The 138474-nt window shown below is 47.7% G+C and overlaps 30 protein-coding genes across 30 annotated transcripts in view; 19 read left to right on the top strand and 11 right to left on the bottom strand.

The window, feature by feature from the left end:
• PtA15_3A279 (uncharacterized protein) overlaps positions 1 to 1770 on the bottom strand; it is a gene marked incomplete at both ends in the record, with an annotated part of 4010 nt that extends 2240 nt beyond the window's left edge. Inside the window, 9 exons of the mRNA XM_053167231.1 lie at positions 1 to 88; positions 190 to 225; positions 300 to 338; positions 421 to 696; positions 767 to 865; positions 931 to 1059; positions 1181 to 1327; positions 1409 to 1456; positions 1509 to 1770. The exon at positions 1 to 88 is cut by the window's left edge and continues 5 nt beyond it. Of these exons, the coding sequence (XP_053018469.1) occupies positions 1 to 88; positions 190 to 225; positions 300 to 338; positions 421 to 696; positions 767 to 865; positions 931 to 1059; positions 1181 to 1327; positions 1409 to 1456; positions 1509 to 1770 (1124 nt within the window). The remainder of the gene's footprint in view (positions 89 to 189; positions 226 to 299; positions 339 to 420; positions 697 to 766; positions 866 to 930; positions 1060 to 1180; positions 1328 to 1408; positions 1457 to 1508) is intronic.
• Positions 1771 to 1903: 133 nt separating this feature from the next.
• PtA15_3A278 (uncharacterized protein) lies at positions 1904 to 2428 on the top strand (the record flags this gene model as incomplete). The annotated part of the gene is made up of 3 exons (XM_053167230.1): positions 1904 to 1930; positions 1998 to 2070; positions 2142 to 2428. 3 exons carry the CDS (start codon positions 1904 to 1906, stop codon positions 2426 to 2428), a joined length of 387 nt encoding a protein of 128 aa, XP_053018468.1.
• Positions 2429 to 5582: 3154 nt separating this feature from the next.
• On the top strand, positions 5583 to 5927 carry PtA15_3A277 (uncharacterized protein; the record flags this gene model as incomplete). Its single annotated transcript, XM_053167229.1, has 1 exon — positions 5583 to 5927. One exon carries the CDS (start codon positions 5583 to 5585, stop codon positions 5925 to 5927), a length of 345 nt encoding a protein of 114 aa, XP_053018467.1.
• Positions 5928 to 9463: 3536 nt separating this feature from the next.
• Positions 9464 to 9808, top strand: PtA15_3A276 (uncharacterized protein; the record flags this gene model as incomplete). Its single annotated transcript, XM_053167228.1, has 1 exon — positions 9464 to 9808. The coding sequence occupies one exon, from the start codon at positions 9464 to 9466 to the stop codon at positions 9806 to 9808; it is 345 nt and encodes a 114-aa protein (XP_053018466.1).
• A 3367-nt stretch (positions 9809 to 13175) lies between these two features.
• PtA15_3A275 (uncharacterized protein) lies at positions 13176 to 13517 on the top strand (the record flags this gene model as incomplete). The annotated part of the gene is made up of 1 exon (XM_053167227.1): positions 13176 to 13517. The coding sequence occupies one exon, from the start codon at positions 13176 to 13178 to the stop codon at positions 13515 to 13517; it is 342 nt and encodes a 113-aa protein (XP_053018465.1).
• Positions 13518 to 15269: 1752 nt separating this feature from the next.
• PtA15_3A274 (uncharacterized protein) lies at positions 15270 to 17591 on the bottom strand (the record flags this gene model as incomplete). Its single annotated transcript, XM_053167226.1, has 3 exons — positions 15270 to 16707; positions 16785 to 17359; positions 17568 to 17591. 3 exons carry the CDS (start codon positions 17589 to 17591, stop codon positions 15270 to 15272), a joined length of 2037 nt encoding a protein of 678 aa, XP_053018464.1.
• A 196-nt stretch (positions 17592 to 17787) lies between these two features.
• On the top strand, positions 17788 to 19065 carry PtA15_3A273 (uncharacterized protein; the record flags this gene model as incomplete). The annotated part of the gene is made up of 3 exons (XM_053167225.1): positions 17788 to 18456; positions 18528 to 18662; positions 18748 to 19065. 3 exons carry the CDS (start codon positions 17788 to 17790, stop codon positions 19063 to 19065), a joined length of 1122 nt encoding a protein of 373 aa, XP_053018463.1.
• Positions 19066 to 20906: 1841 nt separating this feature from the next.
• PtA15_3A272 (uncharacterized protein) lies at positions 20907 to 21504 on the top strand (the record flags this gene model as incomplete). The annotated part of the gene is made up of 3 exons (XM_053167224.1): positions 20907 to 21108; positions 21225 to 21325; positions 21427 to 21504. The coding sequence occupies 3 exons, from the start codon at positions 20907 to 20909 to the stop codon at positions 21502 to 21504; spliced, it is 381 nt and encodes a 126-aa protein (XP_053018462.1).
• A 5437-nt stretch (positions 21505 to 26941) lies between these two features.
• PtA15_3A271 (uncharacterized protein) lies at positions 26942 to 27197 on the top strand (the record flags this gene model as incomplete). The annotated part of the gene is made up of 2 exons (XM_053167223.1): positions 26942 to 27064; positions 27168 to 27197. 2 exons carry the CDS (start codon positions 26942 to 26944, stop codon positions 27195 to 27197), a joined length of 153 nt encoding a protein of 50 aa, XP_053018461.1.
• A 6514-nt stretch (positions 27198 to 33711) lies between these two features.
• Positions 33712 to 35347, bottom strand: PtA15_3A270 (uncharacterized protein; the record flags this gene model as incomplete). The annotated part of the gene is made up of 4 exons (XM_053167222.1): positions 33712 to 34113; positions 34245 to 34598; positions 34658 to 34758; positions 34849 to 35347. 4 exons carry the CDS (start codon positions 35345 to 35347, stop codon positions 33712 to 33714), a joined length of 1356 nt encoding a protein of 451 aa, XP_053018460.1.
• A 7699-nt stretch (positions 35348 to 43046) lies between these two features.
• PtA15_3A269 (uncharacterized protein) lies at positions 43047 to 43301 on the bottom strand (the record flags this gene model as incomplete). Its single annotated transcript, XM_053167220.1, has 1 exon — positions 43047 to 43301. One exon carries the CDS (start codon positions 43299 to 43301, stop codon positions 43047 to 43049), a length of 255 nt encoding a protein of 84 aa, XP_053018459.1.
• Positions 43302 to 43352: 51 nt separating this feature from the next.
• PtA15_3A268 (uncharacterized protein) lies at positions 43353 to 43793 on the bottom strand (the record flags this gene model as incomplete). The annotated part of the gene is made up of 1 exon (XM_053167219.1): positions 43353 to 43793. The coding sequence occupies one exon, from the start codon at positions 43791 to 43793 to the stop codon at positions 43353 to 43355; it is 441 nt and encodes a 146-aa protein (XP_053018458.1).
• Positions 43794 to 48531: 4738 nt separating this feature from the next.
• On the top strand, positions 48532 to 50529 carry PtA15_3A267 (uncharacterized protein; the record flags this gene model as incomplete). The annotated part of the gene is made up of 2 exons (XM_053167218.1): positions 48532 to 50442; positions 50521 to 50529. The coding sequence occupies 2 exons, from the start codon at positions 48532 to 48534 to the stop codon at positions 50527 to 50529; spliced, it is 1920 nt and encodes a 639-aa protein (XP_053018457.1).
• Positions 50530 to 56802: 6273 nt separating this feature from the next.
• On the bottom strand, positions 56803 to 58107 carry PtA15_3A266 (uncharacterized protein; the record flags this gene model as incomplete). Its single annotated transcript, XM_053167217.1, has 3 exons — positions 56803 to 56981; positions 57383 to 57716; positions 57769 to 58107. 3 exons carry the CDS (start codon positions 58105 to 58107, stop codon positions 56803 to 56805), a joined length of 852 nt encoding a protein of 283 aa, XP_053018456.1.
• Positions 58108 to 58362: 255 nt separating this feature from the next.
• Positions 58363 to 60342, top strand: PtA15_3A265 (uncharacterized protein; the record flags this gene model as incomplete). Its single annotated transcript, XM_053167216.1, has 4 exons — positions 58363 to 58638; positions 58725 to 58937; positions 58995 to 60073; positions 60132 to 60342. 4 exons carry the CDS (start codon positions 58363 to 58365, stop codon positions 60340 to 60342), a joined length of 1779 nt encoding a protein of 592 aa, XP_053018455.1.
• Positions 60343 to 60605: 263 nt separating this feature from the next.
• PtA15_3A264 (uncharacterized protein) lies at positions 60606 to 64620 on the bottom strand (the record flags this gene model as incomplete). The annotated part of the gene is made up of 6 exons (XM_053167215.1): positions 60606 to 60770; positions 62304 to 62547; positions 62640 to 62911; positions 63017 to 63223; positions 63926 to 64026; positions 64173 to 64620. The coding sequence occupies 6 exons, from the start codon at positions 64618 to 64620 to the stop codon at positions 60606 to 60608; spliced, it is 1437 nt and encodes a 478-aa protein (XP_053018454.1).
• Positions 64621 to 74527: 9907 nt separating this feature from the next.
• On the bottom strand, positions 74528 to 75112 carry PtA15_3A263 (uncharacterized protein; the record flags this gene model as incomplete). Its single annotated transcript, XM_053167214.1, has 3 exons — positions 74528 to 74605; positions 74703 to 74803; positions 74914 to 75112. The coding sequence occupies 3 exons, from the start codon at positions 75110 to 75112 to the stop codon at positions 74528 to 74530; spliced, it is 378 nt and encodes a 125-aa protein (XP_053018453.1).
• A 1636-nt stretch (positions 75113 to 76748) lies between these two features.
• PtA15_3A262 (uncharacterized protein) lies at positions 76749 to 77193 on the top strand (the record flags this gene model as incomplete). The annotated part of the gene is made up of 3 exons (XM_053167213.1): positions 76749 to 76886; positions 76978 to 77100; positions 77164 to 77193. The coding sequence occupies 3 exons, from the start codon at positions 76749 to 76751 to the stop codon at positions 77191 to 77193; spliced, it is 291 nt and encodes a 96-aa protein (XP_053018452.1).
• Positions 77194 to 77387: 194 nt separating this feature from the next.
• Positions 77388 to 79949, top strand: PtA15_3A261 (uncharacterized protein; the record flags this gene model as incomplete). Its single annotated transcript, XM_053167212.1, has 1 exon — positions 77388 to 79949. The coding sequence occupies one exon, from the start codon at positions 77388 to 77390 to the stop codon at positions 79947 to 79949; it is 2562 nt and encodes an 853-aa protein (XP_053018451.1).
• Positions 79950 to 81557: 1608 nt separating this feature from the next.
• Positions 81558 to 83974, top strand: PtA15_3A260 (uncharacterized protein; the record flags this gene model as incomplete). The annotated part of the gene is made up of 2 exons (XM_053167211.1): positions 81558 to 83058; positions 83157 to 83974. The coding sequence occupies 2 exons, from the start codon at positions 81558 to 81560 to the stop codon at positions 83972 to 83974; spliced, it is 2319 nt and encodes a 772-aa protein (XP_053018450.1).
• A 3445-nt stretch (positions 83975 to 87419) lies between these two features.
• Positions 87420 to 88789, bottom strand: PtA15_3A259 (uncharacterized protein; the record flags this gene model as incomplete). The annotated part of the gene is made up of 3 exons (XM_053167209.1): positions 87420 to 87435; positions 87537 to 88615; positions 88691 to 88789. The coding sequence occupies 3 exons, from the start codon at positions 88787 to 88789 to the stop codon at positions 87420 to 87422; spliced, it is 1194 nt and encodes a 397-aa protein (XP_053018449.1).
• A 2378-nt stretch (positions 88790 to 91167) lies between these two features.
• PtA15_3A258 (uncharacterized protein) lies at positions 91168 to 93364 on the top strand (the record flags this gene model as incomplete). The annotated part of the gene is made up of 2 exons (XM_053167208.1): positions 91168 to 91516; positions 93330 to 93364. 2 exons carry the CDS (start codon positions 91168 to 91170, stop codon positions 93362 to 93364), a joined length of 384 nt encoding a protein of 127 aa, XP_053018448.1.
• Positions 93365 to 93772: 408 nt separating this feature from the next.
• PtA15_3A257 (uncharacterized protein) lies at positions 93773 to 94301 on the bottom strand (the record flags this gene model as incomplete). Its single annotated transcript, XM_053167207.1, has 2 exons — positions 93773 to 93894; positions 94124 to 94301. The coding sequence occupies 2 exons, from the start codon at positions 94299 to 94301 to the stop codon at positions 93773 to 93775; spliced, it is 300 nt and encodes a 99-aa protein (XP_053018447.1).
• Positions 94302 to 102614: 8313 nt separating this feature from the next.
• PtA15_3A256 (uncharacterized protein) lies at positions 102615 to 103171 on the bottom strand (the record flags this gene model as incomplete). The annotated part of the gene is made up of 2 exons (XM_053167206.1): positions 102615 to 102756; positions 102873 to 103171. 2 exons carry the CDS (start codon positions 103169 to 103171, stop codon positions 102615 to 102617), a joined length of 441 nt encoding a protein of 146 aa, XP_053018446.1.
• Positions 103172 to 104906: 1735 nt separating this feature from the next.
• Positions 104907 to 105889, top strand: PtA15_3A255 (uncharacterized protein; the record flags this gene model as incomplete). The annotated part of the gene is made up of 4 exons (XM_053167205.1): positions 104907 to 105277; positions 105367 to 105464; positions 105560 to 105801; positions 105872 to 105889. 4 exons carry the CDS (start codon positions 104907 to 104909, stop codon positions 105887 to 105889), a joined length of 729 nt encoding a protein of 242 aa, XP_053018445.1.
• A 927-nt stretch (positions 105890 to 106816) lies between these two features.
• On the top strand, positions 106817 to 108891 carry PtA15_3A254 (uncharacterized protein; the record flags this gene model as incomplete). The annotated part of the gene is made up of 3 exons (XM_053167204.1): positions 106817 to 108010; positions 108132 to 108593; positions 108700 to 108891. The coding sequence occupies 3 exons, from the start codon at positions 106817 to 106819 to the stop codon at positions 108889 to 108891; spliced, it is 1848 nt and encodes a 615-aa protein (XP_053018444.1).
• Positions 108892 to 110524: 1633 nt separating this feature from the next.
• Positions 110525 to 110878, top strand: PtA15_3A253 (uncharacterized protein; the record flags this gene model as incomplete). Its single annotated transcript, XM_053167203.1, has 3 exons — positions 110525 to 110646; positions 110732 to 110786; positions 110867 to 110878. The coding sequence occupies 3 exons, from the start codon at positions 110525 to 110527 to the stop codon at positions 110876 to 110878; spliced, it is 189 nt and encodes a 62-aa protein (XP_053018443.1).
• A 7573-nt stretch (positions 110879 to 118451) lies between these two features.
• On the top strand, positions 118452 to 120627 carry PtA15_3A252 (uncharacterized protein; the record flags this gene model as incomplete). The annotated part of the gene is made up of 8 exons (XM_053167202.1): positions 118452 to 118671; positions 118748 to 118887; positions 118973 to 119099; positions 119167 to 119266; positions 119361 to 119524; positions 119601 to 119926; positions 120000 to 120291; positions 120383 to 120627. The coding sequence occupies 8 exons, from the start codon at positions 118452 to 118454 to the stop codon at positions 120625 to 120627; spliced, it is 1614 nt and encodes a 537-aa protein (XP_053018442.1).
• A 4820-nt stretch (positions 120628 to 125447) lies between these two features.
• Positions 125448 to 126757, top strand: PtA15_3A251 (uncharacterized protein; the record flags this gene model as incomplete). Its single annotated transcript, XM_053167201.1, has 4 exons — positions 125448 to 125532; positions 125916 to 126038; positions 126132 to 126463; positions 126593 to 126757. The coding sequence occupies 4 exons, from the start codon at positions 125448 to 125450 to the stop codon at positions 126755 to 126757; spliced, it is 705 nt and encodes a 234-aa protein (XP_053018441.1).
• A 1467-nt stretch (positions 126758 to 128224) lies between these two features.
• PtA15_3A250 (uncharacterized protein) lies at positions 128225 to 128553 on the top strand (the record flags this gene model as incomplete). The annotated part of the gene is made up of 2 exons (XM_053167200.1): positions 128225 to 128296; positions 128323 to 128553. The coding sequence occupies 2 exons, from the start codon at positions 128225 to 128227 to the stop codon at positions 128551 to 128553; spliced, it is 303 nt and encodes a 100-aa protein (XP_053018440.1).
• Between the last annotated feature and the right edge of the window lie 9921 nt (positions 128554 to 138474).

The raw sequence follows: 138474 nt of genomic DNA, 5'->3' as shown, positions 1-138474 counted from the left end.
TTGACTTGGGAGGCTTCCGTGGCCACATTAGTGCCCACTGTTTTGGGCTTGTCGAGTGTCTCGCCGAGTGTGGGCGGTGCTTTGATCGCTGAGTTCCGATTTCACAAACAAAGGATCAGGGGTGAGTTTGACTCAGAAGGAGAGACAATTCTCAAATTTCAAGAAAAAGAAAAATGATTAGTAGCTCACGTTTGGATAGGATACCCCTGAAGATCCTCTGGATAGCTGATGAAATAAATCAAGGTAAGATCAGCTGGTTGGGTTCAGCTGCAACATTTGAGTGGACTGTTTCGCTTTACCGTCTGGAGCTCCAGTGATAGCATTTTTCAGTCTTGTTACTGTAAGAGTTGGGACATATTTCGGTTAGCTCGAAGAATAGCGGTCAAGAAGAGGAGAGGGATGATATCAGGTTTCACTGACGGTAGGTGGGTTCGGTAACAAGTGGCTGTTGATCGGCGTTCGCTGTTTTTTGGGTGAATTCACCCACCGTTGGGGCGAATTGGCCTTCCGCGACGGAACCATCGGCGGAAGCGGAGTTCTTTGGTTGACTAGCGAGGGCTGATTTTCCGGCCGAATCGGCGGTTACAACCTTCTCATCGCTCTTTACCAAACCGGCTTGGGAGCCGATCTTCTCTGATGTGGTCCCGGTTGGAACTTCACCATCCAAGTGTGTTGCGTCGTGGAAGACATCCTCATCTGATTTACATTTGTCCAAGTCAGATAATTGGATCAGACTCGAGCGCACTGAGCGGAGGGTATCTCTTACCAATGTCATCCTTCAAGTTCGTTTGATCTGGGGTCTTCTCCACGGTGGCGGGGGTGGAAGCTCCCTTGCCGTCTGTAGATGCAACTGTCTTGCCTGTGTCTGTGTCCGGAAGTGTGAAGGGTTGGTCAGGTCATGAACGATGGGAGCTCATCAACTGGACGTACCTTCTTGAACGAGATTCTTGTTGGTCTTCGGCTTGATAGCTTTTTGTGACTTGTCCAGACTGTTGCCTGATGAAGCCACATCTGAGCCTAGATCCACCACATCTTTGGAGTCGGATGCGAGTGCCTCTTCTGGTTTACAAATAGAATTATTCAGCAAGATGCTGCTTACACGCGGTCACAGCGGTGGCAGAAAACACTCTAGAATGATCATATAACCGAAGTAGTTTCATCATCAGACAGGGATACATACCTCGATCGGGCTCGATAAAAAAGATCAGGGAAAATTTCTTACTACTTGATAGGGTCTGCGCGTTTCCTAGTTTGGATAAATCGGCCACGTCCGGGATTACTGAGGCAGCCTTGGCTGTTTCAACGCCGCTAACGGTCGATTGGAGACCTGCAGATGTGGGGAATCAGTGTGGCTTCCAGGAATTTTTCCGTGTCTATGTTTGAGATCACGCTGCGAAGAAGTACTTACCTGTCAAGGTAGAGCAGTGTTGGAGTGATTGCAAGAGGAAGGCACAGTCTAGAGGTTAGGGGAATGCAAAGTGAAAATCAGATAAATGGTGCCCACTGACCCTTTGCTGTTTCAGCGCCGACGACCACATCATGGACTGTGGTGCCAGCTTTGGCCCCCGTTGCAACAGCCAACATGCTGTACATCCTTTTGGACAAGCGGGAGACGGGCTGAGGATGAGAGCTTTGGATTAGTGCTAATGGCGCTGTCCCCACTGGTAGTGGGCTAGCGTTGATGAACGAGGTGCAAAGACATGCTACGATGATGAGCTGGGCGAAATGAGAAAGACTCCTGTGCCCAGTGGCAGTGGCTGGGAGACACATCTGGGTTGCGAGTTGTGCAGTAAGGAATGTATAAAGTGTTGGTAATGTGATAGAAATGGCCTGGGTGGCCGTACGACTGAGGGTAGGTAAACTGGACTGTGGATGGAGAGGGGGAAAGTTGGGGCTGCGACCGATGCTATATACTTACAAGAAGGAGGTGGTGAGCTGAGCTGGCCCTTGCTCGTTGATGGGCAAATGTTCCAAGCTGAATACACATCTTGAGACAGCCTCATGCCCCAGCAGTTACCAACACGTCCGTCCCGCCCGTTTCTTCCGCACCCATCCATGATCCAGCCAACCGTCAGCTTTCGGAGGAACTGATGGGGGAGAAGGCCGCGCGGAGTGGAGACAAAGGATCTGTTTCATGCCAGCTGATACACAACTCGAACGAGCTGGAGGGCGTGTCAGGGTGCTAGTTGTCGCGGGGCCAGCCAAGGGTTCAGAAGATGCCCAGCCCACCAACACCTGGTCTCCTGGAAATGCCAAGCGACTCTGGCAACAAGCGCCCACAGTTCAGAGCCACCGGCACTGCTTACAATCGACAGACAAGATCATCATCATCATCGCATTGCCTCGTCTTCTTACTAACTCGTCGCGGGGGAGGAAACCAGCTGGTGTTTCCGGCGACGGCTACGCTCACCTGAATCCCGGAAGCTGAGTCATCAATCCTGGGTGACAACCCGGCGGACTCTGGGACGGAGAGTCTACTGGGGGGTGTATCAATTTGCCTGAGACCTTCACTTGGATGTATGCGCGTGCGGAGTCTCAACCTTATTTGGGTTGCATGCTTTTGAGAAGGAAATACAAGCTTTGGATGCAGATGGTGAGGAGAACTGTGTCAATAAACTCTCAGTTCCTGCTGCATCTCATTGCGCCGTCTCCTCCGGTGTCCTTAGGCGACAGGATTGGAGGACTCGGAGCCGTTTTTTATAGGCCGCAAGCTTGAAGCCCCGGCCCTCGAGGGGCCCGCATGGGTCCCGTCTGCCCCCGTGAGGAATTCTCTTTCGACGGCAGGACTCGATCATCGCCAATTGCCATCTGCACCGAAACGACCCGATTCTTGGGTCACTCTGCCAGTCATATCTGGCCTTCGCATAGCTCTCAAGATTGCCTTCGGTCACCGCTGCTATCCTGTCCTGCTGTCGTCTTGTTACGTGGATGGCAGATGAAGCCCGCCGATGTTCTTAGATGGGTCCGCCGTAGTTGAGTAACCATGGTGGGTATTCCACCCAACGCTGTATTGTATCGGCAAGTTTCAGCGCAAAACCGTTGACTAATTTTTTGTCTCCATTCCATGCAGTGAATGGGGTGTATCTCTGATTGGACTTCCGATCGATCAACTCGTCCTATCCACTGTCACCGACCAATTGCCTTGCGCTGTTGGATCTTTAGAGGCTCTGAGCTTCACAACGAGCGTTAAGGTTCATAACAGAGTACTGGTAGAAAGGCAGGACATGTATAATGCAATGTGATTATTACTCTCGCTGTCTACACGTCAGGTTCTCTCAGATGCTATATTGAGACCGCCACTTGATTGCGAGAAGAAATTGATCGGATTGTCCCACTTGAGACGCGACGCACTCGACATAAATGCACAACCTTTCGTTCATGGTACAATCAATCATCAAAATAAGACCAGTTGTATCAGTCGATCGGGTGTGTTGTAAAATGTTTCTTTCGGAGATTTGGTTAAAGGAGATTGCGGCAGCATATCGCTTTTTTGATTTGGCACGATCACCCACCACTGCTTCCCGAACTGCGTAACATGGGGCAGGATCAGACTGCGATAAGGGAGCGCTGAGTCCATGTTGTGCATTTAGAAAGGTTGATACATCAACTACCACCGCGGGACTGATGCTTTTCAGGTTCGCCTTGATAAAACCAATCCCAGCGGCCTTTGAAGTGACTTATTTGCTGCCAACGAGGTTTAATGGCGCTTCACTTTTCGTTGGTTATATATTTCCGGAGCGCAGCAGGAGGCTGTCGGGAGGTGAAACCACGCCAGGGTCGGCAGACTTTTCGCCTCCAATCGCAGTCATTTAGACTGCCACATGAGCAATACGTATGAAGCTGGAAGCCAAGACTCAGGCATCGTCCCCTTATCTTGCTCCTCTACTCCCCAAAGTTCGCCGCTCTCTGCAGACTGCACCTAGCGGAAACCAGTTTTCTCCTATCGCCCGCCATCTGACGTTTTTCTTGCTGCGACCCACTCACCCAGCCGCATTTTTGGCCAGTTTTTTGTTTTTGCATTTGTTTTATTTCCTTCTTGTCGGATTAGATGGTGCAGGCGGCAGCCCGGGCCCCCTCGCGGCGTCGCGCTGAAACCTTGATCTTATTGATCCATGGTTACTTGGTACGCGTGGGACGAAAGACCAACTTCTTGACTGGCCTCCATAGGTCAAAGGCTGAAATAGTAAAAATGGATGATATGATCGGAGATTTTAAACCCCGGTATAAAGAGAGAGTCGTTTTCAAAGCTGAGCAGAAGAAATATACAATGCACAGACCAATACACTTTCCACAGCCCGCTGCAAGATTGCGATTGCCTCTCATAGTCACGAAACGTGTCGAGAAAAAATATCAAGACGTTCGTTGGCATAAATGGGAATATGAAGAGTAGATGAGATCACACATGGGTGTAGGCAGTTTTCTTCATTGCTGTTGAAGGGAATTTATCTGATACTACATAGCTCAGGATGCGGATATTGCCCAAATCAATTCAACTGAAGCGTCTGTGACCTCTATGAGATTTATCACATTGAAGTACTCCAAGTAGTCACCTGTCTTTGACATCCGGTGGAGGTTATCTCTAAAAGACTATAAAAGTGATGCTTGAAACATTAGCCCTGAGAGACACCAGCAAGTCGTACGACAAGCTGACCGCGCCAGCGTCTCTGATTCCTCGGAGCCTACGAAAAATCTGCTTCATAGATATGTGCGATGAAGAAATTGTGGAGGATGTAGCAGAAAGATGTTGGGGTTTAAGTTTTTGGCTTTCAATAAAAACTCGCCGCGGCGATCACTATGGAATACCGATCAACATGTCCACTCTGTAATTCCATACCTCTTGTGATCCTTTGTGTTCACATAGAATGCTCAGCAAACAACAGATAATAAAGTTTCACTGTGTCTGGCCAATCACAATCCAAGTTGCGCGTAACCCGGATTTATTGACCACGCTGCAGCTTAAAGGCAGCTCAGCAAAGAATCAAAGGGAGCGCGTACCAGTGAAGGCGCGTGAAGGAACAAAGGGTAGCAAGAAGATTTCCGAGAAGCAGCAGCTGGTGGTGCTGAGCCGCATAGCTTAAATAGACTCGCTGCTTGACCGTCAGTTCCCTCCCCCCATCGCCCATCCTCATCCTCTTCTTCTCAATTACTGCCCCCCTCCTCCCCTCCCCCTCCTCTAACTGACGCTGGTAAGTACACTACCTCATACCTTCTCACCACCACTGCCCTTTGCTTCCCTTGCTGGTTCGACATAGTAACACATATCTTTACCCTTGAAATTTGTCCCTCTCCCTCTCAATCCAACTCTTAGCAAGCGGGTCTTCAGCGCTTCTAGGACTCTTGGAGTTACTTTTGGAGAGCCCCCTCCCTCCTCGAAGTAAATTGTGAGTATTCATATCCCCCGGCGCACTTTCTGTCCACTTTCACTCGGGACCAATTGCTTATCTGCCTTTTTTTCTTACCAGTCCCTCAAAGGTCAAGCGCCCGCTCGGAGTGTTAGTTCTCTTCCTTCTTCTTACTCCGCATAAATTCACTGGCCAACTTCTAACGTCCTTTCCTCTCTATACAGAGGAAGGCCAGGCAAGATGCGCACCGTCTACGATACGGATGTGCGAGTTTGTCCGGTCGGGGCTCCATCCCGTGACTTCAGCCGCCACCGCAAGCCACCACAGAAGGCACTCCCCCAGCGCCGTCCTGCCCCATCCTCATCACGAGCCAATCGCCCCCAGGGCATGGTCTTCTCCGTCGGCGACCTCCCTCAAGAGCTCCAGAAGATCGGTGGATCTGAGCTACCCCCAGCTCCTGACTCCCTTCCTCCCCCAGTCCCAGCTCGAACTGCCCGCGGCATGGGTGTTGTCTTCAACGTCAACGAGCTCCCACAAGAGCTCAAGGAGCTACAAGCTCAAGGCTCAAAGGCTAAGCCCGCTTGAATCATGTCAGCACTTCATTCCTTCTCTTTCATTCAAACATTAACACATTCGACTAACACACATGCAATTCTATTCCAACAGCTCTCACTTTCTCTTCTATGTATCCTTGCAGTTCCCTTGCACTTTTCTTTCGTCTTTCTTGTTTACCATTGCTATCATGTAAAGTACTATTAACATGGCTTTTCTACCTCATCAACCTCTACTTCGCTCTTCTTCAAACTGTATTACATAAAATTTATTATTTGTACGCAAACTATTACCCACACCGTGTGCCTAGTTTCAAAGGCAGTCATTTCTCCGATCAATCATCATTGTTACCAACCCTTACCAACCTCACACCCTTGTTGAGCCCGCCCCTCCAATAAACACAAGCAAATTGTTTATTCCATGCGAATATATGATTTTATTTTTTGCATAGACCATAGTTGGGAAATCCCATTTACGTTTGACTTCAGCTCCTGAAGAATATGTGGGAGGTGGGCCAATCACTGGCATCTTACTTTTTTGCCTGTATAGAGCTATGCTCTCACATTTAGCACTCTATAATCATGAAAATATGTTGGTTTCGGGCGTCGTCGTCCTATTGGTGGTAAAAATAACCTCATTGAAAGCAATCTGAATCACTGGCATGTTCTAAGGTGGGGAATCTGCAAAGGCTCTACGCGAGCAAGCGCTACGAAGCCCTTCCAAGTTCCAGGCCTCTACACTGTCCACCACATCACTCAGATTGAAGGTATTGAATTAAAAAATTACAATCATTCTTCAAACCACACTAATAAGCTAAGCATAAGTTGAAGCATATTCGAGAGAGCCTTGCCTAAAGTTGTACAAGCTGCGGTGTGAAGAATATGGCCCGGCCACCTTACAAATCCCCGCGGGTGCCCCGCGTTGTTCCATGTTGAACTCACTGTTCTCACTCGAAGGCTTGAGCAAGATCATCGACAATTTGAAACACGTACCTGGAGCGGAACGACCAGGGTTTTTCTTAGTTCTACCAGTCATATCTGATCTGCGTTTATCTCAGGATTCCCTTCATCGGCCACTGCTTTATGGCCTTGAAGTCCGCTGGTCAGATATATCATATACCAGATGAAGCCCGCCGACGTTTGAGAAGAGTGGTTGAGCAACCAGCGAGGGTCATCTATGATCCTTGTCCAATGTCTGCTGCTGAACATTAGCCTATCGTGTAACGATTTGTTTCAGTGTAGAACTCGTTGTAGAGCTGTTGTCTGATGTTTTACCTCAACTCCATTCATGACATGAGTGGACTCCCGGCCGATTCACTTTTGCTTCGCATGCCAGCGGCAGAGCTTGAGAGGGCATGTTATGCCAATCAATGCATCTATCATCCCCTTGCAAACGTACATCTCGGGTTCTTTCAGACGTTTCTTGACTACGACCACGTAATTTTTGAAAAAGTTGAGTCGCACCAGCGACTCACTAGTCTGGTGGAGGACTAAACAGCTTTATCACGACCATCCTTTGCTAGAAGGCAAGCCGGCGAATAATCGACACTGGGATGAGCTCGACATTGCGCGTCCACAGTTAATTCATATTGACACCCCCTATTTCATGGCAGACTGGAGGACACCACCAAAAATTGACCAGGTGATTCAACCCAGGTCTACCAAGAAATTTACTTTTCAGTCTGAAAGGATTGATTCGTTGAGTTGCAAACATGCTGTCGATTTTCCTATTGCCGTATCGATTGACTAATACTGTCTTGATTTGGGTCGCATTTTGATCAAACAGAGAACCGTTGAGTGATGTTTAAGTCCCTCTGATTCAAATTCAATTTACTTGGGACATTGATTTATCAGCTCCCAACAAGGCACCAGCGCTTGTGAATTTTGCGTTGGGACAAGCTGTACTAACAGTAACTGTAACTCTTCTGAAAAAATCCGGGGCATGAAGTGTAATCGAATGGGATCAGCTTGGTTGGAGCAGCTCCCTTCATCGCCGGTAAAGAAAGCTATACCCGTTGTGCAATCAACTCAAGAAATGATAATATTTGGCCATCTGGTCAAGTCATCCTTAGTTTCCTAGATTTTTTGTCTAACACTAACTCAAATCACGAATTGGTTTATACTAACAAAGCATTACGGAAGTAGACATGTTTGTAAGTTCCAAGGGTGAAAGCGCTGCGCTTCAAAAAGCGCAGCGCAGCGTGAAGCGCAGCGGTTTTGGTGGCCGCTGCGCTGCGCTGAAAGTAGCGGCCCCGCCCGCTGCGCTACCGCTTTTTGGGTCGGGCAAGAAGCAGGGACCCGCTACTTTCAGCGGTAGCGCAGCGGAACCATCGCTGCGCTACCGCTTTTTGAGCTGGTCGCGTAGCGCTCCCCCGCTGCACGCCAAAAAAGCGCAGCTGTTTTGGTGGCCGCTGCGCGGCGCTGAAAGGAATGGCCCCGCCCGCTGCGCTACCGCTTTTTGGGTCGGGAAAAAAGCGGGACCCCGCTATTTTCAGCGGTAGCGCAGCGATACTGGCGCTGCGCTACCGCTTTTTGGGCTGACCGCGTAGCGGTTCCCCGCTGCGCTGCGCTAAAAGACCGCTTTTTTGTAGCGCAGCGCAGCGTTTCAGCCTTGTTGTAACAAGGATCTGGAAGGCATGCAACCAGCAAAGGGATGCCCAGACCCTCTTATTCCTTGGCTCCCGGCGCAAAAAAAGACATAACTTACATGGTGGAGACCTGAGTGAGGATATAGCGGAAAGCTGTTGGAGTTTAAGTTTTTGCCGTTCAATCAATACTCGCCGTGGCGATCACGGTAGAATACCGACCAACATGTCTACTCCGTAACACCATACTTCTGTTATCCTTTGTGATCACATAGAATGCTCAGCAATCGACAGTGAATAGAGTTTCACTGTGTCTGGCCAATCACAATTCACCTTGCGCGCACCCCGATATATTGACCACGCTCCAGTTGAAAGGCAGCTGAGCAAAGAGCCAGGAGGAGCGCATATCAGGGAAGGCGCGTGAAGGAACAAAGGGCACCAGGGGCATACCGGAGAAGAAGCTGCTGGTGGTGCTGAGCCATCTATTTTAAATAGGCTCACTGCTTGACGGGGCAACTCGCTCCCCATCTCCCTCCATCCTCAACCTCTTCCTCTTAATTACTCTCCCTCCTCCTCCAAGTGACGCTAGTAAGTAGAAGCCCTCATACCTTCTTACTAATACGAACACTCCCCTCCCTTTCCTTTTCTGACTTAATATATTAACACCCATCCTTTCCCTTGAATCTTTCCCCTCCCCCTCCCTTAATCCAACCCTTAGCAAGCCGGTCTTTAGCACTTCAAGGACCCTGGTAGTTACTCTTGTAGGACCCTCCTCGGAGGAGGTGTGAGCATTCATCCTAATTCTTGCACTCTCGTTCAATTGCTTATCTGCCTTCTTATCTTCCTTGTTTTGTCACCAGTCCCTAACAGGTCAAGCGCGCGGTCGTAGGGTTATTTCTCTTCCTTCTTCCTACTCCGCATAAATCCACTGGCCAATTTCTAACGTCCCTTCCTCTTTATGCAGAAGAAGCCCAGGCCAGGCAAGATGCGCACCGTCTACGACACGGATGCGCGAGTTTGTCCGGTCGGGGCTCCATCCCGTGACTTCAGCCGCCACCGCAAGCCACCACCGAAGGTAGCCTCCCAGCGCCGCCCTGCCCCATCCTCATCACGAGCCAATCGCCCCCAGGGCATGGTCATCTCCGTCGGCGATCTCCCCCAAGAGCTCCAGAAGATCGGTGGATCTGAGCTACCCCCAGCTCCTGACTCCCTTCCTGCCCCCATCCCAGCTCGAACTGCACGCGGCATGGGTGTTGTCTTCAACGTCAACGAGCTTCCCCAAGAGCTCAAGGAACTTCGAGCTCAAGGCTCAAAGGCTAACCCCGCTTGAATCATGAAACCTAGTCAGTTCTTCATAAATTCACTTTCATTCAAGCTCAAAACATTCGACTAACATACATGCTGTGTTTATTTCAACAGTTCTTAATGTTTCTTCTTTCTTTGCAGTTCCTTTGCCCTTTCTCTCGTCTTTCTTGTGGACGGTTGCTCTCATGTAGAATACCCTTAACATGACTTTCCTAACTTATCCGCCCTCATTTAGCTCTTCTCCAAACTGTATTACATGAAAGTTATTATTTGTACACGAACTATTACCCACACCTTGTGCCTAGTTTCAAAGGCAGTCATTTCTCTGATCAATCATGATTTTTAACAACCCCCAATGTCTGATTGAGTCCGCACCTCCAATAAATACAACAAAAATTTAGATTCCATACCAAGATATACATAGCGTTGTTTCGTGCATAGACGGTACCGCAGTTGGAACATCATACTTCCGTTTGACTCCAGCTCTTGAAGACTGTATGGGAGGTGGAGGAATCCCTGGCATCTTCTTAATTGTTCTTATAGCGTTATCAAAATCACATATCACACTTTATATCCATGCATCTTGGCGTGGGGCGTCGTGCCTGCGGTAAACAAATTCTTATTAAAAGCTCTGAATCTCTGCTCGAGCAAGCGCTACCAATCCCTTCCAGGCTTCCATACTCTTGACTAAACCTCTCAAATTGAATTAAAAAATCCAGTCATCCTTCAAACCACACTAATAAGCTAAGCGTAAGTCTAAGCGCATTTCAAAGAGCCTTCCCTACTGTTTTAGAAGAACTGATTAGCCCGCATAATATTTTAGTCTCATACAGCCGACCTCATTCGACTCAATTTTTGAAACAAAGCCGGCACTTTAGCGCGGGGCATAACCACACGAAAATAGTGAGGGTATCATTCAAAATTTGCCTCAAAATTTTGCTGAATCTTCAAAAACCAAATCCTGAATGAAAGGTGTTGCCGGTCGTATAAAATAAACGAGAATGATTGTACGACCTGCAGTCAGATTTTAATTTTGTTCGAGCAGGAGGCACTCTCAAGGTGTCATCAAGGATTCTAGCAATCCACCATTTAATATGTACGCCAGCGTCTTTTCAGCCTCTCAATGCATGTTGCCCTGCTCCGCGGCGCGCCGGCCGCTCGGAAGCGTTCAAGCGATGACCCGGGCCCCGGTCGCCCTCAAAAGCCCCGCGGGTGCCCACTGTTCCAGAAGGCTTGATCCCTCTTGATCATCATAACCTGGAGCGAAACGACCTAGATTTTTAGCTCTGCCAGCCATATCTGGCCTCCGTATACGTAGCTCAGGATTCCCTTCATCGGCCACTGCTATATAGTTTTGTAGTCGGTTGGTCAGATATACCAGATAGCCGCCCGACGTTTCAGAAGAGTAGTTGAGCAACCAGCGAGTCGTTTATGATCCTTGAACCGGGTCTGCTGCTGACCACTCAGCCTATCTTGTATCGATTTGCATGAGCGTCGAACTCCCTCTATGTAGAAACTTTGTCTTATGTCGTGTCACCATTCCACTCATGGTTGAGCTTCTGGCCGATCCACTTTTGCTACGGATACCAGTGTCCTTCAGAGTATGCAGGCACGAAGGCATTTATCACCCCCCATGTAACCATACTCGTCGCGTTGTGTCAGAAGTCATTTGACATAGACCACTTGATTTCGAGAAGGGCTAGATCGATTCGCATTAGCGACCCACTCACAATGCGGAGGGCAAAGCAGCTCTACATATTTAACGTGATGTTTGGCCAAGAGATATGCCAGCTCAGAATCAACTGAGGGATGAGTTCCAGATCACGCGTCAAGGTGTTCGACCACAGTCAACCCAAAATGACAACGCCTCTGTATCATGGTTGACTGGAGGACAGGAGCGAAGCACCAGCAGGTAAATGATTCAAACCAGGTCTACCAAATGATCTATCCCTCTGAGGTATAATTTGTTCAGTTGCAAACAGCCTGTTGCATTTTTTATTGCCATATTGATTTGCTTTGTCGAACTGGATGATCATGAAGCAATAAGCAGGCTTGTGATCTTTCAGCCCCTCTAATGCAACATACACTTGCAGCGTTGAGTCACCAGTTGCCAACAAGGCAGTAACACTTATGAATTTTTTTCCTTAGGGTTAATTGTACCAGCGGCAACGTTATTGGAAAGATTCAGGCTTTGCAACGTGATCCAAGGTAACTTGGTTGAGGCAGCTCTCTACGTCGCCGAAAAAAGACATGTAATTTTTTTTTTCCCAGTCAAGATGTAGGATATTTATCTATCTTATAAGTCGCCATTGGTTTGTCTGATTCTTTCTTTGACACTAGGTCATTTCCCGAAGTATGTACTCCCAAAAAGCGCCTGCCTATAAATACCTGTTACTTGCTTATACCATTACAGCTTTACGGAAATGGACGTACTTGTAAAGAGGGAAGGCTCACAACAAACAAGCGGCTTCCCAGAATCTCTTCCTTAGATCCCTACGCAAAAAATCCATAGCTTGTACGATGAAGACATATGAGGATATAGTAGAAAGCTGTTGGGGTTTAAGTTTTTGCCGTTCAATCAATACTCGCCGTGGCGATCACGGTTGAATACCGACCAACATGTTTACTCCGTAACACCATACTTCTGTTAATCCTTTGTGATCACATAGAATGCTCAGCAATCGACAGTGAATAGAGTTTCACTGTGTCTGGCCAATCACAATTCGCCTTGCGCGCACCCCGATTTAGTGACCACGCTCCAGTTGAAAGGCAGCTGAGCAAAGAGTCAGGAGCAGCGCGAATCAGGGAAGGCGCGTGAAGGAACAAAGGGCACCAGGGGGATACCGGAGAAGAAGCTGCTGGTGGTGCTGAGCCACCTAATTTAAATAGACTCGCTGCTTGACGGGGCAACTCCCTCCCCATCTCCCTCCATCCTCAACCTCTTCCTCTTAATTACTCCCCATCCTCCTACAAGTGACGCTTGTGAGTAGAAGCCCTCATACCCTCTTACTAATACGAACACTCCTCTCCCTTTCCTTTTCTGACTTGATATATTAACACCCATCCTTTCCCTCGAATTTTTCCCCTCCCCCTCCCTTAAATTAACCCTTAGAAAGCCGGTCTTTAGCACTTCAAGGACTCTGAGAGTTACTCTTGTAGGATCTTTTCCCTCCTCGGAGGAGGTGTGAGCACTCATCCTACTTCTTGCACTCTCAGTTGGCTTGCACTCTCGTTCAATTGCTTATCTGCCTCCTTATCTTCCTTTTTGTGTCACCAGTCCCTCACAGGTCAAGCGCGCGGTCGTAGGGTTAGTTATCCCCCTTCTCCTTACTCCGCATAAATTCACTGCCTAACGTCCCTCCTCTTTATAGAAGAAGCCCAGGCCAGGCAAGATGCGCACCGTTTACGACACGGATGCGCGAGTTTGTCCGATCGGGGCTCCATCCCGTGACTTCAGCCGCCACCGCAAGCCACCACAGAAGGCCGCCCCCCAACGCCGTGCTACCCCATCCTCATCACGGGCCAATCGCCCTCAGGGCATGGTCTTCTCCGCCGGCGAACTTCCTCAAGAGCTCCAGAAGATTGGTGGATCTGAGCTACCCCCAGCTCCTGACTCCCTTCCTCCCCCCATCCGAGCTCGAATTGCACGCGGCATGGGTGTTATCTTCAACGTCAACGAGCTTCCACAAGAGCTCAAGGACCTTGCTCAAGGCTCAAACACTAAGCCTGCTTGAATCATGAAGCCCAGTCAGTACTTCATAGCTTTTCTCCCATCGCATTCTAAACATAGTCGACTAATATATATATATTAAATTTTGCTTCGACAGTTTTCTATTATGCTCTCGTTGTTTCTCTATTCTTGCAGTTTTCTTGCACTTTTTCTTCGTCCTTCTCGTGTACCATTGTTCCCATCAAAAATACCCACAAAATGGCTTCTTCAACTCATCCACATCTATTTCGATCTTCCTCATACTGTATTAGATAAATATTAAACTTTGTACGCTTTTATTAGTACCAACACCTCGTGCCTAGTTTCAAAGGCATTCATTTCTCCGATCAGTCATGATGTACGCTTTTTATTAGTACCAACACCTTGTGCCTAGTTTCAAAGGCATTCATTTCTCCGATCAATCATTATTGTTACCAACCGCATATCTTTTTAATGAAAGCAAGGAACAGAATTCAAAAGGCTTGATTTTTCTCAACTTCATATGGAAGAGAGGATCTGGATTACGCTCTAATCCACTTGCACCCTCTAATATTCTCCCATCTTTATCACACTTGAGATACAAGTCACGAAAAATCAAACAATATCATCACCCTGCACAACAAAGCAATCCGAGTTCAAAATATCGCACCTTTCACAAGACCTTGCCTCAAACACACTAATCTTGCACAAGTGATAACAATCAGAAAGTCTGAATAAAGACTGTCGTCAAAGCACCTGTTTGTCCACCTCCATGCTGAACTGGATGGGTTACTGAACAGAGGGCCCAAACTAATGAGGCACATAATGATCCAAGCCAGTTGTAGACGCGCGCAGTTTTCGCAGAAGATGACATGATTGTCAAAAAGAGGAGTTATGGTTTGAGTGATCAGTGGAATTCATTTGTGGCATATCCCAAGTTCAATAAAATTCTGATGACCACGTACGCCGTCGCTCCATTGAAGTGTTCGTCTGATGCCCATGTGAGCTTAGCTCTCTTGAACACATTCAAGTTATATGCACCCCCTCTCGTGAGTCGTAGTCCCGTTTTATTCAAAGTTAAATCTGTAGTTACTCTAATGGTTCCCTCATTTTTCTTTGTTGAGCTGGACTAATGTAAAGCATACCAAGTCTACTTAGACCAAACGGGATGTGATATTTTTGCACGTATGGAGCTTTGATTCTACTGCTCCTCTTGCGTTTTCGTGGGGAGATTTGATTGAAATGAATGACTCTTGAGCCATGTCCAAAAAGTAAACATGTTCGAAAATCTGTCTTCTTCAGACATGTGAGCGAGAGGCTCTTGCAGACACAAGCACTCAACATTTCTAAAGGATTTGTGCAGCCCTTGCAATTGGATTCGAAGGTGAGCGAAGGCCGCAGTTAATAACTCAATATCACCTCGATCTCTGGGACCGGGGAGGCACAAGCGTCTCCCCGGAGGAAGGGACTTGTGCTAAATCCAACTCACGAAGCGCAATGTCTGACATTGACATTGTATAGCTGCTTTGGGACTGAATTCTAGACCAATATATATATTTATGTGGTAGCTGAAGTATGCATTAACTATAGCTATAAGTGAATAAAGGGTGAGGATTAATTGATTTACACCATTACGACAACGTGCGGTACCTATCCACCAATACAACAATCGCACATGTTACGCATATGTAAAACACGGCGAAGAAAGACGATCTGAAGAAGCAAGACGAAGGAAGAGTCCAAGAACCCAAAAAAATATTACATAGTCTATATACAATATGAGAGGGGAGGAAAGAGGTTAGAGGTCTTCAGGGGCATCGTCGAATTGTCCGGAGAGACAAGACTGTGTTGTTTTTTTCGAGAGCGCGGAGGAGATGGAAGGGTGAGAGGACGAGGGCCTTTCGTCGGTAACAGGCTCGGTGGGACTAGACGAGAGGATGGTCAGAGCGATGGGCCGGGTTTGGGGGAGCACGAACTGGAAAGGAGGCTGTGCCGAGGGGATTGATTTTTGGGGGAGCTGGGAGGCCTGGCAGCGGGGCGATGCGAAGGGCGACTGCTCGGGGCTGTTCCAGAAGAAAGGAGAGACTGATCCCAGATGCTCGCATCGTTGAAGGCTACCCGATGAGCCTGATCGGGATGGGCGGGCAGAGCGTGGCAGCAGCGGGTTGACCCAGGGATGCATGTAAATCTTGTCCGCCGAGGCGGGCATGCCGGCGGGTGCAGATGCGTTGCTGGTGAATGAGACGACCGAGCTGGGCATGGACGACGACGAGGACGGGCGACTCGAGGAGTCGGAGCAGGGGGCCGGCCGACTGCTGTTCCAGGGGATGGGGCAGGCCGAAGGTGCAGGCGGGAGGGCGGAGGGTAACAGGGCAGGTTCGAGCGATGCGCTTGGCTGTGCTGGGAGACTGGAGGAAGAGGCCAGGGAGGCGGCTGAGAACAGGTCGCAAGCGGGGTTGGAGGGGGGTAGCGGTTCGGGTGAGATCTGTGAAAGTGAGATGGCAGGGCTGTGCGAAGATGTCGATGCTTTTGGCAGGTTGGAGAGGAATTTGAGCAGGTCGGCCGGCAGCTCAGTGCAAGGAGGGTTGGGGATGGATGAGGGTGCGGGGAGGAGGTTGGGAGAAGAGATGACGGGGCTGGAAGAAGAGGTTGATAATGATGCAGGGCGAGGGGAAAGTTCCGGCGAGTCCGATCGGTCACTGGAAGAGCTGGCGACCGACGTGGGAGCAGTAGACGCGGTGTGCGGCGAGGAAGCGGTGGGCGAAGAGGTCGTGGTGGAGCTCGGAGTGGTACCTCTTGAGGAGAAGGATGGTAGGAGTTGCTTGGACGAGTCCAAGACACCAGTTGCGCCTTGCTTCAAGGAGCTGAGGGTGCTGCTGAGAACGTCCTTGATCCATGGCTTGACGGCTTTGGGTGTCGATAAGGCGGCTTTGGTTTCCTTGGTGGTGGCGAACCATTTGAAGATCTTCTCCAGAAGCTGGTAGGTCTCGTGCGCTGCTACGATCTTCTTGAACTCTTCGGGGGTGTTCAGACGTTTGAGGGACTGGTATTCATCGATAAGCGACTGAAGCTTCTCCTGGTTTTTATTGACATCGGGCTTGAGCGCGTATAGCTTCGCCCAGCCCGATCGGCTGCGAGCATTGCGAAACCAAGAGTTCAACTTCGTTTCGCTCATGGAGGTGTGGGATACCAGCTCTTTGAGCTCGAGCGGAGATGGGAAGAGGTACGACAAGCGGCTATCAGGTAGGTAAGACAGTAAAGATGTGAGCTTCCTGTTTGGATAGACTCAAGGCCCGAGGTGCTATGTACTTACGTTTGACTCCAGTTCTTGAGGATTGTGTGAGAGGTCGATGGACTGCCGTTATCTTCGACGACGGGTTCTTTGGATGGCGGCGACGAGGCGGCCGGCGATACATCGGCCAGTGGAGCCAGGAAGCTCAACTGCTGAGAGAAGTCGTCACATATCTCATCCATGGCCAGCTGAACCTGTTGAGCCAGCGTTGATGCGATACAAACATTGTGGCTGAAGCAGTAATGAGCTTTGAGTTCGTCCGCAGAGAGTGAGTTTATTGGGATATCTCTTTCGAAGTCAAGCACAAATTTGGAGAATTGACGCTCGAAGTTCGTCAAACCATGAGGGTCTTGGGTTTTCAAAGCCGTTAGTAGATCACGCTGGAGATTTGGAAGATCTTGACGACCAAGATGAGGATTTGGCATGATGGGCACGATGTTGTTTGAGTTTGGAACGATGGAGAGTGATGAAGGAGGAGTTGTCCTGGAGGTGGTCTGGGGCTTGGTTTGAGGCTGGAAGGTAACCGGATGTTGTGACGGGGTAGTCGTCCATTGGTTGGTGAGGGCGACATTTTTGGGTTTTATATCGTACGGTGTCTGTAAAGGGTGAGTGTGGCAAATGAAAAGAAGGGTTGTTGTTTTGTAAAGGGCTGATTGGTATGCATGGTGCGAGCTGTAGTGATTGCTTTGTTATGCAATATCGAACCCCCGCTTACATACAATCCATCCAGCCGAGCCCCGCGCAGATGAATACGAACGAACGGCCTTCCTTTTAAACCTTAAAACAAAAGGAATACACACCAACCAAAGGAACACTCAATTCGATCATACACGAGAGTACACGAGTGACCACTTCATAAAAATATGGCTTCTTCCTGGCAACACTCGGAAGTACTCCTCCCCATAGTGCTTCACTATCTGCAAAATCACACCAACTACTCAGCAAGCAACCTAGCATTAGCCCCTACCTTCCAAGTCGGCCCCACTGAACACATTTTTCATTCATCGTGCTGCTCGAGGACAAGATGGTTGTTCCATGGTGGAATGCGACGTGTGCCACGGCCCTCAAAATTCGAAACCTGTCATCCAAAATCCTGCCTGCCTCATTGCTCGACTCCTTCATGAACCAGAAGCACTTTGATGTCCCCCCACTCCAATTCCCCGAGGTCGGAAGCCTGGTTCCTCAACTACTACATGTAGGCATCACCCCGGATAACGCTAACTTCCTGAACCACGAGTTCTCCTGCACTCTCCAAAGGCTGGATGAATCACTATCCAAGTCCTACCAAGCCGACGCCCTGAAGTTTAGAGAAAATGCTGCGTTTCCCAATTCGCGATCGTCCTTCGTCCAAGCCTTACATGATCATCATCACAGGCTGCGAGCTCAGTTCGTGCAAAAACTCCTGACCACCTTACAATCTCGAGTCGACATTCTCCTCCAACAATCCAGATCGGCCCAATCAGCTCCCCAGTCTAGTCCTCCATCGTCATCCGCATCTACCTCAAGTGGTACACCATCATCATCCGGCCCTGTCAAGTCCGCCGGCAAACCCAGAGGCCGAGCGCCGAAATTCACCAAGGAGCAAACCGCCGCGCTCAATGCTCTACTAGCCCGCGACAACCAATTCTCCTCGGAAGAAAAAGATCTCATCGCCTACGAGCTGAAGATGACCCGCGAGCAAGTAAACCGATGGGTAAGCTTTCTCATCCAGAATCACCAAGCCTACCACTTGCATTCATCTGACGTCTTTCACTGTTTCTTCAGTTCTGCAATGCGCGTGCACGCAAGAAACCATACTCGTGCCCCTCCCGTCAGTCCGCCGCACCCGCCATGAAGAGCTTGGCGAGCAACACCAGCTCGCCCGCTCCGATCGTCTCGACCTCACCACCAGCCGAACAAGTAAGTTACAAAACACCGCCAAGTTGGATAAGCCTTTATTTTTTTCGGAGTGGGATACTAATTAAGCCGTCTGTTTCTCTCACAGATCCAGTCCCCAGAGCGGCCGAGCACCGGCTCATCGGAAGACACGGACATGATCTTCTTGACGTCGGCCTCATCCTCATCGGCGTCGTCGTCAGAAGGAGAAGACGAGGACGAGCCGATGAACGCTTACCTCGATTTCTCGGCCTGCCCCGAGTCGTGGCCGCAACAGCACCTCGCACCCCTCCCGCCCGTGTCTTTCGACTTCGGCGCCCTCCAATCCTCTTGCGCTTTCCTCGCTCCTACTCCCGCATCGGCTGACGACCTGCAGCGCTGGAATCCTCAGGCACAGACTCCCAACTTCCAGTCCTTCGCTTGTTGATCTTCCTCCTCTGTCCGTTCTTGGGTCTCTGTTGATGTAGCTTCGGGAAACCAATTGTATCATCGCCTATTTCCTCCCCTTCCCTCCACTGTCCGCTCTTCTTCGATTTCTTGAGCCGTCTAGTTGTATCCATCCTCCTTTCGATCTGCTCATGAGTCTTCGTTCCTCATGCGTTGTGTATATGTAGTACATATAAGATATATCTATTTTGCTCTCATAGCCACCTCAATTAACTTATCATCCTCCAGTAGTTCCTCATCCCATGTTGTTTTATCTCCACTTACTTTGGCTAGACCAATGAATAATATATGGGTCTTTCCTTGATATATATGTCGCACCACTCGTAGTGAGCATCTCCAAATAGTCCGAGGTGCGTTTTCAGATTCTATGCGGCAGTGGGTGACTTACCAGGTTGAGCGGGTGAGGATGTCGCTCATCATGAAGTCATCTTTATTATCAGCACTAGGATGCATCAGACATGTCCTTTTTAATGGGACTGGATATGGCCAGTCACAGTATGATGTCACTGTGCTCATGAAAACCGAGTCAATAGACTCTTGAAGTGGTGTGGCGTTCTGCAGTCAGTTAAAGGATTGTCAAATGATGAAAAGACTGGTGTCCTGATGATGCTCAGCTTGTTGTAAGTCGGAGGCACCGACACAGCGCATCGCGAGTGCGAGCGAGCGCAATGAGCGGTGTGCGTGCGGTCCAGCGCAGACTTTCCTTTCGGTATGCAATATCCACCCTGTGTTCCTTTGCTATTCAAATTGCGATTCTTGCCGAGCGAGCGAGCGAGGCAAGCACCCGCGGCGCTCCTTGACCAGCGCGGGGGCCGGCCGAGTCTGAGCGGGTTTCTCTGGGCGCCCAATGCCGCCCTTCCGCGGGCCGCTGCGACTCGAGCAGAGGCGCGGCTCGGCTTGCGCTGGACCAACACGAAGCCTTCCTGGAGATACGCACAAATTACGCAAGGGAAAGAAAAAATGGTCTAGAAATTTGTGCAGTTGGGCTGGACCCTTGCATTGACAAGATAATTGACAAGATAAGAACTTCTCATAAGCTTCTAAGGAATCCTGAAAAGCCAGTTCTGCTCAGTTTTTGGCGGGTCGGCTCGGAGGTGGGGGAATCATTCCCCAACCTATCCACCTGCCGACCGGGGCTCTACCACCGCCAAATTACGTGGAACAAGCATCAAACATCTGGGGAACCGGTGCCGGTCGATGGCTTTTGGCCTAACTTACCTAATCCCCCCTCCAATCGAGGAGCTTCGGTAGGTTGGGGTTTTGGCGAGGTGCCGAGAGACCACTATATTACAGAGGGAAGGCAAGCATCCCTTATTCAATCGATCGACTCCGGAAGTCGAAAAAATATAAAGGAAGAGGAATCTTGTTTCGCCCTGATTTCCAAGTTTTTGTGTGGGGTCGGGCAACTCAAGATGGATGACATGACGAACACCGCGCGACGCACTTCGCCAAGATCGATACCGGCCTCGACTTCAATATAACGGGCACCGGTTTCTCCGTTTTTTGACGCTTGTTTTATTGCGGCTAGTGACGGAAAGTTGCAATGCAACTGACGCCATGTTGATTGCGAGGGGGTATGACTTCTTCACCCTCGAGCTGAAACGACAACAACCGTTCTCATAAGAAGCCCTGATCGTGTCGATGAAAATGTCTTGCTGCCACACAACTAAACCAGATTTTCGTGCTTGCCCCTACATATAGGTATTCTCCAGGAAAAATTTTCAGCCTTTTTCGTAACCTCCCTGCCATATTCAGACTATCCCAACTCCAACTTTGGAGGGCACGCGTATCAACCAATCATTAGCTCAGTAACACTCAACAATGCAGCTCCCCAAATCCATTTTCTTACTATCTTGCGCAACCCCGCTCGGGGTGTTGGCTGGCCCAAAACCAGTCATAGATAAAGGAACTACCTTCACATGCTTTGATGCTAAAAATCCTGGATTCAAGATGGGGTGGTGCGCCAACAAAGTTATCACTCTCAGTGAGATACCCGGCATGAAACAAAAGTATTTCAAACCAGGTAAGCTTTTATATTGAGTGGAAACCAAATCAGGATCATTTAATTCTTGGCATAATCCAGTTCAACTAATAGAGGTGTTATTTTTGGAATTCAACATTAATTGCAAAAATTACCAGTAATTCAGGCAAACAAAGTGGGAGCTGCAGAACACTTCAATTATAATTGTGAGGGGAAGGATACAAATATTAATTTTTGTTGTAAAAACAATTGGAAACCAGTGAGTGACTGCAGTTTTCTCTCCAAAATTGACAGCAAGCTAGTGCATTTGGGCTTATGTGTTGAATTGTGATCATCTCCTTCTGAAATTCACCCAAAAAGAACCCATCTGGCTCTGGTGTGGTTAGTATCTCTGAATCTAATTGTGAGACAAAAGAGAGAATTCCAAATAATCCATGAGCATCTGTCCTATTTGGTTCTCTTCATGCTTCAATTCACTCAGAATTGAAAATAGCTATTCCCCAATGAATACAAATTTCTATACTGTACATATGCTCAATGATTTTCCTATTCCTTGAATATCTGCTTAATTTTGAACTCTCCAGTTTGGCTTGATCAATTGTGATGTATAAAAGAATGATTGGTTTGTTGAAATTTTACTACTATCTTACAATCTGTTTTAACTACTTCCATCTGCATATGAATGTAATTTTATCCTTCTGTCTTGCAGCTCAGCCCCCATGTGGAATAGCTATTTCATGTGTAGCCCATTATAACTCAAAAAACCCACAACCTTCTCTACCACAAGTTCACTGGCGCAGTTGAACAACTGGATCTGTCTCTTTAAGTCTTACCAAGCAGACACCCCAAAATTTTCTGAGGATCCATCTGTCAGTGTTACAATCAGCCATCTGGGCTTGGATGTGGCCACTCACCTTGGCCTGCTGTTTGGACCGGGTTGGTTTGCTCAATCTTTTTCTTGTGACATTGTCTACGGAGAAGGGATGCATCTCATTAGCCTTTTCACATCTAATCAACTATATCCATTTTTCAAGCTATTAAACTTTGGTGTTGGCAGTGATTTGGTGGGCTAGTGATCTTGGATTGAGATTTTCCTTGGATCTGGTCTTTCTACCTGCGGTTGGGTATTTTTCTGCTAATAACCCTCCCACGCCCTGCCTGACCGGCCTTGGGTTGGGGCCCAGCCCTAATCATGCAATAAACAGGGCAAAAATAATAAAGTTCCCAATTTGCAATCATCATCATACAGGCGTCACAATATCAACTTCCCAGCCTTTCAGGGCAATTTTTGCAATGACTGTTTGCCACCATGCAATTGTGGTGTTCCAAATTGATTTTTGAGCCACTTTCTACATGCAATCATAACTAGATCTACATGTCCAAAATTCTCATATAGTGAAAGTTGAGAGTTCTCTTCATTTCAAACACCTCTAAAAACTTTGATAGATCTGATGATTTGAGTAAATTGATATTCAAAAATCAACTAGAGTACAAGGTGGCTATGTTGCTGCACTTCCAGTTTCTTCATGGCCAATATCCAACCCGTGTTCCTTTGCTATTCAAAATGTTATTCTTTTGAAACAAGGGAGCAAAGTGAGCACCCGCGGCGCTCCTTAAGCAGTACCAGGCAAGTCTGAGCGGGCTTCTCTGCGGGGGTATTGAATTTTACAAGGTACAAGGCCTTGTAAAATTACACATTGGGGGGGGGGGGGGGGTTGATGTGTAATTTTCCAAGGAGTTGTTCAAATATTGACCTTGTAATGGAAGTCCTTGCAAAAAAGACCTTGTAAGTTTCCACCTCAGATTTTCCATGCGTAATTTCACAAGGTATGTTTTTGCAAGGGGTGACCTTGTAAGAAAATTACCTTTCAAAATTGCACATTTTTAGCAAAATCTTGAATTTTACAAGGGAAATCTTGAAATAGTAAAACACCTTGCAAAAGCACCTTGTAAAAATTTTTGTAGTGTGGAGTGGGCAAACTCCACATTTGGAGTATCCAGGGTTCAAGAGGTGGGTGGGGAGGAGCAATGCAAACCAAGCAACTAGAAAACAACAGATTAAGAGTCTATAGTCTAGCAAAGCGCTAGCCATCATCACTCAAGTCCCGCCGGCATCCGACTAAGTTTATGGTAAAAACCTGCCGGGATCAGCCTGATTTAGCGGGACCATTACCTCCACCAACACGGGCAAAACGTCAGAAGCAGACCAAAGCATACAAGGACCTTCTGAAGCTACCACTGTTGCCTCCTTCTCCTGTCAACAAGCATCAAGATCTGTTAGGACACAATCACCCTTCTTCACCTTTTATTTCGGCGATTTCATACGTTTTTTCCAAGTTTGTAACCCAACACATCGACAAAGGCACACCAACATCGACTTCATCCTCACTCAAACATTGAATTGTCAGAAACCCATTTGGCTTACCTATCACAACATTCATTCCAACACCTGTCTACCAAACAAAAATCAACATACCGCGGGGAAAATCTCTGTAAACCCCCCTCCTCCCTTGGGGTTCACAAGGTGTCACTAGGACACTATACATGTCACATATAGATACTTAGTCCGCTCCCTCTCCTTATCCGGTTCAGCAGAGAATTGACTAGCAGTCTCTCTGAACCAGGTATAAGCCACCTTGCTGTTTTCTTTCTCCCTTCTCTCTCTCTCATGTCTAAGAGAGAGAACTGACTAGCAGTCTCTCCGAACCAGCAATCAAGCAAGTTTGGACCTAGAAGCTTGCCTCTGTGTCCGTTGCCCGTTCTTTTCCTCTCCGGCTCAGTGAAGGGTCTCCCAACCCTTACACTTTTTTTTACTACTCCCGAACTCCCCCAAATTCAAAGCTCCGTTCATCCAACTCCGACCCTCTTCTGTCCGTCTGTTCTGTCCAATTCCGTCTGCCCGTCTATCCATTCCGTCCGAACCTATCTATAAGAGTCCACTTGGGACTCTCCACTGAGACCTTATTCTGGGCTGGCACACCGGCGCTGGGCCTTGGGAAGGCTTTCTAGGAACCACTTATGTATTGCAGAAGGCTAGCCCAGGAGAGAAGTTAGCTTCTCTCTGCTAGATACAATTGATGATAAGATGATTAAGGAGATGAAAGTGCTCACCTAGCCCAGGAGAGAAGTTATCTTCTCTCTGCTGAGCTAGGAGAGCGCGGGGATTCCGAGTCTAAGAGTCCGTTGAGTGGATTATGTAATCCCTGCTTGTGAGTCCTCAAGGGGGGTCTCACACTATCCAACAGCCCTGTTCCTTCTTTTGTTGGACCAGAAAAAAAATAATCTTTTTTTCCCATTTTTCTCATCTACCGCCACCGTCCTGTGAATGACCACCAGAAGACATTCGACTTCAGAAAGCCTCCTCCCCTTGTCAGACCCTGAAGCTATCATCCGTGCCGCCCACGCCAAACGCCAAAGACTAGCGCAAATAGCTTCAGCACAGACAACTGCCACAAGCACACATCCACGGCCCATCACACCCCTCCCTTTGTTCTCTACCAATCTTCCCAACATGCCAGAAGCGCCGTTCTCCTCATCAATCGACACCTCTGCAGATCAGACCGCAAAAATCCCGTCTGCCAGCATCTCCACGTTGTCCAAGCCTGTTGGTGACACGGCGAAAGACTGGTTCAAGGCAGTTGCCAAGGCCCAACATGCCGCCCTTGTAAAGGATCAGGAAGATCGTCGAGCGGACTGTAAAGCCAACAAAGCAATTGGATCTCTACTTGGACAGCTTGAGGAGATGATGTTGATGTGGGGAGCAATGAAGAAAGAGAACCCCACTCGGAGTGGACAAGCTGACACGGAGAAAATCAACATGCAGAAGTTCTGCACATCTGACAGACCAGTCTTCTGCGGACCGTTTCAGGAGGTCTAGCCGTTTGTGAAATGGGTACACACCCTACAGATCTTCTTCACAACCAAAGACGTCGCCCACTCTGTCAACAAGATAAAGATTGCAGGCACTCTCATTGCCGAGACAAACCTCATGGCCTTCTTTGCTAACCAATCCAAGGAGTTGCTCGCCGGCACCTGGACTTGTTTCAAGACCAGGATCTTTGAGGTGGCTCTACCAGTCAATTGGCGCATGGAGCTCAAGAAACAAGTGAAGCAGCTCAAGATGCTGTTGACGGAGTCCTTTCAAGGTTTCAGCACAAGAGCCAGGACACTTCAAAGCCTGATTAACTTTGATGTCGCGGAGGTCTCTCAATTAGGTGATTTTGACCTCGCTCAGTATGTGGTCTTTGGGTTGCCAGAGGATCTACAAGATCGCCTAGCTGAGATAGGCTACATGGAAGCAAGCCCCTTCACATACGGCTATTGAGTCACACCGGTGAGAGTATTGATAGATTCCATAGAGAAACACCAACGGCCCAGGATTGTCCCGGGACGTGGAGTGTGGAACGTGCTGCGGCGAGTCTGTGAGATGTCTGTGACATGTATATCAAAACACCCCCCCTCTTGCCGCAGAGGCCACGCTACGTAAAAGACTTTAAAACAGAGAAAAGAAAAAGAGGGAAAAAAGTAGAGAGAAAACAATATGGAAAGAGAAAAAAATTGTCACAAACAGTCATTACACAACACATGTTGGGATCAGAAAAAAAAGTTTAAGAGATGCAAGCTCTTCACTGGGCTAGGCACTAGCACTCAGGAGAGACGACGGTCTTGAGGGATTCTGATGCCAATGTTGGGGATCTTTATTTCATCTAGCTCAGGGAGAAATATCAGTAAGGAGTTGGTCTCTGCTAAATACAATAGAAGGAGAGAGAGAAAGGGAAAAGGTGTGATGGCTTACCTAGCTCAGGGAGACATATCAGTAAGGAGTTGGTCTCTGCTGAGCTAGGAATGGAAGGAACAGTGGCTATATGGGTCTGAGTTGGGCTTGTGAAAGGTTTGTGAAGTGCGTGGTGCAGGCGGGCTTTACACCAGCCCTGGGCTAGTCGCAGTCACAGTAATAATTTTGTTTTCCACCATGTTGACAACGTACCGCCCCCCCCCTTCTCCATTGTTACCACTGGCTCCCCCAAGACGGTGTGAGTACAATCCTTCATTAAAATGATTGGCATTCCCAACTTCAATTCAATCCTAACGTTCGGCCAAATCAACTCATGAAGCAGATCCTTCCAAACCGTAGTAGTGACTTCAACCCCCGGGATCTTCCTCAAAAGATGAGCCTCATAGACAATTGGCCTTCCCCCGTGAATCATAGACAATATCGTGTTCAGCTCCCGCTTCTTGTTTGCATTTCAAACAATGATTACCCAATTGCTGAAATACTCCGCTGGCTCTTTGAATTTTTGTTCCATGACCTCCGCAAGATCACTATAAACCTGATTGAACCCCTCTGAGCGACTGATCCCAAAATTCCAATTATCCCAAACGTTGTCCGGACGCTCATTTCCGCCGAGCATTGATTTTTCTTTAACACATTGCTTTCAAAGTCCAAAGTTCCTGGTAGGCAGTCAACACCCTCAAGAAATTCAATTGAAGAAGGAACACTTACTCAATTGGCCAAAAAATATTATCAGGTGAGCTTCAAGCAATATAAACCTTGCAAAATTTGTCATAAGATCAAATCAAAACCAGACGCAAGGGAAGCAGGTCACCCAACTCCTTTTTAAGAGAGTAGAAATAATTACTGAATCCTGCGCTGACCAGACCACTAAACAAATGCCCAATTAAAACCCAACTGCACGGGCCCTTGTTGAACCCAATATTGAATCAATTAACCAATGTACTAAGCAAATCAACCCCATCCTTGATGATACAAAACTTATTGGTCTTAGCTTTTGATGTTAAGTTCAAGTATTGAAAGAGATGTTTAACAACCGTCTTGGACAACAATACCTTGGGTTAAGTAGCCTGAGTGACTCAAATGCTGGCTCTCCAGGCCTTGACCCGGGACATCAAGAAACTTTGGAGTGTACCCTGGATTACTGTCCAGCGTCATACAGGGGACCCTAACAACTTCCTACCTACCCGCTTGTTGTCAGGCCTTGTAGCCTCACAGAAGCATCCTCCTCAACAGAAATCCAAGATGTCCCAAAGTTGAGACCAGGCTGATATTTATTCCATCAACCCTTTAACCTTCCACTCCACAGGAGGGTCTGGAAAACCCAGAATTAAACTGATCTGTTGCTCCTGCAAGGGCAACCACCACTCAGAAGATGATGTTCCTCTTGTTATTCTTGTTGTCCTTATCTCTTCCCAACAGGATCAGTTGTAAATTACCACTGCAACCTGCCACTTTGGGGAACCAGGAGTTCAAATGAATTACAGTTATGCTTAGCAGTGGCTCAATCAGGAAGCTTCACAATAATGTAACTTCATGTTAACACATACCCTTCAGCAATAAGCTTTATTTGAGTAGTTGCTTCAAGGAATCAAGTTGTCTAAATTAGTAAATACTGCAATGAATTATGGGCCACATGGGTTGAATAGTAAGCTGAAGCATTGGTTGGGCCCCTCACCCAAAGATTTCATCCAATGACAAGCAATGATTTCAATGAATGTAAAAGAGTAGCAAAAACCTCTCATATCAAGGTGATTGTAAACGGCTAAGCTCCGCTCAAGGGAAGCTCAAATATGACTCCTCCCCCACCAACAACAGGTTGGGTTAAATCTTGCTTTCTAATTTTACCCAAACTAAATTTCAATGTCATTTGTGCCTTGAATTGAATTCTAACACTAAGCTGCCCAGCCAATCAAGTTTGGCTTCTCTGTTTATCGTCATTAGCATTCACTCAAGTCTTGGTTGTCAACAGCAGCATACTTTTGCGGCTTCGCCGCTTGCAAGCATGATTCCAAGGGGGACTGCGCTGGAAGCTTCAAGGCTCCTATGTATATTGTCAGCCTACGTGATGCCAAGGATAGTAACCTTCTAGCTACACGTCGTGCAAAGCAAAATATTAGAGTTGTAAACCTATAAAACAAAGCTATAAGGGGTTTAGGATAGTTGGTTTCATCACAGATGGAACAGCAGACCAGGATTACATATGATGGATGGTGTTACCAGGGATTGGACAGAGGACCATGACCAGGTAAGATGGTAGGGAGGTGGATTGATTTTATTGAAAGATTTATAAAGAAATGATACATATAAGGAACTTGTCTCAACAGGTGAACGGAAGGAAGGAAGGAACAGGAGGAAGGGGATGAGAGCCCCAGATCCCCATAATTCTGGATGTTTTTGGATTCTATCAGGAGGCTGTGTTTTTTGGAGGAGGAGTTAGAAGGTAGCTAACACAGCCTGCACAGTGTGTTTGGCTGGAGGCTGTGTATTTGTTTGTTTAAGGAGGAGCCTATCAGGAAGCTGTGCTGTTTGGAGGTGGAGACAGGGTGTATCTGTTCCAGCCTTCACAGAATCTTCTGCTGAATGTTGTGTATTTGTTTGTCAGTTTGTATATCATAAATGTTTGGATGTGGAGTTTAAGTGTATCTAGCACAGCAAAGCTGTGTTGTTTGTATTTGTGGCTGTGTAGGTGAGAACCCCTGCAGCAGAAATCCCTCACAAGGCGCTTCCTGAAGCATAAATCCCTCATCCTCCAACATAAAAGGAGGGCCTCTCCCCACTATAATTTTTCTTTTTTCCCCCTCAGCCTACAGAGGTTTGGTCACAAGTGGTTAGCTAGTTTGGTTAGGATCAGCCTATAGAGGTTTGGTCACTGTGGTTAGTTTTAGCTTTTAGCAGCCTAGGAAGGTCTGTTTTTATAGTGGTTATTAGTAGTGAAGTAGTGTAGAGAACTGTAGTGTGTGTTAAGAACAGTAGTAGAACCAACAACCAACCAACCAAAATCTATATATATATATATATATATATATACTTTGTAACAGATTATTATAACAACATAGTGTCAGCAATTCAACATCACAAATTTTACAACATATATCAAACTTTATTGCACCCACTACGTTTAAACCAAGTTACAAAAGATTTGCTACAATATTGATGCAAGGTGATCCAGGTCAGATAGAGATTACTATACAAGAGTAAGAGCTATCTTTGAAATCAGCCACATCATTTAAATATTGATTACAAGACTCTTGGTTATTTGCATAGTACCATTGGAGGGGCAGGTCTTTCAAACCACCGGTAAATTGTAATAGGCTTTCAACTTATTCACAACTTATCTCCCCCTCAAAGGAACTTCAATTACCACACATCCTTCCCTTAGGAGTCCTACACTGTAAGAGAGTAGTAAGGAAGTGAACTACTACTCCTCCCCCTCCAAAGATGAACTATTGAGAGAAGCAATTTCAAACAAAATCTCTCCCTCGGACCAAGGAAGAGTGCACGCCGTCACCAAGGACAGCTGACAGGAGTGACATGAGTATTAGAACTCACAAGACACTCCTTTCCACACAAGCAGACCCTTTGGCTGAGAAGCCAAAGGAAAGACACTATGTGCTACAACCCTACTGGTTGTAGCTCAAATATATAAATGGGGGCCTTTGAGCAAGTAAAGGCCCCCCAGAATCATCACAACCCTTATCGTCACCTTACCAGTCCCACCCTTGTCCCATCAACGTGTTTGCCAGCCTGTCCTTGCCTCAATCTTGGTATTCTTGAATCAGTTGCCTTTTTTAACGCAGACCCTCTCTTTGAGTAAGTCTGTGTTTTTTTTTCCCTTTTCTATTGGGATTTTTATCCCAAAAAATCAATCCTGGGTTTGTTTTGGCGTCCAAAAACCCCCTTCACTAGGGTTCAGATCCGAGCCTGGTCATTTTGGATTGACCCAACGGATCTGAGGATCGGATTGGGCTTGGGACAGCCTAACTCCAATCCAAGATCCGATTGTATTCCAGGACACGTGGTATGGAGGATAAGGGGCATAGTTGTGGACTTATTACTGAACAAAATGTGAAATAGAAAAGAAGAAAACATGTACACAATTTATTTAAGCTGTATGATTGTGTTATCAGTCCAGCTCTTGAAACATAAGATTGACTCAAGGGCTCTTGGGGACATGCGGTTTCTGGAGAACGTTTGAATGTGTCGCCCAACCAAGAAAGAGCGCTCACAAGGAGCACTTGTTGCCGGAATGGCTAAGAGTGTCCTAGACATATTTGCAAGAGTTGGCATTTTGACTTGATGTGATTTCCAGAAGGCCAATGGGTTGCAGCCTTCATCCTCACACTTGGCTTCTAAGTAGCTGGTTATCTCTTTGTCAAGCAAGGTCAGCTTGCGCTTCTTTTTTTTAAACAGGCATGATCAAAGTTTGTCTGGGCCAGCTTGTGATTGGCTCTCCTCTTTGCAAGTCAATCTCCTATTGGAATCAACAAAGGTGAACTTCTCTGCTTCCTCTCTGAATGTCTGGAGTATTTCGCCTTTTGTCTTCCTAACACGACCAAGGAAGGATGCGGTGAGATGAGTTGCTTTGATTTGGGGGTCTAGTAACATTGCGCAAATGTAAATTGGCTTGTTCATAGCAATATCGAGGTACTCCTTGAGTTTTTCTGTCATCGCCCAAGCTGCTGGAATCAATTCAGTGGCACGACAGTCATCATTAACCTGAGAAAGTAAAAAGGAATCAGAATCTGGTTATGTACATGAACCAAGATATTTTCAGATTACGAACAGAACATACCGCGTGAATTCTCTCAATAAGCCAAATGTAAGTGGGAGCTGCAAGCATAAGGGTAGCTTGCTGTTCGCCTGTTACAGCATTGGTAGCTGTATCGAGTGATTTCAAAAACTGACAGAGCTGTTTCACTTTGAACCATTCGTATTTGGATAGGTTGTATTGCTTGGTGAGGCCATTTTTCTCACAGAAATATTTGATTGGATCTCGAAGTTCTATTGCTTGTTCTAGCATGGCATAGGTAGAATTCCAACGTGTGCTGACATTGGCAATGAGTTTGAGCTCTTTGACGCACATTCCTTTGACTGTTGAGAGGAAAGAGGCCATCTTTTGAGGTGATCGCTTGAGGTAAGTTGTAAGGCCACTGATGCGACTAATCAGACAGGAGACTTTGGTCTGAGGTAGCTCAGAATCAGTTGGATTCTTGTGATTGGAAGCAAAAACTTTAATTGCAGATTGTGCTGCAAGATTGATTGTATGCGCCATGCAACCAAGCATTTGTCTTTCTGGATCAAACAAAGACATGCTACTGAGGTTTCTTGCCATGGTTCAATTGTTGGACGCATTATCAGCGGTAATTGCAAAGACATTGTCTTTGATTCCAAAATTCTCTAATTCATCAATCATGTGTTCAGCAATCACTTGAACTGAGTGAGAGCCCTCAAGGACTTTAGTGGCTAGAATTGTACTCTTGAGATCAAAGCTCTCCTCAATCCAGTGTGCTGTTATTCCCAGTACCGAGACATTCCCAGGCGAATTCCAGATGTCACAAGTGAGACTGATTTTTGACTTGAGCTGCTTGAGATGTTTTTCAAGAACCATACAACTGTCTTCAAACACGTCTGGGATATACAAGGCAAGATTATCTGCTCCAGTCAAAATATTGCTAGTTGCTGGATTGCATAGGCGTAGAAGGGCAACAAAGTCTTCATTTTCAACCGTGGTATATGGGATATGGCAGCGGACAACCAAACAAGCAACAGCTGCCTTTAAACTATCACGGTCAAGCTTGACTAAGGTATCTACAAAAATGGGATGAATTAATTAATTGAGCATTTATTTTGAACTATCCAGAAATAAATACCTGGGGACTTGTTAAATATGATGTAATTATCCATTGCACCCTTTGCATTTGTAGAATTCTTTTGTATCCCATGTGCTCGCAGAAGGTGATTTATCATACTCTTTGTCGAACCGGTGCTGCAAGGTTTGAGCTTTGCAAGGCAGATTGCTGTTCCTCCTTGGGTTTTCTTGGCCTGGCAAATGTTGTACATCACATTTTGGTGGGTTTCTGACTTGAAGTATTGCCAAACCCAAGATTTTTTGGTCAAACCCTTTGCGGCAGTTGTGCTTGAGCCTTCTTCCTGAACCTCTATGGAGCTATCAGAATCAGAATCAGGAATTTGAGTGATAGCTGGAGTCATAATTGATGATGAAACAAGGGAAAAGAAGTCAGAGAATATGAGTATGCCCTCAGTGGCATACTCATCAGTTGATTTGGCTGGCCGAAACAGTCACAATTTGAAATATCATGTTATTGCATTATTTCAAATTTTCTCAACCCAATTACCCGCTGTGACCCAATCCGATCCAAGGATACCTCTGGTTCAGGCTCGGGACACCTCAGATCCAATCCGGAGGACACGGATCGGAACCCTACCCTTCACTGGGCCCCAGAAGTCACAGGCTTTAAAAGAACTGCGGAGGGAGCTTAAACACCCCAGGCGCTCCTGGCCTTTCTTTGTTTTATCAGCTTCCTTACAACCAGTCACTTACTGTTGCTGGGGTGGATGGCCCAACAGAGGCAATCACATGTCATGAGTATCAAATACATCAATGTAGGCAGGAAGTCATTTTTGGGTAAAACTAGGTATTCAGATGGCTAATCCTGCATTCTAGAACCATCAAGTTGGCCTTCATTTTCAGGAATTGGCCAACCCATTGAAAGATTCACTCATTCAACAGAACATTGCCTACTTGTCCTCCTGTTATCTCATCCTTGAGATCAAGATCACAGACCAAATCGACAATCAATTTGGCACAGCCAAGACTTCCAACCAAGTTGAATTATTCTTCAAGGCCATCCTGGAGGTCCTGAAAAATAAAACTCCATTTGTCTTTAATGCAACCCGGCAAAATGTTTGGATTAATGTAATCAGGTGCTTGCTTCACCCACCACATATGCTGATTCTCTTTCATTCTGGTTTGAACCCCTACAATATCCACAAAAAAGCAACTAAATGGTTGCATACCTATATTATTGAAACAAGCAGAATCAACTGTTGAATTTTCAAGAATAAGCGAGGTGGAACCTGTAGAGAATCAATTGATAAGTTGCCAGAAGTATGTGATCATGCCTGCTTCTCTACACACACTATTCACAACATTGATCAACTTGAGGAAAACCTTATTGCAACACTGTATATTGTTGCAGGAAGCAATCCTGGAGAAGTTGATTTAGATAAAAAGTTCATGATAGAAAAGTTGCAATCATGTTTAATCAAAATTGAGTTGAGCCATGTCTAAATTCCAGCATAATAATTAGGAATCTAATACATGTTATTCAAACAACTATATTACACATCCCAAAACTTTCCTTTTTTGATTTTGCCATCAACTGGTCAAAATGAGGGTCTTGCACTATGTTTTCTAGTGCCTCATTTGAGAGATGCTTGAGCTTGCCCATGTGTTTGTGCAGTTGACCATAAGGGAAACCTACTTCTGGCAGTGAGCCAGATGTCACTGGTGGCTTGAGGTGCTTGTTGGTTGTAGGTTGGCCTCAGGTTGGGAATTTTTTGGATCTGATCAATTAGCAGGTTGATTAATTGTTTGAGGTTGGCAAGGGTTGAACAACTTTCAAGCTGGAAACAGAACACCTCCCAGTGATATAGGTTGGCCTCAGGTTGGGAATTTTTTTGGATCTGATCAATTAGCGCACCAGGTGTTCTGCTTCCAGCTTGAAAGTTGTTCAACCCTTGCCAACCTCAAACAACTAATCAACCCCCTAATTGATCAGATCCAAAACAATTCCCAACCTGAGGCCAACCTACAACCAACAAGCACCTCAAGCCACCACATCTGGCTCACTGCCAGAAGTAGGTTGAGGCATCGCCGCTTGCGTCCGGACCGACCGGCGCAAGCCCGGGCCGCGTCTGTGCTCGGCGCGTTGCCCCCGACCTGCTCCTCGACTGAATTCAGGAGCCCACTGGGCGTGCAGTGGGGCCCAGCTACCATAAGCCCCGGTCAAACATAGCACGAACGTTTGGAGCGCAAAGGAGGCGCTTACAGGAGCAGGACCCGTGGCCGAGCTCGGGTTCCAGCCCGTCGGGGATGAACGTCCGCTGCCAGACACTGTCGCAGGAGGACGCCACTGCGGCCGGTGGTGTTCACCAGAGTCTCGCCAGGCGGTGCGCGACTCGCGTCGGATCGGTCGAGGGCGCAGCCCGGGACGAGGTCGACAGACGGGCTGTGTAGAGGGCAGCGTCCGCCGCCAAGCCTCTCGTGGTGGTGCCACTCGGAGGTTGCGCGGAGGGGGGGGGGGGGGGGGGGGTGACCGCTGGAGTGTGGGCCCGTCGGGAGGGGCGAATGGGGCGTGACAGGTGGGAGTCCAGGGCAGGTGTGCGGGCGCAGACTGAGGCTGGACATGGTTGAATGGACGTGATGGTGGGTGGGACGCCTGGAGATGCTGGCGGCGGTGCTGTATCCGGGGACCTGAAGGTCCGGGGGTCGGGAGCAGATGGCCGAGCTGCGGAAGGAGAGCGAGGGCTTCGAGCGGGAGGCCGGCGAGGGTACTCGGTCGGGCTGGCCATGCGTGTGGTCGATGAGAGATTGTTGGGGCTGGGTAGGGGCCCGCTGCCGGCGCTGGATGCGCGTGTCTGACCGGGGCTCGGTGGACGAGCGGGCGGAGGCGGGCGGTGGGGACCCAATGGCGGGGGCTTTGATGGACACAACCTGCAGCACACAACAAGTAAGGTGAACGTGTTAGTCAATAGTTGCGAAACAGAGCCAACGGAGCTCGGAGACGTATTTTGGATACCGCCGTTGATTCTTGACTCGGTGCTGACATGCGAATCGAGACCGGGACACTCACCTCCCGCTACAGGATGAGCAGCTGAGAGAAAGCATCCAGGCGATGAAGCGACATGTTCTGTGCGCCAGTCGAATCTTGCACTTCCCCAGGCGCGGTATCTGGGCCGCTAACACAGGGGTGTGTTCTGGGTTGAGGGGGAGGACTTTGCACGTTCGGTCGAGGCCTTGGCGGGGTAGCGGAGGCTGAGGCACAGTGCAGGACCGGCGAGGTGGGACTGGAGGCGGTGGTTGAGTTGGTACATGTTGAGGTCCGGATGATCGAAGGGTGGGTGAGGGTTCTCTTCAAGAAATGCTTGCAGACGCTCACGAAGATCGGAAGAGCTATTTTCGACAGTTGATCTCCTGGCTGCGGCGCCAGTGCGCGCCCACGCGGGCCCCGATCCAAAATGGTCCAGATTTTGGGCGCACTGGCGCCGACGACCGAATTTCCCTGCCGGAAGTTGACACTGCACACCTTGAACAGAGGAATCGGAGGGGGCCAGCACCTCCACTACGCAACCAGCCCAGCTGGCCCTGAAGCAAGGCCCAGGACACTCCTGATACAGTCCCAAACTCTGCGGTGACATCAAGTTCTGCCAACAGATCTCTCCAGTTGTACCCACTTTGGCCATGTGAGCTTGCAAAGAAGCCTTGGCAGCCAAAAATAACCAGAAGGCTTTTTGCTGGCTAATTTCTTTAGCCACTGCTTGAGTGATTTTGGGTAATGGGTATTGAAACCAATGTTCTGTAGCCTGGATTGTTAACTGGGAAGTGTGTCGGTTCAAACTTCAATAATTGCATAAATTAAGATGTGCTACATCAATCATGGAGCTGGTTGATTTGAACCCGGGTACCTGCAGCGTATTCTTTGTTGTGACATGGTCACAGTATTACTCGGCTGCAGCTCTCTGCTGAGGAGAAGACTACAGTCTTCTCCGCCAGAGAGCCGGGTCAAGCATTATTATTGTCATTACTGATGTCATCATCACCAAGTTTCCCAAGACACAGTCTCTACAGGTTATGAGCCCTTAAGGTGTCTTGCTCCTGATATTCCAGTTTTTATTTGCTGAAGAAAATCCATACCAACCAATGATACTGGCTTCTCTCTCTCCTGTTTCAATCCCAAAGAAAATACTGGACCATTATTTTTTTTTATACCTTTACTTTTATTTTTTTTACTTACTCTCTGCAAACTGATGAGATTTAGACTGGGCACACAAAAAGCTGAGATGAGCTTGATGGAACAAGCTTGAGAGAAGGGGGCAGTGAGGATGATGTGCTCACCGGTGTGGTAGACAGAAAAGTGAAAAATCAAAAGTTTTTTCTCATACATATATTTACTCACCCTAGGCCTCAAGATACCACCAAATAGACCTCATAGATGGATTCTACGGCCAATTTTACCCCTAGTCACCACTGGAAGCGTCACTGGAACCCCGCAGGATTGGAAGTTACACCCTCTTGGAACCTCATGGACACGGCCAGCCCCAGTCATCAACCTGTCACAACCCTCAAGTCACCTTTCCCAGGTATACACATACTCAGACCCAGCCAAACACATGCTCTTTTCTATCCCTCTTATTTCCACTGCTTATGCAGGGGACCAACCCCATTTCTTCTGTATTTGACACGTCCCTGCTTCATTTATGCACCCCTTGCAGCTGTATGCAGTCTTCTGACCCCATTTCTGCACTCCTTGGATTAGTCTGACACCACTCATGCACCCCTTGCATGAGGTACCCCTGTATTTGACATTTCCCCGCTTTGTTTATGCGGTCCTTGCATCAGTATGACATCATCTTTCATTTCTCACCCCACTTTTTGCCTGTACTTAGTATCTTCTGACACCACTTGTACACAGCCCACCAGCTAAAATCCCTCATCCAGGGTCCCCCTTGTAGCTAAAATCCCTCACATTTGTCTATATAGGGAGCTCTTCCCCCCCCAGTTGTTTTTCCTCAGTTCAGTACCCACCAGTTATACAGATATCACCCATTAGCCATTATCATCACCCTTACACTTTTATAACATACCCTATCATCCCTCTTATCTGCAATAACCACTGAGCTCACTCTCATATTCTCATACTCTCATATCACTGGTTGCATATCACGCACCTGTCACGAGTTACCCGGTTCTGGGTTCAACTCCCGACTGAGACATATACCCTTCTCAGCCCAGACACTCCTCTCAACTTCTTATATCACCCTCTCGAGGACCTGTGTTCAACCCCCACCGGAAACATCAAGTCAACTTTCACCCTTTTTGTCATCATAAACCCTCTCAACTCTCACATACCTGTCATCAAACAACTTCATCTGGAACTAGACCAGACCTATCACTTAATTAAAACTTGCCAAGCTTAGCTTGGTGGGTCTTGTTATCTGATAGTATAGAAGGGCAGAGTTTGCACCTCCATTGTCCCCTTCCCCATTCAGCAAAAGGGTTTCACAACCACTTTTGAGTCTTACAGCGGGGTAGGGCAATGGGCTGTAGGCTGTGTTTCAAGAGCATGCAGTGGGCTTTTAGTCAAGTCAACAAATAATAATCAAAAAACTTCTGTGGAATAACTAGGGGGGTCTTAAAATAAGAATTATTACTTCCCACGGCACATGGGAGAGGCTGAGGGGGCCTTGCAAAGCAAGCCTCTGAAAGAGGGGCTTGCAGTTGAAGTAGGGAATGCCTTTGGGTACCCTATCACACCCGCTGCGCACCCGCCAGGTTGTGCCGGATGCAGTGTTGGGTGTCAGCTTCTGGTGAAAAAACAACCTGGTACCCAGGTACCTGCTGGCCACACCAGTGGAACCCGCCAAAGGTCCCTGAGCTTGCTCAGGGATTGGGGCTTCAGGCGGCCAGTATGGGCAATTGAGAGAGAGTATCCACTCTCCTATTGAGATATCTCAGTAAACGCATACTCATCAACCGGTTGTGTAGTGATACTCAAAGTTGTAACCTAGTTTTGAAACCTAAATGATCATGTTAAATAGTCTCTGTTGTACTGGATCCTATTTTCTTTTCTTCATTCAAGTTTCTCATCTCTTGTCTCAACTTCAACTCAGCACAACCAGGTGTGCTCATTGGTGGTCTCGTCAAGTTTGCTCGTGTGCTGTACTCACACATTGCTGGTCTTTCCAAGGCTCTTTCTCAAACTTTCTTTGTTTTTCTTTCACATTTCTCTCATTGTGAAATCCATTCAAGTTTCTCATTTCTTGTCTCAACTTCAACTCCGCACAACCAGGTGTGCTTGTCGGTGGTCTCGTCAAGTTTGCTTGTGTGCTGTACTCACACATTGCTGGTCTTTCCAAGGTGTACTTGTGGGTGGTCTCGTCAAGTTTGCTTGTGTGCTGTACTCACACATTGCTGGTCTTTCAAAGACCCTCTGTGCCTTTTTGTTCTTTATCTCCCAATGGCCAATACCAGCAATCTCATTGGGGGAGAATAACAGGCCCAACCAAAAGCAACCAGAAGGAGGGTTTCCTCCCTCCTTCTAATCACTTTGTTGGTCAGGGTTGCTGAACCTCAGTGTCTCATTGGCTGAGAGGCACAGGCCCAACTCAAAGCAACCGGAAGGAGGGGTTCCTCCCTCCTCCCAATCAATCCTCAGAAACTCATCAGCTGAGAGGCACAGGCCAAACCCAATGCAACTGGAAGGAGGGGTTCCTCCTTCCTTCCAATCACTTTGTTTTAGGGGGGGGGGGGGTACCCACGTGTACCCACCAAAAGTACCCGCGGTGCAGGATGCGGTGCCAGGTGTTGGGTTTTGGTGAAAAAACGGGTGCAGTACCCGGGTGACAATGGGTACCTGTGTTCACTGGGGCATTCCTTAAGTTGAAGTGGCAGTCCTGGGGTGAGAGATTTTGGATTCTCACTGTAGTCTGAATGTTTGCTAATTTTCACTTTGACCATGGATAGCATCTTTGTCTGAGCAGCTCCTTGGCTCAGTTGAAAATTTCACAGCAGAAAGAAATCTTGACTTCCTCATGCTGGTATTATTTTGAACGGACTTACTTTGTGCACTGCAGAAAACTCTTTGCGCACTGTGGGGGTCGTTGTCTTGACGTCCAGTCCCCAGTGCGCGTTCCCGCCACTGTGAATTCTCCCCCAAAATACAGATGGCTTTTCTTGGAATATTTTTTGAGGGATCAATAGATAGACCCTTTATAACCCCCCCCCCCCAAAAAAAAAAAAAAAAAATAACTGAGTCATTTGGGGCTCTCCTTGAACCTAGAGAAAGTTGAGGAGAAAACATCAAATTTTAATGCGGGAGGCACCTGTAAAGCAGCTTCCTGTGACCCAGTAGCCACAAAAATTTAACAGTATGACTGCACATATGTAAATTCATTGTTTGAAAATTTTCAAAATTTTCCTGAGCCTTAATGTATGTCAAATAGGTATTGTGTTAAATTAAGCATCTTGTTGCAGTGATGAACTCCCTCTGGGGCACTATTCATAGTGTCAGAGGCACTATTCAACAGTGCCGGGGCTATTATTAGCTTGATTAAAGCTGTGGAAGCTCTTCCTAGCTTTGAGTATCCAATCTGGGCCTGCTTAAAGAGGTATACCCTTGAAAATTCAAGTTTTATTTGGGTGGTTTTATCCCAAAGAGTGTGTATTCACAGGAGTGTATCTCACAGGGTTTCTAAATCAACACATAAATAACTTGGAACATAATTTCTGCAGTGATGAAGCATAGACACCTTTGGTGATCTTGGCACCATAGAACCGCACCCGGTCCCGGCCCAGTCGGCCCCAGCGGGCAAATTGTGTGGCTAGTGTCAGCTAACTGCTAACCCATCAGGCGCAGCAACTGACAAACCCGCGCTTGAGCGCGGGCCAGGAGGACTCTAGCTGCGCAGCAACAGATGAGTGATTGTGTTCAAGTAAGCATGTTACGGATTGACAAATCCGTATTACTATATGTAGAGAAACCCTCCGTATCAGAGGATTCCTCAGTTCAGATTTTACCAAGCCCGTCTACCTTGTAGCCTTTGATACCTTTGAATACTACGACCGGGGCTTTTTCTGGATTCTTTTCTCTAACTAACTTTCTTTTTCCTTTACAGCTCGACCTTGCCTATACTCGGTAAGTTCAAGCTTCCTCTTTTTATCTCATCCGCTCGACCATTCGCGTAGGAGTCATTAGACTTCGGTTGCTGTGTTCAACCTGCCCCTCTAGATAAGAGGCGTGATATTTATCCTCCAGCTCATTCAGCGGAGTAGATCCAGAGCTCAGCTCCGACTGTACCGTTGTGTCTACCGGCCTTAGCCGTGATTCTCATTCAGAGCGCTGTCACTGAAGAGACGCGCCCTGACAAGGTTGCTTCCCGGATGGAAGTCCATCACTAGGAACAAATGGCCCTTGTCCTGTTGTTGTACAACCAAAAAATTTAGTCTCCGGGACACATTCACACACTTTAGTCTTGTTATGTGTGAATTTCTATTGCATGGAAGCTCCACCAAAGCGAGGCAATGAACAGGTTAGTCTGGGGCTCATCAGCCACCCGTCTGAGCACACTCTGTTTGCTAAGCATGTACTGGGGCTCTCTATGGGAAAGGACGTGGTTTTTCTTGATGGATTTCATTGCATAGACCTAGTTAGGATGGCTGTTGCCGGCGAGTCTGCGGTAGTGGACCATGAGCACCTTACCTGCACATCCCTTCCCAAGAAAGTGCATGATCTCAAAGTCCTCGGCTGGCTCGTCAAGAAAGGGGGAGGCGCATGGTCGTGGTCTTCGTCGTCGTCGAAGGTGCCGGTGAGTCAGTTGCTGGCCGCGGCGTCCGCGGCGTCCGCGGCGCTCAGTCCCAGCTCCTCCTCCAACAACTTGGGTCGTCTATGGGTCAACGGCGGGGACGACGGAGTAGACAATCTGGTCGGACCGTCGCATCTTTTTACATGGTCACTTGTATGAACGCCGACGCTCTCAAGCCAGATCTTCTTCTTTTGCAAATGCATTGGCTCGCCGCCATCGTAGAAGGCCAGGATGTGAAAGTTCTTTGGTGGATGATGTGGGCTGTAGGATGTTCGGAACCAGTTTTGTCAGCCATTGTTGTGATTTTGACTTCCAGACGAGAGGACTCAGGAGGTGCCAGAATTGTATGATTGAGTTCTGAATCACCGGTTTTGTCAGCTATCGTTGCAGTATCGAATTCCAGACAAGGATCTCGGCAATTTTCTAAATTTTTGACGCCATTTTTTGTGTCCGGTAAGGCAGCAGTGCCAGTAGGCGTGAGAGGATCCATTATCTTCTGTTGGCAGAGTGAAAAGTGTTATGATGTATTGTGTTTTGAATAATTCTTGGACATTTGGGTAATGGAAGACTTCCCTTCGCTTCTGTAGCCCCCTACAGAGTCAGATTTGAAATAATTGAATCAAAAATACAGCCCCCCTGTAAACTTGCATTCCCATCGCTTGTGACAACCAGATTTGGTCAGCCTCACCAAATAGCTATACTACCAAAACCCGAGCAGATTGCACAGCCACAACCATCAACCATAGCAAGATCACCACAACCATCAACCATAGCAAGATCACATAACAACCAACTAGTTAAGTTCCTTCTTCCCATTAGCTTGTTGGTTGGACAATCATAATGCTGACACTTCTATTTTAAATACAAAAGTATGGATATCTTGGAAAGCCGCGGCCAGGACGAAGACGACGAAGCTGTAATGGTAATTGTGGCCTTGGCTTTATTAGGCAAACGAGTGCCAATCCGAACTGTTTGAACATACCTTACAAGGCCCAACCTCACTGGGAATCCTCGATATAGCAGTGCTTGGACTCATTTACAAGATGCTGGGAATGATTGGGCGTTTATAACTGTCATGGGTGTGGATGTTTGAACGTTTGAAGCCTTACTGGTCCACTTCAGCATTGCGTGGGATTTGTCAACAATACCCCGACTGGATGTCAATGCAAACGGCAACCCCCAACCTGCTCATCAATCTCTGGATGCTGCGGGTGGCCTTGCACTAGTGTTGCATTGGCTCAGTTCAAGTATGGCTCAATACACTCTCCAACAGCTATTTGCAATCACTGCTGCCGTTTGCACTCGCAATCTTCAACATGCCCAATTTTGTCTGCTTTCCGTACTGAAGGATCTCAATATTGGAAGGATATCTTGGCCCTCACGTGAAGCAACCTGCGAACACTATAGTAGCTTGATTAAACGAAAGTACCCGCTTTTGGAGAAATGTATTGGATTTCTCGATGGACTCAATATACCAGTGAATGTTGCAGACAACAAAGAGTAAGTAGTTTGTTTCATTTTGCTCATCCCGTTTTAAAGATTTTCATGGCTTCATCAGCTCACCATCTTGATTGGTAGGCTACAGAATGCCTATTATAATGGATGGACTTGCTCACATTACTGCAGCAACATCTTGACCTTTGCCCCCGATGGAACAGTCATCCACGCGATCCTCAATGCGCCAGGATCATGGCACGACTCCACCATTGCCGAGAGGCTTTATGGCAAGCTTATGAACAAGACACCACCGGGCTATCAAGTGATTAGCAACACGGCCTTCCCACGTTGCACCGATTGACTTGATTATCGTATCTTGGCTCCAATGAAGAGAGGCGATCGGCTTCCTGAAGATCCAGTTGAGTTTGCTTGGCTCAAAGTCTTGAACAAACAGCTTGTATCTGCTCGACAGGCAGCCGAGTGGGGTATGCGCGTGATTCAAGGCTTGTTCAGCAGGTTGAAACTTCCCTTGCCTGCAACGGATCATGAGTTCCAAGCAGAAGTCCTAGAATTATGTGTGCGATTAAATCAAGTCCGATGTTGGTTGGTACACATTAATCAGACCCAAATTGTGTATCAAGCAGTTGAAGATGAGCATGTCATCCTGGGCCAATTGTTTCATCAAATGCTCTTTCCTGATATTCAGAGGAGGTGTCGGATCAGCAGATATTATCATGGGTGGTTGTAATTTGCTCTCAATGTTTTTTTGCTCTCAAATGTTTTTGCTCTCTCAATCACAAGCACGAGCTTTTTCTCAGGATTTAGGATTGAATATGACTATCTACTTATCTCAGCTTTAAAAGCTCTTGAATGATGACATTGGAGATGTTTCAGTAAACAGCATAACAGCTAAATTGAAATCGGAGAGATAGTTGTGATATCGGAGAGATAGTTGGATCAGTGATAGTAGATTGAGCATTTCAGTAAAAAGCATAAAAAATAAAAAGATTGATATCAAAGATGATTCTGTAAAGATTTGACAGTAAACATCTTAACCAAGAAAAACTTCAGATAGTTGGATCGGTGATAGTAGATTGATAGTAGTGGATTGATTGGTGATGGCAGCTGGGAATAGTATATAATCTCATTCTGTTTGCATTTGGAGAGTTGGGTCAAGTTCACTCATTGGGTAACTAGTGGAGGAGTTTGCAGTGGGTAAACCATTATGGGCATTGCTTCCTTGATAGTTCATGCGGCCGAAAGGAACTGGCTGGGAGCTGAAAAGATGATTAGAGGACATCATCTGCATGAGCTCAATCTTGGACTTGAGTGATTGATTTTCAATTTGGAGCTCGGTCATCTTCTCTTTGAGTTCGTTAGATTTGGCCTGATCACCCATACGCAAGCGGTTGTTTTCGTTGCGAAGGGATTCAATTGTCTTGTTGGCGTCTCACAGCTGCATAGCATAGAAGGCGGTCATGCTGTTATCCCTGTCACGCTTCTCCCGAGCTGCTGGATCAAAGAAAGCAGTAAGCTGCTGCTCTAAGCCAGCCGCCGGTTGGGTGTTAGGGGAACGACTGGCGGCTCCCGATCGAACAGTGGGCTTGAGAGGGCTGCTTTGTCTTGCAGGTCGTGTGATACCAACTCGGTGTGGTCCAGTTTGAGGCGCAGTCGAAGCCAAGAACTCATTGGCGACCAAGGACGGAGAGTCCTTTGGAGCATTAACCCAGGATGAAAATGTTGCGTTCGGTGAAAGATTTTCAGTGGTGTTGGCTGGAGACAAAGGTTGAGGCAGAGGTGGGAGCTCGAGCTCTTCAGACGGCTCGTTGTGGTCAATACCGTGGGAATCGTTTGGAGCCATCACAGTCTGTTGAGTGGAATTGATATCCATCGACGAGGGGATAGGGGCTCCTACACCGTTCCTATCCATACGCTCAAATCAGCCAACTTGGTCAATGTAGAGGAAAAGGAAATGAAGTACTTACTCTTGATTGTCACTTTCATAACCGTCATCATTGCAAGCAACAAGATGGGCTCGATTGTCCATTTCTTTCTGGGTCAGTTTAGCCTCTCGGACATGCGAAGGACAATCAGGATTGCCAGTGGGCTTCGGGTGCTTCACTAATGCTTGAAACTTGAGTTTTATCGACTCTTGTTCTCGAATTGCATGTTCGTTATCTTTTGCATAAGTGTTGTATTTTTCGAGAACATACCCCCACTCCTGAGATCCAAGGGGGAGGAACGCTTTGACCGCCTTGACTAGCGCTGCACAGTCATCAGCATTATATCCCTGCGAGCCTTTAGCACGACCAGGGCGCCGTTGCGAGCTTTCATTGGGAGCGGACAACTGAGTTGGGAGCGGACGACTGAGTTTGTTGAGCCAAGGCAGTTGTGGATTGCTTTGGAGGCATTTTCTTGATGTTTGTATTTATTGAGAAAATTCCGCTGAGATCGGCCGGTTTCGATGAGAGAGCAGCTTGTGGTTGATGTGAAAAAATCTGTAGGTCCACGTAGTGCAATTAAAAGCTCCTGTAAATTTATTCTGGCTTTTACAGCATCTGATCTGACTCTGTAGGGGGCTACAGAAGCAAAGGGAAGTCTTCCAATCCCCCCCTCCATCACAAAAACACCAACTTCACTTGATGTATGCCAAAAATGGGGTTCACTCACAGATTCTATTGGTATCCAGCTACCAGTGCCTCCCAGACCCCAAAAGTGTAGCTTTTAAACTTTCCGGTGCAGAACTAATTTTGGAAAAGTGTCCAAGCTTTTTTCAAAACACAATATTTCCAATTTGAGTGTGAGACCCCTGGGGTTAAGGCTGTGACCCGTGGTTCGGGACGGGGTCTGAGGGTCATCCCAAGCCCAAAACCCCGGAAAAGCCCCGGGGAACCCCAAAGCCCCGGGGCATACCAATTTTGTTTTTGATATGCTTATCACCATGGACCGCCCATGGCTCAGGAGCCAAGTTTTGCCCTAGTTAGGGCTATTGCATCTATCCATCTGGCTTCAGCGGGGTGTAACGGTGGATTATTGAAGGATTTGTTGTAGCATAGAGTAACCCAGACTACAGGATTACTCCATACTACCATGTAATACTATTCACATACTATTACATACAAACTTGACTATGCTTTGACACTTGTATTTACCTATAAATACCTTGTCTTTCCTCTTCTAACATTCTCTATTGATAATATTAGAAATATTCATTCTTCTGCTCTATTAGGATTCTCCACATTAACCTTGGTTTTCAATCAGTAGCCTCAATTTTCAACAAGATGAAAAGAAAAACCTCCGATTTACTCTCATCTCAGCCAGAATCCTCTGCCTTGTCAGCAACAAACTATATTGAACTAGATGGCAGCAAAGAAGAAACTACTCCAACCCAACCTAGCAAGTGGAGTTGGGTTTGGAATTACTTCAAGCTAACGGCGGACGAAACCAAGGCTATCTGTCAAGTTGTCCAAAAGACCGGGAAGTGTTGTGGGACGAGGATCAAGAAGGATAAAAGTGGAAGTACGGAAAGCTTCCATGGACACCTTATGCACATCCACCACCTTGCAGATCCAAACTGCTGAAGAAAACAAAGAAGTCTTCACATATGGATCTTGAGAGCTGGTCAAAGTCAGGTGCTTTGAAACCAAAAGTGAGTCAAATGTATCAGGGTTTTTAATGGATTCCGATATTTTGGGTATCAGAGCCATGAGTATTCTGAGCTGCTGACGGGCTTTGAGCTTTCATTGCAGGTAGAGCTCAACAATGAATCCGTCAAGAATGCCTTGGTATACTTCTTAGCCAAAAGTGATCTTCCGTTTGCCATGGTCAAACAAAAGTCGTTCCGTGAACTCGTAGCCCTACTCAACCAGGGTGCCACCCCTCTAATGAATGATGTCAGCCGAACTGGCATTTCCAACCATGACATGAGAGTGTATCTTCAATCACAAGAGACCATTAAGCTAAAATTCCTTGCAAAGCAAGATTTGATATCCTTTACGACCGACGCTTGGACTGCTCCCAATGTCACCGCTTTCATGGCGGTAAAAGCTCATTACATCAATGAGAAGTTTGAGATGAGAGACTTGACACTTGCAGTGCCCCATATCGAGGGTATGTCTTCAGTTGTTGACTCGCTAAATCTCCAAGAAGAAAACTGACCAAGAACTTCCGCCAGGCCAACATACAGGCAAACAATTTGCTGAATTATTCTATGATACGCTTGAAAGCTATAACTGCATTGAAAAAATCCACACAATTACCGCAGATAACGCTGCAACAAACAATCGTATGGCACAAGAGCTATCCCTTCAGATCCCTAGCTTCAACACTTTGATGGAACTACTCGGGTGTGTTGCTCATGTGATCAACCTTACTGCCAAAGCAGGAATATCCGCTCTTGGAACTTTAGATGAAGATAATGATGGTAAAGCGCTGCCAACCAATCAAATGGGCTCTTCAGAAAATGCGCAAAGTCAAGCCCAGCCCAATCGGATGGGTATTGGATACATGACAAGCGAACCAGACGGCGCTGATATCAATGCGCACAGCTCTGTTTTTACAAACAACCAAGGCTGATTAGCATCCCAGTGAGCTTGGGAACAAGCAAGGCTTTGAGTTTGAAGGCAGAGTTTGATTTGTCAAGGATGAAGATGTAGCCCTCACCTGTGGATTTGAGATAGTTCCCATACACTAGTCTTTTGAGTGATTTTCTCTTGCCAAAGTCATGAAAATACAATCAATTTTTAAACATATTAGGATGGTTCACGTAGGGATTTTTAACCCTGCTGATGTTATAAATCAGCCAGCCTTCCCAGCCAAATTGGCTGGGACCGTGGGATAAACTTTATTTTGGTCTTGCTGATTTCGGCCCTACGTGAAGCGTCCTATTATGACTTGCCCTTGAGGTGAGGAAGCAGGTTTCACCATCTCCTGAAAATTTGGCGGCTAGAGCTCTGCAAATTGCTAGTAGGCCGCTTGCTGTTCAGATGGACTTGTTGCTGGAGCCACAGTGGGTATCCTTAGGGATGGCAATTGGGCAGGCCGGCCAAAAGGCCGCCCGACCCAAGTTGGGTTTGGGCTGGGTTTGGGTCAGTGTTTCAGCAAATATTTAGGAAAGCAGCTGAGATATTTTCAGTCAGAGAAAGGGGTTCAATGAGGTGAAAGTTTCAATCTTGAGGGGTCTTGAGATTGGACCAAGGAACAAAGGTAGGTCTGGGTAGTTTGGGCTCTGACTCAATGATTTGATTTCAAATACAAGCAGAGGAAATATGTAGTCACAACTAGAGAGCCCCCTTGCAAGATCCAAAGGGGGCCTAAGTGACAAAACAAACAAAACAGACATCTCACATGAGATGGAAGGAGAGATAGACACATGTTAAAGAAACATTAACATGTGGAAGGCATTGTAACTTAACAATGGAAAGAGAAAATACACATCACAATCTTGTGATGGAAAGCATCAATAAATAATTGATGGAAATAAAGAACACATCACAAATTGTGATGGAAGATGATAGATTGAAAAAGGGGGGGGGTTTATGGCATCACTAATCAGTGATGGAAAAAGGAAGACTGTGAGTGAAGAAGATGAGCCAGAATTCTGACAGCAGCCCAACCCAACAGACCCAAGACAGTAATTGGGCGGGTGTGGGCCACCCCTTGGGCGCCTGTCAGACACCCAACAGGCTGCCCCCGGGCGGCCACGGTGGAGTGACAGTGTGACTGCACTAGGTGCGTTTGTGCCCAGTTGGCCGGTACAGTCACCAACGCACCACTGCCAGCTCAACCCTTGTCTCAAGTCTTGACTCTCAAATCCACCCCCAACTCAGCATGGTGAATTCTTGCGCAAACAAAAACAGCATTGAGGTTCCTGGGGCCGGTTCTCAATCATCCAAAAATGCCAGCCAAGATAAGCAAACCGCCGATCAGCAGATTCCAGCACCCAGAAACAGCGTCAGTACTAGTGAAAACCAAGAAGAGAGTCACTCCAGGAGGCAAAGACTCACTAGCAATGTTTGGGACCACTTCACCAAGCTAATAGGTGAATGTGTCTTTCTTTCTAATCTGAAAAACTGAGGGTTTTAAGCACGTCAACTAATTATCATTGTTCCATTTGTACCTTTTGGTTTGCAGATTCCAATGGCAAAGAAAAGGCCGAGTGCCATTACTGCCATGCTGTCTTAACTGGAGGCTCGACTTCTGGTGCAAAATACTTTTTTTATCTACTTGCTCATTTTGGCTGGGGCCCGCCGGCGGCCCACAGGTCGCCCATGGGCGGCCCGAGAGCCAAATGGGCTGAGCCGGGTGGGCATTTAATTGGGTCAGGCTGTGCCTGACCTGTCCAATTACAAACCGGCCCAAGACGGGCCGGCCCATGGGCGGCCCAAACCCGCCCGATTGCCATCCCTACCCCCTACTGCTATACACCCTTCCGCAAAAGTGTATGTGCACATGGGGAAGTGCATCATGTTTTGTTCTGGGATTTAGGCGAAGAAGCCCTGAAACACAATTGCGTACTTTCAAAGATTTTTATGAATCTGCTCCAGAGAAACTTGGGCTGACGGGCCCATGCCATCGTTAATCCCCGAGGACCACGACAAAGTTGAGGAGGGTAGTAAACCGCATCGACAATGACTCAGAACAACAAATTTCGCAGCGGCATTCGGTTGGTCCGTCTTGTCGCAGTAATATTCCTCGTCAACGGGTGCAAGCCGATGGATCTTCCAAACTCGCAATTGAGCGCGGAGTGGTTTGCTTGGGACGAAGACTTGGTCGACCTCGACCATATCTTCCCTTCCGGTGGTTCATCGGGGGACGAGGCGGCTGGACAAGCTGATACTCACCACGAACCATTCGCGGGCGGTCATTTACATCCTATCGGCCTTCCTGCCGGGCCATCAGCTAGCCACGTCTGCCCCCCACAAGACTATCACCATATTCAAACTGCTGCTGAACAACGTCCTTCTGGCACTCTGGCTCATGGGAAGCGCATGTCGTTGGACTTGCACAACTTATTTGGATCAGGGTTCGAGCCCGCACAAAACTTCGAACTTCTGGATCAGCTCCTCGCAGACGGAACACCAGCCTCGAATGGCTTCGCGGCAGCAGGCGCTTCACGGGCCCTCGACCATATCTTCCCTTCGGCGCTTTCATTGCAGGCTAGGGCGGCTGGACAAGCTAATCACCCTCAACCATCCTCGGCCTTAGCTAGCGACCAGTCCCTTCTCCCAGACTATTATTATCCTGCCCAAACGAACGCAAAAGAACGCACTGTTAACTCCCAGCCCTATCATGCTCTGGACATATCGTTTGACTCCGGCGAACTATTTGAACCCGGGCTCTTACCCCACGACTTCGACATCCTCACAGAGTTCCTCGGACACGGGACACCAGACCCGGATGGCCTCACGGGGGTAAGGGCTGCGCAGTCACATCATGGTGTAGCGCATGTATCGGATAGTCATAGTCATACATTCACAGGTCCTGGTCCGTCGAATCTGCTCGCCTTCTCGGATTATCCCTTCATGCGCTCCTCCGGCACAACCTCCGGACTCCACGAAAGTCCTTCTCGTAAGCGGAAGCAAACTGTCGGGCTTCAGGCCAAAAGCATCAAACCTCAGGATCTGCTTTTCACCCAGAGCAAGCCACGGAGCGGCATACCCAAATTGTACATCCCATTTCCTGAAAGCCAACGGCCTGCGCTCTCTAAAAAGCTACCTCCACAGGGGCCACTGGGGTTTTACATGAATGACTTGGCACTCAATAATCCATCGGATCGCGCAGAACAGATGGAAATGGGTCGGATCCTGACAGGGCTCAGAGCCTTAGGAATCCCGAACCCCCGACTTGCCTTCTCCGAGTTGAAATTCTACAGCACCCATCGCGATTATCTTGGGTTTGGCATGGAACGCAATGATAGCGGACGGACTATTAAGCTGTCACGCGGGTTTGCCAAATCAAAAATCTTCGATGAAGGTCCATACGGTCAATATAAAAGAAGGTGTAGATTAGCGAAGGGACTAGTCAGCTTTGTGTCACATTATAAGGATTGGTATCAGCATTGGTTCGATGAAACTGGGATAGACTTCGAAAAGAATCTGCTCCAACCTCACTTTATCGGTTTCGAGGAGGCTGCGGTGCTCTTCCCCCTATATCTATTTTATGTTGAGATGATATGCTCGATCGTCCCGAGAGAGGGAACCACCCTGAAAATTGAACTGCTCCGCGCCCAAAAGTTATTCAACTCCTGGACTAAGAACTACAATGATCCGATATCTCAGAGTGATCAAAATCTAGAATCGATTGTCGAAACGCTCAGAAAACAGAGAGATCGTCGAGGAGCTTTGAACTTGCATCCACACCTCTGGAGTTACTTAGAGATTTGGATGATCACTTCATGGAGGGATGGAGTTTTCCGATATATGAATGGTTCTATGCCCAAGACAGTCAAAGAATTCTTCAATAATGTCTTCAATTATTCCTATTCAGCTCATCATCAACGATACATCTCTAGGATAACAGCTCACAACCTGGAAAAATATGTATGTTGTATTGACTTGTGGTGCAGTGATGATGGTATCAGCATACTTATTCTTTTTCTTTACTCATGTGATCAACAGAGTAAATAGACAGCTTGGCAAAATAATCAGCATTTTCTCATCTAATTTAATCAAATTTACTGAATAATTCATTGGGTACTGATTTTCACTCCTAGTCTAGGGTAGTTGTAACTTTTTCTCCATTTTGATCTGCCATAAAATATTGGGTAATGGTAGATTTAATCTTGACATGTTTAGGAGTTTGTAACTCCCATTGCAAGAGACTCACAGTTGAATTGCAGTTTTTTTTATCTCTTGTTCAATCAGTTTCCACATCTAGAACATATTTTTCAGCCTGCAATGCAAGTAAACTCAACCTATCCATTGCATGCTAGTTTTTTTTTCTACTTGACAAGCTGCACTACTCCCCTTTTTAATAATTTAGGGTCTTGGAAAAACGACTCCCAACTTTTGGGAAAACAACTCCCATACGTCCGCGCAACCATTTTTCAACCAGCGCTCAACGTTGACCTAGACCCTTTTTTTGGGTACGGCTTTTTTGGGAGTCGTCAACCCAAAATAATTTTATTTTGGGAGTCGTCCCCACTAATTTTTATGAATATTTTAAATATTTTTTTTCTTGGGGGGGGGTTTGGGAGTTGCTTACCCAAAACAAGTGCCCCCTGCGTTAATTTGGGATAAAGATGGCACTTGGCACCCGCCACACTCCAGCACATAATTCTATGTGCTTGCAGGTACCCATTGTGTGACAACTCCCCTTGACGGCTCCCCTTCAAGCCCCCCACTCATCGCACACATCACACACCACAACCGCCCGATCACCGCCCACCTGTCCACCCCAACCACCCAATTGATCAAACGCAATGATTAACCCAGCCAATAACCAAATCTCTTAGCTTCTATATCCAACAAAAAAGAGAGAGTTTCTGGAGTACTGCTTTTGTGTTTCATAGCAATGGCAGCGCAAAAGCGTGTGCAACTGTCCACCAGAGTAAGGATGTATTTATGTCCTTCATGCGACAGAGGCTATATTGTTCCAATAAGGTTGAGATGAATTTCTTCAAACGGCACCAATGCAGGTTTGTGGACTGACTTAAAGGAAGCTTTGGTGATTTTTGGGACTGCACACAATTTGCAGATTTTGTTGATCCTCATTGGAATACCAAGTTTCTTCCTTAGACAATGATAACTCACATGTCCAAATGATTTGTGAAGAAAATCAGCTGAGGATAGATGACACAAGTGTTTGATGTTGTCAAAAAGAAACCTGGGAAGATTTCCGACGTAATTGCTAGACATTTTAATTTCATTGTTTTTGATAATTTGAAATAAGTTTTTATTGAGATGAACAGTGTAATCTTCAAGAATAAAACAGCGAGCTGACAATAGATTTACTACAATATCGGGGATGTAGAGAACTTGTTTGAGAAAGATTTCGCCGTACTTGTTTTTTAGACAAATCAAACCAATTCCTTTGATCTTGAGTTGATCTTGAGAAGAAGTTGTTTGAACACAGCCTAAATCTTTGAGTTCTAGAGTGTGAAACAGATGATAATTCAAAGTCATATGAGCAGATGATCCTGAGTCCAAGATAAACAAGTGTGGCAAGTTCAACAGAGATGAGTGAAAGCTACTGACCAAGGATTCAGACTTTTGAGCTGCCTTCTCTTTCTCCTTTTTCAGTAAGTATTTGGTTCTCTTGTTTGGATAAACCATCCAACAATTTTCTTTCGCGTGATCAGAGGCCATGTTGTGGGTATTCTTTCAACATCTCTTTGAATCGTCAGTGAAGAGAGTGATAGGATTGGATTTGGAGCCGGTCCCGGATGACCCATTGCGAATTTCAACGTTTTTTCCATGAACTCAAAGATGGTTGATCATGACATTGAGAGTTGGTTCCTTATCAGAGTGAGTAATATGATTGACAATATTGGACATGTCAAAAGGAAACTTATGAATGACCATGTGGCCAATTGCATCGTCAGAAACGTTCCAGCCGAGTTCAATGAGTTGGGACTGAAAAGTTCTCATCGTAGTGATGAATCCAGGAATGTTGTCCGGAGTGTAGGGCGCGCGAAGAAAAGCCTGAAAGACTCAAGCTTTGTTCGAGGTTTGAGTTGATGCAAAGAACTGGACAATTGAAGACCAGGTCTTCTTAGCGTCGGATTTGTTAATGGAGTCAACAATGTTAGCTTGAACGTTGGATTTGAGCTTGGCGACTATAATGGCTTTGAGGAAATCATTTTCATCTTGAGTGAGTTTGTCTTCTTTGGTTGTAAGCACCTTCTTCATTTTGACAATGTTGAGAAAGTTGATAACTCTGATTCTCCAGTGAGTGTAGTTGTCCATCAAGAGGAGCGGCATTCCTTCAATCACGGTTTTGAGTACGGATGAAGGGACCTTGTCCATACAATTAATGATAGTGTAAGGGTCCGGTGGACCCTCACTGAAGACGACGGGGAAAAGGGACAAGGCTGGAGGCTTGGGGAACTTTCTAGTTCCAAACAGAGGGGGACTCGATTGCAATGGGCTAGCCGGGAGAGATGTAGGGGGCAAGATCTCTTGTAAGTACAACTAGAAACAGAAGGAGAAGGAGGAAAAAGGGGGAAGGCTTACCTAGCCGGGAGAGATGTAGGGGGCAAGATCTCTACCAGCTAGGATGTGGAAGGAGGCGTGGCTAAATACTAGAGTCTGTGATATTCTTTGTGAAAGCTTTGTGAGACCCCAAAGGAGGGGGCTTACAGATAGTGGCCATTGCAGGTGTCTGGTTTATTGGTTTGGTGAAGGTCAGTTGAGGTGGAGAGTCCTTGGTTTCTTTGGTGGACATAAACGACTCCTCTTTGGGTCTTTGACTGCTAATTTTAAAGGACACTTTATTTCTAGAAACCAAAACCAGAACTGGAAGAAAAAAGATGAGAACAAGAAAAAACAGTAGAAGAGATAGAAATAAGACCAACCCTGATGGAACAAGCAATGTAAGATGATACAACAGGAGATAGAGAGCAATAAGATTGTTGAGAGTTATCTGTGATGGTGAATGTGAGTTAGTCAATGGAAAGAATGTAGGAGAAAAAACGGGAAATGAAAAAACTTAAAAAGGATAGGAAACAGTTTTCAACAAGAGGAAGAAAAGGAGTAGACACAGCGGTGGGTAGTTACAATACGCTAACATAACCGCCGTTATCCGCATAGCGTAACGCTTGCCGTTACTGCGCTCAGGCGTTAGCGCTAATAGTAACAACCAGTTGTAACCCCGGGCCTGTATCGTAACGGGCCTGATTTTTTTGGTGCGTTACTTGCGTTACTAGTAGTGTAACACATTAACCATCGGTTAACGAGATAAAGAGGGGCAAATGGCCCCCTCTGGATCATCTTCAGTCCAATATCTGCTTCTCTGTGCGGGCAGATATTGTAACAGATGTCAAATTTCAAACATCCTGGGTGTGTGATATCGTAACACCCTTTTGTTACGGTTAACGGTAATGGTAACGAGAGAAAAACCGTTACGATATTGGTACGTTACCAATAACCGTACCGTAACTACCCACCGTTGGCAGACATGATCTTAAGAAAAAAGGAACTAGAAAAGAAAATAAGATTTGTTAGCGTTTCTGAGAGGGTGAAGGCCAATTGAGATTGAGATCCAGAGATGCGGAGAGGCATTTCTCACCAAGTTGGAAGCCAGAAAGGCTTTCCAAAGTTGAGGCTTCCTGGACTCCTTTGGAGAGAGGGAATAAAGATGATCAACAGATTGAGTGTCAATCAAAAATTGTCTTGCAGTCAAGTTGGATTGAAGATGTTGATTGGGAGCTGAAGGAAAGGGTTTAAGATAAGGTTTTAGAGTAAGAGATTGATGATGGAGAATGGATGTGAGAGCGGTTGAAACAGTAGTCAATCGGCGGATATAGGTTAAGAATGATGATACTGTTCAGCCGGTTGACTGCTGCGTCTGCATGTTCTAGGACAGCTGCGAGTGTGCAGAGAGCGCAAGGAGTGCAAGTTTCAACAGGCGCTACAGCTAACGGCACTGTGTCAAGAACTACGCAACGCTAAACTAGCGGATAGCGCACGCGACGGATAGTTTAGTGTAGCAGCCTACCATTGACATGACCTTATTGTAATCAACTGGCTCAGAGACAGGAAAAACTGCATAGTGTGTTTTGGAGACAGCAAGGCCCCTAAAGCTGGACAACCAGTTGAAGGGAAGATCAATTTTTCAAGTCAAAGGATATCAACCTTTGCAATCTCTAAGATTGATCTCCCACCTCAACAAATGAAAGATTGATTCATGCCTTACTGGACAAAATACAAGAAGGTTCATACACAATCACTTTCTACTGAATTTGGTCTAACTCCCTGGAATCAGTATGATTGCTGAGAAGCTTGACAGCATGTGTTCCCTTTATGTTGAAATGGACAACTTATTTGGTGATCAGCCCAATTTGAATACATGGTCTTGGAAAGATGCAGAGGATTCAAGTCAGTCTTCTGACAATTATTCAGATGATGAAAATCAAGACCGCTCTTTCTCCTGTCCAGCTTGCCAACAACTTGTTTGTTTGACAATGCAATGGCCTCCCATCAGGCAACAATGTTATCATCACCGGAAAAAAGTCTAAAACCAACAATATGCTTGATCAACAACACTTCACAAGATATTGGCCTGCAAGATGATAAAAAATCAAACTACTCTGCACCAAAGGAAACAGGATCCAAGAGGAAGCGCAAGCAACCCCCAAAACATCAGAAAAAGAGGATTCCCATCAAAGTGAAGCACCAAGCCTGAGGAAGAAAACCGCAGAAAAGAAGAAGATGTCCAAATGATTATCAGCTGCAGAGGTTGCATTATCCAATACGTCCGACAAAGACTCCCGTTGTGGAACTCCAACCAGTGCTGGGCCGTCGGCAGACACTGGAAGGGAAAGTGCGCTGTGCGCTGCATTCGCGGTGGTCCGGAAAATGTGAGTGATCAGGGATTCAATTGATAGCTTAAGAGGGGGGGATTTTGAGTTGAGACGACGGGGTTTAGATTCCCGTTGGCGGTATTTTGTTGTTTGAGGATCTGGGGGAAAAGCGACCGGGGAAGGTGATCTTAAAGAAAGGAGACTCTGGAATAAAAGATTCAGCGCGGGATGGGAGCGGAAGAACTCTGAAAACTCGCGGGGATGATAGGATTAATAAACTTAAGATTCTGAGTCGGATAACTGTGATATTGTGATGAGTGATCTGAGATAAAATTTTTGGTTCAGACAAAGTCCCATGCCGCCCAATCATCTGAGTTCAAGCTGAACACAGACTCTGGGGACTGTGAAATGTTGTGGACAGGTCATCATACACCTGCGCGCGCGCGCAACAACAACAGAAAAGAAACAGGACAAAACAATACCACCAGACAAAACCAGACACAACAAAGATAAAACATATGTGAAAAAACCAACTCTGCTCATGCAAAGCCTCTCCCACGCGCGCATAAAAGCAATCCAAAACAAAGTAGATCAACAGAAACACAACATAACCACAGCACCATCTTGACGAGACATCCCGGCGCGCCGTCGCGGCGAAAGAAAAACCTCAACCATCTTGAGGATCCCGTTGCGTGCGCTCACTGCTTGGTCCTGACGCACCGTGAGTGATGTCTTGATGGCTGGAGCTTTGGAAAACTCCCTGCGCCACGAAAATGATGACCACACCGTCAAACTAACAAACCAGCTTCTACACAGAAGAAGCGCAGCTCCTTGTCCACCGGTTCCACAGCTGCCGAGTGTGCGTTCGATGATGTGGCCAATGAAGGCCCGTCTGCAACCGAAGGGACCCACCGCACGCTCCGCAACCCAGAAACATCACCCCTAAAAGCCAGCCTTTCCAAAAAAAACCAGTCCTTTTTGGCCGATGAAGATGCACAGTGAAGAGGGATGCTGGTCCCCAGGCTTCCTGCCTTTTTGGACTGCAAGTGGTGCCGTTTGTGGATGTGTTTGGCGGGGAATCCTCGCCAGGACTCCCTCTTGTCCCGCATTTATCCTCCACCCAGGGTCTGTTTCTCCCCTCATTCAAGAGAAAGCGTATCGGAAGCATGGGCATTGCCCTTGACGTGTGAGCCCCCCTGCTAGACACCCATGGCCAAGCGACTGGATGGGCCCATATAGTCCGGGCTCCTGCCCCACCTACCTCGCGTCTCCACGCTAGGACGTCTCTCTTGCTCTCTTCTCTCTTTCCTTTCTCACTCTTGATGTAGATACTGAGAGAGATGTTATTCTCTGCATGCGGATCTCCCCCAGCACCCAAAGACCGCGCTCCCAGCGCGCCACCAGTGGCCTGATTTATTGAAGAGTCCCAATTGGACACTCACGCACCGGCAAGCATGTGCAGCCAGTGCCGAGAGCGTCCTCGGAATGGGGGGACTCCTGTCTCCCTCAGAGGGCGCCCTGTCCAGCTGGATATCACCTTCAAGCGGGCAGAGGCGTCCTCCCGTCCCGCGCCAAGGGCGAGGCGGGAAGAGGCGGCGGACGGCCCCGTGAGCGGCGCTGTGCGGCGCGCGGCCTGCATGTGTCAGAATTTGAGCTTGTCAGTCCGCTCACTTTCTTTATCTTATGGTCCTGTCCCCAGTCCATGTTCCAGTCCCAGTTCCAGTCCCCAGTTCCTGTCCCCAGTTCCAGTCCCTAGTTCCTGTCCATGTCACAGTTCCAGTTCCAGTACATGTTGTGTTCCTGTTGTCTTGTGTTACATGCTCTTAGGCCCCCTCTGAATCTTGTGCAGGGGGCTCTCTAGTTGTGTATACGTGTCCGCTCCTCGGATAAGAAATTAATCATCGAGTTTGAGCCTTAACCAACCTGACCCACCTGTGTCCCCCATCACACGCTCCTCTTTCACCACCCCTCGTCTCCATCGCCTCATCACCTTGAGTTGAAATCTTGACAGCATGCACGACCCAGATGCACCGCAGCCGCGGCGGAGAGGACGGCGACTGCAGACGAGGACTCTCCCGCCGCTCGCGCGCGGCCGGGGATGCCTCGTGCGGGACCCTCCCGGCGTGCCCAGCGAGCGCCGGCCTCGTTGGACGGAGCAGCAACCGCACGCGCGGCCCGCAGAGCCCTGGCGGCGGCCGCACGGGCGCCTTGGTCCTGCTCCCTGCCCTCGGATTTGCATGCGTCTTTGGGCCCTGCCCGTGGGTGGGATGCCCGAGCTGAGGGTCCGGGCGATGTCCAGCCGGAGTGTCTGCCGGCCATGGTCTTGTGATGTCGCGGCTCGTCCACGGAGATCTTTGGGTGGGAGACGGCCGCGGCCCGCCGGCGTAGCTCCCGCTACACGTACGTGGGTGAGGACACCAGCCTTGGGCATGTCCCGCATGCCGCGGGAGGATGCCCGGGCTCCAGACCCCTTATGCCACCCGGGAGGTCCCACCAGGGGCCGCGGTTCTCCCAGCACCCGCCCAGGACAGTGGCCGGAAGCGGCCGCTTCGACTGCCGGCTTGATGGTCCCGGAGTGCCCTCTTCTCCCCATCTCCACCCCTCCCGCGATCAGCAGGGAGGGGTGGAGATGGGGAGAAGAAGCCCGGCGCAGAATAGCTGCTGCGCTGTGTCCGTGGCGTGTGGAGGGCGGGGCTGGCGGAGGCCTTGTGCGCACGGCTGGGAGGCGGCTGTTCCGGTGCATGGCCGCGGTCGGCCAGCAGACTCCCCCTCTCTCCCCTCTTCTTCTTCCTATCTGCTCGTATTTCTTCGCCCCGAGAACCCGGCAGAGTCCTCCGATTTTCCGGGTGTCCTGCTGCCACTGGAGAGCCCCACTCGCTCACTCACAGAGCCCGAGACGGTCGGCGAAGGCAGGATGCGGAGTGGCTGCGGGGATGGAAAGTGGATGGAGTCCTTCAGGCATGGGTGAGGAGAGGTGAGTGTGGGGTGGGTGCAGTGGATGCAGCGACGGGAGTGGTGTGTGCATCTAGGCTTAGGCTTTCGGGTGACTGGGTTATGCTTGTCCGGCGGCTATGAGGATAGTCCAATAGCTGGGGCCCCGAGCGGCGCGAGGGTGTGGGCGGGGAAGGGGCTGCAAGCGATATGCCCAGCGAGCACGCGGTTCGAGGAGGGGCGGCGGCCAGCCGGGCTGCTTGGGGAAGCCTGCTTTCTGGGTGCAGTGCTCGTCGCGGACGACGGCGATGTCCTTGGAGGTGAAGGTCTTCGGGCGGCGGGGGTCAGCAGGGGTACCCTCTCGGAGGGGCAGAGAGGGAGAGAGAGGAGCCAGTGCAGCGTGCAGCACTTGTTGGCGTCCTTGCCGAGCGCCTTGCAGTCGTACTCGCGGTGGGCCCGGCCTGGTTGGCAGCGACGACTGTGGGCGGAGAGGTCAGCTGGGCAGTGTGGGCGGGGGCAGACTGGACTGTGGAAGGAGTGCGTGCTCTTGGCGTGGCCGCCGTCGGTGTCCTGCACCAGCCACTCGGGCAGTCGGGCAGGTCGGCGCAGACGAAGTCGGCTGGCCCGTCGCTGGGCGTGGGTGTCGGTGGGAGGGGGAGGGAGGAGGATGTGTTTGCTGTGGAGTGCAGTGGCTGACAGCACCGCCAGCGAGGAAACCTTACCGGTGCTGCCCCTTCCAGCCCCACGCCCTTCCCCCCACACATCCACTCCCACCTGGAGCACACTCCCTGGCCGACACCCGACAGAAACCCCTGTCCTGCGCCCGACCGCCCACGACACCCACCCACACACACCCACCCGCACTCCTCCCAGCACCCCTGCCCACCGCCCTCCCTCTCTCCACACACACACGAACACGCCCCGCCGACCGGCACCCGTCCCCCCCGAGCCCCAGGGAGTGCAAAGCAGGCGAACGACACGGCAGACGCGCTGCTGACCCTCTCCCTCCCTCCATCCCCCAGACGAACACCAGGGGCGGCCGAGAAGACACACGCTCCAGACGAGGCCGCCGACTCGCGCAGCCGAGCGGCGGCCCCGGCCCGCGACTCCCGGCTCCCCGTGGGAGACCCTCCCGACGTACCAACTGCACACAACCGGCCCCGCTCTTTCTGCCGCCGGATGGAGAGAGAGTCGGCGGAGGGGGCTCGATGGGCGAGTGTGGAGGAGCACAGGGCTCCCGCGCCGCCCGTGGCGAACACTCCAGACGGCCGGGCCCACCAGACACACCTCTCTGCGCGCCCGACCCGCCGCGCATCCGCCGCCTCGCTCCCCCCCCCCTCGCGCCTCTCCTCGCCCTGGCCCACGCTCCCAGCTGGCGCTCCGGATGCGGGCAAGAGGCGCGGCCTGGTCTCCGAGGAGGCCGGCTGCACAGGGTGTGTCCAGCCTTGGCCCGGCGGGGCGTCCAGGGCGCCACATCCACGAAGCTCGCTCCCGAGGACGCAGCCACGGCTCGCGGCCTCCCTGAGCGCCACCGCTCGCCGCACCCCCTCCAGCCGGCCCCGCGCGGCCCCCTGTGCACACACGCCCGCAAGCCTCGCCCGGACTCCTTCCCGGCTCCCCTCACACACACGGCGATGCGCCTGGTCGATGGGGCGTTGGCTGCCGCCGCACGGTCTGCGGAGAATATCGAGAGCAACTCCGGCCGCGTGCATATCGGATGCGGAGTGTCGTGGTGCGCGGGGAAGAGCCCTCGAGATCCACGCGATCGAAGCGTCCTCGCACGTCGGGTCCGGCCGCGAGCCGGGCGGGGCGCGGCGGGTCGCTCACGCCGCCAAGCCAAGCCCCAGCTCGTGCGACGATGCGTAAGAAGAACGCGGACGAGGCAGAGAGCAACGACCATCGGCTGCTCGCGTCACGCACACCTCGCACCGATAATCAAGGGTCTGGACTAGTCGCCAACGGTCGCCTCGGTTCAGGAGGAGCCCAGTCAGCAACACACTCAACGGCTGCATCGTGTGGCCGCATGGCTGGTGAGATGCGCGCCTAAAACTGGCGCCTCTTCAGGGTTTTGTCGTCTAGTCTTGGGTTTATCTCGTCTGCCGTCGCCGTGGTGCCGTTCCCCGGACCGAGAGAGCACGGCTGCTCTGGTGTGTTTTTCTCTGATGTGCGTCGCATCAAGGGTGTTCCTGGCCCATTCAAGCCTGTTTTTACTTCGTTCTAGTAGTCTGGTTTCTTCCACTGCAGGCTGTGAAGTAAGCGAAGATTCCAAAGGAAGAGTGGGTCGCACATCAACACACAGTGGAGCTGGGACTAACGACGCGCGGCGGGGGAGCGCGCCCGGCACACGCCCACGACGTCGGGCCCGGATACGCACACTCCGTGGCGCCCCCGTCGGCCCGCCGGGGTCGCGGCCATGTCTCTTTCTGTGCGGCCGTGGCATGCTGTCTCGGCCGCGGGAGGGAGCGGCTGGGGTTTCTGGAGGAGCAGAATGACGAGGGCGTGAGATGTACACCAACATGCTTATGGAAACACCGAGGGGCATGAGGCGAGGAGGCTGTGAGGGGAGTGCCCCGGTGGGCCGCCAAACTAAACTGCACCAACCTACACAAATCTACGCAAGTAAAAACTGCGAAAAATAGAGATGGGTGTTAGTTTAGCCCCACAAACTTCCCTCTGGAGTAGCGCTTTGGCTGTAGTGGAGAACGGTGAGGAACGCTGCGCTGGTGGATTTGTGTCGATTTATTTAGTTTAGTTTAGCCGCCCACCGTCCGGCCCGAGTGGGCATGGCAGATCACAGGCTTCTCCGCGCGGTGCGCTCAGGACGCAACAGCCAGACCTGCGAGGGTGTGCGGGATGAGAAGGTGAGACCCACGGGGGTGAGCAGATGAGAGGCGGACCTGTGGCAAATAGCCGGCGCGAGCATTTTGAGAACAAGCTGACGAGTTACAGAGACCAAGTTTGGGATTTCACTTGAAAACGAGGCTGAGTGCTCTACAGGTGCTGCAAAACGGGATCGGAAACACTGCATGCCCAACACGGGCATCATGGGCGCCTAGGGCTCCCCGTTCCGGACTGGCAATCCTTGTCGCTGACTGTGGCGCCGGGCTTCGGCACGCTGTGTTTCTGTGCAGGAGGGGGGCGGCGCGCCGGGAAGAGTGGAGATCAAGCACGAGAGACGGCACGCACGCGTGCCGCACGTGCCATCCCCTTTCTGTCGCAGCTGTAGTTGAGGTGCACCGGCGCGCGCCGACCGGGTTCGCGGGCGGCCCTGGGACGTCCCAGCGCCCGATCGAGGAGATGCGCTCAGCGGGGCCGGCGCGACACGATCCGCTGGAGGAGACACATCCCAAGGATGGGTGGACGTGAGAGGGGCTGGGAACGGCCGAGCTTGCCGAAGCCTCTCCGGGGAGGCGCGAAGCGTCCCCTTCGGAGAGGCTTCGGCCTAAAGCCGGATTCTTGGCCTGGGGCTGACAAGGCTTTTTGGAGAAAACGCGCAGCTTCGTGCTCGCATTTACGTGATGATGCGCGCTAGAGAGTGGCTCCACATCCCAGCTGGCCATGCGGCAGCCCTTGATCTCAGCCATCTTGGACATGTCTTTTCAAGTATTCTCAGCAAAAAGCGGCTGCTCAGCAGCCTTTCCTGCCTGGGCTGTTTCCAAGCATTGTGGTGGACCCATGGGGCCGCTTGCTGGTCAAGATTGGCCAGGTTCTCGCCATTTTGGCTCACCAGACCTCCCAAGACAGGGTTTTTCCATCACGATTACTGCCAAGGGATGAGGATACAACTTCGATGGGATACGCGGTAACATGTACAACAAGGAGCTGATTCTAATGGTACTGATGGCTGTGAGGAAATCTGAGGGGTATGCGGTGATATGTGGATTAGAAGGATTTTTTGGCCATTCAGCTGGGCAGCCTCGGGCCAAATGTTGGACATTAGGCACAAGTCCCTCCCGCAAGCGGGAGGGTGCTCGCGACAGGGAGGGACTTGTGTTAAGTTTGGAGAACGGCGGCGTAACTCATGTGGGCTCGGTCGGGCCCGGCGCGGGGCTCTGCAGCAGCCGTGCGCCCCGAATCCTCGAGCTCGAAGCACGCGAACGGCGTCCCTTTGTCGATCCCCGGCTGCAGCTGCGGGCCCGCTACCAACGGCGGGCCGCGCAGCCGAGGCGGCGCCGGGGAGACGCATCGGACGGTGCTGCGCTGGCCGGGCGCTCCGAGCTGATCGCGACCTTGGAGAAAAACGGCAAGGACGCTAGTGCACACAGGGCCAAGACGGTGCTACGGGCGGCCGAGATGTGGGGCAGAAAGACAGACAGGACCCATCGGCACGCCGAGGGCGCCTACACATCAGCGGGGAACGCACGCGGAGAACAGTCCGTTGTGTGCTCCTTCTCGAGGGCGAGGCGGGGCCCTCGCCCCTCGGCGACCGTCGCGTTGCCGCCGCCAGCGTCGTGCGTCGGACAGCTGGGCGGCCGGGCCCGGTCGCCGTCCTCGTCCAGACACGCGTTGCTGCTCTTGGGATGACCACTCTCGAGCCGCATCCCGTCGGGCAGCCTCCGCTCAACAGATTGGAAGACAGATAAATCGCCCGCGGGCTCGCGCGAAGCGTCGCGCTTCTGCGTGCTGTATCACGCGCTGGTTCTCTGGGCATAGACTCTCTCGGTACCCAGCCAGAAGCCGTTATATGGACTCCGACGACCAGGACGAAAATGGCGGTTCACGCAGCCGGTAAACCTTTGCCAGAACCAGAATATCCACGGCTCCTGAGGAGCTGGAAAGGGGGTATGGCGGATGCAGGACTGGGTTGTGAGAGGACTAGGCTTTGTCAGCTGCTGGTGTCCGCTGCTCTGCTTGTCATCAGGGACGGCCTTGGGGAGCCACGTCTTTCCGGAGGTGTGGGTGTAGTACTCCATGCGGTCTGAGACTCTCTGAGTGGGGAAATGTGTGATTGTGAGACAAGAATCCTTGGTCTAGAGTTGAACTGAACAGTAATTGGGGAGGGGGATTAGCTAAATATGTATGTGAAAGCGCGCGGAGATGGCTGGCTACTCTCTCTCTCTCTGAGCAAGGTGGGCCCGTTTATCAGTTATTTTTACAAAGCCACTCAAACGACGGGTCTGGGGGACCCCACGCCGAGTGCCCTCCGTAGGAACGGCTTGCCAGTTATCTCCCAACTCAAGCAGGAGAAGGCATTATCTCTAACCCTAACGTACGGCACATTAGAGGTGTGTGTGATATGGTACATATACATCAAGTGAACAAGCACACCATTGGGCCCAATTTGGTTCAAAAACATGAATGTCATTGGTAAATCCGTTTCTTTATTCATCCAAATCAATCAAATGCCAAAGACTGGATAAACAGTGGGAACAGATATTCAAGGAGGAGAAGAATGGCCATGGAGTGATATATGTATGTACAGTTCCATTGATTTGAACATGAATTCAGTCCCAAGAGCATACAGATGACAATCATGGGTTTTTTGGAATTCCAGCCTTTTGCTGGCAATCCTTATCATCGACTTGAGCACCAGATGAGGTGTATACCTTTTTGGGAGAAGTTTTGAAGAAGCATAATGAATGATCTCAACTCGGTCAGGTTTGGAGAAGAGATTTGAGTGCTGCACTCACGGGTACCCAATCCTTCTTGCAGCACTTGTTACCCTCCATTTTCAAGTTGTCACAGTTGTAGTTGAAGTGCTCTGCAGCCCCAACCTTGTTTGCGGCCCGAACTGCAAATCACAGCGTTTTCAAGACCAATGTTGAGTGCCAAGAACAGTAGCCCAATCAATCAGTTTATGATGAAATGAAGTACACCCCAAGAATTCTTGAACTGTCATGTTTTGGTGTATAAGATTCGTTGAAAACAACCACTTACTGAAGTAGTAATTTTTTAGACCTGGGTTTTGAAGTAGAGTGGCACACCACCCGTTTGTGAAACCGGAATCCTTGAGGTCGAAACATGTGAACGTCGTTCCTTTGTCTATGATGGGTTGAGGCTTGGGCGCAGCAGCCAGCAGCCCGGGGGGGGGGCGCGCAGGATAGCAAAAAGGCGGCGCGGGGGAGGTGCATCGGCGGGTGCTGAGCTGGCAATCGGGTCTCGAAATATGCCCTCCAACGTTGCTATCGGAAGAGTCTAAATGGGGCGAACTAATCGCGAACTTTGGAAAGAAAAAGCCCGGCAAGTAAGGACACTGGTGCCCAGGAACACGAACGAAGATATTTGTACGAGCGGTCGAGCTGTGTTGCAGCAACACAGTTGGGATGTATCGGCCCGCCGAGGGCTTCTTATAAGTGTGGAGAGTACCCGGAGAACATCCAATCATGTGGGCCTGTTGTTGCACCAGCTCAAGGGTGATGACCCTGGCGACCGTCGTGTCGCCGCCGTCAGCTTCGATAAAATAGGCGTCGAACAGCCGGGGAGCCGGGGCCGGTAACCTGCCCACGCCGAGGCCGGTCGCGCTCTAGGCGTGTTGCTGGCAGCTGCTCTTGCGATGTGAGGTGGCCGGCAGAGCGCAGCTCAGAGGCCGGCCCCGGTGTCCACGGGAGCCGGAGGTCGAGCTGGTTGTCAACAACAGGCAAACACAAACAACAACTTAAAAACCTTTTAATTTCTATATCTAGAAGTTAAAATTGTTGAGATGGTGAAGCCCGTATGTGGTCTTTGTATGCTTGTACATAGATATGCTTCTACCAAGCAGCCCATTCAGGGTCCAGATGGCCTAGCATAAAATCAAATTCCAGCATTCATATCACAGCCAGCTCATTATTTGATCCAAATTTTGTGGACATACATATGTATGCCTGCCAGCAACGATGCATCTATTACTTTATATGTAATTAGTGCCGCTAAAAAAGTAGCGTAGCACTTGCCACTAATAATCTGGGCAGTTAGCAATAGCAGTAACAGTCCAGCGCTAGGTATAGCGCGTAGTGTAGCGACACCCTTGCTTCACTATTTCCCTGTGCCATGTATAAGTTTAGCTTTTTGAAGGTGCTAACACTAAAAATAGCTGTATTTTAGCGCCAAAGCCGCTGCACCCGCTAAAACATTGCTACATGCCAGTTTAGCAGGATAAACACTAAATATTCAAATTAGCGCAGTAATTAGCACATCAATAGTGGGGCTAATGCACATCCTGCTAAATCTTCAACTTATCCCAAACATTAGGGCATCAATAGCTTATAGATTCTGGAGCTAGAGGTCTAGTTTTTTCCCAGATTAGATAAATACCACTAATTATTCAGGCCCCATTTGGCTGCTGCGTTATACGTCATAAATTTTCAAATTTATGATGCACAACCCCCGGGGGTTTCAAAGTTTTGGTGGCAACGGGGGGCAAACTTTGGGTCGCGGCGTCATAAATTCAACCATTTATGATGTATAACACGGCAGCCAAACGGGGCCTCAATAATTACTGCTAATTATTTGTTTAATTAGCGTAGCAATAAGGAACACTAATATATTGCTATATGAGCGCAGAGTTGCTAAATATAGCTGAAGCGTAGCAATCAGACGCAAGCTGGTGATCACAGCACTCTTGAAAACAGGGCATCAGGATTTTGAGCAATCAGAGCCTCAGTCAGCTTGTGTGGTTGGGGACCTCAAAAAAAAGAACAGCAAACCAGGGACAATCATCCTTCATCCAAAGTTTCAGATTCCTTTCCTTTGCATCCTTAAGCTCACATCCCTCAATCTCTCAAAACAAAACAACCGCTGCCAAGGATCCAAACCCCCAGTGAACATCTCAAAACCACCCCCCCCCAACCACGCAGCTATCTCTGATCCCATTTTCTGCGCTCATCTTCACGGACCACCAACCTCGAGGGAAGCCTAAACAGCAACCATCCCCTCACACGACTGCCACCGCTTAGCACGGACAGGAGTCCCTTTTAGGCACTCCAAAAAAATGCTGGATGCACGCCAAAAAAGGTGTGAACTCCGGAGTCCGGACCACTCCAAGATTTTTGGAGTGGAGGATTGTTCACTCCAAAACCAGCCCCCATTTGGAGTGCCCAACCCGGAACTCCAGGCTGGTATGGAGGGAACACTCTGCCACACCAAAACCAGCCCCCCCTTGATGGCGGGTCTGCGCCGGCCATCAAGGGAAGTATGTACACTTGATGACCGGCACAGGCTGGCCATCAAGGGCAGTATGTACACTGGATGACCGGCACAGGCCGGCCATCAAGGGCAGTATGTAAACTGGATGACCGGCACAGGCCGGCCATCAAGGGCACTATGTACACTTGATGACCGGCACAGGCCGGCCATCAAGGGCAGTACACTCAATGACTGGCACAGGCCGACCATCAAGGGCAGTACACTCAATGACCGGCCTGTGCCAGTCATTGAGCGGACACACCCCTCTCAATTACTGGCATAGACCGGTCATCAAGAGATACACTCCTCTTGATGACCAGCATAGACCAGTCATTGAGAGACACACTCCTATTGATGACCGGCATAGACCGGTCATTGAGAGGATCCATTCCTCTTGATGACTGGTCTATCCCAATCATTGAGAGGATCCCGGTCATTGAGAGGACATATCCCTCTTGATGACACGATAGGCCGGTCATCAAGAGGAAACGCCCCTCTCAATGACCAGGACTGACCGGTCATCAAGGTCATTGAGAGGACAGATCCCTCTTGATTACCGGGATAGGCCGGTCATTAAGAGGACACACCCCTCTCGATGACCGGGACTGACCGGTCATTGATAGGGATGTATCCTCTTGATGAACGGTCTATCCTGCTCATCAAAAGGATTGATCCCTCTCAATGACCGGTACAGGCCAGTTATTGAGCGGACATACCCCTCTTGATGACCGGTATAGACCGGTCATCAAGAGGGATGGATCCTCTCAATGACCGGTCTAGTATGCCGGTCATCAAGAGGGGTGTGTCTGCTTGATGACTGGCCTGTGCCAGTCATCAAGTGTACTGCCCTGGATGGCCGGCCTGTGCTGTTCATCAAGTGTACTGCCCTCGATGGCCGGCCTGTGCCGGTCATTAAGTGTACTGCCCTCAATGGCCGGCCTGTGGCAATCATTGAGTGTACTACCCTCAATGGCCGGCCTATGCTGGTCATTGAGTGTACATACTGCCCTCAATGGCCGGCACAGACTGGCCATTGAGGGGGGGGGGCTGTTTTTGGTGTGGCAGGGTGTTCACTCCATACCAGCCTGGAGTGCCGGGTTGGGCACTCCAAATGGGGGCTGGTTTTGGAGTGAACAATCCTCCACTCCAAAAATCTTGGAGTGGTCCGGAGTTCACACCTTTTTTGGCGTGCATCCGGCATTTTTTTGGCGTGCCTAAAGCCCAACCTTAAAAGTAAGTCCTCCATTGTGTGCATCTCTGAGTTGGTTGTCTACAAAACCCTACCCTTGTTCCACAGTTGTGAGCAAAAGAAAGTGTGTTTGTCCAGGTTTGCTCCTGGCTTGGGAAACAAAGGAGAACGGCGAAGTCCAAGTGACTTGGGTGAATGGCGGACGTTACAAACCGGTGGCAAAAAAGGTTAGGCCGCGGAATGTGGCAATGCCGCAGGAGCTGAATCTGCCGCTGCAACAAATTGAGTGGAGTCAGAACCCTTAAAAAACTCCGCTACACAAATTGCCTTCAAGGTTTGTGCCAACGGAACGGATCACGGCGGAGAGAATGGAGAGTCTCAACTTTGGTCCTCCCGGCTACCTGAGCAAGGATGATTTTCACTTGTTAGCGGAGGTCATTGTACTTCGGGAGAAGGTGTTATCGTTTGGACCGGAGGAGTGGGGCTTGCTGAAATGCACTATTGGTCAACTGTACCAAATACCCACGGTTCAGCACAAGCCTTGGCAAATTAGGCCTTGTTGGATTTCTATCTCACTTCCTTCTACCTCATGATCCTCAAACCAGCTGTCACTCCTATCCACACTTTAAGTCAACCACATGCTCTCCTTTTAGCTCAAGTCATGCCATCCTCCTACCTCAGCTTGTGACCTCGATCCCTGTTTTGATGTGTTGTATTACTGTGCCTGTTATGTGCGTGCGCGCTCTGTCTGTGATAGTGAGAATGTCACCTGTTTCCTTTACCCGAGTTCCATCACTTTCCATCACCTTCCATTGTTTTCCTTGCATATTCATTGTGTTCCGAACCACAAGTATGCCCTGTGTATTTAGCCTATATCTGCCATAGTCTAGTTCAGCGCAATCAACCTCATCGTTTCTTCTTCTTTTCTATCCGCGCCTCCAATCCGAGCCGATCCGGTGAGCTCTTATCCTCTCATTATCCCTTCTCAAGCCTAAAGGCTCATCTCAGTGCTTTATTCGTGCAACGGTCTTCACTTGAAATCCCTTCAGGCCTATTCCAATCCCGGCGGCGATTTGCAAAGAATTTACAGAGTTAGTACGTGAACGGTTAACTAAGGGGTTGTCAGCCTTAGAGTCAACTCAGCTGACCTAAAGTCTGCCTTTTTCTACTTTCTACATATGAATTACTTTATAGACTTCATATTCTATTTCCTCGCGCAATTTTAACCCTAGTTACAACTTACCAATTCTTTGTAACTCTACTCCTTCCCTGAGTTATTGAGTTGTAGCGCGCATGCGCAGTTGTGACGTGTCAGCGCTACCAGGCGCGCCAAACCACATGTACATATGTAAATTACATGAGCAAACTGTGAAAATTTTTGTAGTCAGGATCCCCCTTGCCTGAGGCGGATCTACAGACTTCAGCACACCAGAACCACACCCCAGATAACCCCAGGATCACCACCAAAGAGTTTACAACACTCCCAGTATACCTACCGTCACAGGCGCCTAGGATATTGACAGTAAGTAACCTCTTTCACTGAACCTTGTTTATCTCAGAGGTAAAACTCTGTGTCTTGCTTGATCTGCTCTTCTTTGCTGGCCTTTGCCTCATTCTTGATTGCAGGGCTGTCCCTGCTTGTCAGCCAGGCTACTATAATAAGTTAGAGCCCGGCTAACTAATCTAGCTGTGCCATTAAATTTACATACTAAACTGCGGCGCAGAGCACCAAGCAGTTGCTAAAACTGCCCGGCCTTAGCGACTACGACCTAAGGAGCGAGTGACAGAACTCCTGCCGAAGGAATCGGCCGGAGGACAAAAGCATTGAACAGGTTAAAAAACCCGTTCTCAGGCCAAGAGAACGGGTTGCAAGACATTCTCCAGTTTGATTGAACTAGGAGAAACATCAACCAAAGAATTGATGTGAAAACGGCCGGAGGAGTGTAGTAATAAAGTGAACTACTGTACATCTCCGGCCGCAGATGAACAGGAAAACATCCCTTGGTTCGAGGAGAGAATCCGTCATCTCCAATAGATGACTGACAGGAGCGACTTGGATCATAGAATCCTCGGAAGCTCCTGTCAACGCGCTATTCCTCCGGCCAAAGATCCAAAGGAAGCGTAACCACATAGAGCTACAACCCTACCGGTTGTAGCTCGTCTATATAAATGGGGGCCTTTGGGTGATTAAAGGTCCCCCAGATACATTTATAACCACTTCGAAGCTTTGCCCGTCTTGCCCTCGTCTAATTGACCTGTGCGCCAGCCGGACCTTGCCTCGACCTTGGTTTACTTGAATCGGTAGTCTTTTTTACCGCAGACCCTCGCTGAGAGTAAGTCTGCGTTTTTTCCCTTTTCTATCGAGATTTTATCCCAAACTATCTCCTGGGTGCGAGTAATCGCGCAACTACCCCCTTTCCAAGGGCCCCAGAAGTCACAGGACACAAAAACCCCTGCTCATTTCGTGCGCAGGCCCTGTAAGAACCGCGGAGGGCACTAAACCACCCCAGGCGCCCCTGGCCCCTCCGTTAACCTCTTTTTTTTCATTAGAAGTAGCTTTTCCTAAGCTACTTCGCACTTCTACCGCGCATTTGCTGCGCGCTACATTGCACCGTGCTCTGTCGCCGGCGTAGCTAGAGGAGTATTCATACTCTTGGCATCACCAAGCCTGACACTGCTTAACATCATTCTTTTTCTGTGGTTTTTGCAAGAAACAAACCACATAGGTTTCCCTTTAAAGAACCTTGACTATCCAGAAGGAAGATAAAAAATTGTGCCTGGATTAAACTTGTCTAATCCAGGATCCCTCCACGTTTCTTTGGTGAGAGGAGGCTGTAGCACTTTCTAGCACAGCTTGGCAGCACTCTTCTGAAGAGGTAGCATTGCCAGTGGACGTGCATTCCCACCAGAATAACCTTGAATATCTTCTTATCTTGATCCTTCTCAGTTTCTCTCTCTATTTCTCTCTCTCTCTTATATTTGTATTTTCTTTATCCAAATATTCCCCCCTTTTTTCTTGTGTCCTGCTGTCACTATAGAGACTCAGGCTCACAATTGGGGGCCTCATTGGGAAAATTACTCACCTTTTCATAATTCTAGACTGCTCAAAATCCAAAGGACTGATCATCCTGACTAAATCAAACAAAAACCTTAAAAAAAATTCAAAAAAATCACTTAAATTTTTTTTCTACATATCCTACTACCGCTAAAATTCTTCAAAAGTTATTCCAAATTGCTCTTACATTGATAAATTCCCTAACTGAACCCTTGAAAAAAAAAATATGTCTTGTGTACTCGTGAAAGTGCAGACTTGCGAGTCTTCCGCACCTCTATTGATCCCTTCGTCGGACTTATCCTCCCCAGAACCCTCTATATCTTCGGATCAGGAAGAGATAGAAAAAAACGGTGTCTGCTCAAAAGATTCTCCTTCTTCTTATCTACAATTACCGCAGCTGACTGTAAAAAAAATCTTGACGGCGCAGACTAGCGCAGACAAAGAAAACTACAACGACAAAGTAGTATCAGATCCGTGTAACGGCAATTTGATCAGTAGCACCGCGTGGACTCCTATAGCTACCGCAAAAGCGCCGAAAAATCGTTGAAAAAGGACCATAGCTCCTGTCAACATAGCCAAGTGGACCTCTAATTCCTCAGCAAAGTCAAGCGCAAAGGAAAACAAGAAAAAATTGTCTTCTACTACAAGGAAAAGCAAGAGAATTTCTGCTAAAGCTAAATCCTCAGGCATTTGACCTTGAACAATCCTTAATCCTCTTTTTCCCAGTAAATTATCATCTTTCTTACACGTAATCATCATGCCTCCCCACCTTAGAAATGGCAGAGACCTCTCAGCAGAACTGCGCCACCGCTACCGCCTCAGCCCCGCCGCAGAAGAACGGCTTTGAAGAGCTAGAGTCAGCATTTCCGCTTCTGCAGGAGGATTTACTCAAGCTCCCGGAGGAGGAGCCGCTCCCCCCAGATACAGGGATCCCTCTGGCGCTATACCATCCGAGGGAGACATCTATAGCCCTAGCGTCGAGCAGATCCACGCCAGTTCCACGGCCTATTGACAGGGAACAGATAGATTTAACGGTGAACCTTCCTCTGACGAGTCAACCGCCCTCCCAGCCTACCAACCCAAAGGGTATGAGACCCACGGCGGCGCCCAATCTAGCCCTCCTTCCGTACATTCAGAGCCCTCGACGAGAAGCGTCCTCCGGCCCAATGGACCTCATCCCAGAGGAGGAGGAATTAACCAGCCTCATCAACATGTTCAACAAACAATTCAACCTGTTTCTCCGCGCCCAGGAAGCGCAGAACACGAGATCCATGAGGCCCTACCTCTCTCTAGCGTCAATAACTCATGTGTCAGCCACAGAGTACATGTCACAGTACCTTACATGTACCAATTACCTGCAATTGTTCACATTAATTATAGTACATTCCTTTCACACCTTTATTACATATGTATATCATTAGATACAAGCTTAAGAATTTACTCTTGTTATACATCACATTACAGATAACCATAGTTAAATACAGGTACCATAATGTACTGTTGTTATAAGAGTTAAGTTATGTGCAAACAGTAAGATTACAATACATTGTAATATTACTGTACACGTGAAATACCCCAAGACAGGTATTACTCATTTACCCCCTGTTACGCCTCAGTCCCTATTTACATAACATATTGGTTATGATATAAATACATAAACAATACATGATTTAATCCAATTCAAAGAGCACTGAATGGACATTGGAATCAATGATTGGTTATGATCAGCTAGTGTGCACTGCTACTGATCTAAGATCAGTACTGATCATTACACTGCCTTGATCATTTCCAATTTTGATCCTCATGAGGATCTGCTTCCCTTGAGCGCTTCCAGTTCCCACCTGGTCCTGAAGCGCCTCCAAGCGCCTCATGTTCCCTCCTGCTCTTTCCCCTCTATATAAACACGCCCCCTTGGTCAAAAGCAATATAATGGTATTATGGTGCTGAAGATGGCTCAATCAGTTGCATGCGAGTTATCAGTTGGAGAGACCAGCACTGTGGGTTGCCTACAAAAAAAAAATTGGAGGCTTTATGTTGAATTTTGTATTTTTTATTGAATTAATCAGTGATTATATCACCTATATTTATATTGGTGCCAAACGGGGCCTTAATGTCAAGTGGAAGCAGTTTCTTGATTTTTATTTTCACAGGGGGAGGTCTTGGGAAACCTCAAGCCATGACTTGCAGATCTGCACTTCCTTGTTGTCAGTGTAGCTTTTTGCATGATGTTTTTTTGGTTCAGTTTCACCAGTGGCTGCCTTCTTTGATTTGTTTTCTTCAACAAGACCAGCGCAGTTTTTTTGGAAATTGCCATATTGGTTTTGGTTGGTTCATTTGCTTCTGAATTACTATCATCTGATAACATACTCTCCGCCGGAGTGTTTTCCAGGGTGGGTGGGTTTTTTACAGTTGGTACATCCCTCCGGGCTGCCAATGTCTTCTTCCTAGCGGGTACAGGTGCTTTCCTTGCTTGCCACCTGTTTTTCTATTTTGGATGCTTCCCCGCATCAGAATCAACTTCGATGGGATGGCTTGCTTTTGTAGTTGAAGTGTTGCTCGCTAATATGCTGGTAGCTAGAAAATGAAGCACATGCAGAAAGATGAGCTCAGCCAAAAGAAACCCAAGGAGAAGAATAAATATTGTTCATGGAGGCAAGACTTGGATCAATAGTTGGATTGATGTAGATGTCTTCAAAGCTGTTGGAAATGTTTGATTGGATTTTTTGGTAGGAATTCAAAGTCCTGGGTTGAAATTTTGCAATTAATGTTGAGCTTTTTCAGGATATACAGTGGAGGAATTGGGGGTAGGATTGGTGATCGGAAATTAATGGCAAGTGTAATGCACAACCAGAGGTGTCCTCAGATAGCTGCCTTTCTTGAGTGCTATTGAGTTGCTAGTGGGTTGCAACTTGCCAGATGTAGCAACCCAATGTCAATTTTTACCTCCCAATCCAAAATAGAAACTTATTTGGCACCCCGGGTGAGTGGTGTTTGTTGGGTTTGGGTTGGTAAATGTGGGATAGCAACCCGGTTTACCTCCCCCAGTGCTGATGCTCTGACCTGTCTACACAAGTTTGCCGGAGGCTTTGCTGGCTAGGAACGCGAAATTACCTGACATACCGGACCTTCTATATTTTCCTGCGGGAGACTCAACCCAGTCCTTACCTGCAAGTGGCTTAACAGATACCCCACCTGAAAGGAGCTTTGTGCAGGTAGAAACATTATCCATTATCTGTATTACTTAATTTGGCTTGATGAATTGCTTTTTAAAATTGAGAAATACATATCTTCTGTCTTTATTTTTGAGTCAAAGTGAGGACTAGAACATCAGAAGGTGCATTTTGATTTCACTCATTTATATTAGGGGGTATCAAATATGACAAAATCCACCATTTGGTAATTGACGGGTTTGAAAAAACCTGCCATTTTTAAAACATGCTGGTCCTTCTTCTACCCCATTTTGGGATCCACTGGTGACAAATTTCACTTTTGGCCAATTGACTGGTTTCTACTTGTGGATTTCTCATATTTGATACCCCCTATTATGATGTTTCTTGAATTTTTTTTTCCTTTCTTTGTTTTTCAGTTTTCTAATGGTAAAATACAAAACAGAAGTAAATATGTAGATTTCACTGCAGAGAAAAAGAAATATTTGCAAGAATTCACTAGACTTCACAAATCTAGAATAATCAGTGACTATGTACATGAAAATGGTCAATCATTTACCATCAATTCAAAAACTGGGGAAAAAATTGGAAAAGATAATAAAGGAATAGGAGAATAATAGATTCATATCTTCATATGTACTGAGAAACTTCTGATAAACCAGGAGAGAATTTCAATTCCAGCAAACTCAATTTCTAAAACCACAAACTTTCAAATTTTTCATGGTGTCTTTGGCACTCCTGCTTTTGTCTGGCAATCATCATCGCTGACTGCAGCGTACCCATTGTTTTCAAATTTCTTTGGGGGTAATTCCAAAAAGGAGAAGATTAGCATTCAACATATCACCTCAAATTTCAATGAATTTCTGTCTAATCTTATAGTCACAGCAACTCACTGGTATGAAACCTGATTTGCAGCACTTGTTACCATCCTGATTCAGGCCCTCACAATTGTAGTTCAAGTGATTTTTAGCCCCCACTTGGTTTGCCCCAACAACTGCAAATCAGATTATTTTCAACATTAATTTTCAATTCCATAAGACAAACAGAAAAATCAGTCAAATTACTGGGTCAATTCTGCTCTGGATGTGATAAATGAAAGCTCACTTGTATAAAAGTTTACTTTTTTATTAAATCCATTTGGGGTGCCTATTTTAGAGGCACACCACCCCGCTGGAAATCCAGGAAGGTCAAAACAAGTGAAGGCAGTTCCTTTGTCTATCACTGGTTGAGGCTTTGGTGCAGCAGCCAACACCCCAAAGGAAGTCACGGAAGATAGCATAAAAAGGGATTTGAAGAGTTGCATCGAGTGTTACTGAGCTGAATACGGGTATTCCCACCAATGTTGCAGTTGTGATAGTCTGAAGGTGGTGAAGTTATGAAACTGTTAGAGTTTATATGTTTATATGTACCTCTAGGCGGGGGAAAGAGAAAAAGTGTTTTGGGGAGTGTTTGGCAGCAAGACACTAGCTGACACTAGTGCATCGAAATGAGAAGGTCTTATAGTAGTCGATAAAGAACAAAAAGGCGCAGAGGGTCTTTTAAAAGACCAGCGAGTGAGTGAAGCACACGAGCAACCTGACGAGACACCAACGAGCAAACCTTTTAAAAGACCAGCGAGTGAGTGAAGCACACGAGCAACCTGACGAGACACCAACGAGCAAACCTGATTGTGCGGAGAGGAGTTGAGACAGAGTGAGAAACTGAATGGATTTCAAAAAGAAAGAAATGAAATACAAAGAAGTTTTGAGATGAACCTTTTAAAAGACCAGCGAGTGAGTGAAGCACACGAGCAACCTGACGAGACACCAACGAGCAAACCTTTTAAAAGACCAGCGAGTGAGTGAAGCACATGAGCAACCTGACGAGACACCAACGAGCAAACCTGATTGTGCGGAGAGGAGTTGAGACAGAGTGAGAAACTGAATGGATTTCAAAAAGAAAGAAATGCAATACAAAGAAGTTTTGAGATGAACCTTTTAAAAGACCAGCGAGTGAGTGAAGCACACGAGCAACCTGACGAGACACCAACGAGCAAACCTGATTGTGCGGAGAGGAGTTGAGACAGAGTGAGAAACTGAATGAAGAAAAAGAAAATAGGATCCGATACAAGGTGACTATTTAACTACTTCATTTAGGTTTCATAACTAGGTTTCAACTCTATTTATCACTACACAACCGGTTGAAGAGTATGCTACTAATGAGGTATTTCAATAGTCGAAGGTACCCTGAACGGCCAATCAATCGTGTGGGCTTGATAGCTCCAGAGTGATCACGTCGTGCCCCTAGCAATCAACTTGGCGACTGTTGTGTTGCCGCCGCCAGATTTGACAAAACAAGCCTCAGTACACGACGTGGGGACCGGTGCCGGTGAAGACGTTTACCAAGTCGAGACCCGGCCTCGATCTTGTCGAGGTGCGTTGCTAGTCTTGCATCCCGCATCACCTTGGGCATGCTTTGCTCAACGACCAGCAAGGGTTACCACTCGAGGTGACTGAGACAAGCAATATTAATCAGTTGTCTTTTTCTCCTTCGAATGTGTTGTCCTTGCACCAAACATTAAGCGTCGGTGAATGGGGAACACTTGATGTATGCGCACATGGGTCGTCCGTTGCCAGAACAGCCATGCTCAGGGAAGCCAGAGGGAGCAAGTGGGATCAAATTGATGGGACATCGAAGCTGTGAAGTGATCACTTGCTGAACACAGGAGATCTTGTTGGAGACTCGCGAGGGAAGGTCGCGAAGTGTTGCGGAGGATTGGCTTACAAAGTGCATCTCCTGGTTTGCTGTTCCTTTCTCGAGGTAGCTGAGTACTGAGGCGCTGATAGGCTCTAGTGGTTGCTCGACCAACCTAGTCATGCCCTGTTTTCAAGAGTGCCGTGATCACCAGCCCACAGTTTTTCTTCATTTCATACAACCAGCTGAGAAAAGATACATCCCAGATGGCTCTTCCGTGGGAGGGTCAACACGAGCTTGGCTCTTTGATTGGCCTCTGTGAGGTCTTCGGCACCACTCCGCGACAGGCTGCACACCGCGCCAAAGATTCCGACGTGGGCGAAGTTGGAGGTCAACAATCGACCGTGATCGATGACAAAGCCTTGGACCGTCCCAGCTATGCATGATGGACTCTATGATCTTTCTAGGACGGCTGGTCCTCCCTTTACTTCTAAGCCCTCCGCGGCCGGCCCGCCGCCCGAGACGTGTGCTCAGTTCGCCGCCGCGGCGTCACCAGACAGTTTTCCACCCATCGAAAGCTCAAACCTGCTCAATCCATTCGGGCCGAACATACGCTGGGTACGGATCAGTTATGCCTTTCTTGCACGAAGCATGTGTAACAGGAACTGCCACTCTCTGTAGTCCCCTCGGCCTGAAACACGCACCCACTAGGAGCTCTTGCAAGGGTATTCTCCATGTTCCAGCCGAAGTACGATATTTTCTTATGTATGTAGCTGAGAACCTGGCAATGGTTGTGTCCATGTCATTTCTTTGTTTGCAGGGCGTCCGATGTGTCTCGTCATCAAGCCTCAAGGATAACTACCCAGAAGCAGATGAAAACCCAGCTCGTGACCTAAAATCCCATCATGAGAATCGCTCCCCGCGTGTGGGTCATCATGACAACCTTAGTGACCGGCTCCAAATCACTTTTCACACCTGACTCCCCGATTGATTTATCCGGCGCACTTTTCGATGGCTGGGACCCGAAGTACTTCGCGGACGTGCTCGCTGATGATAGTGATCGACCAATGCATGCGATGTCTCCCTCCCCTCCGCCGTCCACCAGCGATCTTCCTCCCTACCACTACCAGCACTCAGAGCCAGCGGGATATTCTGCGAGCTATGGGACCGCAAATTACATGGGGGGACATGCAAACGATCATCTTTTACACAGCCGCGAAAGCCAAGGACTTCTGATTCCTTTTTCTTCTCATTTCAACAACGAGGGAGCTACTGCTGTCCCCTGGAGCCCCCACATCGAGCTACCCGGCGCAATGGCTGAAGAACTACTGCAGCCCTTGCGTGCGGACCACCACGATGTACCCGCATCAAGTCGAGCAGAGAGGGCAAGGAGCTGTACACTATCCACTATAGCTACAAAATTCAAATGCCTCAACCCAAATGATCTGGCATACATTCATTCCCTGCTGCGAGAGTCACCAGACAGCCGAGGAGGTCTGACTCCGGATTCTCTCCATTCCAACACCAATACAGCCACTGGTGCCCTCTCAAGCTTACACAATGGGCCTCCTTTCACACCTGATCCCTCGATTGATATCTCCGTTGGAAGTTTAGATGGTTTAGATGGCTGGGACCTGGAAGACTTCAGAGACGTGCTCGCTGATAATGGTAGTCCACCAATGCGTGCCGTGTCTCCCTCCCCTCCGCCGCCCATGCATGCAATTTCTGCCTCCTCTACGCCGCCCATCAGTGCCTCTCACCATCTTTCCGACCAAGACCAGCACTCACTAGGGCAAGATGAGCACTCTCAAAGTATTGCCGCCCCTCGTTACTTCGCGGAACATGCAGTCGATCATCTTTCAAACAGCCTAGAAAGCCCAGGATATTGGATTCCTTTTTCTTCTCGTTTCAAAAAAAAGGCAGTCACTGGTGCCCTCTCGAGTTCTCACATTGAGCAACCCGGCGCAACGGCTGGAAATCCACTGGACCTCTCCGGTGCGGACAACCTCAATTCAGACGTATTATCAGTCCTATCAACTGGAGGAAAGAGGAAGAGGAGAAACTATGGATTATCACGGGAAGCTAAAAAATCGAAAGGACTTCGACCAAATCAAGCTCTGAAAGACTTGCATTCCTTCCGGGCTACAATTCTAGAGTCATCGGCGACCAATAGTTACATCCTTGACGACGGGCAGGAGACGCCGAGAGTCTCGAGGGATGCGTATTCGGATCTAAATCCACATCTGCAAAGGTTTGATATTGAAACTCCTCCCAGCGACGCCTACGACCACTTCAGTCAACCCATCGAAGGCCCGACAAAGGAGCAAAATGAGTATGCAAATAATCTTCAATCGACCAACTCCGAGTCTCCAGCGCAACAATATTCAAGAACCGGCAGTGCATCTCCTCGCAACTCAATCGCATTAATCGCAAAACAAACAGGGCCTCCGACCAACACTGATGCACCTATCTACCCAACACCGCCGGCCGCTTTACGCGCTGGACCTACGAAAATATATGACATAACAGAGCTCCTACGACCCTCAACACATTCCCTACCCGCGAATGGCTTAACGCAGGCCCCACACGGCAGAGAGTCCTTTGAGTCGGAAAAACCCCGCCACGGACTTCGCCATGATGAAGTGACTAGAGAATCGAGAATCCATTCCAATTTGTTAACCCAAGTCGTACGCGACGCCCACCGTCCACGCCACTCAATCTCGTCGCTCGGCCTCCATACTGAAGCTCAACCCTACCCATTAGTGTTTCGTTGGAGAAGCTTCGGGCCCGTGCAGGAAGGAGACTCCAATTTTGCGATCTTCCAACATCTACTAACAAAATTACTCGGTTTTGGAAAAGTGGATCCACATGTGATACTATATCTACCTCAGGAGAATACTAGTGAGGTTTTTGAACAATTTGAATATGGATTAGCTCTGTTTGAAAAAACGATAACTTGGACGTCGCACGTGAAACTGCAAGATACATTTTATGAGAATCTCGACCTTTGGAAGTCGTTTTACAATAAAAAATTAGGCGATGATTACAAACTTGAAACAAGAATTAAAAATAACTTGAACAAACCCACACTATCCACTGAAGAGCGCGACTTGGAAGAAAAAATCGAGAAATTAAAATACATTTTCTTATTTTTCGTCGACATGATTACAACTATCGCACCCCAAAAGTCTCAAAAGGGCCGCTCATTATCTAACCGAGAATTTTTAGTCCAGGCTGCTGATCAGTTCGAACATCTTGCCGATACCCGTGTGTTCCCGAAATCAGGTGCATCTGTCAAACCCAACTTGAAAATCATTTGGGAATTGGTTTCGGACTGGATGAAACTCAATCAAGATTATAAATCTTCCAAATTACTTGAGAATCAGAAGCTCAGCAAGGGGGCCAAACTGTTCTTTAATTGTTGTTTTTGCTATTCCATTCAAACCTTAACCAATAAAATGCGATGATCACAGGGTGGAGTTCTATCAGGTTTCTCAGCAAAGCTCCATTTGGAGGCTGGGAGTCAGAGCTTTCCAAATCAACTTAATCAAAAGCCCACATGTGCAGTGGCAGCGCAGGGGGGGGAGTGAGTCTGGGTCACGAACATACGGGGTGTTGGGGCTACTTGCCACGCTGTAATCGCTGCGCTACGCTGCAAAAAGCGGCGCAGCGCGGCGGTTACACCGCTACCTCCACGCTCCAGTCATAGCGCTAGCTGCCACACAGCCCGCTGCATTAGCTACCGCTAAATTTAGCTGAGATGTTTCCTCCGCACAGTTTATATCCGCGCAGAGCCGCTGAAAGGCGCTAAAAGCGCCAGAAATCGCAAGAGGCGCACATCGCGCTGTGCCGCTACACGGCCGCTGATTTCAGCGCGCTGGAATACCACTTTGCTCGCAGATTTCAATTGGCGTATACTGATTACTGACTGCTACTCTGCAGCGCCGCGCAGCGGTTCAAAAAAAAGCAGCGCTAGCCACTACTAAAGCCAGTTTCCATGGCGGAAACCGTTGAGAATGAGGTAATGTTCATGTTTTGCTGGTTGATAATAGTGAAATTGGATTTTCGTCTTTCCCAACATGAGGTGAATTAGCGAAACCTATATTCTTCGTAGTATCATCCGTTTCTAACGCCCGATCAGCTAACATCATGTTCTTAGCGAGCTCGTACTCGATAATGTGCTTCCAGATTTCTGATGGCCTGAGTGTTGCGCGATAACGGGGTGGATACACCATGCACCTAACAACCGGTGCAGGATTTGTCAAACTTTTCCCGATAATATAACAGCTTTACTGCCCAAAGGATGTTCATTGCCTGTGACTTTGAGGCTCCGCAAGATTCCACTGACAGAAGCAATTTTGTTTTGTGGATAGTAACAATTTCATCCCAAACAATAAGCCAAACGGGGTGGAGTCTATCCTGATTGAGTGTTGTGGAATTTTGTGCGGAGTGAGCAGTTTGGCCACCCTTCAACAGCAGTATGTAAGCGGAAGAGCCGAGGACAACCGAAGCCCGTATTTATTCCATTTGATTGGAAGTCATCTGGCATGGCAAGCTTCTGGATAGGATGACTCCTGGTCTGCCTTTGCGACCCCACTTATAAGCGCTCCCTCGGAACGTCGCCCATGGCGTGTGCTGGGTTCTTGTCCCAGGTTTTGGCATGGCATCTGTTTTACGCGGCGTTACCAGGCAGTTTTCCACGTATCGAAAGCTCAAACCTGCTCAACCCATTGGCATTAGGGGCTATGTACTGGGCCCGGCCATCCGCTGCGTACAGATCAGTTATGCCTTTCTTGCACACGGAGCTGACCAGGAGCTACCACCATCTGTAGTCACCTGTGGTCACCTCGGCCTGAAACACGCACCCCACCCGCTAGGAGCTCTTGCAAGGGTATTCTCGACGTTCCAGCCGAAGTACGATATTTAAGTGGGTTGAAGACCTGGCAACTCTTGTGTCCATATCGTTCCTTTGTTCGTAAAGCGTCCAATGAGCCTCACAATATCATCAAGACTCAAGGATAACAACAAGTTCGAAACCAGAAGCTGCTGAAAGCCGAGCTGTATTATACCCCATCATGCGATTTGGTTCCCGCTTGTGGGTCATTGCAGCGAACTGGGCAGCCAGCTACAAATCATGCATCTCAACTGACCCCTTGGATGTCTCCGTTGGACTTTTCGATGAGCGGAACCCGACTTCTTTCCGCGATCTGCTTGCTGGTGGGGGCAGTCGCGCGATTTCTCCCTCCCCTCCGCCGTCCTCCAGTGCCTCTCACCACCCTCCCTCCTGCCAAAACCAGCACTCACCAGAGCCAGAAGAAAATTTTGAAAGCTCTGCGGCATCGAATCACCCGGGGGGACATCAAAACAATCATCTGAATGATCATTTACACAGCCAAGAAAGCCAAGGACTTCTGATCCCTTTCCATTTGGACAACGATGCACCCGCTGCTGCCAGCTCGAACTTTCACCTACCCGGCGCAACGGCCGAAGGTCGACCGGAACTCTGTGTTTCAGACAACCACGAATCAAACGATTTCTCAGGCCTGTCAGTTGAAGGGAAGAGGAAGAGAAAGAGCGATCAATTATCCGCTGTTGTAGCTGAAGAATTCAAAGACTTCGACGTAAATGATCTGTCATTCTTACTTTCCCTGTTCCAAGACAGCCAAGAAAGCCAAAAACGTCGGAATCCTTTTTCTCTCGATGCCAACGTCGACGATGCAGCCGCCGGTGCTCTCTCGAGTTCTCACATTGAGCAACCCGGCGCAACAGCTGAAAATCCACTGGACCTCTCCGGTGCGGACAACCTCGATTCACGCGTATTATCAGTCCTATCAACTCGGGGAAAGAGGAAGAGAAAAATAAATAGATCATCACGGGAAGCTGAAAAATCCAAAGAACTTCGACCAAATCAAGCTCTGAAAGACTTACATTCCTTCGGGGGTACAATTCTAGAGCCATCGGCGACCAATAGTTACATCCATGACGACGTGCAGGAGACGCCGAGAGTCTCGAGGGATGCGCATTCGGATCTAGATCCACATCTGCAAAGGTTGGATAATGAAACTCCTCCCAGCGACGCCTACGACCACTCAAGTCAACCAATCGAGGGCCCGACAAAGGAGCAAAATGAGCATGCCGATGAATCCCAAATGCATCCAGAAGATCATAATTCCTTCGACTCCGAGATTCGAGTGCACAAGTCTTTGAGAACCGACAGAGAATCTCCCGGCAAGCCGATTACATTGATCCGAGCAAGACCAGCTCCTCCGACCGAACCTGATCTACCCCTCTATCCAACTTCGCAAATGGATCTACTGAGCAGAACTGCAGAGACAAGAAGGTTCTACTATGCGAGTGGCTCAGCAGCGGTCCGACCCGACTTGCAGTCTGCAAAGTCAGAAAGATTACGCCAGCATCCGTCATTCGGACTTTGTCATGATGAATTAATTAAACAATCGTACAAGCATTTTGATTTGTTAACCCAAGTCGTGACCTACACAAATAATCCCAACGTTCCACGTCACCCAATCTCGTTGCCAGCCCGACGTGGTAGAGGTCCCAACATACCAAAACCACGTAAGCATCCTGTCTCTTGAAAACCTCTCCAAAATTTGATAAAGAGTCTCCTATTCCTAAAAATTACAATGTATTAACACAAGTCGTATCTTTCCCAGGAAAAGCAGCGTTCAAACTTTCAATCAAACCTTTGCGCTCTCAGGTTTATAAACCCAAGGGATTGGTTTTTCAGTTTAGCACCTTCACAAGCAGGCAACAAACAGCCGGCCAACTTGAACGATTCCAAGATACGTTGCGAGACGTATTTGGTCTTGGGAATGATCATCCAAACAAGGTACTCTATCTACCTCAGGAACAAACTAGTGTGATCCTTGAAAAATTTGCATCTCAAATGATGAGGTTTGAAGGGAAAGCTGATCGGAGGGCGGAGGATCAAGCAAGAAGAACGTTTCATGTGAATTTCGACGTTTGGAAGTCGGTATACGATCAAAAATTAGGTCATGGTTACGATTTTGACACAAAAATCGAGGATATCTTCTTGAAAAACAGTCCCATACCATCTACCACGGGGCACAAAAAAGGAGAAGGAAGCAAGGACCTAGAATTCATAAAAGAAGAAATCAAGGAACTAGGATATGTTTACTTATTATTTGTCGACATGATTACAACTATTGCCCCCCCACTTTCTCACGAGCTCCCCACATTATCCAAACAAGAATTTTTGACCAAAGCTGCTACTCAATTTGAAATTCGTACTGATTCCTGTCTGAGGGACAAGCCAAGTGAACCCCCCTTGGTCACCATGCGGACCATTTGGCAATTTATTTCGTCCTGGATGGCACTCGATGATCATTATGCATCTTCTCCATTGCTTCGAGATGGCCGTATCACTAGGGATGCTAAACTCTTCTTTAACTTTTGTTTTGGCTATTCCATTCAGACATTAACCAGTAGAATACAATGGTCATTTTTATGATTTTCTTTCATACATAAATGGTGCAACCAATATAATGCAATGCAATAAAACGCAATGCAATTATGGTTGTTGACGCCAAGGGTAGGTGCATGCCAAAGTGCATCGGGCGCGCACCCTTGCACCGGGCGCGCTTTTTTTCCCCAAAAGGGGCGCGCACCTTGCAGTTCCAAATTTTGCACAGAGACCCGGTGCAGAGCTTAGAGACTTGAACTTGAGAATTTATGTTCAGATGCCCCTGGGATGGATGATATTCATTCAACCAAGTACTACTGACGGGGGGGGGGAATGCAAGAATCAATGAGATTATCAAAAAATTCTTGTGCAGTTTGCTGTTCACATCAAGACTCAGCCTACTCACAGCCGTTCCACTGTGATTGGAGTCAAGAGATCTTGAGCACCTGATCTGGATTCCAGTTCTCCTTCCCTCAATTTTGTTCTTCTTAGCTATCATTATGCCACCAACTAGCACCTAGAGTCAAGCAACTGTTTTTGATTATGACGGCAATGAAAAACACAACACACAATATAATTTTGCCAAAAACTTTGAATATGATGGCTCAAATAAAATTACATGTATGAAACACCAGTGACAGCTGTGAGCAGAGCAAGGAGAGAGAAGACTCTGGGGGAAGCAAGCAAGGGCAAAGAAAAGACTAATACCTAAACAAGGTATTAGGGTGACACAATGAGATGAACATGTGGAGAAGAAAGGAGAGAAGAGCAAGAGCGGAGTTACAAGGTTGAGTACTGATACATGATAAGGGCAAAACCTAATGCATGATAAAAGAATATAGAAAGTCGCCTCCAATAACCTCTGAAACCTAATCAGTCACATACATCATCATGTGACATTCTGTCTTTATTGTCACAACATGTTCTTCAAAGTGACCCCTTATTAGCCGCTAAAAGAAAGAAAAGCACACCTGCCTCAAGAGTCAAATTCAACCAAAACTAGCTTAGAATATGAAAACATGAAGGCTTATGACTTGTTTTTAAAGCCAGCCGAACTTGAACTCTGCAATGAAGGAAGATTTACAGAAAGCCAGAACCCAATACTTACTTCAAGATAAGATGCCTCCATTGACACAATCTTTGACTTCAATTTGATGGAAACTCCCCCTGAGCAGCCCAGCAACATGATTGACATTGATTCAATTGAAGAAAATAAAGCTGATGAATCTAACTGGGATCCAAAAGATCTCTGGGTCTCTTAATCTCATTCACTATTATTTTTTCTCCCTTTTGTTGCATGGACCTACTTATAATAGTGTTATGAAAACAAAAATATCATATCTTCTCTCTGAAAAAACACACCGGAACTGGCGCCCTGGCGCGCCCGGGGCGCCCCCCGCCAAAGGCGGCATGTTTTGGAGCCAAAAAAGTTGCGTGCCCATGCAAATTTGGCGTGGACAACCATAAATGCAATGCAATACTGGCTTATGTATCTGTATTGTATTATTCACCCAATACATACATTGGTCATGTACTGGTTTGGAAATACAATACATGTGTATTGTTAAACCAATGAATGACAAATGCAAAACTATTTAATGTACATTGTATGACTTAAAAAATACAATACCACTTGCAGAAAACAGATAAAAAATCAAAAGAAAATAATTATGCCATGTGTGTGTATTTTTTGGCACATATTTTTGTGAGCATAGAAGAAAATGGATAAATGAAAATAAAAATAAAAATTGTAGAAAATCTAGGCCCTGTTTGGATGCCGTGTTATACGTGATAAATTTGAATATTTATTGTGCGCAACCCCTGGGGGTTCCAAAATTTTGGTGGAGACAGGGGAAAAATTTGGGTTGCGCATGATAAATTTGACCCTTTATCACACATCACAGGTGCATTTAAACAGGGCCCTGGGGATTTGCTTTGTGCATGGAGGAAAACTGTTGCAAATGGGAATTTCTGTGGAATTGACATCTCTGGATGTCAAGCCCCTCTTTGTGCATGCCACCAGCTGCCCCATAGCAATATTCACTTGGAATGAGGCCAGTGACCGGTAGATGGGCCATTGAGGGGACAAAACCCTCTTGATAAAAAATCTGTATGGGTCATCAACAGTTTTCGGTCCTCTCAAAAACCTGTATAGTCATTGGGAAGGGTCTATTCCAGTCATTGGGGGGATTCAACCCTCCCAATGACTGGCACAGACCAGTTGTTTGTTGGGAGGGTTGATTCCTCTTGATTACTGGTACAGATGGACCAGCCATCAAGGGGACACAGCTTTCTTCATGAAAAGTGTGGTAACCCTGTTCCTGTTCACATCACCACTTTCATATCACATAAAACCTTCCAAAATCCCCCATTATTATCTCATATTCAGATTCTACACCCCATTTTACCAAGGGTGAAAGTGCTTTGCTTCAAAAAGCGCAGCACAGCGGAAATGGGGTTGCTGCGCTGTGCTTTTTCACAGCTCCTATGCGCTGCGGCTTTTGCTTTTTGGCAAGTAAGATTTTCTTTCTGTTTTGCAGCGCACTTTTACAGCGCAGCTACAGAGAAAGCGCGCTGTAATTCTGTTTAAAACAGCGCGCTTCTGCATTTACAGCGCCATCAAAGTGCTTGTTTCTTAGATGAGGGGCATAATTTTTTTCACTGGGCAGTTGGGTATGTCTACTGGCTGTGGTAACTCTTAATAGTTGTAGACAAGATTAATATGAAATAAATTTTATGAGACTAAACAAGAGTACCTAATGGCTGGTCAACTGTTCACTTATAACCTTATTCCAGGGGAACACATCTGCAAATTATTGTTGGGGGGAAGCTGGTGGAGCGCAAAGAGGGGGGCTTGAAGTCAAGAGACATTGAGTCCATGGAAATTCCTGTGTGCAACAAGTTTTCCTCTGTGCATACACAAATTAAAGCCAAAAAACTACAAGTTTCTGGTAAAACCTGCTGACATCATTTATCACCACAGTTTGGAGCAGATTTGCAGTTGAACCTAGGCCAAATCTGGATGTGCCTTCATTGAGCAAGCCTCTCAGTTACAGTTATACTGATTGAGTGAAAACTTTTACATCTCTTATTGCATCAAACTTGGACTATCCTTGGCATCTTACACCATCATCTTGCTATTAAAAACTTCTCAGACATGGTTAGTTACCTACAGGCTGACATAATTGGTCTGTGAGTAGGAAAAAATACAAAAAGACTAGACCAAGAAAAAATGAGTGAGTCTTAAATGCAGGGGAATTCCCTTTCTGCATTTGATGAAAGAAACAATTGAAGTGCTTAAACTAGAGCTCAAATCTTTTTCTTTTTCCAAAATCTAAAAATGATATTTGTCCATTTTTGTTTTTTTGGGCCAGTTATGTGGGTAAGGTCTTCATGCTTGAATTTTGGAATCTGAATTAAATGTGGGGATTTTTTGGGCGGGGTTTCCTTCAAATATGTTATAGTTGTAATCCTCTCTGTGTTAAAAGGTTCCTTAATATTCTTTGATACTGTAGGGTTCTCCAATTTTGTACGGAATTCATTATATTTGGGGTTGGTGGCTTGAAGTTCGGAAGTCTTTAACAGTTGATCATGCTCAAGACTTTCTGACCAAGGTATCCCATACTTGTTTTTGGAAAGAAAAGTTTCCTTGGCAGATTCATAGTCTTTGGGACTTTTGAATTCTATTTCTAACTTTGGACCATGTAGTTGGCTAATCCTTGGGTTGTAGTTAACAATCTTCAGCATTCTCTTTACATCAAGTCCTTGAGCCCTCCATGCAGAAATGGTTTCCGAAGGGATTGTGGTAGGTTCCTTCATCCATGAAAGAGTTTTCAGTAACTCGAGCCGTGCATTATACTCCTCAGTTCCCAAAAATGTTTCCCAGGCCTTTGCTAGTTGAGGCTTTTCTCTCTTCAAGGCTTTGAATTCTTCCAAGGTCTTCTTGAAATTGTGCCCGGAAAATGAAGTGAAAAAATCTTTTCCTCCAATGGTATTTCCAAATTGGTGAACTTCTTCAATTGAGTGTCCTAAAGCCTTGCTGATAGATTGTGCTTGTTTTTCCCACTCCGCAACAATTCGAACCTGATTCATTTGTGATTCAAGAACACTCTGTCTTCTTAAGAACTCTTTTTCGGACAATATTCCTCTGAAAAAATTATGGACTGTGGATTGAGTGCTAGACGGGGCACCTTTCTCGAACTTTTCGCCCCACTTTGAAAGGAAGCTGTACGCCTCAGGGTTTAATTGAACCAATGCGGTAGATTTCCTATTTGATGCTGAGAAGGCTCGGTAATATTCATTCAAAGCCATGGTATCTTTGTTATTTAGATTGTATGGATTTTTGTTAATCCTCCGGAGAAACGTCTGGAGTACTGCTTCATCAGCTGGATCAATATGTAATGCGGCTTTGGGTTTTATCCATCGATTCAAATTGTCCCGGATCCGGCCCTTACTGTAGGCCTCAGCCTGCACCTGTGATTTCCCAATATTGTCCAAAATTTGACGGTATGCGCTTTGTGAAGTTACCTCTGGAGAAGTTTGGCCCATTTTTTCGCCTAAAGCAGCTCTGGATGCCTGATCAGCTGAGGATACCGAGACTGTTTCTGGACTTCTTATGATTGTTCCCTCAGTCTTTGGGCTCGGAGAGAGTATTTTTTCTTGACTTGACGCTGGAAATATTGGTGATCTCTGGAGCATCGTTTTCAGTAGTTAATCAGTTTCTTTTCCCGGTTGCTTTTTGCCAAAATCGCCAGGCTGACTTACCATTCCGGTAGGCCTAATGTCTGAAGCTCCCTCGATAATCCCACCTAAGCCTTCGGTGAGTTTCGCAGATTGCAGATTTTTTGGCGTGGTCAGCAGCATTGGGAGAGAGTTATAAAGAGGGAAATAAGGCAACAATGTTACCAGGATGACAGGTCGCATGATGTGCTCGAGAAGGTTCGAGTTGATAATTCACAGGTAGAATAAACGAAGGTCAAATCAGAAGCGGAATGAATACACTCTATGGTGTTGAAACATAAAGCAAAATGAGTGATTTTAATATGAGATAAAGGTCTACTTGAAAAAACTGCGTGTGCTGCGCCAGTTGTTCTTTAAAGGAAAGGTATGCGTCAGATTTCTCTGCGAAGGAATGAAGTTATGGATGATGAGGCCAAAATGAATAAATGTGACATGCAGGAAATGGGCTGGGCGCTCGTCGATTAGACTTGGAGCTTATATTTCCTTTGCCTGATGGTGACGGCCGGACCATGCAAACCTGACTATCTGCAGTCCTTTTCGATTTGACACAGCATTCCTGCTCAGTGACCGAAAACATCGGGATCTCGGTCACCATGGCGGCGCGACGAATGTCATAGACTCCACGGCGGGGTGGATCAAACTTGGCTTCTCCAGGTGAAAGCGAGTCCCGGAATATACAGACGGGGCACTGCCTGGCGCTGCACACAAAATTATCCGCTCGGACAGCTTTGTTCGACTGGTTAATGCCGGGCAGCATTTGTGCCGCGACGAGCTCGGCAGCCCGGCGGCGGGCCGAGGAAATTGCAGAACTCGCCGGACAGAGTCTGTCCGGCAGCTGCTCGGACAACCACCATGTACGGGCAGTTAATTTCTGAGGTGGGGGTGTTCTAATTGTAAGCTTCCAAAAATTGGAAGCTGTGTGCTGTGCTTTTACGCCGTACAACCACGATTGAAAAATGTGAGATCACATAATCTGACCCGGTTCTGCAGGTTCTTCTCACTTGTGGCCCTGCATGTTCAGATTTTTGCCTTATGTAGGCTAAGAGTGTCCTGAGCCAGCCATCTGACCTTAATCTAGACTAAGGGTCAAGTTGCAGAAGTGTAACATCATCCACTCAACTTCAACTCAGGGCACCAGCTTCATCCAGCAGAATATGCAGGTTTCCTTGCAAAACACAAGAAATTCCTTCTTGTTGATCCAACAGAAGCCAGTGCGACCGGCCGGTTTGAAATGATACCAGACTCTTAAAGTTATATGGATTGACTAGAGTCGGTGACTTTTGCAGTTTGTATCCTGGTGTTGGCTTGCGAGTTGAAGTGAGACATCCTGAATTTGAACTGCTGAAGAGCGACCAGTTTCCACAAGTCTGGGATTAGCAAGCAGCATCCATTTCAATCTCTGAGCATCCCTTCCCACTGGCAGCCATCTCGAAGGCTTCCCGAAACTACACTTCTGCTCCCCAGCATGAAGGTATCATCCCAGACGTTGGGAACGAATTCGTCATGTGGCCACCAATTCGCAGACGAATCTATACATAGCAACATCAAAAGAAGGATCAGCTACTGTTTCTCTCCATCACGCGGATATGTTATCCGACCCGGCCGGATATGACCGCTCAATCACGGCAAGCCAAGTAAACCTACTGTTACCTTGTTGAGGTTTTTGGCCGACACTCCCTAGTAATCCGCGGTTCAAGCTGCCTTTGCCAACCTCGAACTCGGCGGGCTCGTCAGCCCAGCCAGGATTGCTCTGGACGACAATCACTGCTGCTGGACGTATCGCCAAGCACAATACCCACCGTCGGCCTCGCCAAACGGCTTCAGCGAATCCAAAGCCTGCGACCCGAAGAGTCGTCGACTCGACAATCGACTACACCACGGCTGCAAGAAAAGTTTCTTGAATCCAAGGTGTAACGTTTCTGGGTTAGAGCATGGTTTTTGAAACGTTTGGAGGTTAAAGTCTGGTTTAAGAAACGTTACCTGTGCAGATCAGCCACCCGGGAACGTTTCACGGTTACAATGCGGTTTTGCAGAGGTTTTGAGGTTAACAAGCGGTTACGGAAACGATTCACAGTTATTATGGGGTTCTGGAAACGTTTCACCCGCCTTCAACCATTCTGAGACGTTTCCCACAAACGTTTTCACTTCCCCAAATGTTCATGGCGCCAGAACGCCGTAAGGTTTATTGGAAACGTTCCTCAAGCCGTAACCAAACGTTTGACATGTTCAAGCGTTTCCTTGACCACTCTGAAACGACCCGGAAACCCTCCAGTGTGGGTGAACGCTTCTATGAGGTTTCCAAATTGTTCCGCCGACCCAAAAGGGTTATCGTAACGTTTGCGCATACTGAAACGTTTTTGATAAACGTTTCTGCTCCGCCGCAGCCCCGATCGGCAATCACTGAACCGTCTGTGTCGTCATCGCCCGCGACCCTCCACCCACCACCATCACAGCCACCTGCCACATCCGACTTCAACCACCTCCGCTGCCCATTTCCCAAAATGCCCAATACAAATCCGGACATCGAAGAGTTAGACATGGAATTGTCGGATGTCAAAGGGGTAACCAGCCCTCCTGCTGGCCACCTGCTCCCGGCCAATTGGTCCTTGCGCGCGATATACGTCCGGCACAAACTCTACGCAAGAGTCCAGTACGCTGCCGACAGCCACAGACCCGCCGAAGAAGCCCCCACCTACAGGATGGTCGACACGGACTCATATCTGGCCCCATTCCAGCTCGGTGTTTCCCAATTGACGCAATTCGACTTCGCTTCATTCAAACGTTGGGTCATGCGTCAGTCCATGCAACAGGCTGGGGCAAGCATGCCTCAGCGGCCAAATCCAATACTGCGTCAGGTCTCAAGGGGTTTGTGCGCTCAAACCTCCGTCTTCTCTTAGTCGAAGGGAAGCTCGATGTGTATGGACAGCTCACCAGTCGCAAGGCCACTGCAGCGGTCACACCATTTTCGGCTATAAAAGTAGGTCATGTTTTGTTGTCTATCAGGTCACGCAAGGAAGACTAACGGGTCTATGGAGCAGGCCACCATTAGGCAGCATGAACAGAAGCACCCCGACCAATTCAACCTCCCACCCAACTATGCAGACGACGCCAAATGGAACTCGGAGCTTGACTCAATGATCACGCTTGCGCTCAAGGCTGACAAGCACAAGATTGTCAGCATGCTCCAAGATCACCTCCCCACAACTGGCAAACCGCCCGCTCCAGTCCCGCAGTTGTCCAACCTTGTCACCAGCGTATTCTCGGCAATGTTACCCCGCTACAAGGACTCCGATCCCGCTACCATACTCCGAGAGGTGAAGGCCCCTGCCAAAGCACGACTCGCTCACATGCGCCTAATCTTCAACCTCAATTGAATCGCCCGAAACGATCAAGGTGAGAAGCACAAGTTTTGGAGTCAGCTCGACGCAGACCTCGCCCTCCAGATTGGCAAATCGCCAATGTACAGGTTTGGCTTTGCCCGGCTCATCCTTCGCAAGGATGCAGCCCTCTGGGATGGCAAAAAGACCGTTGACTGTGTCACCGCAGCTGACTGTGCTATGCCGACAGCCGCGGAGGTAGAAGAAGAAATTGCTTCCTACCATCGGCAAGGAGGTGAAGACTTAGCAAACCCGGCGCTAGCCAATGCGGACAACTTTAGTGAAGCCTAGTTTTGGGTCCTATCTCATCCCTCCTTCCACCTTTTGACTAAGTAGCCCCGCAGACCCTCCCTCCCATTTATCTCACTTGTATGCCCCTCCCTGTCATGATTGTTACCCTCACCCTTCCCTGTTATGATTGTTCCCCTCAACCCCTGCAATTGAACCCAACTCGAGACCCTTAGTGTGTAAAGTAAAGCGACAGTCCAAATGTCTGCGCCCGGCAAATAATTCCGACCGCCCAGCAGGATAGCTGGGCGTAATTGCAAACGTTTTGACCAACGATCGCGGGCGGGCGCTGAGTTTGATCAAACGTTTGATCAACTTTGGAAGTTCTGGAGAACGTTTTTCACCAGATAGGACGTTTGGCCCAAGTTATCCAACTTTTCCAATTGAGTCCGAAAGGTCATGGAAACGTTGGTTTTTGGGTCCTGAAAGGTTTTGCTAACCTGCAACCAAATTCAATTGATTTGGGAACGTTTCAGGCAAACCAGGGAACATTTTTCGCCGGGCAAACCGTTTTAACAACTGCCTGCCAACGTTGCCGGTTTCGAAAGCCAAATATTAACTGCATGGAAACTATTTCATGGAACTCTCGCAAAACTTCTCAAAGTGGTTTCCGCGGGGGCCGGGACCCGACGTCCAATCTGGATTCAATTGAAAACTTTCTTGAGTGGTTTCAAATACCACTCAAAATAGTTTGGTTGCAGCCGTGGTGTATAGCCATCTCGACCTCCCTCCCCATCGACTACCACATCATCAAGGTCCTGCTTTTCCTCTCAAGAACTACCCAATCCTCCCCGACAGACCTCATCACGGCCAGCAGCTTTGACTCGATCCCACTCCTCTGCCCTCCATTCATTTGCAATAGACAACCGATGGGCTCTTCAAATATCAGTCTGAGTTCCTGTTAGTTCTTGCCCGACCCCGGGGGCTACGGCTTCCCACCCACACCTCATTTTAACCAGGAAAGCTTCTTGGCAGTGCCCGGTCATCTCGACGTACAGCGAGGGTCTCGAGTCTGTCGGCCTGGAACTATTAACCACGATAGTCGAGTGATATGACAAACACTTCGCAGCTTTCAAAGTTCTGGACACGGACGTCAAGATCTAGGCCCCATCGGATCAGGCGCGCCGACTGGGCATAATCGGAGCTCATGAAACGTTCCAGTTCTCCTTGACCACCCAGCTGAACTCTTGCCTCGCCTCAGAAGCAGTTCGAGGTGTCAGAAGCGGTGAAAGCAGGCGATTTATCACCATAGGCCTATTGATACGATGTACCGTGCTTTGCCTTGATAATGCTACCGCCAATGGACATTAGAGAAGACAGTAGAAACTATTGATGATTTTTACAGACAGAACACAAGCGCAGGAAGTGGTTTTGACAATGGTATACAAAATCGAATAGAATGTGTGAGATTCTCGCCCTTCTCGTCGAATGTACAGACGCCTTACTCTCCGAAATTGGCTCCCCGTGGATCCAAACAGTTATTCTTGAGATCTTGAAAAGTGGCCATCTCGTTTTTATCCTTTGGATCTTGAGGAGAACTGTTATCAGTGCCGAGAAACAACCCTAAAATGATGTGAAAAGGAAAGCTCACTGGTTTGAATTTTGGGGTACAGCAGGCTCCATTGTATCCAGGGTCTACACATATAAAATTACCTTGGCTTGATGGTTTGGCTGCCACCACTGCTCATTTCATACACAAGCACCACATGTATCAACAAATCAATTTCGAGCGACAGTGAGAGCAATTCATCCAACCCTTTCGAATTCGAAGCTGCGCAGAGTGAAAACTTACCTCTATGATTTTTTTCGTCTTTACGATACACATCCATCTGGCACCAAGGAGAATTCTTCTGTGCATCCTTGCAGGGGAATGGTTTGGGCGCCTCAGGTTTTGGAGCCGGGGCTTGATCGGCGCCTAACGCTACCCATGATGCAGTGGAAACTACTGCAATCAATCGAGGGAAATTCATTTTTTGGTGTTGAAGATTTGGACTCTTCCACGAACACTTTTTCGATAAAATTGAAGTAATATATGAGCTGGTGATTCAAGGAAGGCGTAATCTGGGCAAACTGTGAATCTCTCACAGGATTGTGAACAAGAGAGAAGAGGGGGGTTGCCACTCATAAGGTAGCCAATTTTCCTCGGTCGCCTCCCAACTGATGCTGCGCTTGGCGCTTTGAGATTTCTGCAAGCTGTTTACTCGAAAAGCAACGAGCTGCGTCAGACTCCCCGCAAGGAGATTTTTTTCCTTGCTCTCGACGAAGCACCCAATAGACAAGGTTGATGAAGAGCTGTAACAGGAGGCCGGATCTGTTGAAAAGCCAATAGATCAATTGGCTCCGGTATCGAACGAGCTAGTTGCGATGTCTTCTTTTGCCATCAACAGGAGAGAGTTTGCTCGAGGACTTGCCAACCACTGAATGAGTGAACAAGGATGCGCTCTTGCCATCCGAAGTCGCTGAAAAGCGATGATTTATCTTTTCTTCTAACGGTGCTACTATTAGCAACAAGCTCACGAGAGTTTATAGAACTGTTAACACGTGAAGTGTCAAAAACAGACGACCCAAGACCACGGAAAACAAAATAAACTTTTATTTTCTATGGTTTAACTTTTTATTTTCTATGTTTTAGTCTTCCACAAGAGGCCAAGGGGCATTAGGCCATTGCCAGCGCCCCCTCTCTCAGTTCAAATTCAATCCAGATACACTGGCCATCTCCTGCTCCCACCCCCGCCCAATAACAGAAAACTGTGTGCCTTGGTGGAAAGATGGTGACAAGAAAATTTAAGAGTCATAAATAGTTTGAAGATAAGATGGGACCAGTTGGGCTCAAGGAAAGAATTGGGGAATAATTGTCCGGTTTTAAACTCGTACATTGATGGTTTAGGTTATGCATGTGGTGATGCATAAATCCGGGGTGCATGCAATGCTCAGGCTTTGTCGATTGACTCGGACTTCGGACTTGGTTTCTTCCGACCGACAACCATCACTAACTTAACTAAGTCCCTCCCGAGGGAGGCCGAGGGCCTCCCTCTGGGAGGGACTTATGCCTTACAGGTGATTTTGGCCTGAGAGTTATGCCCCAAATCCTTGCCTTTTTGTGCTAAGGTCCCTGTACGGTGGTGTGTTTTTGTGATCACCCCGTACATTTTCACTAAGACTCATCAGAAGCATGGCTATCTCCAGCCACCTTCTGGTGTATTTTTCTCCTTGCCAAACTTGAGATATAGGGGATGTAAACACAAGAAAACTTGTCCTGGCTAGAACAGATGATTGATCACTGTTTTTCGAACTGGCTCCCTCGGGATTTGGAGTGAATGGCTGAAAATTCATGTTCCCACACGCATCCTGCAGCTTTGTGACTGTCTCAGATCTGTCAGAGCAGTGAGTCCCAGATACCTGTCATTTTTTTTCCTTGAGGCAAGTGGATGGATTTGCACTAAAAATGCTGTTTTAACAGTCTCTGGGTTGGCTTTTGCCATCCACCACCTTTGATGGATCATTGTGAGTGAGGCAGGAGGACTCATGATGATATTGATGCATCAAAAATTAGACAAGATGTTGATATTTCATCTGATCCAAAAAAATTGTTGGGATCCTCGGAGGTGAAGGAGCTATGGGAACATTTGTCAAAATCAGTGTTTTTGGCCTTTGCTCTCAGTCCTAAATCACTGATACCGCATAATTCCCTCCGGTGGAGGCGCTTCGCGCCCCCACCTTCGGACTTAGTTAAGTTTGCAACCATCACTTGTCGCCGATAAACTTCTCTCCCCTTTTCTTTCTTTCTTCTCAAATCAAATCTCTACAATCATCAATTGATAATCAATCAACAAAATCAAAGGTTATTCTTCTTTGTAACCAAATCAATCAAATCAAACGCATATCTTTGAGGTATTTTTTCATTATTGTTATCTATCCTTCTAAGTTCTACAAAACTAGTTGTGACAATTGTTTTTCTTTATTCAAAAAGTGTATTACTTTTGTTAGGGGGGTTCACAATTGGATTTCACCAGGACTTTTTAACCGTCCCACCAGAAATTTTTAACACGCTGCACAAATTAAAATTAGGGTCAGCCTAAATGCACTCCAAACTTTTACTTTGTGCACTCCACATTTTTGGCTTTGGGGGGCCAGCACTCCAAAAAAGTTGGAGTGCCTTGATTTTGTACTCCCAAAACATGGAGTCCCCAGATGGGCACTCCATGTTTATTGGAGTACACAACTGGGTACTCCAAAATTGACCAAAATAGGGGAGTGCAGCTAGATGCACTCCAAAAAAAATGGAGTGCAAGCCCAAGCACTCCACCTTTTCAGTGGAGGATTTTGGCTTTGCACTCCAGCTGGCAAATACCAAATTGAGTGCATTGGGGTGCACTCCAAGTCTCCTTTTTTTTGGAGTGCCCACAGCAATCACACCCCTTGATGACCGGTCTGGACCGGTCATCAAGGGGACTCACACAACCGGTCATCCAGAGGACTCATACCTCTCGATGACTCGCGCGGACCGGTCAACAGTCACACCTCTCAATGACCGGTGTGTACCGGTCATTGAGGGGAGGTGCTACTCTTGATGACCGGTCTTTACCGGTCATCAAGGGGAATCCCACCTCTCAATGAGTGGTGTGGACCGGTCATCATTCACACCTCCCAATGACCGGTCTTTACCGGTCATTGAGAGGACTCACACCTTTCGATGATCGGTCAGACCGGTCATTGAGGGGACTCACACCTCTCAATGACTGGTCATCACCAGTCATTGAGGGGAGTCACAACTCTTGATGACCTGTCAGACCGGTCATCAAGGGGAATAACACCTCCTCTGGATGACTGGTGTGTACCGGTCATTGAGGGGAGGTGCTACTCTTGACAACCAGTTGGTCTGACCGGTCATCAAGAGGAGGTGCTACTCCCCTCGGTGACCCGCACAGACCGGGCATTGAGAGGAGATGTTACTCCCCACAATGACCGGCATGTTGAGATTTCACTTGAGGACTGAGGGATTGAGAGGCGAGGAGGAGGGGTTGAAAGAGGAGCTTTGCTGAAGTTTGTTGGCTCAGGTGGGGCTAGAGTGGTTTTGGCTCAGACTCGATGATTTTATTTCTTCTCCGAGGAGCGGACACAAACACACAACTAGAGAGCCCCCTGCTTAAGATCCAGAGGGGGCCTGGACGCATGTAACACACATGACAACAGGAACAGGACATGTCCGAAACTGGGACAGGAACAGTGACAGGAACAGGAACAGGAACGAGGACAGGAACTGGAACAGGGACAGGTACTGGGACAGGAACAGGAACAGGAACAGGAACAGGAACGGGGACAGGAACATGAAAACTTAGAAAGAGAGCGGACTAAAAAGCTCAGATTCTGACACGGCACAGACCGGTTATCAAGAGATGTGACTCACCTGGATGACCGGTCATTACCGGTAATTGAGAGGTGTTATTACCCTTGATGACCGGTCTGGGTGTGAGTCCTCTCAATGACCGGTCATCACCGGTCATCAAGGTGAGTCACATCTCTCAATGACCGGTCTGACCAATCATTGAGAGGTGTGAGTCCTCTGGATGACCGGTCTGTGCCGGTCACCGTGGCAACGGTGGGCCGCTACGCTACACTACGCTACATGGCCACTTAGTGTTAGCGTAGCGGCAAAAAGCGCCCGCCCATTTTGAGTAGTGTTAGCGCCGCTACGCTGCGCTACGTTTCAGCGGCGCTAACAGCGCGCCAATTGTTTGTTAGTGTTAGCGCGCCGCTACAGTCACTACGCTACGCTGCGCTACAGCTCTTTTAGCGGAAAAAAAGGCCTTTTTTTCAGCTAAAAGCACTGTGGCGCACCGTAGCGCGCGCTCTTTTGCGCCCTGCGTGTGTAGCGTTAGCGCAATTGCGCGCATCTGCGCTAACGCTACGCTAACAGCTAAATTAGCTACGCACCCTTTGCGCGTAGCGTTAGCGCAGAAAGGCGCAATTCCGCTAACGCTATGCTAAAATTTAGCGGAATTCCGCTACGCTACGGTTAGCGTAGCTGGCCCACCGTTGACCGAGGGGAGTAGCACCTCCTCTCAATGACCGGTCAGACCAACCGGTCATTGAGAGTAGCACCTCCCCTTGATGACCGGTACACACCGGTCATCCAGAGGAGGTTTTATTCCCCTCGATGATTGGTCTGACCGGTCATTGAGAGATGTGACTCACCTCGATGACCGGTGATGACCGGTCATTGAGAGGTGTTATTACCCTTGATGACCGGTCTGACTGATCATCGACAGGTGTGAGCCCTCTCAATGACCGGTGATGACCGGTCATTGAGAGGAGGTGTTATTACCCTTGATGACCGGTGTGACCAATCATCAAGGTGTGAGTCCCCTCAATGACCGGTCTGTGCCGGTCATCAAGGTGTCAGTCCCCTCAATGACTGGTCTGTGCCGGTCATTGGGAGGTTTAACTGGTCCGCGCCAGTCATTGAGAGGTGTGAGTCCCCTCGGTGAACGGCACAGACCGGTCATTGAGACGCGATGTTACTTCCCTTGATGACCGGCACAGACCGGTCATTGAGAGGTGTGATTCCCCTTAATGACCGGAGGTCCGGCACAGACCAGTCATTGGATTTGAGAGGAGATGTTAATCCGCTCAATGCCGGTCTGTACTGTTCATGGAGATCAGGAGGTGGCAGCTGGCATTAAGTGGGGTGTGTTTGTACATAGCCCCGTTGAAGTTGTAGGCACTCCAGCTCTGGCTGGAGTGCACAGTACTGCACTCCCCTTTTGAGGAGGAGAAATATCAGGAATGGAGTGCTGGGGGAATGCACTCCAATCTGATGGAGTGAGACTCACGGGCACTCATTACATTTCCTGGCCACTGGATTTCTTTGTGGTGCACTCCAAAGAGTCTTGAGTCCCCAGTTCTGCACTCCGATTGACTTGGAGTACTCTAGTCTGTACTCCAACAATCATTGGAGTGCACACTCCATACACTCACTTTTGGAGTGCTTTTGGGATTTTTTAGGAGTGCATTTAGGCTGACCCTAAAATTAATATAAATTTAGGCCACCAGAAGTGATCCACCAGAAAAATTTACAGCTGGCTCACCAATGGAAACAAACTGGTGCCCAGGTCTCATGACCCGATGGCCGGGCTTGACCGGCCATCACCGGCCATCAATACTATAACCCATACACATACACCTCACAACCAATGACCGCTCTTGACTGGTCATTGAGTTGATACACTCCATTCCATAGCTGGTCACCACCGGCCATTGATTGGAGTACACACCACAGATAAACACTTGATGACCGGACCGGGTCATCGAGTGGATAAACATCACTCAATGACCGGGACCGGATCATTGAGACATATCAGATCCGGGTCATCAAGACACATCACTTGATGACCGGTATTCAGTGGATAAACATCACTCAATGACTGGGACCGGGTCATTGAGTGGATAAACATCACTCAATGACCGGGATCTGGGTCACCGAGTGGATATACACATCACTCAATGATCGGGATCCGGGTCATTGAGTGGATATACACATCACTCAATGACCCGGTATACCAGACCGGGTCATCAAGACACATCACTTGATGACCAGGATCCGGGTCATTGAGACACATCACTCAATGACCGGGATCCAGGTCCTGGAGTGGATAAACATCACTCAATGACCGGTGTGGTGTGCTGTGCCTGTTGCAATGCCAAAAGGTATTATGATAGTACAGTTACATACAGGCGGAACCCATTACAAGAGGAGGAAATAATCTTACACAACAGTTACAACATTTACACTAGGGATGGCCATGGGTACCCGTTGGCGGGTACCCGTTTACGTGCTTAGTGGCGGGTGCCGGGTGCGGGTGCGGGTGTCTGGTTTTGTAGAGAAAAAGAGGGCGGGTACCCGCCCAGCACATTTAAATTTCCAGGGCATCAAATGCGCCGCAGTTGTACTGTCGGATTACACGTAATCCAACAGTACAACTGCGGTGCTGCAAAGCAGGGTACCCGCCCCGGGTCTGAGATTCTTCGATAGTTCCGGTGCCGCCAACCAGTTCCCTCAATCCTCATTGCGGCCATCTGATACAGTTGATTCCTGTCCGTTTGCGTGCAAACAGACAGGACAGAGCCGATGTTTTGTCCTGTCCGTTTGCGTGCAAACGGACAGGACGGAGCCAATGTTTTGTCCTGTCCGTTTGCGTGCAAACGGACAGAGGTCCTGTGACACTGTTTCAGACTTGTCACAGGTCCAATACATATCCGATTGCACTCACCACCTCAGATCCTTCTGGTACTGCTGGTACCGGCGGTAAGTACTGCTGGTACCGGCGGCAAGTACTGCCGGCACCAGCTGGGCAGTGCCGGGTGCCCATTTTGGCCCAAAAAACACCGGGTACCCTAGTACCGCTAGCGGTACCCGGGTGCCGATGATCCTCCTTAACAGTGGGTACCCGCCACCTGCACCCGGGTACCTGGCACTTGGCACCCGGGTACCCGCCTTGGTGGGTGCGGGTGCGGGTGCGGGTATCTGACATGAGTGAAATTCCAGGGTAGTACCCGCACCCGCAGCAGGTAACCGGGTGCAAGTGGCCATCCCTAATTAACACACATACACCCTTTTGTAGCCACAGCGGATTGGACGGAAGAATACACAACATAGATACAAGGACAAGGGAGGAGGAAGGAAGGAGGACCAGAGAGAGGCTTTGACCCCCAAATCCTGGAAAGGAGGAGTATTCTAGTTGGGTGTAGAGTGCATGGAAGGTGGCTTGGTTACATAGCAACACATTCTGAAGGATATGGAAGGTGGCTTGGGTACATAGCAACGCATGACATCAGGCAGTGCAATATATGCAGGCAGATAAGGTGTACAAATGGTGTAACTGCAGCATAATTCCCTCATTTTTTGTGTGGCTGTGCAGTACAGGTGTACATATGCTGTGCAACTGAGATCCCTTGCAGCTAAATTCCCTCAAACACATCCCCCTGGAGCTAAAATCCCTCACTCTTCAATATAAAAGAAGCCCTTCTCCCCCCCCATAATTTCTCCTTTTCACCATCAGCCTACAGAGGTTTGGTCACAGTAGTATTTTAGTAGTAGTAGTTTAGAAGTAGTATTTTTGAGTAGCGTAGAGTCAGTCAGTCAGTAGAGTGTTAGTGCAGTAGTAGAAGCAACAATCAACAACCAACCAACCAATCCTGGTTCAACTGAAAGATCCTGTAGCTTGCTCATTCTGCAAGCTACATATGAGATCCTGGGCATTGATAGATGTGCTTGCATCCTGGCTATCCATCCATGGTGTCCGTTTTGCAATTACTGGCAAATCAGCCTTGATGGCTGTATCTTGGGCAAGTACATATGCTGTGGCCTTTGGGGGGAGGGGGAAGTACTGGTCAGGTGTATGGCGGGGATCTGCATGCTGAGCCGTAGTCACATTCAAAACAGTGTTGGTAAACCAGTTTCCCCCAAACCACCTCCCCAAGGTGGTTTGGGTTGTTTTGAGATTTTCAATTCCAAAAAAGTTAGCAAAAAGATCTTTCAAACTTATTTGAAAACAATCCCAATATTATCCCAAAACTGGTTTATAATAATAGGAACCAACTGGATTTAATTTTAAGCATATCCAGTGCTAGAGTTTAGAGGGGGAGAGATCAGATATCCACAGAGGTGATGTCCAGTTAGTGCATGTGCATCAGGGGCGGACGACCGGCGGGGGGCCTGGGCTTGCTTGTCCACACTGGATGCCCGATCGGTGAAGCCCCGGAGGGCCGGACCGCGGGACAGGCTGCTGCTCGGTCACCGACACGGCTCTGGAGGACGCCGGCGTCAAGTGTTTCTGCCCGGGTTCCGGCCACACACGTGGTGCAAGCAGGTCTGCGGACGTCGTCGGGCCGGGCTAGAATGTGCCGGCTGGGCCTGAGGGTGGGGTCTAGTAATAACCCAGATTTCTTCTTTCTATCTTGCTTTCATCCCTCAGCCCCAATGATGCGCAGTAGGTTTTCAATCTGTGAGGAGGGTGTTCTCAAGCAAATCAGGATTGATTTAACCAATCCTAAGGTTGAGATAAAGCAAATCTATTGGAGAACAATTCAATACATGCGATGCCCCTGTGCTGACAAAATAAGACAGAACGAACTATGTGACAAACTGGTAGGTTCAGATTAAATTGGTAAAATAATAATAATACACATCTCTACCATGATGGGACAAAGATATAAGCAGATTTAAACAGAGGCAGCCGAGCAAAGATATGATTCGGATGAGTAATCGAGTGATTGGGTCGTGTTCATTTCTGACGGACGGCTTGTGCTAGGATTCCGAGGAGCCAGTCTCTGGGAAGTGGACCTTCCGATGCAGGTCGGGTGGATTTACTGGATGCTGATGAGGAGGATGGCTTGAATTTCTGTTTAGATTTTCCCAACGTACAACTATAAAGATTTTCATAAACGAAGAGGATTGACGAGTAAAGATTTAGTTTCTGATGATTGGGGAAACCAAAGTCTGAGGCACACTTTCGGGCCAAGGGGACAAAGAGATGACATACTCGGGGTGATGGAGAGTGAGTAGCAGAAGAAATACCCGATCGATTAAGTATTTTCGATGAGCTGCTCGAGGGCCACGTGTCTCGCACGTTGTCGGGTTGTTGATGTAGGGCAATAACTTCATCGATGAGAGGTAGACAGCAGCCAGACTCTGTTGATCGAGAGGGTCCATGAGAGCTTGGATCAAACACTGCTCGAACGATCGAACGTCCGATTCGAGCCTTACGAGTTCGTCCTCTTCTGTTCTGGTCGGGCCAAGGCGTCCCTCATTGTCATTGACGTAAGTGATCAAGCTCGTCATTTGAGAGTTGTGGTCGTTTGTTTGGTTGCGAAAGTGGCTTAGATTACCGGTTTACGAAGACCCTAGGTAGGGAGCTGAGGGGGAGGGCGAAACTCTTGAAGTAGTTTGGGGTCTGAACGGCAATGTCTGGGTTGAAGATGAAAGTGTGGACTTGGGTGTCTGTTGGGAAGATGTGTGGGTGACGCTGATGGAGTGGGGGTAGGCCGGAAGGCATTGCAGCTATATATACCACTTTGATGGTCCTCGCAGTCGCGGCCGGCACCTGCATTCTCGGTTGTATGAACGAACATGAAAGGAAAGGATTGCGAGAGTCAGGATGCATACCAATGGCCCGGCCGAGCGGAAAGGAAACAGCGTTGAGCCATATGAATATGTATGCAAATTCGAGACAACAAAACAAATTCAAAAGGAATGCTTGTTGCATCCAGATTGGTGCGCGCCCCGGCCCAAGCGCAGCACAATCCACTCCTTGACATGCTCCCAAATCTATAAACTTCGGATTTTACCGCGTATATGTGCAGTTTTCCCGAGGCTGGGTACCGGATAGGCAGCGCGATCCGATCTCATGGATTGTACTGGTTAGACCGTTACATTTTCAGCTCTCAGTGCGGATTGTCCCGCAATAGTGATCCGATCCAATCCACTGGATACGACTGCCAAGCGAGTTCAACCCTTCAAGGCAACTTCAAAAGGCCTCCTGAGCCAAGTATTTCCAAAAGCATCCCAGAGACAACGTCAACCGGTTTCAAGTGGCCCGCTTGGATGGGCAATCAACTGACAACTGAAGATTGAGACAGTCCGCGCAATACAAATCCGGAATATCGGCCCGGATTTCGAGCCAATACCGACCAATACTGTTCCAGGCATCGGAACAGTGGCAGTGTTGCCTGTAGCGGCGTCTAGCCTGTCATCCCCGGGAAATCTGGTTTTACTAAAATCTGGTTTTGCAAGTGCCGCAAAACCAATTGGATGTCATCTGATGTTTGAGATAGATAGATTAGAAGCACCGAAGAAAATTGAGAAGATGTTTTTTTCGGGGTGTGCAACCTTGCACAACCTTCGTTGTTCTCTGCAACATATCCGTACCATTATCAACATAACCCTTCGAGCTGTTACACCCGTCGACGCAAGTTTTCTAATGCTCTTTAACAGGAGTAGGAGATAAGGTAAACTTAATTAATTCCCCATGGCACCATATGGAAGTGAATTGCCATCCCCTTGAAGGCTCAGCAACCCTTACGCTGGTCTTGGCTACCAGTTCCCGGTCGCAAGCTGACAGTGTGGCCTCCCGACCTTGGTTGCAATGCTAAGCTCCGGAAATCATTTGACAACAGAGGAACGGGAAACTGGGGATATATTATGCAGTGCGATGCAAGTTTCAGTAACCATTGATATAATCACCCCAACCAATGAGGCAAGTTCATCACATGAGGCCCGACGCACAATACACGAATAACTACCGGCGCCGTCAACACATTGCTAATATGTTGGCATCAAGATGCCAAGAGAGTCAGATGAGAGGCATCCAGAGGATATATAAAGTGACTGGAACGCAGAAGCGTAAAACAATTTCTTCCTTATACACCTGATCAATATCACCAACCACCATCATAACCCAGATTCAACTGTTCGCTTCTCATTTCTAGTCACTCCAGAGCGTGATTAGAAAGCCTTTAGAAATATTCCTGTTTTTTTCATACCACCACCAATTTCTTTACAATCACTACAACAAAAAATGTTTGCCAGTCTCAGTCACTCTGTTGTCTTCTTTGCCTTCATTTCTTCTCAAGTCTTAGGACGGGCTGTACCCCAAAGTGGATCTCCTTACCAAGAATCCCAGTCTCTTCAGAGTATCATAGCCGACTATTCCGCCGAGTTAGCTACCCAGGATCAAGTGATCAAAAACGTTTGGAATCAGTTATACCTTCAGAATGAAAGTTCTGAAGAAAAGATTTCGACCCTTTGCAATGAACTGATCGAATCCTACTACCGTCAAATGGAGCCTCGTAACCGCATGGTGGAGGTCACACCGACCGACAACGTTTTGGATTCCAACTCTCTTGAATACCTTGTAGCTGTAGCATCACGTTACGCCAACAATGTGATGTAAGCTTTATCTGGAATTGAATCGTTACAAAGTTCTCAAAAACCCACCACTACTTGAAAATCTGACTTTTTCCGTACTTCTTGAACAGGCACCTTGCGCGTCAGATCAGGCAAGGTCCCCTCGACCTAGCCAGTTCCCCTGCGGTTCTGCAGGTCCTGACACAGGAACACCAAAAAACCCAGATGTGTAAGTATTCTTGTTCAAGAAATCTTGGACATGATTAGAAGTGACTGATGAATTATTTGCTGTTTCTGCTTCCTCCTTGATGATAATGATAACAGTTGACCAACTGCTCTTAGGTTTGACCGACGTTGCTGAGAACCCGGAAGTAGGCCAGTTCGCGGAAGATGCTGTCCCCTCAGAAAGCAACGAGCAGCCCATTTTCGAAGATAACACGGAAACCACGGAGGGTCTTGTGCTTATCCAAGAGGAATCCTCGGAAATCAGTAATGGTTCCGGTGTTTCTGTCACATTTGAAGAAGAAGTCCAGACAACAACCGAGACAGTCGTGACCTCCTACAAGGTAAGCTTGCATTCATTGAGATTGTATTCCAAGATATGCTGACACTGATGAAGGAATGTCTATATTTTAGGAGACCTTCACGTATTGATTGTTGAAATGGCCATATTTGTTATGTTTTTGTATCCTCCTGGAAGTTGGACAATGCACAGTTATACCACTGTGTACTCCCTTCCTGCATGTCTTATCTTTTTTTTTTTTCGAAAAATCTTGTGTCTACTGCTTATGTGAAAACATGTGCATCAGTGTAGATCAAGTGGCCACTATGTGCAGCCTGTGAATACATTAGCAGATTACCAGATATGTTGGATTGTAGTTTTATCTAGATACCATTAGCGTTCTCTTTTCTTTTTTATTGTATGAAGATCTCATTAGTCTTTCATTGTGGATTTCTAGATTCACAGTGTACCATACAGAAAATTTGATGTTTGAATCCGTATGAAAGAATCAATACTCTCATTTGAAAACCAGAATCACCTCACATCCTGGGGCAAGGAACTACATTTGATCAATGTGATTTATGACCGTATTCGTACAATTACACAAAGTGGTACATCTCAAGAGGTGCATTTGTTTTGCCTCGATTTGTGTGTCAGACAGTCTACAGAAGCAGTACTATGATGCCTTGGATGGATATGCTTGTCTTCTAGTAATTCAAGTTGAGGAGGACAGATGCGCGTAGGAAGATAGTCAAGACTTTATCTGATAGACAATGCCCATTTGTTTTTGTCCAAGGCTGATGAGGAGGGGATGATTGATGAAAGTGTTATAGAGGGAAGCTGGGCTAAACTTTACCAGCAGGGGAAAATTGATTGAGATTTATGGAGCCTCCTTCTCATTTACACGCAGGCGACGAGAAGTCCTCCATCCAGCCCTTCCCAATTGCAATCTGTTCAGGTTGATTTTGACGATGGTGTTCTGAGCCTCTGTCATCATTTTGTGTTTTTCTTTTCCTGTCTGGGTTATCCTCCTCTTGGCCTAGTCGCTCTCCACATCAACTGCTTCCAACCAGTTGGAGATGTCAGATACGGACCGAATATCTCCAGCCGAAGTCGATCGACCCAGTCCCAAGTACCTCAACCGAATCCTCGATGGGAATAGGCTGGCGTTCGTCCGAGCCTATCTGATTGGATATGGAACCGAGGTCGCCCCGCTGGTCGTCCGGCTGCTTATCATCAAGTTGATCAGCTTCACCCGACGGAGGCCCTCGACCAGCGCGCTACTACGTTTATGGTCAGGAATCGCCAAATTGCTCCTCAAGGGCCTCCGGCCGACCGGCTTGGCGATGGCCAGCGGTGTCGCTATCGGGGGCGCAAGGCTGGCCGAGGGTCTGGTCCGGAAACAAGTCCAAGCCATCGTCAGGATTCTCATAACTTCTCCGATCAGCCAAAAATTCAGCCGACTCTTACGATGTCACACCCCTGCTACTACTTCAGATCTCCAAGCCAAATCCTCAGAATCCGATCTCTCGTTGGACCGCCGACCCTCAAAGCTAGAGCACACTATCGTCGCCATCCTCTCCACCTTTTCTGCGGCTTCTCTCTCCTCGCTACTGGCGATCACGATCTTACAATCCAAGCACACCAGTGCCCTGATGTCCCAGGATCCGCTGCACCCGACCATGACGCCGTACCCCACGCTCAACGACTCACAGGGAACTGTCCAGCCTAACAGCAAGCATCCTGCCACGATACTGAGCCGAGCCCAGGCCCAGCGACAATCCCCTACGCTTGACTTCACGCTCTTCTTCACCGTCCGGGCGCTTGATACGCTCTGCAGGTCACTCTTCGCCCACTTCTCTCCGGCATGGCTGGCATTCTTGAGCAGGTGCTCGGACACGATCCTCTTCCAACTCTGCTGTTGGAGGATCATGTGGTGCTGGTTCTATACACCCTGGCGACTCCCGATGAGCTACGTCAAATGGATCACCACCCTTGCCGAGATGGATCCCCGTCTACTCCAGCTCATCCGGCTCGCGAAGGACCACAAGTTCGTCTACCGCTCCCCCGCCCAATCCGATCAGATCTTACAGCTCGGAAGAGAGATTGCTACTCACATGGGAAGACCCCCCGAAGACGGTGACCCATTGTTCATCGATAAACTTTCTTGCCGAATCGTCCACGGTACCCTGGGTAACTCCGAAAGCTGCACAGTCAACGTCCTCAGAAGATTTTTCAGAGCTTGGAAAACCAGTCTGGGTATTTACCTTCCTGTACGTCGTGTAATAGATAAGGCCATCACTCCATTTTTTATTTTATCGTCTAAAGTCCTATCAACACGATACAATTTTTCTTGACTGAACAAGGACTTTTGGCCCGGTTGCGATAGCGTAGGTCTTTACAGTCCCGGTATTGTTATTCCAAAGGCAAAAGCTGCTAAAAGCGCCAATGAGGACGGGAGCACGGATCCTACTAAATTCGTCCCGCTCGGCCGGATTTCTGTCGAGTTTTGTTGGTCTGACATGGGCGGGAGTATGTATAGGCCGATCAAACGGAACACAGCGGCTTCTAAACATGGTGATAGGAAGCGCAGGAAAGGGGGAGATAACGGCGACGGATATGGATGGTCGGGTAGCGCCCCAACTGGGCAGTCTCTTGGCCGGACTCAGCATCCTCGTCGAGAATAAGAAGCGGAGAGGCGAAATGGCTCTCTACGTCGCTACTAGGGCCCTCTGTGCTACCGTCGACGAAATCCTTCCTCGTTGGCTTCGTAGACGTATCATCGCTAACCGTTGGGTCTCGATCTGGGTCGAGAGAATATCGTTTTCCCTCTCCATTGGGATCATCACATGCGCTGTGAGCTTCCCAAATCTCTACCCTCTCTTTAGATTCCCTTTTTTATTAGAAGTGAAAGCCAAGAGGGAAAGGACTCTGATGACTGAATGTGTTCTGCCTCGTAAAGATTGTACACCATCCAGATTACGTCAGAGGAATCGTCCAAGGCATCCTGAAGTATGCCATCGGTCCCGACTGGCCCAAAGAGCCCTTCCGTCCTTCCTCTCATCCTCCGCCTCCCCCTTCTTTAACAACCAAAAACAGCTCCACGCAGCTGGTGCCTTCAAAATCAACCCACCTCGACGAATCTACTGACTAACAAATCCCCAGAAGATCATAGACTTCATTCTTCTATCTCATCTATGTCTTTTCGTAGCTTATTCTTCGTGCTGTTCAATCGTATAAAATTGATCCTTTGTGCTTGATCGTCTTATCAGTGGTGAATCGCTCGTTCCTATTGTACTTTCTACTATCATTATTGCCATCGCTCTCATGAGTATTATCATTGTATTACCTTTGTATCAAGATGTAGTCATTCGTGTATCTCATCATATCATCTGTAACCAAATGAACAATTAGATGCTTCTTTTCACATACAAACTTTTTACTTTGATCCCACAATCACTCCCGGCGGCGAGCCTTTTAAACGGAGTGGAGTCAGTGGGAGACGCTTGAAGTGGATTACATTAAGGTCGATTGGTTGAACCTGCCTATCTTTTATGCTCTTTCATGTCTCCTTACCTATACGTGTGAGCCGACGTGTCTTAACGTGGTGCGCGAACACTACTTGAAAGATCCAAAAAACCGGTGTGGGTGCGGGCGATGTTCCGGCGTTCTAATTGTACAGTGTTACCTTTTCGCATTAATTGTGAAAACTGGCTAAAAACTGTAAAAATGGCGACCTTTTCAACCAACTTTGAACACCATAATTAAAGACATTGATAATGTTCATGAAGTCTACAAGAAAAACATTCTTGATTGGATTGTAAGTATATCCGTACCGGGACTGGTGGCTTGAAGTTCATAATGGGGCATCCAAACAGGGCCCTTATGTTTGTCATAACTTTTCCACTAGATGTCCAATTTTGAATTGATAAAAATAAGGTGAAACTAGGCATGTCTTGCCTCAAGCTGCACCAAAATTGGGCATCCCCCTCCACCTGTTGCTTCAATCCATGGGGCAGACAAGCCCACCATTTCTTGTATTTTCCTCTGCCCGGGGCTGCAAAATGCATGTCTCGCCATGGGAAAAGGCTAACACTCCCCTCCGATTTTGGCTTTCACTGATAGTGGCTAACTTAACACAAGACCCTCTTCGGATGGCCTGGTGCAGCCTGGCTGGCGCGGAGCGCCCCTCGCGAAGCGAGCCTCCGAAGGGAGGGTCCCTGCGGGACGGCGTCCCCCCTCCACAAAGAGAGGGTCTTAGTTAAGTTAGGGTAGTGGATGGGCTAGAAAATACCAAAATCAATACTTAGTTGTTGCTTGGTTTTCTCCCATTCTTAGCCTCCCCCATCACGAGATTCTGATGGTATGAGGCAAAGATATTTATGTACATTGAAAACTGGTACTTAGCGGAAAGCTCTCAGGCCTAAAATCACAAGATTTTCATTGCAGGTTGCATAATAAGTTCATATAGCCTTCCTCTTTAGGAATTCGACTCCAGGCGACTCCGTTTGTTTGTTGTTGTGCGCATCGAGCGTTAAAAACTGGCAACCGAGGCCGGGAGCCGACGTACCGGGCCCGGTTGCGCTGAAGCCCACCCTTATTATAAGGTCCTGTCTGCAGGACCTCAGATAATTTCTGATTAGAATACAACCCATGAATCGCATTGTTCCCATTCACGGCACAGCGCACCTAGAATATTTTCAACCCTTTTCAACTCATCCTATATTGAAACCGGAAAGAAGACTTTACGAAAGCGTTTTCTGTAGATATAACTTGGAAAAACAACTATGTTCTCTCATAAATTGATCTTCGTTGCCGCAATCATTTTAATGACCGCAAAGAACACCGAGTCAGCCAGCATGGGGCCAGAGTGTGCTCAATATGCTGCAGACCAGAATCAATGTAACAAGTGCGTTGGATTCCTTTCTGTCTTCCTTTTTTTATAACCGTGATTCTTGATAGGCCCTTCAACCTGACATCATACTTTTTTTCAGAGCAATTGACAAGATCAAAATAGACGGCGAAAAACTTCCATCGACTGAAACTGAAGTAAGGACCATATCAGACAGCTGTATGGTAAGTCCCTGATCTTCTGTTTTGATACCATTTTTTATCAATGAAAATATCAGCTATATGATTGATGCCCCCTTCTTGCACCAGCTATACATCTTCAATGAAAACCGGCAAGCTGTGTGAGTGAACATGAGTAGACCCAATCCGTCCTGGCTGATTGCAGCTCGTCGAAATCGGCGCCTGCTTATATGTTCTAAAATCTGACCTTGTTTTACATGTTTACATATGTATTTAGTACCCCGAAGCAACTGAAAGACGGTCTTGCTGTACATTTCAAGCAATGTCCCGGCAAGGTACATGCGCGGATAATGTTCTTTGTGGCTGTTGAACTTGGATGGGTTGGGCAACTAACAAGACGTTTCTGATTTGTGACTGGAACAGGGTGGTTCAGTCGCCATAACGAGTGATAAGAAAGTTTATATAGATATCAAAATGCGTGCCCTGGCCGGTTCACAATATGTGAAGCCGCCGGCTTACACTTCCTCTTAAGGTAATACTCCCTCTCCTCTCTTGACCGCTCTCGGTCATTCTTCTTCCCTTATATGCCGGCTTCGGCACTATCCCTTTCTTGCTTATGTGTTGAACTATAACTCTCTTACTGCCGCTCTCGGCTAAGACTCTGTATGTAGCCGTTCGCGGCATGCTCACATTATCATCTCCACATAGTTATATCCTAAACCGTGTATATCAGTTGTCTATTGCGACCGGACTTCTCCAAGTCCGGCCACTCCTTTTGTATCCTCTTAAGACCTTATAGAGCTCATCCAATGAGCCTCTCTTGTATTCTCTTTTGTCTCCTCTCGTCAAGCCGTTCCATCCCTCGGTCTATAAATAGACCCTTCCTCCCTGCAATGGAACACCAACTAAGTTCGCTCGCATATTTCCCGCTCTTGAAACCGGCGAGCATCACAGAAATATTTCTGTGAGTCAACCCTTTCTCTCATCTTAAAACTCTCCGTTCCCAAAAGACATCCATAGATTAGAGAAACCCTTATACTCACACCGATAAAAACTTCTTAGAAAATTTAAACCACCCCGACTTAAAACCTTTATCCTCTCTCCTACCGGCGTCGCGAACCGGTAAGTAATCTCTTAACAAAAAAAAAAATCCCTCTCCGAAACAAAATCCAAAATAGCTATCCGTGGTCCGATACAAGAATCATAAACATATATTTTATTTAAAGTACTTATACTACTTCTACCGTTGTTAGAACCGTTCCAATCAGATACCGTATCATATATCAGATAGCCGAGATGGACGCACCAATGATCAATGGCCAAATCCACGCGGCACAGATTGCCGCCCGGGAAGAAGTTATCAATAACCAACAGATGCAAATTCAACAACTACTGGCCGCAAATGCAAACAACAACCAGCAAGTCGATCGCGAGCCTCGCGAGCCCCGACCGGACCCTGTCTCCGTCCAACTCCCCAACTTTGACGGAAAGGACGATGTCGACGTTTGGATCAAAAAAATAGAATTCATTCTTACAGGTCGTGGACAACCCGAAGAGAAATGGACGTCGATGGTTGTGCCACACTTAAAAGACAGCGCCGAGGCCTTCTGGTATAACCTAGTCAGTGAGCTAAATGTAAACGAGATGCCCTGGGCAACCTTTACCCGTAAGTTGCGGGCTCAGTTTAACTATTCCCATAGCCAATACAACACTCGCGTCGAACTTCAGTCCCTCAGATATACTACAGCAGAAGACTATATTAACCGATTCACTAGACTAAGCATCAAATTACCCGCCAACACGATGACTGACGATGACAAGAAATTCTTGTTCACCTTCAATCTGCCAGGTCATCTTCGCGTCAAGGTATTGGGCGACAAGTGTGAAACGTTGGACGATTTATCGCACTCGCTCCGCGAACATGATAGATTAGCAAAAAGTAACTATCTTCGCGGAGGTTCCTCGAACTACGGTAACCAACGGGCCTTCACTCCAAGAAGCTTCACCCCTAGTCACCATCGGCGTTCCACCGGTAACAGCTTTTCCTTTCCGCGTAGAAACTTGGTGGCGCCGGCCACTCCGATGGACCTGGATGCTGTAGATGTAAGCAAAGCTCGATGTTATAACTGCAATAAAATCGGACACTTATCTAAGGACTGTCCTTCGCTGAGAAAAATAAAGTATAAAAATGATAACAAAAAATCCAGACAAACTCTTAATCTGATTGATCTAGACGAACCGGATTCGAACAAAGAATCACCGCGAAACGATCTGTTTTTTATGGCTCCTGCCATAACTCTTCTGGAACCTAGAAATCATATCAAGGAAGCCTTGGACAAAATCGCTCAAAACATTGAGAAAAAATTTGATGCGTCCATTGCGCGCATGAATCAAATCCTATGGGATACGGTCGAGCGCAAGAAGGACTCGCAGCTGTTGTGCAGTAGGATCGAATCAACTCTGAATCCCCGGGCTCGACACTTCATCCCAGGCGCATCGCGACATGGATTGACAAGGGAACTCGAATTGAACGCTCTGGTTACTGAAGCGGATGAACCGCTTAGAAAGCGAAAACATACAGATTCCATAGGACTAACCCACAAAAGGCTGCGCACGACGGACACCAACCAGGTTGATTGGCTACAATTGGGTAGTGATCACGAGTCTTACGATTTCGAAGTGAGCTCTACATCGGACAATTCTAGCATAATCTGGCTCGGTGACAGCCCACCTGAACTTGAGTTAAACGCACTCAACGATGGAGAACGATCCTTACCACGTTATGAATTCGGTATAGGAGGAGTCGTATGCGACACTATTATCGACTCAGGAGCCGGGTCTATCTACCTAGACGTTGTAGTAGCTCGCGATCTATACGAACGAAAAGAGATCGACATTGTGCAGATAACTCCCCGGAATGTTAGACTAGCTAACGGACATGTAGAACAGGTCAAGTTGAAAGGCCGGTTCACTCTTTGCGTGGACAACAACCAAATGGAGATCAAAGCCTTCCTTATCAACCTGCCCGAGATGGACCTAGTACTAGGCCTCCCTTGGCTGTGTCAGACGCGGGCAGTCCCAGACTACGACGATTTGTCGTACACATTCATAGACGCAAACAACAAGGTTGTCAATGTGCGCCCTTACAACGGCGACCATCGGCCGCGATTGGGTCTAAACTCTATGGTAGTGTCGACTAGGACGTTCGACAATGAATATCTGAAATTGGCGTACGAAACCGCACCCGAAACATTTAGGGTCGTGGTAGGACTCCCCAAAGACAAGGAATTTGAACACGATATCGATACTGGTACGGCAGGCGCTGTAAGATCCCACGGGCGTCCTTATTCACCTCCTGAACATCTGCTGATCGAACAGTTTGTCAAGGATGGACTAAAGGATGGTATAATCAGACCAAGTAAGTCGCCTTGGTCAGCTCCCATCATCTTGGTTAGGAAACCAGACGGGACGTCTAGAGCTTGCGTTGACTATCGCAAACTGAACGCCTTGACAGTTAAAAACTCCTTCCCGCTACCGCGCATAGACGATGCATATCAGTTCCTCCAAGGCGCTAAAATTTTCAGCTCTATCAACTTGAAGTCAGGATTTTGGCAAGTAAAACTGACGGAGCGATCGATTCCCAAGACGGCGTTCGCGACGCGCAACGGGTCATACGAGTTCCTAGTGATGCCGTTTGGATTGTGCAACGCGCCAGCAACCTTCCAGCACATGATGAATAATATTCTTCAGGAGTGTCTGGGTAAGTACGCTTTGGTATATATGGATGACGTAATTGTTTTCTCTAAGTCAGAAGAAGAACATAAAGCGCATATTAAAAGGATTTTTGAACTGTTAAAAAAATACGACTTGGTAGTATCCGAAAAGAAGTGCGAATGGGGCAAGAAGGAACTAGTCTTTCTGGGGCATGTCGTCAATGGGGCAGGAATCAACGTTGACGATCGAAAAATCCAGAAAATCAAGGATTGGCCTAAGCCCAGTAACATAACTGAAGTACGTGGATTTTTGAACTTGGCAACGTATTACAAAAGATTTATTAAAAAATTTTCAAAAATTGCGACGCCACTCTACAAGTTGACCAAAGGTTCCCCGCGACGGGGCGCGGAAATTTCGTGGGGGGAAGACCAGGCGATTGCATTCAAGGACCTGAAATATCACCTGGCACGAACGGTCATCTTACACCACCCCAAGCCCTTCAACCCTTTTGTTTTGGACACCGACGCCTCGGGTCAGAACATCGGGGCCGTTCTCCAACAAGATCCCAACAGCGAAGCAATAACCGCGGGCTTCAACCTCGAAGAATACGCCAAGGTCGTTAAAAACCACACCCTCAAGCCCATCGCCTACGAATCTCGCAAACTATCAAAGACGGAACAGAAGTATTCAGCCCAAGAAAGAGAGCTTCTGGCGATCATCCATGCACCAAAACACTTCCGCGGATACGTCGAGGGATCTCCGGTACTAGTGCGCAGTGACCATGAGTCACTGAAACACTTTAAGACTCAAAAGGATGTGAACCGCCGCTTAGCTCGATTCGTCGATGAACTCGAATTCTTCAATGCTCATATCGTCTATTGACCCGGACCCGAACAAATGGCCGCAGACGCACTATCTCGAAAACCGGACTGCGCCTTGGATCCTGATCCTCCAGAGGTGGCCGATTCCCTTTTCTCACTGGAACCGGTAGTCATGAAAGCCTTCGAGCAGCTACGCTGCATGAGAGATAATCATCCTGAAAACGTACGCCTGAAGGGCTTTAGCTGGAAAAACGGCAATCTGTACAGAACCTCGAAGGATCGTCCCAACACATTAATCATTCCAGAAGTAGAACGGGCGATTAGACTCGCGCAAGAAACCCACAGCCGCCTCGGACATCGCAATGCTAAAGACACCGCCTGTCAGCTAAGGACTGAATGTCACTTTCCGTTTATGAACGACATCGTTGAAGAGGTGGTCAAAAATTGTACGGCATGTCAATACTGTGCTCCAAACTCAGATCAAAACAAAATGCCTATGCAGGTGATCGAGCGCAAAGCGCCCTTCGCGACTTGGGGTATGGACTTCGTCGGACCTCTCCCGAGAACACCAAGAGGTAACCAATTCCTAGTAACTGCAATTGACTATGGTACTGGTTGGGCTTACGCTGTACCCTTAACAGCACAATCCGGTCTCGCGGCGACCAAACTGGTCAAGACCATAATCGAGAATCATGGTTTCCCGCATTCCATTACGACCGATAATGGGTCGGAATTCAACGGTCAGGTGTACCAAAAATTCTTAGCCGAGCATAACATCAAGCACAACCGGATCTCCCCCTATCACCCGCAATCGAACGGACTGGTAGAAAGATTCCACGGCACGCTCAACAACAGCCTACGGAAAATGTGCGTTCCCAATAAACAGACCGAATGGGACCTATATGTCGGGCTGGCTCTATTCGGATATAGGTCGTCGAGAACAGCTGGACTCGAACGGTCCCCCTTTTACATGTGTTACGGCGTAGAACCCAAGGTAGCAGTATCGTCCCAAGTGGACAGACTCGAGTCGCGAACTCTTCGAGCAGACTCTTTTGCCCAAGAACGACAGGGTCAAATTGACAAGATCAATAAGAAGGCTGCCCTACGCTCCGAAAAATCAGAGACTACCTACTTTGAATGTAATCTACGTCCGGGGGAAGTGGTGTTAAGGCAATTCGAGAACCGTCCTACTTTAAATTACAGTCTCCCAACGGACATGTTCTCAAATCTACTACTAACGGGGATCGTCTCAAACGATATCATGGTGATGCTTCGAAACTACACTTCTCCAACAATGTACAAAAAGCTACTGGACCTCTGGGAAAAAACACAGAAACAGATCGAAGGAGTCGCAACCAATTCCCAATCATCTGAAGAACCAAGCACGGAGGCTTGGAACTACGGAGGGGATGATGTGAAGCCGCCGGCTTACACTTCCTCTTAAGGTAATACTCCCTCTCCTCTCTTGACCGCTCTCGGTCATTCTTCTTCCCTTATATGCCGGCTTCGGCACTATCCCTTTCTTGCTTATGTGTTGAACTATAACTCTCTTACTGCCGCTCTCGGCTAAGACTCTGTATGTAGCCGTTCGCGGCATGCTCACATTATCATCTCCACATAGTTATATCCTAAACCGTGTATATCAGTTGTCTATCGCGACCGGACTTCTCCAAGTGCGGCCACTCCTTTTGTATCCTCTTAAGACCTTATAGAGCTCATCCGATGAGCCTCTCTTGTATTCTCTTTTGTCTCCTCTCGTCGAGCCGTTCCATCCCTCGGTCTATAAATAGACCCTTCCTCCCTGCAATGGAACACCAACTAAGTTCGCTCGCATATTTCCCGCTCTTGAAACCGGCGAGCATCACAAATATGAGGCATGGAATGCTGATGCTGAGCTCAACAAGCCGTACTGCTTTCAGCCGAAAGGCTTTCCGGCCATCGCGTCGAAGGATGATTGCATCGCGTGAGTCATCTCTAGTTGACTTTGAAATAATAGCACTGCTATTTTCCACCTTCGCAGCTGAGCCGGCGACGCACGATGTTTGAGAATCCTTCACGTTTTAGAGCCTACCAGCAGATCCCGGCCGATCCGCAGACCGGGTTTTTCTATCGCATCCCACCAACGGGGTTCCAAGTAATCGTTGGATCATGCAATGTGAGCCAAAATACCCTCCAATGCGAATCTGCAGTGAACTGGGGTAAAATATCTGACAAGATTACTTGCCATTAGCTTCATATAAGCACAACCAATGGATCATTAATTCAGATGTAAGTGCTTCATGCAATTTTTGCAAACCAGCCATTTTTTCCAGGCTGTTGACACAGAATCTCTCCTGATTGAAACTTTTATGGGACAGAAAAAAGAAAGATGCTGATGCGGTCATCATTCCAATGATGAACGAATGTGACAAGGTGGTGAGCTAATTTATGTCCTGCGGTTTACAATCATCTTGTTGTAAACACCACTAACCTGAAGCCATCGTCCAATAGCCCGGTGTGGTGAATTTGTTAGGAGCTGAGGGACCAAATGGGAGACTCTTTGTCCAAACATTATCCATGACCTACTTCTATTCTTACTAGAAATTGGCCTCCAAAAATCTTAAGATTTACAGCAGTTCTCAAATGCCTTTGTCTTATGATCTGATGGAAAATCTTTGTAAATACTGGACTCTTCACCATTCCTTTAGTCATAAACCACGGCGGCAACCTAAAATTTTGACTTTTCTTCACTTGTTTCATAATGATCCTGGAAAACCATGAGTTTTCAGCTCGAGGTGACTTGTTTTGGCGTGCGGGTGTTGCTTGAACCGCTTGTGTGAGCGGAAAAATGTTCTGACCCTGATTTTTAGAATCATCATAAGATCAGAAGATTATGAATTACTTCTGATATTCTTCCCTCTGAAGTCGCTGTAGGTACTGTCATGAATTTGAGTTTTTGACCTCACTGAGCGGGTTGGCCGGCACTCCGGGAGGCGCCGGAGGACCACCCGGGGACATCCTCGCCCGCCCGGTGGGGTGAGGACCAAACTTGGCGCTTCGGGCCCCCCTCGGAGGGACTTCGATAAAAGTTCGCGAAAGGGCGCAGTTCGGCGGTTGTGAACTGCAGCGGCACGAGAACCGAACAACGCTTGTCCCAGCAGGATCCGAAATGACACCATTCTCGAGGTTATCCTTAGCCCAGATCGGACGGAGAGCCTGGAGTAATAGTCCCAAGAACCCCCGGCGAACCATTGTTGGCTCGGCGCCTCGCCTCGCAAGTAACCGGACCTTGTCCAGACCGGACCACAAAACTCTCGCAGTAGAGGATGTCAAACAGTTCCGAAGCATCCTTGGTTCGCGCCCCGGAGCGGTACTTAGCGCCTTAGAAAGTTCGTCTATCAACTTACCCACACAGGCAGTCTGCTTTTTTTCAAACAGCCGTACTAATACTTGGTTGTTTGCTAGCTGATGACCTTCGGACTGACCCTTCGGATTTGGAGGCCTTCAACGTCGATTGGATGGGCAAGTATCGTGGACAATCCAAGGTAGTGCTTAAGCCCAAGAGCACAGACGAAGTCAGCCGGATAGTCTCGTATTGTCACAAGGTAATAATCGACTTCCAAACTGACAATGTATCCTCTCAGATGCCGTTCAGCTGCTGATCATTTTCTGCAACAAAACCATCAACAGAATCGACTAGCGATATGCCCACAAGGTGGCAACACTGGACTAGTCGGTGGATCAGTTCCTGTCTTCGATGAGGTCATCCTCAACTTAAGTGGCCTCAACAAAATTAGGACTTTTGATGAGACGAGTGGTATGTGACCTTCCGTCGACCTAAAACACATTAGGGACTAATTTTCTTTTCCCGTTTATTATTTCAGGGATAGTTAGCGTGGATGCTGGATGTATATTACAATCAGTGGACGATTTCTTGAAGGAGAAAGGCTTCATTTTTCCACTAGACTTGGGCGCCAAGGGATCGTGAGCGTTCATTTTCTTTCCGGATAGATGCGATATTTTATGCTCTTTTTTTTCAGAATAGAAAAAAAAGAAAAAAGCTAACATTAAATTCAAGTTGTCAGGTTGGAGGAAATATTGCTACCAATGCAGGAGGATTGAGGTTGCTTCGATACGGATCTCTACATGGTTCGGTGCTCGGCTTGGAAGTCGTTTTACCCGATCAAGAGGGCACAATCTTGAGTAGTGGGATGAAGACCGGTCTACGAAAGGACAATACCGGTTAGTGTTCCTTCTCCAGCATCAAATCTCTGCCCGCTACTGATCCACCTTTTGCTCCCCATGTCTTAAATTGTAGGCTACGACCTCAAGCAACTCTTCATCGGCTCCGAGGGCACTCTTGGAGTCATCACGGGGGCCACCATCCTCACTCCACCCCGACCAGCAGCCGTGAATGTAGCACTGATGCCGGTCAAAGACTATGCTACCATCCAGAAACTCTTCGTCCTCGCTCGCCAGAAACTCGGTGAAATCCTCTCAGCATTCGAATTCTTCGACCAGAACTGCTTCGACCTCGTTCTCAAGCACACCCAGCAAAAAACCCCCTTTACGAGCTCTCAGGATGAAGGCCAATTCTATGTGCTCATTGAAACTAGTGGAAGCAACAAGCAACACGATGACGTCGTAGGTTTCTTGCCTTTGCTACGATCTTCAAGCCTCATGAGTAAAACTAATCACGAATTTCGACTGGTTGCAGAAACTTGAACACTTGATCGAATCACTGATGGAGTCTGAGATGATTAGCGATGGGATCTTATCACAGGACGAAACCCAACTACAATCGATTTGGTCCTTCCGAGAGCTGATCCCTGAATCGGTCGGCAAACATGGCCCAACTTACAAGTACGATCTCAGTGTGCCCATGCCGTTGATGTACTCGATTGTCGAAGAAGCGCGGGAGCGATTCATTAAGCATGGCATTCTGGCACCTGATGGGTCTGAGGGTGATTTATTGAGAGATGTGGTTGGGTATGGACATATTGGAGATGGTATGTACTTTTTTTCGATTACTGATCTTTCATACATAGCGACGATAATGATAATCTTTTCCCGCTCCATTTCCTATATGTTTTATTATAGGCAATCTACACTTGAATGTGATCGCTAAACAATGGGATCGGAGGATTGAAGAAGTATTAGAGCCTTGGATATACGAGAAGGTCTCGAGTCATAACGGCTCCATCTCTGCCGAACATGGATTAGGTCTCATGAAGTCTCCCTACCTCAAGTACTCTCAACCTCCAACAAATATCAAGATGATGAAGTCCATCAAAAACTTGTTCGATCCTTTGAATATCCTTAACCCCTCCAAATTTCTTCCTTAACTGTTTTTTTGTTATTGCTCTTTTCCAACCTTCTTTCCTCTGATGGGCCCTCTGAAAATGTATATGTTCTACATATCTTTCAAACCTCTTGATTGTTTGAAAACTGACTGATGCTTGCTTGATTTCATTCCCCACCTCGCTCTTGGATTCTTTTATTTTATTTTGTTGCTTCATCTCTTGGATTCCTCGAGATAACACAATTTCATATCACCCAATGCCAATTGAGTCCAGATTACAGCTCTTGCCCACTTTATCTGGATTGATCATGTATATTTTCGAAGTGCGTTGGGATGGGAGCCTCTTTCCCTTTGCTATGGTACACACTGCATCATTACGACTTGGTCTACAACACGAGAAAGTTGACCATAATCCATCAGTACATATTTAGATGTGCGAGTGAAACAAGTGGTAGATAGCCTGCGTAAGTCTGTCCATGAGAGTGTGGCCGGTATCAAACATGCTAAAATCAGGCAATTCACATGCTCCTTCAGGCTTTACATTAGGGTTGAGAATGGGCCGGGCTGGCCCATGGGCAACCCGCGCCGTAGCTTGTGGGCTGGGTCTGAGCTTGTTGTTTTGGTTTCCCACACTCAGATGGGCTGGCCCATGGGAGCCCAAGGTTGGATTATGAAATGATCGAGATCTCTTGAGTCTCAAGTCATAATCAGGTCAACAGAAAGCTTCAAACAATCATGGATTCAACCACCACTCCCATTCCTACCCAGTCTTCGGCTCAGCAACCTTGTGTTGAGAACAACAGCAGCAAAGGCACAAAGAGACGCCGACTGACCAGCAAGGCTTGGGACCACTTTGATTTGGAAGGTATTGAGGTTTCTTTCTAACCATCATAAATTCAACTTACTGATATCTCTTTCTTTGTTTTTTTAGAAGTAGATGGGCTTGCACAAGCCATCTGTAAATACTGCCAGAAAGAATTTACCGGGCGTCCATCTGCGGGAACAAGTCATCTCCAACGTCACCTTTTCGCTTGTGAGGGGAGTCCTCTCTTCAGAATGCAAGAAAATACCAAATCCGGCCCCGACAAATGGGAGTTCTCGCAAGAAACATCTTGTACACTTTTGGCGCAAATGATAATTGTTCACGAGTATCCTTTTTGGCTTGCAGAACACAAGTTTTTTATCAAGTTTGTGTTGTCTTTACAACCTGATTTCAAGATGATTGGTCAACACACGGTGCGCAATGATTGCTTGAATATTTATAATCAAATGAAACTTTTGATAATGGAAGAAATCTCAGCCGTTCGTCGAGTTGCATTGACCACTGATTTGTGGACTTCCAGAGATCAGACTGGATACATGGTGGTCACGGCGCACTTCATCAATGACAACTGGGAACTGAAGAAACGAATTGTGGGGTTCAAACCCCTTTCTTCACCACACACCGGATTGGCGATTGCTGATTGCCTGCGCGACACAATTTTGGAGTGGAATCTGCAAGAGAAATGTACCTTTATTACTCTTGACAACGCTGCAACAAATGACACGGCAGTCCGAAGGATCCAGAAGCTACTTTACGAACGATTTCCTCAGGGACTACACCACAGGTGAAGTTTTAAAGTTTGAATCCAGTAAAAATACTGGAGGGCAAGAAAAACCAAAAAGCGATTGGAATGCTTCCGGTGTGGTCGAAGGACCGGAATCATTCCGATCGCAATTCGGGTTAAACCCAAACCTGAAAAGATGGGTCCGCGCCGGAATGAAGTCGGAATTCATTCGACTTCATTCCAGGAAACAGACCGGAATCTCATTCCGGTTTCTTTCCTGGATTTTCCCCGGAATAGTTTTGTATACGACCGGGCAAGCCCCACAAATGCAGCCTTATATCCACTAATCACACACCTGACTGCATGGTGTGTCTAGCATACACTACGGGCAAATAGGTGTCGTTGCAGCCCGCAGCGTCACCTGACGTTTCATTTGGGGTTGCGGACGCAGTGACTGCGCCTACTTGCGCAGTCACGCGGGCTTGCAACGACAGGGTGACGCTGCATCCCGCAGCGACAGCTACATGCCTGTAGTGATAGTGGTCAAGCAGCTCCTGTGGGGTGGATCAGCCAGATGGTGCTGGTTCGATTCCCCTTTTGTTTGACCAGTTGCCCACTTGCATTTTCAAGCCTTCAGCAGACCGCGCCAACCCGTCACCATTCCAAATAGCTATTGAAAGCAATTCGGAATGGGGTTGGCAATCCGAAATAAATTCGGAATCCCATCCAGTAAACCGCTGGTTTCCTTTCTGGAGAATCGCCGACCGTCAATGGACGGTCCGCCCTTGCAGGCGGGCCAACCAAAAGCATTTCGGTGGGCGATCAAAATAATTTTGACGCGCTTCACCCATGGTGTAGATGCTAAAGGAGCTTATTTCCATGTCCGATGTTGCGGGCATATCATAAACCTTGTTGTGAAAGATGGACTCCAATCTGTCAATCAAGGACTGGCTAAGCTTCGTGCTTTGGTGAAATATGTTCGGAGTTCTCCTGCTAGAAAACAAGCATTTGACGAAGCCGTAGATATCTGCGGTATAATCTCGGACAAACAACCCACACTCGATGTTGCTACTTGATGGAACTCAACCTTCTTCATGATTGACTCGGCTTTGCCATTCAAGACAGCTTTTGAAAAACTGTCTATGACTGAATCGGGCTACAATTCATATCCCACCCCAGCTGAATGGGTGCAATTGAGAAATATGTGAGATTTCTTGGGGATTTTTCAGAAGGGTGAGCTCGCTTTTAATCAAGATTCAAGATTGCAAAGATCAAACATTGAATTTTCTTCTCTTATTTCTGACAAAGCTACTGCCAATCTCTCCGGTACTCAGTACCCCACCTCGAATCTGGTCTTCAAGATAATGACTAAGCTTGAGAAATACATCGATAAAGCTCAAAAGGAAAGCACTCTACCATCTATTGAACTTGCTGCCGAATCGATGCTCGAAAAGTTCAACAAATATTGGCACCCCATGCAAACTTTTGCTTCCCTAGCAATTGTTTTCGATCCACGCTACAAACTTGACTTCCTCTATTTTCACTTTTGTAACAAGCTCAAACTCAGTCAAGAAGCATGTGAATCCCAACTCGCTCATATCAGGGAACTCTTGTACGACTATTTCTCTAGCTACGCGCCCAAACCCGAAAAATTCATTCCCCAAGAGAAGGCTGCGGAAACATCACAATACCCTTTCGATGATGATGACGAAGACGATGTATTTCATGCATTCCTGGCTTCCACTAAAGGCACCTACACCATGTCTGTGAACTCCGAGCTTGATCTATACCTCAAGCAACCCAATGTGGTAGTTCCAAACGGAAGCCACTTCAAAATCCTCGACTGGTGGAAAGCCAACCAGGCTGAACTTCCTCATCTCTCCGAACTGGCCAGGACAGTGCTGATGGCACCAATGACCTCTGTAGCTTCGGAATCAGCCTTCTCAACGGGTGGTCGGGTTCTCGATGAATTTAGAAGTCAACTCAATGTGACGATGGTTGAAGCATTGATCTGTGCCCAAGACTGGTTAAGATGTCCAACATACAATCCTGATGTTCTCGTAGATGAATATTGATGATAATAAATACACTTGTTTTTTTTCTTTTTTCTTTCTTACACCCGAAACATTGAGTCCAGCCATGGTCATCTAATATGGTATGAACATTGGAGAGGAGAAATTGACTCCTGACTCAACTCGTGAATTGTGACTCATGCCACAGAAAGAGGTCAAGGGGCCGGACACAATGACGGGAAACCCATGTCGGGTATCCCGTTGTTGACATCAACGGTGGGCCGCTACGCTACACTACGCTACAGGGCCACTTAGCGTTAGCGTAGCGGCAAAAAGCGCCCGCCCATTTTGAGTAGCGTTAGCGCGCTGTTAGCGCCGCTACGCTGCGCTACGTTTCAGCGGCGCTAACAGCGCGCCAATTGTTTGTTAGTGTTAGCGCGCCGCTACAGTCACTACGCTACGCTACGCTGCGCTACGGCGCTTTTAGCGGAAAAAAGGCATTTTTTTCAGCTAAAAGCGCTGTGGCGCACCGTAGCGCGCGCTCTTTTGCGCCCTGCGTGTGTAGCGTTAGCGCAATTGCGCGCATCTGCGCTAACGCTACGCTAACAGCTAAATTAGCTGTGCACCCTTTGCGTGTAGCGTTAGCGCAGAAAGGTGCAATTCCGCTAACGCTACGCTAAAATTTAGCGGAATTCCGCTACGCTACGCCACGCTAACGCTACGGTTAGCGTAGCTGGCCCACCGTTGTTGACATGCTCGCTCCGGAGCTCGCTGGATGCCCGGGCTGCCAAGCTGCTCACTGTGTGCCTTGTTGGTGCACCGGCGGCGGGCGAAAGGCTCCAGCCTCCATGACCATCACTGTCCACTGATGATTCGCCCGACGCTGCCTTTCTCCCGGGTCGCTGGGCTGACCCGAGTCCGACCCAAACTAAATCAGTGGCCCAGCCCAGCCCAGCACACCTGGCTTATTACGTAAGGCCCCGGACACTTGATGGGTCGGGGGGAAATCGGAGTGGGCCGCTTTTGGGCCGGCCCATTCTCAACCCTACTTGACATCCTGCAGCCTAGTTTTGCCTTTGAAGTTGTGTATTGGCCTGTTGAGCCTTATCACGGAAGTGGCGCCATGCGTATAGGCCACTAACTCAACACAAGTCCCTTCTGACGCTTCGCGCCTCCTCGGAGAGGCTTGGTTAAGCTACCCTAGGCCAGAGGAAGGAGAGCAATCTGCGAGGATGTCCATAGATACATCCAAGTGAACCTCCTCCAGACCAGGAACCAACGAAAGACAAATAAACAATTCCAAGATGGGCTTCACCAGGACTAAATCTTCAATCATCATCAAGACCTCCGTCGCTCATGTCGGGATCGCACTCCATGGGGCACACGTGTGTAAGTAGGACCAAACTGGCTGTCCTGTCCTGAAACACTCGAAATATTTACAAATATTTCTTTCCCCAACCTGTGCTACTTACAAGACTCGTGGAAAGTCCAGGGTCAGGACCAGTTGTTCTAGTCTTCAGCTTCTTCAATCTCTGGACCGGCTGCCATCAGGTATGTGCATCTGAAACCACTGGCTCGTCTTCTATCAGCTGTCGAATGTTTTCTAACGAGACTCTTATCCTCATTTCATCTCGTCTGGACTACTGCATGTGTTTGATTGAAGAGGATGAATCCCTATTTGTTTCCCAGGTTGGTGGAGTTGTTATCGAAAACAAAACAGAGACCTCAGGGAAAGGAGTGCACCCGTTTTTAAGTTTCTCCACGCTATGTAGTCTTTGGTCCTCCACCTTCAAGGGAACCATATTCAAGTCTCAAGCAACACGGCTTTGCACGAAACACGCGGTGGTCATTCGAGGGAGTCGAAGAAGGAAGTGATTGGGTAGAAGCCCGCTTCAGTTGAGTCTTCTAGCCCACACCGGATTCGCTCGCTGAAATACGCAATTTGGGTTAATTTTTCATTCATTGATGTCGATGATTATTGAGTACAGGCTTAAGCTCTAGCAATGGCGAGGTCGGAAAGGTCTTCAAGCCAGCCTTCGATTGTCTATACAAGGTCAAGATCTGCCAGCAAAGTCTGGTGACCAGCCTCGAGGTGACTAATCCGTCCGAGTCCAGTCTAGAGTTCCAAGCTCTCCTGCACACCTACCTCCGTTTGCCCACCCAAGGCACACCACAAGACGTCCGTCTAGGACCTCTGAAAGGGTTGTCGTTTGCCGATAAAGTGGCACAGGGCGCGGTGGCCATCGAGGATCGAGATACTGTAGACTTCCTACAGGGGAAGGTTGATCAAGTATATCGTGACGTACCATCGGTGATCGAAGTCGATTTGGGGCATGGAAAGAAGCTGACAATCAAGACGGAAGGTGAGCCCTCCTATCTATCTATCCTGAATACTCCTGGGCTCTGAAGGTCGCAATCGACCGCTCCTTTTCCCTTCCGCTCTATCTAGTTGACCGTCTGGAACCCCGACGAGGCCAAGAGCAACGCGATGGCTGACATGGAAAACGAAGGCTGGAAACGGTTCGTCTGCATCGAGCCTGGCCAAACCAGCTTTGTCTCGCTCCAGCCGAAGGCAGTTTGGAAAGGCTCCCAAGAGCTTATTGCTCATATATGAACCCTTTTCCCATTATCCTGCCTCAAGACGCGGGCGCCTATGATACACAATCATCATGCCAGATTGCCCGATACCGCCCATTGACTTGAATGATCTGATCTTTAATGCCTTATTTATATCTCACGCAGACATTGAACAATCAATGGTTTTCATCTATGTCGAGAATAATGAATTTTGTCGTAGTAGAATTCTCCTTGGATGAATTCAGACCCATCGGAGGGGGTTCTAGACAAATGAGTTGTAGGCTGGTGTATAGATTTGATGTGCTATCCGAGGAAACCAAGGTGGGTGTAGAACAATCTGGGGGTGTGTGGGTTGAAGTTGATACCGACGGTAGAATTGATTTCCTAGTCCCCTCCGATTGCTGAGGAAATCCATTAAACTGTTGCTTTACATGACCCCGCCGTGTTGTGGTGAGAATAATTTTGGGGAGATTGATAGATACCAACCCTTCAATGAGAGTACTCCTGCTATGGTAACACGCCGCCGTCGGCTGGTGAAACCGAGCACTCCGTACTGCACGAGCCAGGGGCCAAACCATTCAGGTAAGTATCCATAGACTGCTCCATTCCTTAATAAATACATACCTCCTGCTTGGCCTTTGGCAAGACAACTCCGTTTGCTTGTTGTTGTGGCCGTTTGCTTTTTGTTGTGGGCACCGAGGATTCGAAAAATTGGCAGCCGAGACCGAGGCTTGTTGCTGTGGGCACCGAGCATTTGAAAAATTGGCAGCCGAGACCGAGACCTGATTCTGCGTTTACCACCCTCCATTGGCAGAGGCTCATGATCAGTCCTCCACTCTATATGAAGCCAGACTTGTATAGTCAATATCTAACCCTTCCCCCACCCCATCAGTTTTATTCCCAGTCACAGCAAAAAATACCAGTTTACTACCTGGAATACCTTGCGATCACATCCACACAAGACTCTGTCAAAACATTGCTGATATAAATAGGAAAGAATATTATGATTACCTCACGACATGTTCTTGCTGTCGCAATTAGCTTGCTAACGGCGAAAAGTGCCGAGTCGGCCAGCAGGGCTTCAGTTGTAGGCTGTGATGCTAAACGTCCTGCAAACCAAGATCATTGTAACAAGTGCTGCCTTTTGATATCTTTCTATCGTCCTCTTTTCACCGCCATTATTGTTGATAAGCCCTTCGGCCTGACACCTCAAATTACAACAATTTTTTCAGAGCAATCACAAACATCAAAACGGACGGTGGAAAACTTCCCAAGATTGAAACTGAAGTAAGAACTATATCAGATAGCTGTAGTGTGAGTCTCTGATCTTGTGTTTTAGCTGAACTTTCAGTTTTTTGTAAACACATCAACTGTACTGATTAATGCCCACTGCTTGCACCAGCTCATCGTCTTCAATGACAAACTGGAAGCTGATGTGTGAGTGAGCGGGGGTAAACTCAATCTGCTGTCCAAATGCTGATTCTAAAACCTGATATTATTTCCCATGCTATTCAAAAGTACCCTGGATCAAGTAAAAGCAGGTGTTGCTGCGCATTTCAAGAATTGTCCGGGCCAGGTACGTGAATGTTTTTTTTTTTGCAGAAGTTGAACCCGGATGGGTTCAGTACTGATGAGAACTTCCTGGTTTGTGGCTTGGATATGAAGGCTGGTTCAATTGCAGTACCGGGTCACAAGGAAGTCTTTGTAGAGATCAAAATCCGTGCCCCAGTTGGTACAGCATATGAGGCATGGAATGCGGATGCGGTGCTCAACAAGCCGTACTGCATCCAAGGAGCCCAAGCTATTGGCGACAGTGGTGATTGCATCAAGTAGGTAGACTTCTCACTTGAATGTATTTCCCACCTTTATCCGCTGAGATCTTGCTTATTTCATTGTTTTGTAGAGCCTACCAGAAGTTCCAATTGTTGAGTTGTCTGTTAGTCTGCTACCATGATGTATCACCACAGTATGGAGGGCTGTTGGATCGACCCATGAGCACTACCAACCAACCACCCAGCTGGCAGCCACAAGCGTCTGTAGCCTAGTTGGTAAAGGCAGCACTCTAGTATGTGTCTCAGCATAGCTGAGGTCGTGAGTTCGACTCTCACCAGACACATCTTCATTTTACAGTCTCTACACCAATATGATCAGAAATACCAGATTTTGGCTGTCCCAGCAACAGGGTTCCACACAGTCTTTGGATCATGCATTGTGAGTCAAAAAACCCTCCTACAAAACCTGCCAATAATATCAACGAGGAGGATTCAAAGTTGGCCATATACAATTTGCATGCACTTTTGCAGGTTGGTGTTCAAGGCTGTTCTTGAACACCAACTTACCAAGTAACATTCAAACAGGGTCAGGGGGTGTAGCACAATTTGGCTTGCATACACTTTTTCAACTTAGTATTCAAGAATCAACTTGAACACTGAATTGTAAAAGTGCATGCAAGTTGCACCTGGCCAACTTTGAAACCTCCAATTTATAATTGGATAAAAAATCTGATAATATTACTTGCCATCAGGTACGAATAACCACCACTGACGGATCAGGTGCTGACTTGTAAGGGACCCATGCAAGATCATTTCACACTATTGACATTGACCTTGAATCTCTCTTCATTTAAATTTTCATGGAATAGGACTATGAAAGATTCTGACACCTTCATCATTGCATTGATCAACAATTGTAAAAATCTTGTGAGTTGATTAACACCTTTGCAACCACCTGGATAACAACAAATTACTTACCTGGGGATGTCACTGAACAGCCTGGGGCCATGAATCTGAAAGGAGCCAAGGGAGCAAATGGAAAAGTCTTTGTCCAAACATTTTCTGCTCCTAAATAGTACCTTCAAACTATTTTTTGTACATTTTTTTGCTGCTACACATTTGCATCAGCAATGAAATCCCTTTCCGATAGATTTTTTTTGGTGTAAAATCTGTTTGTATGCAAATATAATGCAATAAACTCTTGACACTTGAAGAATTCCCTTTGGTTCCATATAGAGAATCTGCCGTTGGACCCGGGTGCCAGCGGCACCCGGGTGCCGCACCCGTTTTACCTGAAAAATAGGCACCCGCACCCGTACCCGGCACCTGCCGGCGGGTGCCGCGGGTGTACCGGCGGGTGCCACCGGAAAGGATCCCTTCCGGGAGACGAGGCTGTTGTAGTCTTGTCGTCCACAAGGGATCCGCGGACGACGAGGCTATAACAGCCTCGTCGCTCGCAAGGGATCCGCGGACGACGAGGCTACAACAGCCTCGTCGCTCGCAAGTGATCCCTTGCGGACGACGAGGCTGTATCTTGTCGTCCGCAAGGGTTCACTTGCGGAAGAGGAGGCTGTATCTTGTCGTCCGCAAGGGTTCACTTGCGGACGACGAGGCTACAACTCGTCGTCCGCAAGTGATCCCTTGCGGACGACGAGATAAAGCCTCATCGTCCGCAAGGGATCCCTTCCGGGAGACGAGGCTGTTGTAGCCTCGTCCTCCGCAAGGGATCCGGACGACGAGGCTTCAACAGCCTCGTCTCACTGAAGGGATCCCTCTCGGACGACGACGCTACAACAGCCTCGTCTCCCGGAAGGGATTCCTCCCAGACGACGAGGCTACAACAGCCTCGTCTCCCGCAAGGGATTCCTCCCGGACGACGAGGCTATGCTGTAGCCTCTTCGTCTGGACGACCCAAACTCCGCCGCATCCGGGGGAGCTGGGGCGGTACCTGGGCAGGTACCCGGGTGCCGCACCCGTTTTACCCAAAAAACAGGCACCCGTATCCGCACCCGGCACCCGCGCGCGGGTGCGGGGCGGGTGCCGGGTACCTGCCGCGCGTCCAATGGCAGATTTTCTAGTTCCATATCCCCCTACAGAGCCAGATCTGCAACCTGTAATGCAGATTTTTGCCAGGAAATATAGTCTCAGAGGCTGCAGATCCAACTCTGAATCCCTCTCCAGAGTCAAAGGGAAGTCTTCCACTTATTTTAATGCATGATCTATGTACATACTACAGATATCAAAACTTCAAACTTCTAAAAACAATATATATTTTTGGTTACCATAATTGTGTGTATCCATAGCCATATATGTTTTTGTTACTATTATGAATAAAGTTTATTACATGAATAGATCCACCATGTCCCCAAGATAAAATATCTGCATCATCATTCTCTGAAGAAAGGCCCATAGGATGAAATAACCCAAAATAATTTCAGTCTCTTATAATCAAGTATACTTTCAAGTCAGGATGTAAATGGGTTGGGTTTGGGCCATAAGACACTTCCAAAACCCAACCCAATATTTACCTTGAGACTTGAGTTGGGTTGGTTTGGGTTAGGAAGAGCTGAGAATAGGCTGCTCAAGCCCAACCCTCTAATATTATTCACCAGGGGGGGATGTGTGGCACTCTCTAGAGAGTGCCAAGCTTTAATTTGATGATTCAAATGGTCTGATGTGAGGTTGATATCAGCTGCAACTCTCTGTTTAACTTTCTTCCCAACATAAGGGTAACTGTAGGTGAAGTTCTTGTGAAATGATCTGTCACTCAATGCCAAAAGATGCACATGTCTCTGTTGGAATTGTAATTTTGGTTCATATTGATCACAAGGCTTCACAATGTTGTTTTTTTCAAAAAATGTAACTATGCTTATGCTCAAAAATATCCTGAGCAAGTGACAAGGAATAATTTGCAGAGCTGATTTTTTTTATTCAAAACACACACAAAATAACATATTGAAAAAAATTGTAAAATATATCAACTGCAATGGCTCAGCCAGGTATATAAGATCAACCCTTGCGGTAAATTTCTGCCATGTCTATTTCCATGATAAATTGGGAGCAAAGCGGTGTGAAATCAAATGCCTATTCTTCATGTACCAAGAAGCGCTAAAGCTGGGAAAATCTGTGTAACTTGCAATTTGGGATGTGAACAATACTAGATACTGTTTTACCTACCATATTTACAAAGTGACAGACCATTTATGAAGGGTGAATTTTGAAGTGACATCAGCTATTCAGTTAGTATCATGCACCATGTATATGTGAACTAGAGGCCAAGGCGGCTGAACCACTGCGGATTGCATGGCAAGTCATAGCCCCATCACCCACTACCTTCTAGCACAGACCAGAAGGCTATCAAAAATTGACTTCTGGAGATTTACTTGCTATGTTTTTTCCCCATGACACCATTATCCTCCTTTCATCTCCCACTCAGTCTAGAAATTATTAGTGCTCTGCAAATTATACTTTATCTGACTCCCCACTTGCCTGCAGCAGCACTGAATATTGTGATTCTCGTTAATCTGTTTGCCAGTATGCCAGCTACTATAGTCTATCATACCAAAAGCCTTTCCCTCTGAGGCTCACCAGAGGATCCTGATTGCAGTTCAGGTGAGCAATCAGACAGTATGGGGATGGGCTTGTGTTGCTGTCTTGTGCATATTGATTTTTAAATGGTATTATTTCTTCTTTAATTTTGGAAATTCTTGGTTGGACCACCATCCTTGCTATGAATATTCTGATTTCATCAATAGAATCAGGGAATTGTAGAAATGTAGACTCACCTGATAATTCTGATTTCATGTTATATCATGAATTCATTGGTAAAAATGTGTCACTGCAGGAGGCACCACAGTCCTTGGGAAAATCCAAACTTCTTTTATCAGAATTATTTTGTGATACATGGGTTTTGGCATGTGTGTGATGTGTATGCTAGGAGTAGGATTCATCTGGGTTGATTTTGGCACTTTGGTGTATCCTCATTTCTGGCTCATTCAGCCAAGTCAACCCTCCAACATTTACAAAGCAAATACCAATGATGAAGACTCAGCAAATTTGTGCTCTGCCTTGCCATGGTTGAGTGAAGGAAGCTATTGGTCTGCCTAAAGCTCAGAATACAGTCTTACAATAGTTCAGGCTTGAGAAAGAAGAACTTGTCACTTTCCATACAAAAATCATAGCTTACTGTGATTCTAAATCAAAAGGAAACCAAAGATTCTTGCCTTTGTGTGGCTTAATTGTTTTTTATTGGCTAGAAAATTTAAAAAAGGTGCCAGGTCAAGTCAAATAAATTTCTATCATGATCATAACTTAAGAAAGACAGAAGCATGCAGAAAAAAGTCAAATTTGTTTTCTCTTTGATTGAGTTTGTTGGTGTGAGGTTATATAAAAGTCCAAAAGGATCATCATTCCTCAAATCCTTCAAGCCAGAATGAGGATGAGCACACTGCCAGCATAATTGGCTGAGTTGAGGTTATCCAAGTTAAACTGGGATGAACTCAACCAATTTAAACTTGGTTGATCTCAACCAACGGTGGGCCAGCTACGCTAACCGTAGCGTTAGCGTGGCGTAGCGTAGCGGAATTCCGCTAAATTTTAGCGTAGCGTTAGCGGAATTGCGCCTTTCTGCGCTAACGCTACGCGCAAAGGGTGCGCAGCTAATTTAGCTGTTAGCGTAGCGTTAGCGCAGATGCGCGCAATTGCGCTAGCGCTACACACGCAGGGCGCAAAAGAGCGCGCGCTACAGTGCGCCACAGTGCTTTTAGCTGAAAAAAGGCCTTTTTTTGCTAAAAGCGCTGTAGCGTAGCGTAGTGACTGTAGCGGTGCGCTAACACTAACATACAATTGGCGCGCTGTTAGCGCCGCTGAAACGTAGCGCAGCGTAGCGGCGCTAACAGCGCGCTAACGCTACTCAAAATGAGCGGGCGCTTTTTGCCGCTACGCTAACGCTAAGTGGCCCTGTAGCGTAGTGTAGCGTAGCGGCCCACCGTTGTCTCAACTGATGAAATATGAATGCAAGGTACCCCCTTGGGTTTATATTTCATTGGATGAGATCAACCCATTTTAAATTGGTTGAGTGCATACCAGTTAAACTGGGATGACTTCATCCCAGCCAAATATGCTGGCAGTGGCATATAAAGAAGAAGTGGAAGCAGTAGAGAGATGAGCAAAGCTAGTGGGATGATCCTGAGTGGTCAAGGAATTCCTCATGGAGGAGTCAAACAGCCCCAGCAAATCTATCAAGGGATTTGTGGGACTGATCATGTTGGTAGAAGTGGAAGCTAAGCCTCCTCTAGTCAATGAGCCCAAATCATTCACCCATTTCAAGAGCATCAGCAAGTTGTTGGCATTTTGGCCTTGGACTACGGTCTCTATTGCTTGTTCTCCCTCAATCAATCTTCATCGGCCTGGAAGGAGTCCAGTCAGTCCATATTAGTGCGGTGATACTTAAAATAATAAGAATGATGATCCATCTCAATTGGAAAGGAGGGGATAATATACCTAAGGGAGGTGCAATTTTTGTCATGAGTGTTTGGTAAATTCTTTCCTTCGGACTTGTCTGAAGTGGATCATGATGACCTAGCAATACAAAAAAATGTAATTGAAGATTAGATGAGTGATCAAGCTGATAGGTCAAATTCATGGGCTAGGAGAGATAGAGAGATCAAAAGATCGCCTAGATGGCAGCAAGGACAACGCTGGCATTGGCGTGTTGGAATTGAGGGACAACTCTTTTGTAGATCTGCTCGGCATCTTTAGAATCAGTGGCGCAATATTTGGCTACAGCACCGATGAGGGTTATGCCAACCTGTAGAACATATTTTTCAATTCCAGAGTTGATATGCACGGGATCAATCGTTAAGGTCACTTTGAATGCAGAGCGGACTATTGGAGATACTCAAAGCTTAGTTATAGGAATTTTGTTAGTGGTTTTGATGCTGTAGGAGGATATAGTCAACGTTACTATGCTGTGGATAGAGGTTTGATTTCTTTGATCTGAATAATTCAAACTATGACTAACACAGAGCAACAAATCCATTGCCCAACGGTGAACATCTCATCTAATCCCTTCAGAGAATTTTGGGTGTCATCGCTACCACTCTCATTGGATTGGTTGTCTTCTTTGGCAATTTCAGTTAATCTTTGAGTATAGTGACGGGATATCTCTGTGATCGGCACATGGCCAATTAAATGACTTGGGAGTGCAACAATGAGTTCTAGCGGTATAACTTGGATGATCATTCCAGAAAGCTTGATCCCAGGAATGAGACGTTTGAGGTTGAGATGCTTGACTCAATAGGAATCTTTAAGATGATGACTGGTTTCGTCATCCTGCGCGCGCCCGTTGACCCGGTGCAAAGTTTGTAGTTTTTGCCTAAGAAATGAGATGGGAATTAGTGCAAGAGTAATATGGAGGCTAAAATTGAGTGCGGTCAAATGGCTGTGTCGACGACAGTTGTCAGCGGGGCGAGGTGTATTTTCAGGGGCTGATGGGGAGCCTTTGGCCTGGTTTAGGTTGTGGAATCTGGTTGGCTGGGTGACAAGGTTACAGAAAAATGCAAGGCAAGTGTGCGGATGGGTTTGATGTTGGTGGCTCTTTGGGTGGGGTTGTTGGCGGTGAATGGCCGGTGGTTGGTGGGGTTGCGGTAGTTGCATTGAGGTGGATTCACTGTAGTTCAGGGCAGGATTGTTTAGTGGCTCACCTCATCATCATGACACAATTTGCGGCGGCTCTTGGCCAAGAGACAAACTGGATCAGAACTGGTATTTGCGTGATGGCTGGAGCGGGTTGGGAGTATTGGGCCGCCTCCCACCAGGGCAAAAGAAACAGGCTTTCAAATACACAATGGTTGTAGGTGTGGTGATTGTTGTGAGGGGAATAGAAGTTTGGTGAGGGGGGGCCGCAAGGGTGAAGTAATATTGAGGACTGGTCTATAAATAGACCTGCAGAGGCATTATGATTTCCTCAGGCAACTCCCCAAGCTGTAATTCCAGCTGGGGGTTGTCTCAACCCTGTCCGCTGTTGCATTTGCGCAGTCTGGCGGGGGATATTTGTGGGCCCCCCTTGTGCTTTAGGGCTGGGGGTCTTCCTCCCACTGCTTTTTAACATTGCTAGACAAGGATGGGCAGTGGGCCATGATGCGTCGGCTTGCTGTGCTGGGTGGCAGGGTGCAGGCTGGTTTTTTTTTGTTGTATTTTAGCCCTTTTTTTTTTTTTGAGTTTTTTGTGATTTGTGAGGTGAATTTCAGCCTGTGGATGTGAGTTTTGTAAAAGGAGAAACCTTTTTTTTTGTATTTTGATCATTTGTAGGGGAAACCCTTAAGCTTTTTTTCTACAAAAGTGAGACTTAAATATACTTGGGTAGACACTGCACAATTTCCATAACTTTACACCCACCTGCATGAAAAATGGGGGGGCTGGAGGCAAAAATGAATAAATTTCTCCAAGATAATGGTGTATGTTGGTGGATATCAACAGGTTCATCCATATTTCAGTGATCCTGGAACCAGAAGAGAGGAGATTTCAAAAGCTGGTCTGAGAACTGTGAGTTGAGCAGTCAATTCTAGAATGCCTGTGCAAATTCCAGCACGTGTTGCAACTTTTGTCATGTAAATTGATCATCTTCACTTATTTTCCCTGAATTTTCCATCAATTTTATCCTACAGGTAGCATGTCTTCATCACAGGTACCATTATTCCCATGTGCATTGTGCAACAACATGGTTTTGATTGCTGTTATTAAATGGTAATTAGTACCACTGGGTGTCAGATAATACTTATGCACTTGGGACCTGCTGTACCAGACCAAGAGCATTTGATTAGCACAAGTGGAATTTATATGTGGTGGAAAGCAAAAAAAAGACTTGTGCCCAGGGAGTTTCAAGCTGGTCACAATTCAACTACAATGGCAGGGCAGAAACAGGGATCAGACTTGTATCCCCGGGTGTCCCCAGGAAGCGGGGTTTTTTTTTTTCTGCAATGTCCACCATGATGTTTGGCCAAACATCAGGGTGGACATTGGAAAGCGGCTGATCTACCCAGCCTCAATGAGCACTGTGTGCTGTCATTGAGCTGGGAAATCCTCCACACCATGAACAGAATATACACACTGGTCATTGAGCTTGGATTTTCCAGGCTCAATTACCAGTATGTACTGCCTGTCAAGCTCTGAAAGGCTGAGATCAATGACCAGTATTTGCTGGTCATTGGACTAGGGCTTCTCCAAATCAATAGCCAGCACAAACTGATCATTGAGTTGGGAGAGGCCGTGCTTGAAAGATTGATTCCCTGGTCATCAATCTACAGCCTCTCCAAACTCAAATCCAAAAACCATTACGTCTTTGTCATCAGTAAAGGGAAGCCCTGACCCGCTCACCAGCGTATTTTGGTCATCAAGCTGGCCTTTTTGAGCTCGGCAGGCAGTATATACTGGCCACCCGACTCGGAAAATCACAGCTGGATGGACACAACGGTGGGCCGCTACGCTACGCTGCGCTACAGGGCCACTTAGTGTTAGTGTAGTGGCAAAAAGCGCCCGCCCATTTTGAGTAGCGTTAGTGCCGCTACGCTGCGCTAATTTTCAGCGGCGCTAACAGCGCGCCAATTGTTTGTTAGTGTTAGCGCGCTGCTAAAGTCACTACGCTGCGCTACAGCGCTTTTAGCGGAAAAAAAAGGCCTTTTTTCAGCTAAAAGCACTGTGGCGCACCGTAGCGCGCGCTCTTTTGCGCCCTGCGTGTGTAGCGTTAGCGCAATTGCGCGCATCTGCTCTAATGCTACGCTAGCAGCTCAATTAGCTGCGCACCCTTTGCGCGCAGCGTTAGCGCAGAGAAGGCGCAATTCCGCTAACGCTACGCTAAAATTTAGCGGAATTCCGCTACGCTACGCCACGCTAACGCTACGGTTAGTGTAGCTGGCCCACCGTTGGTGGACACTATGTACTGTTTGTTCATTGAGCTGGGACTTTCCCTGCGCAATCTACAGTACTAGCCGGCCTGACAAGCTGGGAAAGGCCCAGCCTCATGTCCGCCATCTATATTGATGATTCTGCTGGGTGTTTCCCAGCCCAGCGACCTGTAATTGAGTGGAAGGTGTCTCCACTCATTGCCTCATCAACAATGGTCACCAAGTGGAGAACCCCTCCACTCAGTGGCCAGTACACACCAGTTGTCATGTGAAGAATCCCTCCACTCAATGGCATTAACAACCAGTCATCAGTGGAGGCTGTCTCCAATTTATGGGCAGTGACTCAGAGATTTTGATTGAGTCGACACACCCTCCACTCAATTTTTTGTCCAAAAGTCATCAGGTGGAAGGTATCTCCACTCAATTACTGCACACCCTAATCATGGAGTGGAGGGTGTATCCACTTGACGTCTAGTAAACACAAGTATATGTAGAATCCTAGGGTATACCAAGCATCAAGTGGAGGTACCTTCCACTTAATTACCAGTGTGTAAGCCATGGAGTGGATCAAAGATCAAGCTTTGTTGAAAATACGCCCAACATATTTGTAGCCTGAATCACACATGCTCACACGGCTGACATCATACAGTGTTTCCAAAAAAACATATGGTTTGGCACTCTCTAGAGAGTGCCACACATTCCCCCCTGGTGATTGGTCAGGTCAGTTCAGGTTCAAAAATATTCCTTCTCTAAATCTGCCTGTCATACAACAGTTGATCAACTTACATTCAAGAAAATGGATCAGTAAAATCTTCAAGCTGAAAATGCCAATAACCATTATTCAGTATTTCACATAGACATGCCAGGCAGTGCCTGTTCCAATGGGTGTGAGCATGTGAGCCTGTGTCTCTTATGTGACAGCAGGACACTAGAAAAATGGGTGGGCACTGCTTGGATTTCTTGGGATAAAGAAATAACAAACAGTAAGAGAGAAAGAGAGAGAAAGAAAGAGATGATCTGAGAGATGATAATCAAGGTTCTTTTGAACTGTAGGTGGGAACTAACATCCACTAGCAATG

Source organism: Puccinia triticina, chromosome 3A, assembly GCF_026914185.1.
Source record: "Puccinia triticina chromosome 3A, complete sequence".
In the NCBI taxonomy this organism is placed as follows: domain Eukaryota; kingdom Fungi; phylum Basidiomycota; class Pucciniomycetes; order Pucciniales; family Pucciniaceae; genus Puccinia; species Puccinia triticina.
This window is presented reverse-complemented; position numbering and strand designations above follow the sequence as displayed.